Below are 141,622 nucleotides of genomic sequence, written 5' to 3'. Positions count from 1 at the left end.
GATGACACTAGAAGCGATAACGCAGCTCCAATCCACAGCAGAAGGCTATCAGCTTCATTGGACACCACCATTAACTCCATTGACGAGAGCCCAAAAATTGTGGAGGTCGATACTGGCAGGCCTAAATCAAGATCTCGCCGAACAAACACTTCAGTTTCAGATTTTGGCGATGACCCACCTTATCAAACACTCTCTTCTCCACTACACACAAGTCGGCTTCCCGGCCGCTTATCGATACCCGATTGCCGGAACTTCCAAGACCATGATTGGGGCTTAACCGGCGAGGAATGTAGGTTGATCTCCACCGCACAAAGCACCCCGCGCTTCGTGAACTCCATTAATTCACCTGTCACACCTGCTAAGAGTGTATGCGCTGATAACTCCTTCCGGGGGGGATACGGGAATTTTCCGAACTATATGGCGAATACTCAGTCTTTTAGAGCCAAGTTGAGATCCTATAGCGCTCCTAAGCAAAGACCTGAGCCGGCGCCAAAGAAAATGCTTTCGCTTAATGAAATGATGGAGTCCAGGAGTTCCCTGAGCGGGGTTCGGATGCAACGGTCGTGTTCACAGGCTCAGGAAGCCATTAGTTTCAAGAATGCAGTAATGGGGAAGCTTGAGAGATCCTCAGAGTTTGTCAGAGAGCCAGAGAGATATTACTTGCAGAAGAGGTGGTGAATGCAAGTAGAGAGCATGAGATGGACAAGAGATCGAGCTGCTATCATTGCTTCTGAGTTGTTGTTCTTCACTGTCTATAGCTCTTGGACCTTTTAGATGGTAATGAGATAAAATAGTTTGATAGAAGAGAAGAAAAAGTGTGTAGATTTATAAATATGATCTAATTGAATGTCCACTGTGTTGGATTCAGATGTTGGTAACTTTCTGATGGAATCATCCTTTCCATATTTAATCAAATCATTTGCAATTTCTAATGTTACTACTTTGTAATTTGTATAGAAGGCTGAGTTTTTTTTTTTTTTTTCTTTTTTATTTTTTTTTAAAAAAGTTCAAGTTAGATTATTAGAATATAAATGATTAAATACATATCTTTTTATTGGTTTAAATTTTTAGTTTAAGTTGATACTATGTTATTATCATGGCCAAAAGTCTTCAATTCAAATCTCGTCTCAGATATTCACTCTCATTTCAATTAAATATTTTATATGTTAAACTTTATTTATTAAAAATTAATTGAAGCCCACACGTGTAAAGAGTGTGAAAGTATTAATTAGATGATTAAATGAAACATCCCCCTATCGGTTTAAGTAAAATATAAATAATTAAATTTATATTAATACATTTATATAAACAAATATTTAGAATAAATTTCTTCAATCCAATTAAAAAAAACTAAATGCTGGGGTTGAAACAAAAACGTAATCAAATAATTTAAACACAAACATTTTAAAAAACGCAAAAAAAAAAATTTTACTTTTACGTATAGATAGCACTTTTTTTAAAAAAAAACCGATCCACCAATAGAAGCATCACTGCAATTTGGAAGCCCAAAGAACAAAATATGGTTGAATTTCAAATTTAAATGATTGGACCGAAGCACCATATGTTTCTCATGTGTTCTTTTACCTTTTCTATGTTGGGACTGTCTGGGTGCGTTAAGGGGACTATTTAATTATGTTCGTGTGATTGAAAAAAAAAAAAGACAATGTGTTTGTTTGTGTGTGTGAACTGTGACAACTCATCCCTGATTTCAGTTCTATTATATTAAAAATAAATAAATAAATAAAGTGATTATCTTTTTCTTCTTCCTCTGTTTGTTTTTTTTTTTTTTTTTTTGGTGAAAATGAAGTAGAGCACTCGTATTAAGGTAAGATAATATCAAATATAAATGACGAAGTCCCAATTGAAATACTTTATCACTTCTTTACATTTTCTAATAATTATAATAATCATATGGTTGAACCAAAAAAAAATTATGAATCAATGATAAATACGAATAGGTGATTATGAGAGACCACTTATGAGACTCATTTGACTGGATAAGTAGTTGGACAACCCAATTTTTATTCGATTAGGTAAATTACATAAGTAATCTCTTACAATTATCTGTCCAAATTCTTTCTAATTTCAACAAATAATTGTAAAGAATTATAATCTAAATAATACTTCTACTACTCAGCCAGAAGAAATTAGTCTATTCACTTTCATTTTATTTTTATGTCATGTCTTGAACTCAGTTTCCAAGAAAATCAGGTTGTGATGATTACATTGTGATAAGACAAAGACAAATGGTAAAGGATGCCTATTCTAGGGGAGAAAGATACCTTTAAGAGCTTGCATCATCTCCCCGTCACTTTTTTAGGGTTTTTAAAGATGAAGCACACTTCTCTATATCTTTCGAAATTTGTGCAATCTATATTCTTTGGTCTCCGTGCTTATGTGCTTTGCATTTATATTAATAATTTTAAATCCATATTTAAAATAATACTGTATATATAATTTTGAATACTACTATTAAATGATGGATAATAAACAATATTTTTTATTTGATAAATATTTATATTTTATGTTCTATATTTGACACTACATAAATTATTAAATATAACAAAATAAAATTTTGAATGTAAAATAAATTCCCTCCCTTTTATCATCCACCGCCTACTAATTTATGAATTCTTTATTAATAAAGAGTGGTGATAGAGGTTCTATACTCCGTGGTGGTACACGTGTCACTTGACATTAGAATGTAAATAGTTACATGGCACTCATCACATTTGCAAATTAATGTGGTAATTCCCATTACATTTGTGTTTCGTTTGTTTCAATGTAAAATGATTTTCGTCGTAAAATAGTTTCAAGGAAGCCATTTTTCTAGAAAATATTTTTTGCCGAAAGCATTTTTCAGTGTTCGGCGTGTACGAAAAATCACAAATATTTTTATATTTTTATTCAATCATATTAACCTATAAAAATCAATTTTTATTTAAGACGTTTAAATATTAATGTAAATGATATAAAAATCACCGGTGACAAGATTCCGTCACTGACTGACAGGATTTCGGTCACTTTTACCGGATCCCTGCGAAAGTGGCCGGATTTCAACCAATACTGCCGGAATCTGGCACAGAACGGCAGGACTCTGGCCTACCTGGTTGAAATCCTGCCAGAACCGCTGGAATCTGACTGTTTTGGCCAGATCCCGGCCAGTCGGCAGGGATCCGGCCGTTCTAGCCTGGATATTCTGGCCAGATCTGTCCGGCCAGCCGACCGTTCTGGCCAGATCCAGCCGGATGGCCGGAATACGACCAGTTTGGTCGCCGGAATTTGGCTGACCGGATTCCGGAAGCATTAACCCGAATGTTGGCAAATTTAGGTACCGGCAAAATTTCGGTAATGGTCGACTGCTTGAACGTGAAGGCCGACTGTGTCGTTTAAAAGGGATTGAATGCGTCTGGCGTCTTCGAAAAATAATTTATGCTTTTAAAAAGCGTAAATCATTTTTCGAAATTTACTAAGCATTTTTTGTCAAACAGAAATCATTTTCCAGTTGACTATTATTTTCGCCCCTACTAAACTCCAAAAAATTTCAAAATCATTTTACGCCGAAACAAACGGAGCATTATTACGTTGGTCACTAAAACGTGTACTGTCACGTAATAATCTATGTGGCATTAATTTTTATAAAATAAAAAATGTCCCGTAAAATTTATAATAAAAACTACAGTACTTCCAATCATTTTTCTCAAATAAATTTTGAAGACCTAATAACATCTTGAGATTATGGGCTTAATATTGTTCAGAGGCAAGGATAGGCCCACTTGGCATGAAAACTAAAAATATCTACGAGTTTAGTTCCAATATGAAATGAAGTCCAGGTTGGGCCTCACTCTAGGTCTAGGCCCATCTACTCAAAAGATGCACATAGTTTAATAGCACAACTTTTTTTTTTTCCAAAACATAAGATTTTTTTTTTTTAAAATAATAATAAATCCAAGATTCCAAGATTGGGCTACACAATGAAAGTCGGTGCGGTTCTAACCCATGTCTTTGGACGAGCATCCTTTTATTTTACTTAATGGAGCGAGTTATTTTATTTTGTTGTATTTAATAATATAGTAGTTAAATTTTTAAATAATGCAGTAATATATTATATATAGTTAAATATAATAAAATAAAATTACAACCAGAAAATAAATTTTCTCAAATTTCGAGATCTCTAATCCAAAGAAGTCTAGCAACTATGCTAACTATGGGCTAAAGCACGCCAAGGGCCAAGGCTATGTTTTTCCCATTTTCATCGTTTCTACGTTAGCCTATCAAATAAATTAGAGTAATATTATTCTTTATATTCATTTCATATTAATTAGTATGACACGTTTTAAGGAACTTCTTATATTAATCCTAAGAAAAGAAAAGTATAGCCACTTATTAAACGTTTCGCCGACTGGTATGAAATGTGTGTGAATAAAAACATTACTCAATAAATTAACACTCTTTAATGCAAGCCCGGGCCTCCATATGATAAAATACCATTGGTTGTCCTAAAAGCTGCACGAATAAATCCAAAGAAAAGGTCATAATGTAGTAGGGTATTACAATTTTTATTACCTGTCTATTAAAAATTAATGTGATAGTTTACCTGGTAAGTGTCACATGTCACTTTAGTTTGTAATAGGTTATAATAAAAGTTGTAATACTTTAAAATTTTTTTAAAAAAAAAAAAAAAAAAAAAAAAAGAAAAAAAAGAAAAAAAGAAAGAACGAATTTTCCTTTTTTTATCCTTTTTTTTTTTTTGTTTTTTTGGAGCAAGTTTAAATTATAGTCCACTTAATATTCCAAGGATATATATTTTTACATTACATATATTTTTGGTATAGAAAGTCAAGCATTCAATGAGGTCCTCAAAATTTGCAAAATGATTTTTATAATACGGTTTTATACAAAATGATGTGGCAATTCACATTAACACTCTATATGAGACTTATTATGTTTACAAATTAACTGGCACGGTAGTTCGTGTGATACTCATCACGTTAACCATTAAAATATGAACTGTCACATGACACTCATTTTCATAGAATGTGAGCCGGTACATTAATTTGTCAGAAAACTATAATAAAAGATATATAGTATTCCATTACAAATGTATCGAACCTTTTTATGTTGAGTAAAGTATCCACTTTATATATGTTGAGCAAAATTTAACACCAAGATGATAACTTTAACAAATTTAGACAAGTGTAAAAAAGAATGTGGATACAGAATTATTATAATTTGATCCATTCAGACCCATCAATGAAGCTAAGTGAGATAAAAGGCTTGGCTTCCTCAGCAGTAAGTTCCCTGGACCATGATACCCTCCCTGCAAAGCTTGCTCCTGCTCCTGTACACTTGTATTGCCCATAAAACACAGTCCTGCAGCCACCCAAAAAGCCAAAAACATAAATACAAAGCCAGCCTCATGCGCATGTTACCATGAACCAATCAAGCTACTGCTACGATTAGGTGGCCGGCTTGTGAAAAGCAAGCTAGTCCAGACACCATGCTTATATGTTAGCATGGCTGAATTAAAATATGTAGCCGAATTTAGGTGGATAGGCTTTTTTTTATGCACAGTGGGTGCATCACACGTAGATTTTGCAGTAGCAGATGGGGGGAAAAGGACACACTACTCACACACACATTTGTGGGTAGGTTCTTCAATTGGAACCGCCCATTTGTGTCATCACATTGCTGGATATGCCCTTCCTGTATATTAAATGAATGGTTGAGTCTAGTAGTCTTGGATGGGCATCTAAGTCATTTTGTTACAAAGATGGAAAAAACAGAGCATTAGGCCTCTTGCGGAAAAGGGCAAGACGACAAATAGCTACACACAGATAGAACAGATCTTGGAAAGTTGGAAACCATTTGCTTCAGACTGACTATGGGAGAGGGAGAGAGAGAGAGAGAGAGAGAGAGAGAGTTACATTTCACGGTTAGGATCACCCCAGTTATACCAGCCTTTGGGAATGATGATGTTGTCCATATATGTGTAAGCAAAGACGACCCGAGAGAAAGGACCCCATGCCCTCCCAAGGAAGAGTGCTCCTGAGCCCGTGACCTTACAGTTCACAAATGAGAACCCCGTGTCCTCTAAAAGACTGCTCCTGCCTTGCGCTGTTAGGGCCCCCATCGACTGTGCTATTGCATGCACGTGACATCCCTGCGGCATAATCCTCCATCTAATTAGTTTCAATAGACATTTAGACCCCACGATTCACTGATTCTTATTCCCTTCATTTAGCAGAGCTGTAGATATATAGTTTAATTAGGTGTTCTTCTCATATAATCTTACCTCGAAAAGAGAGAGACCATTGCCAAAGATGAAGTCCACAGAGCCTTCAATATAACAATCCTTATAATAATGTCTACCCATATGGTCATAAAGCGTGTCCTGCGCTCCCAAGAATTTACACCCTAAGAATGTTGCTGTATCTGCTGATATTCTGAATGCCACTGCCTGCTTTCCAATTGCCCCTGGTGCTGGAACTGGGGTAGTGTTCTGCATATCACATTTTCTACCACAATCAGAGAGAGAGATAGAGAGAGATATCAGAGAGAGACTAGAGAGGGAGAGGTGGCTTTTTATGACCTTAAACGTGATGTTCTTGGCAATGAAATAAGGGGAATTCACAGCAAAAGTTGCAGAACCGTAGGTTCCCATTGGATGCCCTTTTAGCCCAGGTGTTTGAGCTGTGTCTCCCCATTGAACAATTGTTTTATCTGCTCCTGCCCCTTCAATTGTTATGAAGGATTTTAATTGAGGTATACTCACTTTCTCCCTGAAAATTCCCACATTTCCAATGAGACCCAGTCCACCGTTTCACAATTATTAGAATTTATAAACCTAAAAAGAAAATTTCAATGAGACCTGGCCTACTACTCCAAGAGCATTTTTTATCATAAGGGAAAAGACACCAGAACAAACAAAACAGAGAGGCACGTTTCTATACCAAGCTGAAGAAAAAAATAACATAAAACTGAATATAGAAATTAAAAGCTCTATATAAGTCATGGTTCAGAAGAATTATACCATTTTGGCAGAGCCCAAGCAAAAATAAATGCACAAAATAGGAATACGGAATAAGAATTCAAGTAGAATTACACAACATATATAATAGCCCGAGGACTCACGTGTAAACCCCTGCATGGACCTTAATAACCACTCTCACAAGGTTGATGAATGGAAGAGAATCAATGGCATCCTGAATTGACGTGAAATCTCCGGCCGCCGGATTTTTAGCCACATTAAGAGTGTAAGAAGGGGTTAGCTTATTCTTTGCAGCCTTGAAAACAGAGTGTTTGAGGCTACCAACAAAGCTGACCCACTTCATAAATTGCTGCTCTGAGAATTGGGTTTGAGTCATATTGCTTGGTAATTGCTTCCCCATTGAATTCCTCGGTCGAATTCCTTTGGTGTGGCATCGTGTTTGGCTTAAGTTAAACAAAAGAAGAAGAAGAAGAACGTAGAAACTGTGTCTTAGTTTCCACATCTTGAAAGAGAATGGAAATGAGAATGAGAGAATGTTATAAAAAGCGCGCGGCTTGCTCATAGTTTATATATACGTAGATGTACCTACAAGTTTTAGGAAAAGTGATTCTGAATTAGAGAATCAACGACAGAAAGTGAGAGGTCACGGGTGCCTCTTCTAACATCCATGTAGAGAGAGAGAGAGAGAGATGAGCAAACAATCTAATCCACAAACAGGTTGCACTTTTTTGCTTATAAAAGTTTTTGCAGTACTTTTTGTTGTTGTTTTTGTTTGGTGGTGCCCGTGAGTGTTCCTCCCCCTGTTTGTGTGTGAAGGTGAATATATTCGTGAGGAGATAATGCCATGCTTCTGTACTACTGTTTGTCTTAATATTCTGTAAGCAACCTGTTGTTAGCCTCTGCCTAATCTTAATTAAATCATGGTCGTCAAATTATTGGATCCAGAAATTTATCACGATTACATTGTAATCCAAATCTGACCATGTTGAGCGGTTTAATTTTGTTGGGTTTCTGATTAAGTTATGAGATGGGATTGTTTAGACCCAACTGCAGGAGTAGAAAAAAAGCAACACAATCAGGCTAATTAAGTTCTAACTGAGATTTACCAGTTACAAGGCTAAGAATAATAAATTGGCCTTTAATCAAGCTTTTTGCAGAAGAAACTATTTTTAATGATGATTTTTAAGGATACCAAATCATACTTTAGAGTCGAGGAACATGCTTTGAAGATTCTGGATGCAAACAAATACCCAAATTGAGTTAGAAATTTAGCCAACGGAATTGCAAAATTGTTGCTATACGGACCAAGGATTGGCTCCATCTCCATGGCTTGTGTCAGTGCGTTAGGTAGTTGAGTCAGGGGCAGCTCAATATAAGTTGCTCATGTAAATTGAAGCCTAAGGTGGTAATAAGTTAAAATGAGGCCTTCTTAATTATAATGTAATAATATAATAAACTTTTATATTAAATATTAAATATTCAAAAAAAGAAAAGAAAAGGGTACATGCTTTGTTTGAAATCTTTTAAGGTTTTAAATGTCCCTCGTAAATTTTATTTTTTATTTTTTAGGCCTTCATAGCATGTCAAATGGCCTCCTTTGAATTCTTATTGTATAATTATATCACAATGTAATGTGGCAGTTTCAATCATTTTTATTTTTATTTTTATTTTTATTTTTATTTTTTTTGTTAATAATGATTGATCCGAGAGTTAATTCGAACCGCCATTTTAACATTATAGAATATTTGTAGGATAAAAATATGATTTATAGCATTATTTTTTTTCTTTCTTCTTTTCTTTCTTTTTTTATTTTTATTTTTTTATTATGTAAAGGCATTATTTTAGGTGGCCTTTACTAAATAGGGGCCTAATGCGGTGGACTAAGTTGCTAATACCATTGAGTCGGCCCTAAGTTGAGTAGCTTTCCGCTCATGATCAGCAGAACTTAAAAATTTGGAAACACTTCATGTTTTCTCATGAACTGTCTTGAGTTTTGTAATGAGTTTTGTATCTTGGGTGTTCGACGTTTTAGCTCCTTTTAATTCTCTCTTAAAATTAAGTTTTTTTCTTTAAACTCAAACTATTAACAAATAAAATATTCCTTATATTTTTATAAAATTTATAAAAATACAAAGTACGTCCTTAACTAAAAATTTAAAGTTTTTTTTTAAAAAATGTCTCTGATTCGAAGCCCAATAGTACTTCAAAGAACTTTGGGAACGCCAGCTAAACATCTATTCGACAACCCTGCTTACAATTTGTCAATTTCCCTCTTCATCACAAAAGACCTACTGGGCTACTGGCTACTGGCTACGGCGTCGGTGTAGTGTAATTTGAGTAATTCTACCCGTCTCTATTCTATCCCTCGAATAATAAGGTAGTTTTTAAAATTATATATATATATATATATATATATATATATATATATATATATATATATATATATATATATATATATATATATATTCATTTTTTTTTTAATTTTTTTAATGGAGATATGTTGATCATTTTCATTTCTTCTATTAAGATTTAATATAAAATTCTAAGAGAGGGAGATATTGAAAAATGTTCAAAATTGAACTCTCACATTACAACTTTCGGCTAATATTGCTGTAACGCACCTTAAGGAATATAATATTGACCGTTAAGAATAATTTGGGGCTAAAATTATTTTATGCACTGCTTTACATGCCATTTCATCATAATCCGATGAGGGCAAGTAATTTTTTTAAAGAAAACCACTAGTTAAACACCTTAATACTTTTTTTAAAAAAAAAAAAAAAAAAATTGAACCGACAGTTTTTAATTAGTTTTTGTACGACAGCATTATAAACGTAATGTTAGATCATAACATCAATTTTTATTTTTATTTTAATGACTAAGAATTCTTTTAAGGCCGTATCACTTTGTGTAACTATTTTTGTCGGATAAAGCCCGGACTAGTGTAAAGCGCTTCCTTTACACAGATCGAATAAGACTTTGACTAGCGTCGGTGGATTTATACGCATTCAAAAAAAAATTAAAACTTAAAATATGATAGAAATGCCACCAAGAACAAGGTCCGTACGACTTGAGCCAACCAGTTGATGTTAACATCAAATCTCTCTTCTCAAATTAACCCGTGATTAGCCCTGTAGATGAAGCAAATCAAAATTTTGATTTTGAGTAGCTGGTTACAGCTGGTTACTTTGAATGTCTTCTTGATATGGATTGATATGATGTGTTGTTGTTATTAGACATGCCTTTGTATTCTCGGCAGTTTCTCAAAAGATCTGCCATTGTCTTTTCTTCAACAACTTCTTGCATTTAAATATATATATATATATATAGGTTTCATACAGTTATTAGACCATTCCCCACCTGCCAGTTACCGTTCTCTCTCTTTTACGGGTTGCATGTTGCGATTGACGTCAAATAAACGACACAAATAAGAGTCTCAATCTTATTTATATCCCATTAATGGCGAGAAGGTACCAACTCCGAGCAAAAGAAAGGCAAATCGGCAAGATGCAAAACATATGGTTCCGTGACCCGCTGAGTCAATTCAACCAAAGTGGACCAGTCAGTCACAAGAGCTGCCGGCGATCGGTTCTTCAACCAAAGCCAACTATGTTGTCCAATAGATTTGCATCCAGCGATCCACTATTTCAACGCAAGTAATGTACATACGTAGAAGCAAATTCCAACCCCGGTCAACAAATTAAAAAGAAATTAACATAAATGCAGTTAAGTGTTTGTAGCGCCTCAGATTTTAAGTCATACAATAAAATGTCTTAAATTAAAATTTAAGACTAAATAAAATAGACAAGTATAGAATTAACGCTCGAACGACTTAATATTGTAGGAAACAATATTCACATCCAGCAGTTAATAAAGTATGTGGTTTTTCCAGTTTAGTAGTGATGATCTTAGAGTTGGGTTTTCTTAGTGATTATGTGGTTTGTTTTTATGGTATTCTTCCTTGTTTAAACTAATTGTAGATTTGGGGTATAATCAAATTTTGGTGGAATTTTTGGGTAGAACCCGTGTGTGTGTGTGTGTGAAGTGGTATTCTTACAAAAGGAATGTAAGTATAAAATACTTACTGATAGTAGTACTGAATTTCAATAGTATTATGTTTATGTTTTATTTTAATTGGATACGTGTGAATGATTATTTCATATTATGAATAATAAACCTATTAATATTGTGAGTAACGTCTCCCAAAGGTTTAAGATGAGAATTGTGCCTGAACCGAAAACAATAATAATTAATATTGGGAGGAATGTCTCTCAAAGTGTTAGGAGAGTGACGTGGAACGTACTCTGCTAGTGCGGAAATATGCTAATAAAAAGTAATGTAGAAGGAACATCTCTGAGATAGTCGCTAATCGAGTAATGGCTCAAAACAAGTAGAGTGAAATAACTATATTGAACTATTTAACACTTTGCATAAAAAATTGTCACTACATCATTATGTTATCTCTCTCTCCTTAAATAACGCATAATACATTATATTGTTGAATAACAGTTAGCTCACTTATGTAAGTATGGGGTTGTGGTAATAACCACCATTTCATAGATGATTGTTGCAGGTTCATAAGATAATGGATGGGATAATCTACTAGCTTAAGAGTTCTAAAGCTAATGTAATTAGGTTTTAATGCTTTGTAATTATTAATGTTTATACTATTTTGTATGTAACATGTTTAGAGATTTACTTGTATTTAGTAGACTTTTCATGTATGCTTTCGTGTCGTTTGTGACACATATTTCGTTGTAATGAGTATAAATGACTTTTAATAAATGTTTCAAGGAATTTCAGTCAACTCAATGTTTTGTATTATAGTTTTCAAGTTTATATATAAAAATTATATTCCGCCGCTATTTTATAACTCTAATGATGTCATAAAGTCACGTGCAAAATCGAAATTTTTGATTATACATTTTTGTAAAAAGCGGGTTGTTAAAGTATTTGATAAAATTACGATTCGCTTTTTTAAAATCGCGTATTTTGAACAAAGCATTTATTGCCAATTGCGCGGAAATGCGAAACTTTTCTCATTTTCAATTTAAAAAAAAAAAAAAAAATGCACTATCAAACAGAACGTTTTCTGTAATTTTATTAAAACTGCGCATCTGGTTTGCGGAATTGGGAGGTAAAATGCACTCTAAATCAGGAATCGAGTTACCTCATATAGTTTAATTAACAAAAAATCTCATGTACTTTACCAAACGCCAAACGGCCAAGATTGCAGGCGTCCAAAAAATCTTTAAAAAGTCTACATTTTCATTCCAAGCTTTTACCGGTCACCCTTTCCTAGTCGGACTTGGTTTGGGTATTGAAAAAAAAGAAATGCAAGAAATTTTTTTATAGCCTTTTCAATGGTTCAATTTAATTTGTAATTTGCCTCCATAAAGTTTTCTGAATTTTATAATGAGGGCAAAACAGATAAATTTGCATAAAAAAAAAAATCGCGTGACAGACATCAGACACGTGTTCAAAATTCCGTCTAATTTGACGGATAAGCCAAACAGAATGGCAACATTGACAAATTTGATAATTTTGGAGGGGCACATTGCAAATTTTTAAACTTTGGTAGTCGAATTGAAAATGTGTGACAACTTTGAGAGGGTGAATTATATTTAACCCTATAAAATAATTGCTTGGTGGTGGTCCAGGAGTGTCTTGGTAGTGGTTCGGTGGTCGTCAAGGGATGACTTAGTGGTAGTTTGTCGGTGGTTTGGGAGGAGCTCGACAGTGGTCTGTTAGTGGCTCAATGATGGTCCAAAGTGGTTTAACGGTGGTCAGGAGGTGGTTCGATGATGGCTCAGTGGTGGTCCGAGGCTAGCTCGGTGATGGTCTGTGGGTAACTCAACGATGGTCCCAGGTGGCTCAGCGGTAGTTCAGAGGTGGCTCAGTGATGGTCTGGTGGTGGTTTGGTGGTAGTCCGGGAGTGGCTCGGGGGTGGCTTGGTGAGTGGCTCGATAGTGGTCTGCGGGTGGCTCGGTGGTGGTCTAGCGATAGCCCGAGAGTGGTGGTTTGCTGGTGACCCAGTAGTGGCCCAAATATGTCTTTATGGTGGTCTAACGATGGTCCAGCAATTTAAGAATGAGAAACTTAAACTCAAAAAATGATTTATGAAATTTAAAAATATAAATTATTTTCCGAAGCTAAAAAAGCTTCTTTTTTTTTAGTCAAATTGAAAATATTTTTGGTTTGACTATTATTTTTTGTCGCACTAAAAAAAAAATAAAAAATATTTTATGCCGAAACAAAGGGATGATAAACTAAACTCTCACCTCTTTCCGCCCCAGAAAACCAACAAAAGACTTTATTTTTTGAGCATGGAAATAAAAGACATTTAAACTAAAGCATATTTCGACATAAATACTCCTTATCTGGAATCAAAAATAACATCAAACATAAGACCCACACTTCCTTGTCTCTTCCTTCGTTTTCTCAGCAAGCAATTCCCCAATTCCCACGTTCCGGAGCTTCAGAACCCGAGTCGAAGAATTCATGAGCATTGACAATCGACCTAATCATTTTTATTTTATATATATGGCTATGGAAATAATGGCAGGGTCGCATGTGGGAGCCCGTGCGAGACGAGCGCACGTGTTGTGTCGGAGAAATCTGACACAACCGTGAACCGTTTAGGAAATTTAACTTTTTGTTTCATTCAAGGATTGGACTGGCAATCTGGCATCCTCTTGCTGATCTGTGCAGCATTATGGATTAGAATATAGATTAGTGGATAAACAGTAATTACAGTGGATTGTACCCCAAATCAGATCAAAGATTCTCAGCAATTTTCAAAGGAAAATGATATTTAACATTAATTTATAATCTTCGCTTTACAACCAATTACACCTTTGTTTCTCCCTTCAAAAAAAAAAATTATTTTTTATCTCCCGCATCATCATCCCAAAATGATATAGAATCAACGGTTGTAATTTGTCTCATATCACAAATCAATCAGGACGGTGAACACTATGATGCCGTCACAAGAGAGACACGCATGCATACAGCATTTGATGGCAATGGTCAAGACAATAGTAAGAAATTTTGCAACTTTTTGTTATTTAATCTGAATAATCCAAGATCCAAACATATTATTAATTTCCTGCTTCTGTTATTTAATCTGCACAATCCAACATAACAGTCAACTCTCTCTCTCTCTCTCTCTCTCTCTCTATGGCGTTTCGCAGCTTCTCCTGCTAAATGCTTAATTCACATTCCGGAATTCGACCTCAAGAACAACAAAAAATCTGCACCCACCAAAAGATTTCTCAAACACTCGAAAAAGTTTAGCCCATGTTGAAAACAGCCACCGCCATCTTCCTAGGCTTAGCCACCTCTTTCACCTTCTTTCTCCTTTCTCCCCCTCCAAAATCATCATTTCACTCCCTCTTCACATCCACTTCTCTATCTGACAACGCCTCAATATCACACCACCTCTACACCCTCACTCGCCGGCCCCACGTTGCCGGCTCCGAGGCAAACGCCGAGGCCGCAGCCTACGTTCTATCCGTCTTCACTTCCAGCAATATCAAATCTCACATAGCATCCTACGAGGTGTCTCTAACCTACCCAGCACAGCGTTCCCTATCGCTAACACGTCCACCTCCAGAGCCGCCCACTGCGTTCAGTCTTCGTCAAGAAATTTACGACGGCGATCCATATGCCGACGTGTCAGACCAAGTTCAGCCTACTTTCCATGCATATGCAAAGTCCGGCACTGTCTCTGCACCCGTGGCTTACGTGAACTATGGGCGGGTGGAAGACTACACGACGCTGAAGGAAATGGGTGTGAATGTGTCGGGTACAGTTGTATTGGCAAGGTATGGAGAAATATACAGAGGGCACATAGTCAAGAATGCATACGTGGCAGGCGCTGTAGGGGTGTTGGTGTATACAGATAGGAAGGACTACGGTGGCGGGGGAGGGGATACACGGTGGTTCCCAGATGACAGGTGGATGCCACCCAGTGGAGTACAGGTGGGAACGGTTTACAATGGGCTTGGAGACCCTACCACACCTGGGTGGGCGAGCAGCGGAGACTGTGAAAGGTTATCAGAAGAGGAAGTAGAGAAAGGAGGGGATGTTCCTCTTATACCTTCATTGCCAATATCTGCGGCAGATGGTGAAACAATCTTAGGATCGATTGGCGGACATGTTGCTAATGAGGATTGGCAGGGAAGCAAAGATGCGCCTACCTACAGGGTCGGACCGGGGCCAGGGATTGTCAATCTCAGTTACACTGTAAGCTCAAACTAATCCAGCCCTAGAAATAAAATCAGAAAAAAAAAAAACAAAAAAACAAACCTGAACCAAGGGCTACTAATAGTTGCTGAATTGTCACTTCAAATGTTGTTTTCAGGGAAAGCAATTCATAGGGACAATTCAGAATGTCATTGGTGTGATTGAAGGAGCAGAAGAGCCTGATCGGTATGTCCAAAATCTTTCATAAAAAGCGGGCATTAGCTAAATTGGCAGTTAAATATTTTCATGATATGTTTTAAAAAAACAGAGTACCCAAATTATAGTTTGGGAGAACATTGACAATCATTTTGAGGGAACGTGGACTTTTCCCATTGACTAATAAAAACTGACAGTGACGACTGACGAAACAACCTACCTAGTAATGATCAAGTAAAAAATGTTACAATCATATGCAGATTTGTCATACTGGGTAATCATCGGGATGCATGGACTTTTGGAGCCGTTGATCCCAACAGTGGCACCGCAGCATTGCTACAGGTAAAAATGACTCCAACAGATTGCCTTGTCAAGTACCTACTCAATGAGGAAAGTTCACCACAGCAGCACCGCCTGATTTTGATACTATCTGTAGATTGCTGAAAGACTGGGGAAGATGCAAGGAGGAGGATGGAAACCTCGAAGAACAATTGTGTTGTGCAATTGGGATGCGGAGGAATATGGCCTGGTCTCTCTCTCTCTCTCTCTCTCTCATGCGCGCACGCACACACACACACACACACACACACACACACACACACACACACACAATGGAAATTTAACCTAACCTCTATATTTAGCTAGGATCAACGGAATGGGTAGAAGAGAACAGACAAATGCTAGCTTCAAGGGCTGTTGCGTACTTAAATGTTGACTGTGCGGTATCTGGACCAGGTTTCTATGCCTCTGCAACTCCCCAGCTTGATGAACTGCTCAAACGAGCAACTCAAGAGGTATCTCAAAAGTTATGCTACTAGGAAAACTAGCAACAGCAAGCATAAGCAATGGTAGGGTAGAAACTAGAATAACCCAACAGTGAAAGCAGCAATTGCATAAGCTATACCAAGAATTGATATTTCTTCCTCCTTGCTGCTATTATCTCAATCATCTCAACTGAAATTGTAATTGGTTTTTGAAGGTTCAAGACCCAGATAACCCATCACAAAGTATTTACGATTCATGGGTCGGTTCTAGCAATTCTCCCCTGGTAAGCAAAATGCAAAAGCCTATAATAGTACCAACTTGACTTTATGATCTAAAATTGATAACTTCAAGAAGGAAAGAAAACTGCATTGCAGCGACTCTGAATGTAAAAAGTGCCACTGACTTCGTCTCCAGCCTACCAGCTAGTGATAATTAATTCCAAGTCTAGCCTCATATTACCAAACGCAGATGAAAAAGACATAGGAGATGACTTTCATCAAGTGAACCTTGAAACTTATACTGTTAAATTGTTGATGCTCATTAACTTGTGCTTTCTATGTAAAGATTGGGAGGTTAGGAGATGGAGGATCAGATTTTGCAGCTTTTGTGCAACATGTAGGGATTCCAGCAACTGGAATGTTTTTTGGAGGAGGTAACAAGCACAAGTTTTCTTTCATCTCACATCATCCTTTAGTTGGTAAGATGATACACGCATGCGTGCACAGACCCAAATGTATACTGTATGTGCCATTTTTCTGCTAAAGGAAGCAACTGCTAGTATACTTTTCAGAATTGATATGAAGAACTCGATAATTGAAAAAGTTTCAACGTAAAAGTTATTTCACCATACAAAGCAAAACAAAATAGGGAAGCATGATTTCAAAATCAAGTATTATATGACGAAAATCCAACCATAGCATCATATCTAATGCATACATCACAACCACCTGCTGAAACAAGTAAGAGATGCTGAATGCAGTGTAAAAACCCAGGCAAATATCCACATTGTTCATATCAAAGGCAGTACTAAAAAGATTTCAATTAGAACATTCATCACAATGTAACCAAAACCACCCAATAGTACTGTTAGGACAATCCCTTTGTCTAACCAAGAATATGACAAAACCTCAAAGAGATTTTTAAAAATTTTCATATTCAAGAAAAAAAAAATTACTTTGCTGTAGTAATTTCAAGTATACTTATTCAAGACCATTATCCATATGCACCATAGCAAAAGGACACTCTTTTTGAAATATAACATATGGTTCATCCCCTGAATGAGCTTTTGATCCTCCTAAAAGGAAACAACTTATAAATCAAAAGCCAAAATTAACTTATCTAGTCATATAACTTACCAAGCCTGAAATAAAGTGATGTTCCCTATTGTAGTAAGGGACTAGACACCATTACTTTAATAAGCTTCAAAACGTCGAAATATTTTATCCTTAAGAAAAACTTAAGCGCAGGTATACTGTGGTAGTGTGCTTTTTGGAACTTTTATGGCTTTCCATTGAATAGTTGTCATCAAATGCAGGGTACCCTGTATACCACTCAATGTACGATGACTTTATCTGGATGCAAAAATTTGGTGATCCAATGTTTCATAGACATGTTGCAGGTGAGCCATAAAGTTTTTACCTAGCAGTATCCAACACAATTTTTTGGATTCCTTCCCACCCAAAAAAAAAGCCTCTGAAGCATATTTTCATCATATAGCTCTAAATACTAACATTTTGCACTAATAGATCTTACTTCAAGTGCCCAAAAGATCTAAATTTTATCAAATTTGTTTTGAAAAACAGTGGCAAGTGTTTGGGGTTTAGTGGCTCTTTGGTTAGCAGACGAGGAGTTTTTGCCTTACAACTATCTCTCCTATGCACAGGAGCTGCAGGTACGTCAATGTTAAATGTTACGAAAATCATTACATGCAGTCTTGTGGAACATAGATTATTACTATTGAGGTTTAGTGGCAAACACAAACATAATGAATTGAATCCTGGAATAACAGACATACACAAAGGACTTAAAAGTTGAGATCTCAGATAAGAACATAAGCCTAACTCCTTTGTTCAAGTCCATAGAGGAGCTCCAAAAAGCAGCCACCACAGTGAACAACCAGAGAAAGGTATAAACTTGAGTTTCTGTATGTATTCTACATTGTAACAAATCACGTTTTCCATATATCAAAAGCATGAAGTATGATTCTGTAGGCAATAGAAGAAAGAAAAGGTTGGGCATCAATCTGGAATAAAGATCATTTGAAGGTGAGAGAGCTGAATGACAGACTAATGATGGCAGAGCGTGCATTTACAGACCAAGATGGACTCTCTGAAAGGTCATGGTATAAGCATTTGGTATGTTTCTCTTAATCAACACGACTCCTTAATTTAAATTACTATAATTTTCAAAAGCTCAAGTAAAAGCAATTTTTCCAGATATGAAAATTAAATCCATCCTACCCAATTGAAGATATTGCATTATTGTAATTACAGAATGGGACCATATTTATTATTTTGCTTTTTCAGATTTATGGGCCCTCAAAGCACAATGACTATGAATCTAAATCCTTCCCTGGGATAAATGATGCAATTGAGAAGGCAAAGGATCTGAATACTGCAGAGGCGTGGCATTTAGTACAACATGAAGTTTGGCGAGTCTCTCGAGCTGTCAGACATGCTTCACTAATTCTCAATGGCGAACTAACATGAATCATATACTATAATGTTGGCTATTGTGAATCAATTTTATTACAAAAAAATTGATCAGTCCTAATCCCTAGCTTCATTAAACTCTATCTAGGACTACACATTCGATCATTTACTATAATGTCTCTTCCTACTGCATCAGCCCCCATTTGCTATGGCTTTCATCTTGTCCTTGTAGCTCCATCCAGACATCATATCATCTCAGTTTTTGGCACTAGGGTGGCAAAAAAAAAACCTCAATATTGTGTTGCATACAAGCAAATTATCTCAAATGAATTTCACATCTTAAAGGTTCCTCCAACCTTACAATGGAAGAGAAGATGGTTCGCGGAGTCTCCACTCCTCTTGTACATATAGCACCTATCGACCACAATAATACCAATGATATGCTATTTCTTAAGATTGTCCATGGTAGGGATTCTCTAAGGCCATTGACCAAGCAAAAAAGGCTGCTCTCAACAGAACTTTAGTCCGCCAAATACTTTTCCAAGGGAAAAGAGAGCCGTCATTACAAGCAAGGACATTATAGAGGGAGCTAGCAACTAACAACCCTTTTATTGAGGGGACCACCAAAACTTGTCTTCACAATTCCGTCTCATTCTAACTGAATATAAAAATTTAAAGAACGAGCCACTCTAGCAAAGTTTACATTCCACTGATTAGAGACACCATAAAACTTTAATGAGCCGCTACTGAAGCATTCCTTAATTTCCTTGCACAAGCATTCTTTAGTTGTCGACAGATTAAAGAAGGGAGACGAGGTGTAAGCATCAGGTAAAAGGAGTGTAGTGTTTGTGTGTGGTGCGTGTGTTTGGGTGATGTGTAAGTCTTGGAAATAGTTAAAGGATGAGTTGGTGGTTGAGTTGGATGGTGTTTATTATATTTAAATGCAAAAAAAAAAATTGTAATTGTGCTATATATTAATATTGTTACATAGTGCGATATCATTTTTAATAATATGTTATTATATATAACTATAGTGTAAGTATTAAAATATATAATATGTTAATGTAAACATATTATATAATATAGCATATAACTATAACTCTATAAGTTACCATAAGTAATAACTATAGAATATAGAATATGCGAGTAACTAGTATATTATATATAACTATAGTATACAATATGTAAGCATATTATCTAATGTTGTATATAACTATAGTTAACCATATGTTAGCTTTGGTGAGCCGGGCAGATGATGTTATTGGGGGAGGTGAGATGCTGGATATACAACCGCTGGCAGTTTTGGAGGAACAACTAGGAGATGACCCTATGTCCACAGAATGGATGATTGAGAGAGTTAAGAGGTTTTTGTAAAGTTGTAGGAATGTCTTGTCCAGGCTATGAAGATAAGTTGATGGATTTGTTCAATAATATTGAAGCACATCGGTATTTCGATAGGGTGAGGCACGACAATAATTTGAGGGCCAAATTTGGGAATCGTGGACAACGTGAAGTGAATAGGTTAGAATGTTCGTTGAATTATGATGGGAAAGGAGGTCAATCGTCTAGGTTGACTAGGAAGGGGAGGGTTGACAATTGTTAATGTTGAAGCCAAAGATAATCTCATAGAATGTACGAGGCATGAATGAGCTCGAGAAAAGAACGAAGATTAGGGGGTTGTTGAGGGAATGGCCCCGTTTAGTAACTCCCTCCCTTCCCCTTCCCTTCCCCTCCCCCTTACTTTCACCTTTTTCAAAAAACATCAAATTCAAAACATTCTTTACTTTTTAACTTTTTATATCACATCAATAATTTTTTATTATTATTTAAATAAAAAAATTCACTACAATACAATTTTTTTTTTCACTTTTTCATATAAATTCTCTCTACTTTATATCACATCAATCACTTTCTATTTTCACTCACCAAGAAGATTCTCCCATAAGGGAAGGGGAGGGGAGGGGAAGGGAATTACTAAACGGGGCCATTGTTTGCTTACAAGAGACAAAAATGGAGGTAATTAGTAGGGAGGTGGTCTATAGTGTTTGGGGTTGTGTTTATGTGGATTGGGTGTATTTGGGTTCTAGAGGGGCTTCGGGAGGCATCTTGTTAATATGAGATAGAAGAGTAGTCGAGAAGATTGAAGAGTATGTGGGGAGGTATGTGGTAGCTTGTGCATTCCGTAGTGTGTCAGTAAATTTTGATTGGGGTTTTGCGGGTGTTTATGGACCTAATGATGATGGTGATAGAAGAGTGCCTTGGGATGAATTGGTAGGTTTGAGGAATATTTGGGAGCTGCCTTGGTGTATGGGGGGGGGGGGGGGGGATTTTAACATCGTTTGGTCTCCGAGCGAAAGAGGGGGGGGAAGCGAGATCATTTCAAGCTATGGTTGAGTTTTCTAAGTTTATTTTTGAACAGGGTCTCATCGATATTCCTTTGGTTGAGGGGAGATCCATTTGGTCAAATTGCAGCACTTGGTCCAAAATTGATCGATTTTTGCTATCTACAGAATGGGAGGAATATTTTCTAAATGTGTCTTAAAGACGTCTACCTCGTATTCTTTCGGATCATTATCCTCTGCTTTTGGATTGTGGAGTCGGGAGACGTGGTAGGGGGTCGTTTAAATTTGAAAAAATGTGGTTGCAAGCGGAAGGATTTGAGGAGCAGGTGAAGAGATGGTGGGGATCTTATATGTATGAAGGTACGCCTAACTTTGTGTTTGCCAGTAAGTTAAAAGCATTGAAAACTGATCTTAAACAATGGAATGAGGAGGTGTTTGGGAATGTAGGGGTTCATAAAAAGAAACTGGAAAATGGTCTGTGTGAGCATTTGATCGCAGAGGATAGGCCGTTATCTGAAGAAGAAAAGTTCAAGAGAGAAGAGTTTTCTAGAAACTTAGAGCGGCATGTTCTTCTTGAAGAAGTGAGTTGGAGACAGAAATCTAGGGCATTGTGGTTAAAAGAGGGTGACAGTAATACCAAATTCTTCTACAGGCTGGCTAACTCTCATAGAAGACATAATACGATTGAGGCTCTAGTGGTGGATGGACGATTGACTGATGATAGGACAGTTATCCACGATCACGTTGTGGAGTTCTACAAAAAGCTGTACAGTGAGCAATATCAGTGGAGACCAAGGGCAGATGATTTATCTTTTCTTTACATTGATGAAGAAGATAGAATATGGATGGAACGTGAGTTTGAGGAAGATGAAATCCGGGCGGTAATTCAGAATTTCAAAGGCGATAAGGCTCCTGGGCCTGATGGTTTTACTATGGCATTTTTTCAGAAGTGTTGGGAGATCTTGAAGACTGATATTATTGCGGTGTTAAAGGAGTTTCAAACCAGTGGAAAGTTCGAAAAGAGCCTTAACGCTACCTTTTTGTGTCGCTGATTCCAAAGAAAGCTGGAGCGGTGGATATCAAGGATTTTCGACCTATCAGTTTAATATGTGGAATGTACAAAATCATCTCAAAGGTCCTGGCAAATAAGTTGAAGTCAGTGTTGGGGAAGGTTGTTTCCCATTCTCAGACTGCTTTTATCAAGGGGAGGCAAATATTGGATTCTATTTTGGCGGCCAATGAATGCGTGGATAGCAAGATTCGATCTGGAACTCCAGGCATTATTTGTAAGTTGGATTTGGAGAAGGCGTATGATCATGTAAGTTGGGAGTTTCTGCTTTATGTTTTGAAGAGATGCAGTTTTAGGGATAGATGGCGTGGCTGGATTGCTCATTGTATTTCTACTGTTTGTTTTTCTATAAATATCAATGGGTCGCCTTCAGGGTTTTTTCGTAGCTCACGGGGTCTTCGACAAGGGGATCCTTTGTCTCTGCTTTTGTTTGTGTTGATGATAGAGGCTTTCAGTCGGATGATATATGCGACGGTGGATAGTGGGCGCTTATTGGGGTTCTCAGTGGGATCGAGTTCGCAAGATGCTATGATGGTATCCCATCTATTATTTGCATATGATACATTGATCTTTTGTGATTCTATTGCTAACCAAATCCAAGACTTGAGGTGTTTGCTGCTTTGTTTTGAAGCAGCTTCAGGCTTGAGAATTAATTTGTCTAAATCTGAGATGGTTCCGGTAGGTGAGGTAGGGGATGTGGAGGAGTTGGCTAGTAGTCTTGGGTGTGGTGTGGCCTCACTTCCGTTAAAGTATTTGGGTCTGCCATTGGGTGCTAAGTATAAAGACGCTCATATATAGAATAGCGTTATTGAGAAGATAGAAGCTAGATTAGCAGGGTGGAAGAGGTTGTATTTATCTAAGGGTGGGAGGTTAACTTTGATTAATAGTACTATTTCAAGTTTACCTATGTATTTTCTGTCTCTCTTCCTTATTCTAGTGGGAGTGGCAAATCGTTTGGAAAAACTTTAGAGAGACTTCCTTTGGGGTGGTATTGGAGATGAATTTAAATTTCATTTGGTTAATTGGCATACGATTTGTTCTTCAAAGGTTTCGGGGGGACTAGGAGTGAGAAATATGGTTATGTTCAATAAAGCTTTGATGGGTAAATGGTTATGGAGATATGCTTTGGAGAGGGATGCTTTGTGGAGAAAGGTGGTGGATTCCAAATATGGAAGTATGGGGAGTGGTTGGTGCTCTAAGGAGGTTGGGGGTTCTTTTGGGTTTGGAGTTTGGAAGTGTATTAGGAGGCGATGGGATGCTTTTGCAGCTCATGTGAGATATGAGATTGGGAATGGTTCGAAAGTTCTATTTTGGCATGATGTGTGGTGTGGGGAGATTCCTTTGAAGACTCTTTTTCCAGAATTGTTTCTCATTGCTAGAGGCAAGGATGCTTGGGTGGAGGAGAATATGCAAAGACAAAATGGCATAATTCTATGGAATATTTTGTTTTCTCGCCCAGTTCATGATTGGGAGGTGGAAGCGGTTAGTAGATTTTTTGAGATGTTGTACACTCTTAAAGTTAGAAGTGAGGGAGAGGATAAAATGTGTTGGATTCCTGTGCGAAAGAAATCTTTTCAGGTAAAGACTTACTATAAGGTTTTATCTAGTCCTATTCAGTCTTCTTTTCTGTAGAAAAGTATTTGGAAAGTTAAGGTCCCCCCGAGAGTGGCATTCTTTGTGTGGACGGCAACTTTAAGGAAAATTTTAACTTTAGATAATTTACGAAAGAGAAACAGTATTGTGATGGAATGGTGCTACATGTGTAAGATTTCTGGAGAGTCTATTGCCTATTTGTTTCTGCATTGTATGGTTGCTATAGAATTGTGGAGGACGATTCTGCAAATGTTTGGGGTGGAGTGGGTAATGCCGTGATCGGTAAAAGATATGTTGGGGAGTTGGAGGGGGCAAAAGGGTAATCGGACTTTGATACCGATTTGGCGCATGACCCCATTATGTTTGATGTGGTGTGTATGGAGGGAACGAAATGCACGCTGTTTTGAAGATTGTGAGACTAGTTTGATGAACTTGAAGAAAATGATGATACAAATGTTGTTTATGTGGAAAGAGAAAATTCAGTTTATGCATGAGTGTTCTTATTTTGAATTTATAGATAGGTGCTCTCTTTTTTCTTTGAATTAGGGGCTTCATGTATACGTCATGTGTACTATGGGTTGCGCCCATTTGCGCTTGTTGAATATACTTTATCAAAAAAAATACTTCAATAGGGTAACTAGGGTAACTATTTTTTATTTTTTTTTTCTAAATTGGTAACTAGGGTAACTAAATAGTTAATATGTTAGTATATTATATATATAGCTATAGTATAAGTAAATAATATGTAAGATATTATATACTTTAGCATATAACCATAGTTAACCATATGTTATGTAGTATGTACACAGTTATATACTTTAATGCTTATATAGGGTAACTAGGGTATAAGTTCTAATATATTACATATGGTTACTAACTTACTACTTAAAGTATATATAAGCATAAATAACTAGGATACATGTTATATATTTAATTATAGAGGTTAATATTCTTACATATATTATATATACTTAGTAGAATATAAGTATATAACTATAGCATATAGAGTATAACAATCTAATAGTCATATAGGATATTACTATTTATGCTTACATATGTATAATATATCTATATACTTATTACTTAATAACTAATATACATACTTACATTTATATAACCTACTTATATAAATATATATATGAACAAGCTAACGAGTCGAGCGGAACTTATATGAGCTATATTTACGAGCGTTAACCGAGTCAAACCGAGTTTATACGAATATATTTCGTTTAATAATCAAGCGTAATTTTGTATCCACGAATGGCTCATATATCAAATGAACCAAATCCAAGTTTGGTTTATCCAAGCCGATCCCAAACTTGTTCGTTTACGGCCCTAGTTGTACATGACCAAACCATCTTAGATTATTCTAATCATACTCTTAATTAGTGCTACCTCTACCTTCTTATGATTGCATTCATTTCAAATTGTATGTACCAATCATTGATCTCAACCCCCTCATCTTAGCCACACCCATTATATAGTTGGCCAAAAATAAAAAAACAAACACACCACAAGGTCCCAGTCTCAAAAGGGGTGGAGAAGGTAGGCCAGTAAGCATTGTTGCAATTGAATTTTCCATGTAGAAGCAGAGGATACAAATTAATCAGAATGACAATCTTACTAATGTTTATATTGACACTGTTTTTACGTGAAGCATATAAATTAAAATATCATAACAGCAATATAAAATATCATCCAACATAAACTGCTGACAAATCCTACATGTTTACATGCTGTACAAATCAGACGGGTAAAATTAGATATGTATGCAACGGAATCAAAGCTTTTAATCTATAGAATATAATGTACAATATCTACCAGCATTGATACTAAATATGTACAACATATCACTGGGTATGCTTAAGTCATTTACTTCCAAACCTTGATAGCCCCATCTCTACTGCCCGATATTAAGAGTCTCTGGTTCAACTTGACAGAAGCCAGAGATAGAATGGAGTCGCGATGGCAACCAGCAGAATCAGTGGCAGCAGCTGCAAGAACTGCCTTTGCAGTCAACTTAGCAGTTAAAGGTCGTCTTCTTGTCTCCTGTGAGCCAGAATACAAGCACCAAGTTTAGCATCCCACATTCTAATTGCACGAGTAACAGCAAATTAAGAAAAAAAATCAGTTTCTAGATAAACAAGTTAAGGATATGGTATTCATTCAAAAAATAATTTAAGGAAACGGAAGCAAGAAACACCTTCACAAGCTCCACTTAATTACTGAAAGTTAAATCTTCAAAAACTGATCATGGGTCAATGTACAATTGCCATAAAACAATCACCGAGGAAGGTAGGAAGATAATAGAATTATAGGGTGGAAATGCATATAAAAAGTTGGACTAACTTCTGACAAAGAAGAAAGAAATAAAAGCAAAGCACAATCTTTTGCAAAAATTCCATGAAGGAAAGTTTAATCTACCAAATTATTTGAATCTCATATTTAGTTAAAGATTGACAGAAACCTAAAACATACCTGCACAACTTGCACACCAAAACTAGATCTTGCCTCATAGAAATCATCATTCCCAACTCCATTCAAGTTTGGCCCACAGATACAATAAGTTCGGTCAGGACTGAAACATTCAAGAGCTAAAGACAATTAGATCACAGCACTCTCATGAAAACAAGCAAATAAGATTGAAATTTAGTTCCAAACCTGTAATGCTCCCAGCGACGTATCTTCAAGTCAGTACCACCAGTTAACAAATCACCCCCAGGTAAGGGAAGCAGTGAACGGATACCAAGAAGACGGGAAGGAGGTTCATTCAGTTCATTAACTCTGTACCTTGGATTGACATTCCGTCTCAGATCTGGTTTAGAGTTTGACTTACTCGATGGTCTTGCCAAAGCCCAAGGCCCGTCATACATTTCAGCATCACTATCATAGTTTGCCACTCGCAATACCTAAAATAAAAGTTGAATAATGTGACAAAACGAATTTAACAAGGTAAAGATTTGATAAAAACAATAATACAAGAGGAAGTTCTGAAGTGCTCCAGCTCACAAATCCATATAATGAAATCATGAATACGCACCCTCCTCACTCCAAGACAAGAGGCTCTTGGCAGTTTTGTTATTACACAATCAACTTTGTCATTGCCACTACAATATTTCTACAGTAGAACTTCACATAATAATTAAGTAAAGGAGGTGGCACATGCTATGCTCAATCTCTTGGCCTCATTAACATTTTTCCCCTTTAGTTTATTCATTAGTTACTCTCATAATTGTAGATTGGTGTTGCATGTGCAAGAAGAGTGGGGAAACTGTAGATCTTTTTACTCCATTGCTAGATTGTCAGTGTCTTATGGAATTCTATTTTCTGTCTTTTTGGGTTAAAGTGGGTTATGCCTTGTCAAGTGGTGGATCTCTTTGCATGTTGGAGAGGGCAATTTGATCGTTTTAAAAGTGTAGTAGTGTGGAAGATGATCTCGGCTTGTTTAATGTGGTGTATCAGGAGAGAAAGAAATGGTCGAAGTTTTGAAGACTGTGCGCGGAAAGTGGAGTTAAAAGGCCTTCTTCAAAATTATTTACCAATGGACAGCTGTCTATGATTGTCTTCCTATTTCTAGTTTTCTTGACTTTCTTGATCCTTTTTCTTTTTCTGGTTAAGTGTTTCTCTTGCATACTTCCTACATACTTGGGCTGCGCCCTTCCACTTTTTTAATAAATTTCCATTAGTTACAAAAAATAATTTTAAAAAAAAAAGTTACTTCAACATGGTGTCTGGAGTAAATTTAACGAGTACAGGGGGTCTTGTCCAGAGCTGCTGATGAGTAGCAAAATTAGATTATATTGGAAACAATTTTAGCCTACTATTTGAACCAATTGAATAAAAGATGGAGAATGTTCTGATAATTCACAATTTCAATCCAATACAGGCTGCATCCTAAAGAGAGCACAGCATGTTATCAATCAATTTCTGTTGAACTGTTATTCTCTGCCCATTCAACTTTGCCTTCTACCAAAAAAACATACTGTCATTACTAAATAAATTTTTTGATCTTTACTTGAAACTTTACTTTTCTTTTTGGGAGCAGGGAAGAATAGGTTATTCCTTATTGGCCCACCCTTGTATGAGGCCTTGGGGAGGGAGGGGAGGTGGGGATATTTGTTCTTTGATTACTAGCTTGTCCCCTACAGGAGAATATCGGCATTCCTAACTCATATGATGGCATTACACTTGTTTGTTTTTCAATAAACTATGATTAGAAACAATCTCCATGTACCTGGTGGCAGCTTCCATTTTCTGCATTCCAAAGAGAAACTTCATTGCAACCAGCGGCAACGTAAATAAGGGGTCTTGCAGTAGGAGGCAGAGAGGCATTTGAAGGAGGAATAAAAGGACACATCTTCTCTATCGGGCATGGAAGAGAATAGTGCCATGAATTCACAGGTACAAGGAACCTCAGATCCCAAAGGGTAAGCACACCCCTTGAAGATCCTGACACAAACCAATTCCCACAAGGACCTGTTACCAAAGAAGACACGTAGCCCTCCTCAGGAGTTGCTTTTAGCGTCCACGAGCTGGAGTTTTTTCTTGTGTCCCACAGATGGATCCCACAATTTTGGGTGCTAAACATTACCATCTGACTGAAACAACTATCAGCAGAGTAGTTAAGAAGGCTGAGTATGGCACCTTCCTTGATATCCTTCTTTTTTATATCAGCAATACCTGAATACTTCTCAACAACATTGCCAAGACCTCTTGAAATGTAATCAACAGAAAACATATGTATCATGCCATCACATGCTCCAACAATAACTTGAGCAGAACCCCGAAGCATTGCAGCACACAGTGCCCGGCTTCCCTCCAAGTGATAAGTTAGCCTCGAACTAAATGAGATGTCCTTTTCCAACTTTCTCGAATCCCAAACCTTGACAGTGGAATCATCAGATGCACTCACAAAAAAGCTATGGTCAGTTGTTACGGCTATGTCATTAACTGCAGAGCGATGCTCCTGAAGGTGTGCAACCAACACCCCTCGTGGCCTCCAAACTGAATCTGGAATTGATGATGTCCGTGCAAAAGTTGGCAATCCTATTAGATCAGTTGAAGTGGAGGCATCTTCCACAGTAATAGAACTGCCTTTCATCATGCCAGGTGATCCAATCTCTTGAGCTTTGGTATTGGCATAGGCCATCTGATCATTGTCGTTGCCATCTGGTTCATGCACCACTCTATGGAACTGTTTAGAACCATTGCTGATGCTGTATGAGCCTGAAACAAGCTTAGGTGCTGGAACTGAACTAGCCAAGCTAAATGATTTATTTACAGGATCCATCCAAGGCATGGATGATGAACCAATTCCTGGGGAATTTGCTTGTAATGGAGAATCAGACGCGGCAGGAGGAATTCCAACTGCCCGCCTGTCCAAACTAAAGGAGTACAACGGTATGCCTTCTGGTGATTTATCGCACATAAAACTACTCACACCACTAACCTGTGGCGACATAAAGCCTGAGAATTTTAGCTTTTCTGAGCTTAGGGGATCACGAATATCAACTGTGCTAGCAGCATTACGCATAAAATTTCCCATACCTCTCAAGTTGGCCTCACCATCATCAGATTCAGTTAACTCTGGCTGTTGCAATGCCTTGTCAACAGGTGTTTGAGCTTCAGGAATTTGTTGGTTATCTGGCCAGTTCTTAATTGAACCTCTATTGAGTAAATCCATGCTTTCCCATTGTTTAGAATGTGGTGGTGAATTGTACCATATCTTTCTCTGTCTCTCCAACATATCTGAACTCCTAGCATTTTCTAAGACTTGATAACATACCTGTCTAGTGAATGGAGGGTTTAAACATAAAAGGAGAGCCTTCTCTGAAGCTAAAGATGCAGGTTGTCTGCGGAGGAAAGGCCGTATAAATGGGGCAAGGAAAACATAAGAATCGACTGCACCTAAGCTCTCACTGCTAGCAGCAATGAAAGTGACAGCTGACCTTCGTACCCACTGACTGGGATAACATAACAATGGAAATGCTCGCTCTATCATCTCAAGCAGTATCCTCTTCCGTAAGAAACCCCTTCTACATAAAACGGCCAAGCATTCAAAAGCATTGACAATTACAGCCTCTGTTGCATCACTTAAAGCTTGCTCAATGTAAGGTAAAAGATATTCCTCCACACTTCTTTGGCCCACAAAAAAGCATACATACACAATTTGCCCATAAAACACTGCCCTTAGCTGCTCATCTCGATCATTTAGAAAAGCAGGTAAGATGGGCAACAGAAAGTCATTACTCTGTCTCTGGCCAAAGAAGTAGCATAGATTGCCAATGTCCCGAAGAAGTGCTCTCCTGATGTTTGGTGTCTGCTTTGGACCCATAACAAGCTCTTGAACGACCTCTGCAATGGACTTCCTCAGCTGTGCTAGTTGTGCATCACTATTTATCCTTTGAAGTCGTTCAGATGTCTCATTGGATGATGCCAACGGCTTCTGTGCTAAAGTCAATTCATCAAGGACCCCCGCCTCACTCATGCTTATTGAGTGAATCAAGAATCCATAAGCAGTTAGTGCCAGCTTAGCGATATTGCTGGCATAACAGATCCTCACACTTTCCTCTGGATCATCAGGAAGCATGGAAAGCATTGGAAGAATATACACTGGAAAAATTTTTGCATCACTGGGAGGAAAATCTCGAACTAAAGGCAGAATGTCACACAAAGTCTCCAAGGCAGCACACCGCACAATTGCTGCTGGATCTGAAAGCATTGCGATAACATATGGAAGCACTAGCTGCAACCGATCTTCGTCATCAATATACAGTGCAGAAGACTTGAGCAAAAGTACAGCCGCCCTCCTCAAATGAGGCAACTTGACATTTCGTATGCAAGAGCAAAGAAGAGAGGCGATCAGAACCATACCTTCACATCTCATACTATCTTCAGGTAATGGTAAAAAAGGCATGCCAAATGTATCTGATTGGCTGTCATACTCGGACATCAGTGTATTGAAATCATTCATTGTAATCTTTTTCAGAAAGGGATGATCATTTCTCCTAAATGCATTGGAGATAGTTTGAAGTAGATCACCAGGAGATTGTATCCCATAGCTTTTAAAATTTTGGGAAAATGCAGAATTGGGCGCATCTTCAAGCCTCGGCTTGGCATCAGGGTAATGATTATTCGGTTTAACATCCCTGAGAAGTGTATTGAGATCACCGATAAGTTCAAACTGATCATGAATTAAGCCTCTCTCTGTCTGCTCTCTCTTTCTCAACGAGTCCTTTGTCAAACTGACATTTTGTTTTGCAACCATCTCTTGCGACAGTTCACCACTAGTTCTTTTAGCAGGTGTAGCAAGTCCAGTACCTGTCTCCTCAGATGACCTATTGTTCATCATTTGCTTAAGTATCTCTTGAAAAACGCTTTGGCACAATGCAACCTAAATATATTGGTTACAGAACAGCAATGTACCATATGTTAGTTGTTATAAATAAAAGTGGTTGAGATCTTAAAATTGATTGTACATTATTATATAACACAGTTTGATTACCCTCACATCAGAATGCCGAGGATTCAGGTAGCAGTAGAAATTATGCAGAAATGGTGAGAAATAGCTTGGAAACACAACAACTGCATATTCTTGCAGGTAGCTTTCAGCAGAAAGTCGTGACTCTGGTTCCAACTGAATCATATGTAGTATCATCTTGCGGATTCCAGAATCAGGGATCTGCACCCAGTTGGCAACAAATGGCTAATCATTAAGCTTGAATGGAAGTCAAAATGAAGAAAGAAAGAGAATCATAGCCATGAATAGTAGTCATATAAACCAGTGAGTAGTTACATGGATCAAGTCTAAGGCAGCATAAGAATGGAGGCAAGGCCAAAAAGTTATGGCTGAGGCTAGATGGACAACTTGATAATATTTAATTCAAAAAATATGGCTCCAAACTAAAGAGTATGGATTAGAAAAAGGGAGAGAGAGAGAGAGTACCTTCTCAAGATGTTGGCTAGGATCATATTGCCCTCTGCGGTAGGCAAGAAGCTGGGAGAGTTCAAATAGCGGCTGACCCTCAAGGAAAAGCTCCGCTATTACACACCTAAAATAGTAATATTATGAGTGCAGCTCAGAAGAGAGAGAGAGAGAGAGAGAGAAGGGCCTTTTCATTTTTATTTAAAAATTTGAAAAACTAGGATACATCATTTTTCACATTAATGCAAAAAAAAAAAATGTCAATTTCAATTCATTAGTATGTGAAAATGGTCATCCGAATCCCCCACTCCGTGTTGTTGAAGAAATCAACTTCTGAGAAACAGTCCCTCCCCCTAACAAAGTGAAAGTGAATCAAACTTGCACAAAAATTAAATATTTTGTTTTAGTTTATCTTTAAGTAGGGATAAGGAAATTTTACACAGCCAACATAGTTAAAAACTATCCAAAGATTATTGTTGTTTTTCATTATGAAATGCGTATGAATGGTGGCTCATGAATATATTGTTATAATTGATTGCAATCAACTTTGACATTTTAACTTGCATATTTATAAATAAATGATCTTATCCTACAATTCACTAAGGCATAGTTTTGCTACAAATTAATTCCTTATGCAAATTCACAGATATGCATAATTTTTTCAACGACATTGACATTGACATATATTAAAAAAATGTTTAAATTTGTTATCTCAACATTTCTTCTGCTGTCAAAACTGAAAATTTAAAACAGTACTTCAAAGGTAAAGATACTGAAGGCAGATAATGCTCACCCTACGGCAAAGATATCCATAGATGGCCTCAAAGTTGCATCTTGTGCAACCTGCATCTCACCTCCATGCTCATAAAATCTCTGAAAATTGAGCAAGATTGAAAACAATCAATTATATGGTCATGTTATTCAGAATTGATGACTGGATACTGCTGAGACAAATGCATATGCATATCACTAATAGCGGTTAAAAACTTCCTTGGCAGACTTCTATTATAGGCAATTAAAGAAATGCAAGCCAACAAACAGAAATTAATTGTCCTAACACGAGCAGAATTTTATAAAAAGCCAAGAACGTTGTGCACAGCATAGTCAGGAGAACTAAAACTCAAACATATAAGGAAAAAATATATAATGGTATATGACACTTTCCCACACACATTACCACCCTTGTATCACTTACCTCATAAATTTTAACTCAGTGCAACTAAAACCTTATTTAGTAGTTTTGATTTCAGTTTGCCCCTTCCATCCATATCAACCATTAAGTTAGACAAAAAAACATGTAAAATGACTAAATTACTTTTAACGAGAGAAGGGACTTTTTCATATAAAACGGTAATGTTGTCATTTTATATGCTTGTCCAATTTAACGGCTGATATTGATGGATGGGGCAAATTGACAGTGAAACTCCAAATTAGGGTCTAAGTTGCACTGTGTTAAAGTGAGTGGGGGTAAGCAATATACAGAATTACAGAAAGTAGCTTGTGGGGGGGAAGTATCATTTACCCAATATATTTTGTTGATAACCGGGGTATCCGCGGCTTCGCCTCGACTAGATCCCCGGAACACCATGCAAAGCACCTCCTCCGTCATTTAATCAATATATAAAGATTATCATACACAATTACCTATGCTAGGCTAAGAATTGAGCTATGGAATCAAAATTAGCTAGCATGCTTCAAGCAAGATAGATACTGACAAACACATGACCTTTATGAACCTACAAGTTTGTGCGGTAATTTGCTATACAAGCTTGTAGGTTTTAAAGGTCATGTTACAGCTTGTTATCAAACGCGAAGAAAATGAAAAGGCAAATAGAGGAGAGTTATCTCCTGAAGAAAAAAAAAAAAGAAAAAAAAAAGCAACAATTAAGAAAGTTGAAAAATAATGAGCCAGAAAAACCAAGGGAAACACACTAAGAATGTTGTTCAAGGATCCCCAGTTACTTATCAAAAAACAAAAAAAGGATCCCGGGTAAAAAAATTTGTAAACCATATTCAGGTTTCCCTTAACAATTAACACAAAAATAAATAAATTAAATTACATCTCCATTGTGACATCCCTGGAAATCGTGAACATGTTCATCAAGGATTGAAGCATCTGTATGCCTCCAATAAACAAAAGAAAATTGAGGGAAAAAAAAAAAAAAAAAAATCAGTTTAATGGCACTTGCTGATGTTGCCATTTGACTAAATTTAACAAAATTTGTGCACGTGTCTTTGCTTAGGCATATTGTGTTATTAGTTCCACTTCAAAGAAATCAAAATGTAACCCATATTCAAAAGGCTGAGGCCATGCAATGCACCCTGATCTTGCAATTGGACCCGATCTAATACAAAAACAAATGGGACCTACAGAGTTATATCAGTCTTTAGGTTTGGTTTTATTTTTTCTTTTTGGTCCTTATTTTTGGAAGTTTACATTAGATTGAAATAGTTTCTTATTTAAGTTGCTAAAATTTGTTGTTTTTAGAAATTCCAATGTTTTAAGAAATGGAATAAGGATCCTAATATCATGCAATATCAGTTGGCATTTTAGATGAATTGTTTTCTGTTATAGGGATTTATTAAGCCTATAAATAAGACTTTATTGTGGGAAAACAAGATAATATCTCAAAATAAATGATAATTGAGGAATTCATAAACAGTTTTCTCTCTTTCTCAACCTAGTATTCTACCCTGATTGTTTCTCTCACTCTCTATATCTCATTAATTCTTCTTTCAAAAAGCCGAGTCCTATTGTAAAGTCCTAGTTCAACCGTGTCATAGCTAGATGAGATTTCAAGTGTTATAGTTTGAATGTATTTAGAGGTAGAAACCGGTTGCTAGACTAGAGTTAGTATTTATCTTAAACTCTATAAAGAATCTCTATATATGATCAATGAATGCTCGGGTATACAGCAAGGTTTTCAGATCCTATTATTCCTAAGTTCTATCAACATGAGATATGGGCAAACCTGTTCCATCCCCTACTCGGATCTGATCCTGGCCGTGATAATCCTCATGAGATAAGTTGAGGTGCTGGAGCTCGTTGGTGGCATAGTGTGTAGCCCCTGTGTCCGGGTGCCAAACGTCCTCTGCTGGTAGTGTAGGAGTTGAATAGTAGGCCTATGGAGGAGTAGGAGGTTGTTGTTCTGGAAAAGAATCCTGGCTGTGGTAGCAGCGAAAGGCAGTGTGTCCGGGTTTCCCACAAATCTGGCAGGTAGGACGGGAACTAGAAGCAGCATCAGGGAAGAAATATGAGCCACGGCCACGATTGTTTGGGAAGGATCCACGGCTGAAGGGGCGTCCTCCCCAGTAACCTCTGCCTCTAGGTATAGAAGACCGAGAGTGTTAAAGTATTGATTAAATAATTAAATTTACATCTTTCTATAAGCTTAAGCTATTTGGGTAAATGGTAATTTAACATGGTATCAGAACCAAAGGTTATGAGTTCGAATCTTGTCTCAATCATTCACCTCCATTTCAATTAAATATTTCACGTGTTGAACCTCACCTATTAAAAGGGAGTTTAAGCCTACACATGAGGAGGAGTGTTAAAGTATTGATTAAATAATTAAATTTACATCTTCCAAAAAGTTTAAGCTTTTGGGATAAGTGGTAATTTAACATGGAGGAATATCAAAAGCAGATATCTGCTATTTCAGGCGCATCTCGTGAGCCAGGAGGTGGCCAAAGAGTTCATCTATGGATAAGGGATCAACCCTAGTTAACCCAGGACCCTTGTGAAGGAAGGAGACGCTCTCAAAATCATTGAGAGGTTGTCCGGTGGCAGCGAGAGTGTCACTGAGAGTCTTGATAGTTTGGAAGTATTCTGTAATTGAGCTGCTACCCTTCTTCACTGTGGCAAGCTGAAAGTAGATTTGCATAACTCTAGCACGGGCTTGAGATGCAAACATGGAAAGAAGAGTCGACCAGAGAGCGGCGGAAGAGACACTACCAATTGCATGTACCACATATGGTTCGGTCAGTGTGGAGATAAGAATGTTGAGTATCATCTGATCTCTTTGGCTCCACGCGAGGTATTCCGGGTTGACAATTGTGGCAGGGGCTCCAGCATTAGTAGACGGATTCGGAATGGTTTGAGGAGGAGGTTGAGACGAGCCATCGAGAAATCCATAAGCATCCTGAACTTTGATGTGGGCAAGGATCTGGGTTCTCCAAGCCATGAAGTTTCCTTTGGAGAGTTTGATATGGAGATTCTGATTCATGTTGGGTACGGTAAAAACAACTGGCTACGGTTGTGGATGTGGTGGGTGAGGCTGAGTGGCAGTGGAAGCCACCGAACTAACAGAGGCACTAGATTCAGAATCAGAGTTGGCCATAGATTAAGACGTGTGTCTTTGATATGGCTCTGATACCATGATAGAGCTTAAGAATAATAAGATCTGAAAACCTTGCTCTATACCCGAGCATTCATTGATCATATATAGAGATTTTTTACAAAGTTTAAGATAAATACTAACTCTAGTCTAGCAACCGATCTCTACCTCTAAATACATTCGAACTATAACACTTGAAATCTCATCTAGCTATGACACTGTTGAACTAGGACTTCACAATAGGACTCGGCTTTTGGATAGAAGTAGAAGACTTCTTAGTAGAGTTCCGGTTGGATAGTTCCACAGATTGAGCCACACAAGATTCCTGCTGGGACTTTGAGTCTTGTGCGAGAGTTGTTCTAATACAATTTCTCTTTAGTTTTCTTTTTTCTTTCTTCCTTCAAGGAACACTTGCCACTTCAAGTAAAATCACCTTAGTTTTATCAAGCAACTAGGGAAAAAAAAAACACATAACAATAAAGTCATACAAAGATGCAAAACCGCAGTAGATGCCACTGACACAAATGATGGCTCACTACAAGTGACTGGACATGACTCATAACTTTTAAGAAAAGAATCAGCATATAGTATTTTGATCAAAGAAACCAAATGACATGAAATAAGTTTTTTTTTTTTTTTTGATAAGTGAAATGACATGAAATAAGTATAAAAAGGAAATAACTAAGAACCAACCTCAGGTGCAAGATAGCAGAGTCTTCTTCCTCCAGTGTCAAAGAAAAAGGAGAAATCTGAAGGGTCGTCATAGGGAATGTAAGTGGGTTTGAAGGATGCAAAGTCGGCAAGGTAGAGCCAATTCCAAGATGTGACTAGCACATTCTCACACTTAATATCACCTGAAAAGATGCAAGAATTAACAGAAATAAAACCAACATAAGATCACAAAAACATCATGGCACGTGTGGATTCCTTGAACTATTAGAACTCACCATGGCAAACTCCTTTCTCGTGGCTCTGTTTCACGGCAAGAAGTAACTGCACATCCACCAGAAAATAAAAATGCTGAGAGAAACCGTTCCCAATAAACACTTACAATTCAGGGTTTTAGAATGATAGAAAGAGAAACCTGAAAAGCCAACCACTTCTTCTCCACAGGACTGAGGAAAGGCCGAGTACTCAACCGATCGTGAAGATTGTTAAAGAAGTATTGCCTCAAAAGATAAGCTGCTTTATCCGTTTCTTGCCAGAACTGCAAGAGAACACTACCACCATATCAGTATTTCAAAACAATAACGCCCTACTCAAGTGCCTGAAAACGAAACACAAACCTAAGAAAATAAAACGCCTATATAAGTTTTCACAATTCAACCTCCAAAACAAAAACGCCCCTGAAATTACAACTAGTACGGTTATCTAATTCAATTGAAGTAAGTTCCAGACCTCTCTTTTCATCAAATTCAGCACAACACAAAGCACGGCAATAACAATCTTTATCCTCCTCTCTTCCCCAACTTTCTTGGTAACCAATTCAGCTAATTATAATAAGCCACATAGGTGTATTAGAATTCAACACCCAAGTTCCATTACAATTTTCTCGGAAACCAAATAGAAACATCGAACTTGAACATTTGTAGTACCTAATTCAGCTCAATTAAAATAAGCCACATAGGTGTATCTGAATTCAAAACCGAAGTTCCATTCATATTTTCTCGCATTTACTCGGCGGCCAAACGCAGCGTTAAAATCCCCCCCCCCCCCCCCCCCAAAAAAAAAAAAAAAAAGATAATGACGACGAATTCGATAAGAATTGGACCTGGAAGGGCCAAACGTGAGGGTTGTCGAGGAGGCGGAAGATCTCTCTGATCTGGAAGAGACGGCGCTCGTACTCCCTGAGATCGATGGAGTCGCCGCGCTTGAAATAGACCTTGACGAGGACCAGTCCCTCGTCGTGCTTGCAGAGAATCGACTTCAAGAACCGGCCTCGCCCGAGGACCTCCTTCAAGACCAGGTTGTACGACGACGGCAGGTCGTGGAGGTAGTACTCGGAAGCCGAGACTTGGGTCGTGCGCGCGATCTTGTTGCCCATTCCGTGCTTCTGTGTCGCTCCCTTTTTTTCATTCCTCTGTGGTTGCGTTCCGAGCAACCACTGTCTCTGCAGAGCGGGCGTGGATGCCTTTCCGTTGCCCCGGTGGATTCCCAAACGTACTTGAGTTGGGGTTTGCTCACGTGGCTTGTGGGGATGGGTTTTCTAAGTTAACGGACAAAAGTTGGGTTTTTTTTTTTTTTTTAAATTAATTAATTTATTTATTTAAAAAAATATAATTAAAAATAAATTAAATTAAAAGAGAGAGGTTTTTAGTGTTACAACATTAAGTTCGTAACGGGATGAGTGATGTTATTAGGACGATTCATATTTTTTTTAATCTTTACAAAATTGATATAACTTTTAAAATTACTATTAGATGTTTGATAAATAACTGTTAAATTTTGATTCAATAATGATTTAAAAGTCATATTAATTTTGAAAGACTCAAACAAGACAACTTACGATTGAAGATGATCCTTGTAACCATAATGGAACATTACAAAAGATCTACTAAATTAAAATACTTGAGACCAATAAAATACTACTTTAAACAAATAAAAAAATAAAAAAAAATAAAAGACTATAGATACAGGGTCTTTAATGGACTGGAACATTTAGTCCCATAACCAAAGCCAAAGCAATTAAAAGTTTAAACATTATTGAATAAAAATCATACAAGCAACTGAAAAATGGTAAAAATACAGGTTGAATGTTTATTGGACTGAACGCCAAGAAGAATGTTGACAATAAAATCTGTTTGACAAGCGGTCCACAAAAGAGGAATATAATCCTTTCCATTATAAATGAAGTGAAAAGTATTCATTTAATAATTATGATTTAAAGTTTGTACATATAACGATATACATGATATAAATGTTTGCATATTTTTTTAAAAAATAAAAAAATAAAAAATTAATAGCATGCCATTATATATACTGTTAGATACACTAAAATTGACTTCTAACTTGTAATATTTTTTTAAAAAAAAATAAAATAAAAATGTGGTCACTCTCCGCGGATGAAAGGGGTGGCTGCACTACCACTAGGCAGAGGTATACAAGCGGAGGCGGTTATTAATTGGAAATAATCGGTAACTACTAATAACCGCCAACAACCGTTAAATGGGAAAACCGAAAAATCGGAAATAACTGTAACCGAAAAATCGGAAAATAACTACAACTGGATACCCGGTTATCCGAATGCGGTTACCAGTTATAACATTTTAAAAAACCGGATAACCGGTTTTATTGTCTCTCCTGAGGCTGATATGTCCATATAGCTCCCTTATTTTGAAAAGGAAAAAAGACTAACTGTGCTACATGGCTCGATTGAAAAGTTGTTATATGATCTTGAGCAGAATGATGTGCACATATGAGTCTTCTTCGTACTATAACTTTTTATCTTCGACATTAATTTCTTTAAGGGCACATTTCAATCAAATAAATAATTCAGAAGAAGCACAGGGCACATTTCTTTAAGGGCACATTTCCCAGTTGTGAAGGATCACAGAAGGAAGGAAAGTAGCAACATAGACACAAGAAACACAGGACAATATGTTGATATTTCTTTTTTAGTGCTCTACATTCTTCGTACTTCTCAGTTTTGAGTCCAGCCCATCCGCTGTGAACTATGGTTAGCTAAATTATAAATGACGTGCAAGGTGTACAGACACTTGTCAAAAGCTCCACCCTTAGCTCTATTGAAATATTCTTAGTAACCTTGTTAAGGAAACAGTCAAAAAAGGGTTGAAGATAAACTTTAAGATTCTATTTTTATGAAGCATATATTTATACTGGTGATAGAACATTTGACCCCTACAGAGAGCAGCCATTGGCTCAGTTCAGGTCATAAATTGTGAAAGGGTAGAGTTCTGATCTTTAATTTTGGAATGGGAAATGGTGGGTAGTAGACAGCTACCTCTTTGATCGTTTATTTAGTTCTCTATATTGGCGGGTAGTACATAATTAACACTTGGAACTTTTTTGTATTGTGCAGTGGTGACAAATTTTTATTTGCAATTATTTTATTTATATTGAATGAATGGTGATAGTAGTATTTATTATTTAGTATTTAACATTCATTATTGAATGACCAAATATTGAATTTTTAAAAAATGAAACAGATTCAATATATAAGAACCGAATAACCGGCGGTCGGTAAAAACGACAACTGGTAACGGTTATTGAAATGGGAATAGCCGGTACCCCGGTTGCTGTTGCGACCAAATAACTGCAACCGGTTGTACACCCCTACCATCAGGTTTGGTTGGCCACCCGTCTCTTTTGGAGGTTATCGTGTAGTCACCTCTCTATCTAGTTTTTTTTTTTTTTTTTGTTAAAAATAGTAAATTAGCCCATACACCTGAAAATTAAGCATTATGTTTCTTAGAATATTATTATAAAATGTGTGGAAATATTTTTAAAACGTGTTTTGTATTTTAAAATGTGTTTTTATCTTTTAAATTATTTGTTAACCATTTGAAAAAAAAAAAAAAAAAAAAAAAAAAAAAAAAAAAAAAAAAAAAAAAACCATGTTTTTGATGAAACCAAACGAGATGTAGGATCACGGCACCAGTCTCAACTCTCAAGCGGAAAAAATGATGCAAAGCAAATGACCGGCAGTTGTGCAGCACTTGAGCGACACTCTGAGACAAAAACTACTTTTAACACATCTTGCCTTTTTTCACTTTCTAAAGCACCCGGGCGGGCCCCCAAAGTCTCAGATGGTTTGAAGCTAAGAAATTTTTGGTTGCCGTCTATGCAAACACAAATTTTCACCGTAGCTTATTACAACCGCCATCACTAGCACCATTCTTGCATCCTCCCTCCTCTTGTCTTCCATTAAGCTATTTAAGCGGTTGTTTAAGGCTTCAAATAGTAGCCAAACAGTTTTAAGGCATTTTTTTTTTAAAAAAAAAAAAAAGTGTTAAGGCATTAATTATGGTAAAAAAAATTAGCCAATACTCTCTAATAAAGGTCTCAATTATGATTTAAAAAAATACTAATTAAAAGATAGAAAGAATTTAATGACCAATATATTGAGAGTTTAGTGGAATAAAGAGAGAAAGATGCAAAAAAAAAAAAAAAAAAAAAAAAAAAAAAAACCCTCCGTTCCGATGGATGGAAGAGGATTTCAAATCCAGATTGAGAACAGAATTTCCAAAGAGAAATGCTGTATACAAAACCCAGCTTAAGCATATCATGCATATACGCCTTGGCAGGGAAAGCAGAGAGGACACAAACATTCAAGCGACAATCAGATCCGCAGTAGAGAGTATCTACAGCTAGCGAATTTAACCCTGCAAGCTTGATGAATGCCAAAGATTAACAACCTTAAGGAATTTTCCGCCTTCTTTTTTGTTATTTGGGGTCTCCGTTGTGTTTTTATTAGGGTCAAAATTTGATCAAGCAACTAAAAGATCGTAGCACCGAACCAACAAGTCTAAGAACAGTACAGAACATCTTGAAACATTTTATTAGAAGGAGAAATCATGGATCTCCGACTCACCGTCCATCAGAAATATTTACATCTCATAGTTAAACTGACAAGTACATGATCATCGATTCGTCATAACAATCAATTGGTGGTGATTTCTTCTGGGTCTTCGAAGTTGGGATCCTTGGCGTCCACAGCCTCCCTTTCGAGCCCGATCTCAACCCGAGAGTAGCCATCGCCTACCCACGTGAACTTGCCCCCGTGACCCCCCTTCTTCGGAGATCCGTTCATGCCCGTCGCCGATTTCCTGTCCTTTCTCTCTTCTGTTTTCATGTTGGATTTGAAACTTTTCCCTGCGTTCTTCATTCTCTCAGTCTTTCACTCACTCGCTAGGGTGACTGAGGGTTGGGAATGGCTTCTGGGCTGGGGTTTATGTAGGAGGTGACAGGCATGGGGGCGTGTAATAACGCGATTGGAAGATGCGGATCAGATAAGAACGATCATGCGTTAAATGCTTTTTTTCCTGCGCTTATTATCAGGTATGGAACATGGGAAAATCATAAAGTCAACAAATGTAAGTCACCGAACGCGTGGCTCAAATCTCCGCGTACATAAAATCTGTCAAAAGTCGTTGAACGAGATCGCTGCTCATAGTCGTTTGACGGGGGGAATTGGGGCCAATTAGTCCTTGCCACGTTTGCACCTTATAATGAGGTTGGAGCCACAGAGTCTTTCTTCTGGCCCCAATAAGCGGACCAGGATTCTCTCCATTTGAATAGAGAGGTCGGTCCTTTACAAAAATGATTCTGTGTACAAACTATAAAAGACTGGTTTTTTTTTAATTGAAATTAATTAGAAAGAATCTAGAATGTTTTTGTGTTTAAAAGATGGGCTCCTCTACAATTAAAAATCAATTAAAGAACACCCTGATGCCCAATAAGACAATAAGCCCATTGTTTGCCTTCTGTATAAGTTGGACTATGGACTTGAAAGGTTCTAGTCCACTCAACTTGCCGTTAGCTCCAAGTTCATACATGATTTGATACCCAAATCCACCTCGACAGGCTAAAGATTAGTCTCTCTCTCTCTCTGTCTCAATAGGGACGGAAATAAAAATTATTTTAAAGGAGTTGAAATGCATTTAATATTTTGTAAGGAGGTCAATATTAATGAAGTTAAAAAAAAAAAAAAAAAAAAAAAGAGAGATAGAGACCTTAAATATATTTTTTAAAACAAATTTAAAAGTTGCAAAAGCATATTTTTGCATGACCAGATCGAATAACAAGTCACCTACAAAACAAAAAAAAAAAATCACTAGAATAGCACCGGCCCAGAGGAGGCATTAGGGATCCTTCAATTTTGTCGATTAATGACCTTTGTTATGAATTTCGTCCAATTTTCACTATAATTGAAGTTAAGTTTTTTTCTTCTCATATCCTACTAGGGGTGGAACTAGTAAGGGGTTTGGGAGTAATGTTCCCCAAATTTTTTTGAACAGTAACTCTATAATTATTTTAAAATCAAACTTTTATCCCTTTAATTATATATATATATATATATATATATATATATATATATATATATATATATATATATATATATATATATATATATATTAACACGATTCATTTCTAACACTACAATATTAATATGATAAACTTGAAATATCCTAAAGTTAATTGATTCACATGATAGTATTAATTATTACTTACAGTAGGGTTGTATATGCTGATGTCATATTCACATCTGCATAATACGGTTATTACTTTTAGATATTTGCATTATGCAATTGCTAACTGCATCTGTGTAGTTATTATGTTTATGAAATACAGTTATCTGCATATCATGTAACAAGCATTTTTGGCATATTTTAGACTTTTGAGCATTCTTTGGGTCCCTATTATAGTATTATTGCCTATTTTAAACAATTTTGAAAATAGTTTAGGCATGTTTTAATTAGTATTTTTAAGCCGCAGTGTTTTAGATGAAATTCGTATCTTAATTTCACATTTCAACTTAAAAATAATAATAAAAAAAAATAAATAAAAAAAATTACAAACATCCCCATTGTGAATTTATCCAAAAAAAAAGATTACAAACATACAAATTACAAAATGTGGTTGTTCAAATGTAAATCGAAAGGAAAAAAATAAATTAAAAGAGAGTTGTTACATATCCATCTCTTTTGCAAATCTACCATCCACAAATTCAATGGTAAATTTGCCTATCTCTTATATTGGGATGGACAAAAGATAAAAACTAAACATTTTTCAAATAAAAAATCCAACAAACATATATATATATATAAACACAATATTACAAATTCAAGAAGACATCATTTTGGTATTAAATATTTGTTATATATATATATCATCAAACCACATTTGTATACCCTATAATTATTATCCGCATATGTAGATAGTGGATAATTGTAATTAATATCTGTCCGCATGTAAAACCCTAACTTACATGTTAAAAATTACATGGTATCTTAGAGATTATCATATAAATATTACAAATTTTATAGCAATTTATTTATGGTTCCCATAGACACATCAATAAATATATTATTAGAGGAACAAAGATCATTTCTATTTCACGGTGAGCATTAAAGGTTGTTGCATCTAACGGTGTAAAAGTGTAAATAATATTATATCTTCTAAATTTTTTGAATGACGTGCTAACATATTTATTACATGACATCATTTACAATGTTAAATGCAACAATATTAAATTTTATTTTTTTAAAAAAAAAAAAAAAACTACAACAATATTAAATCTTGATTCGACCCATTTTAACTAGGAGCTTCCTATATTTTTTTTTTTAAGTATAGGAATTTAACATATGAAGCATAATCTGTTCAGAAACAAAATAAAAAATAAAAAAATGAAGCATAATAGAAGAAAACAACCTGCATATATGGGAACCAAATTATTAATGATCTCTACCCAAATCGTCGTTATGTATCCTTGTGTGTAGCCAGACAATCCATGAACTATTTTATGAAATGACTTCATTATGATAAAATTAAGCTCTCGAGAGAAGTGGTCATCTAAGATAATATTATACAACTCAGAGAACTCATAGCACCTGTGTTGACATAAAAGACCATGTTTGCATGGAGGAGTACTCGAAGAAAGAGGCAGTTGGGCTCCAACGTAACGAAGTGGAGGTGGTAGAGCCCTCCAATTCCATCACTAATTTTAGTGGCTGAAACCTCTCTGTACTCTGTCACAACGAGGGATCTCCTTTCATCTTTCTTCACTAGAGGATTCACTGGGGCTCACCCTCATGTGAGGGATTGTTGTGCAGTTGTTGTGATGATGTAGTACAATAATCGAATCCCTACATGATTTGATACCCACATACGCCTTGGCAGGCTAAAGATTAATCTCTCTCTCGAAAGGGTCGGAAATAAAAAATTTATTTTAAAGGAGTTGAAATGCATTGAATATTTTGTAGGGAGGTCATTATTAATAAAGTTAAAAAAAGAAAAAAAAAAAAGAAAAAAGAAAAAAAGGACCTTAAATGTATTGTTTAAAACAAATTTAGAGGTTGCAAAAGCAGATTTTTGCATGACCGGATCGAATAAAATCACCTACAAAACAAAAAGAGAATCACCGCCCACAATGGCACCGACCCGAAGGCCGGCAAGGATCCTCCAATTTTGTCGATTAATGACCTTTGTTATGAATTTCATCCAATTTTCACTAGGACTAAAGTTAAGTTTTTCTATTCTCATATTGTACAAGGGGCGGAACTAGTAAGAGGTCTGGGATAATGTTCTCCAATTATTTTTTAACTATTCTGTAATTATTTTAAAATCAAATTTTTACTCCTTTAATCTTTTAAAATTACATCTTTCCACATCTAAAATCATAATTTCACCCTTAATAATTGAGATTTAAATTATTTAATTGACTTGGTGTTTGGGTGAATAGCCAACTCCTCATCTAAACCTCCAAGTATGTGTAATTCAAGTTGTAACACTCCGATTCCATATTAAAAATAGATGAATATCTCACATAAAGTGAGTAGTTTATAAAGACACCCATGAGTGATAAGTTTCACATTGCCTAGTTACTAGGTAAAACTAGGCTTTATAATAGATTCTATGAAAGTTCAAAATTGACTAGTCTTTTTGGAGTGGTAACTCCAGGTCATGCGGTATTAGAGCATTACATGATGTGGCCCTGACAAAGACATTAGGAGTTTAAAAATGAGAGTTTGTAACACCCCAGTCCTATATTGAGAAGATGAATAGCCCATATAAAGTAAGTGATTTATAAAGATAATTATAAGTGTTAAGTCTCACATTGCCTAATTATTAGGTGAAACTAAGTTTTAGAATTTTTTTTAGAGAAACTCTAAATTAACTAGTCATTTTAGGCTGATAGTGCATATGTGGCTAGCGCTTTTCTCTTAATCGTTATACAGGTGATATATATATATATATAAACACGATTCCTCTCCAAGGCTACAATATTAATATGATATACTTGAAATATCCTAAACTTAATTAATTCACATGATAGTATTAATTATTACTTACATTAGGGTTGTATATGCGGATGTGGTTTTTGGTCATATTTGCATTTGCATAATACGGTTATTACTTTTAGATATCCGCATTATACGATTATTAACCGCATCTGCGCGCTTATTATATGATATGCATATCATGTAATGAGCATTTTTAACTTATTTTAGTCTTTTGAGCATTATTTGTGTCTTTATTATGGCTTATTTTAAATGATTTTGAAAATAGTTTAGGCATTTTTTTTTGAAGCCATAGTGTCTTAGATGAAATTCATATCTTGAATTCATATTTCAACTTAAAAATAATAAAGAAAATACAAACACCCCATTGTGGGTTTATCCAAAAAAGATTACAAGCATACTAAATATAAAGTGCAGTGTGAATCCAACATTACAAATCCAGCAAATATTAAAAAACAAAAAATAAATTAAAAGAAAGCGGGTACACATCCATATATTTTGCAAATCTATCATCCACAAATTCAATGGTGAATTTGCCTATCTCTTAAACAGAGATGGACAAAATTCGACCCATTTTAACTAGGAGCTTCTATATTTTTTTTTTTCAGGATAAGAATTTAACACATGAAGCATAATCTGTTCATCAAAAAAAAAAAAAAAAAAAAAAACGTGTGAAGCATAATAGAAGAAAACAGCCTGCATATATGTTCGGCTGGCCGGGAGCCCATCTCTTTGGTGACATGTAACAATCCCGTTGGCCAACAAAGGAAAAACGGACAGGTAAAAAAAAAAGGTGAGGATTGCCTAAGCCCTAGGCAGAGTTCAGATTCTAGAGAACGAAGCTGTTGGCGGGTTTGGTTTTCTTAGCTCAAACAAAAATATATAAAAAAAGAAAGTAATGTTAGCCTCCTTAACCCTACTTCTAGCGCCGGTTTCTCCCTCCCCACTGCTCTCCGTCAATCGCCTCTCACACATTCACACTTCTCATTCTCTCCCCGCTGCCGGTAAGCACACATGCTCTGTCTCTCTCTCTCTAGTAGATTGGATGATCGTATTTTACTCATCTATTTGCCATTTCTCGTAGTCCTTTTTTTGATTGAAGTAAGTTGTCCAGAGAATTTGTAGTAATTTAATGTGTTCAATGCGGAACTAGACAGACTTGTTGAGGGCGACATCGAGGAGGCTCGTTTTGGCAACAAAAATACAGTCGGTCTCAACAATGGCAGATGTAAGTTGATTTAAGTTACGAGCGCATGCTCCGGACGGTTTATTCCGGACGGTTTATTTTTTTGTGAAGGAATGTATTGTTTTGGTGCTAATTGCTTTGCTAATTTAATTGTCCGGTGCAATTGAGTTGTCGCTAAGAAGTAATTTTGAATTGTGCCTTAGGAGGAGGTAAATGTGGGGAATGTGAAGCGAAAGTTGGCAAAATTGTTCGAAGCTTCACTTAAGGCAACGGTGCCTAATGTGCCGGATGTAGAGCCGTTGGTTGCTGTTTGCACTGCAAAATTTGGTGATTATCAATGGTATTACACTCGCTTGTACGATGAAAATATATGTGACTTTTTAGTTATGGGATTGGCTTACCAGTGTTTTTAATACCCGTCTCTAGAAATAAATTTCCGTTTTGGGTTTCATATGAAGGTCTTTTTGGATGCTAAACTAGGATTTTGCCTTTGGTGCAGTAATAATGCGATGGGCCTATGGAATAAAATAAAAGGAAAGGAAACTGAGTTCAAGGGTCCCCCATCTGTTGGACAGGTATTGACATTGACGTTCTCTTTACTTTTCTATGTTCTTCTTGGTTATCATAACTTATTTGATCATGAATGGTGGTGATATCCGTATTAAACTTTGAATTGATAGTATCTGATAGTTATCTCTATTATTTTTCTGTATTTGTAGGCCATCATAAGAAATCTCCCTCAATCAGAAATGATAGAATCATGCTCTGTAGCTGGGCCAGGATTTGTGAATGTCACATTATCTAAGACTTGGATAGCTAAGGTGTGTGCTTGTCTTTAACTTATATATTTTTTTTCTTTGTATTTGGAACATTTCTTTGTCTTTTTATTTAATTTATTTATTTTGCTTGAGTGAAGGACCATCACTTTTACCTTTTGTAATAGATATCTTATCATAAGAAGAAAAGAAAAAAAGAAGAAGAAAGAGGGGTTTATTTTTATTGTAGATGATATAACAAATTTGTATGGTTGGTTAACTCTAAATATTGCTGCTGCAGAGTGTTCAGAAAATGCTAATTGATGGTATCGATACATGGGCACCACAGCTTCCAATCAAAAGGGCCGTTGTTGATTTTTCTTCACCTAATATAGCAAAAGAAATGCATGTAGGCCATTTAAGGTCTACTATTATTGGGGACACGCTAGCCCGTATGCTTGAGTTTTCAAATGTTGAAGTTCTTCGGAGAAATCATGTTGGTGATTGGGGGACTCAGGTAAATCCGGTTTTGTGAAAATGTGTATTTATTATGTAGAAGCTGTTTGTGTTTGATAAGGGCTTAAGTTATGACTTTAGTTTTGTTTTTATGTATAAACTAGTAAATGTCGTTGGTTTTTATCCCCTTTGAATCAAATCCATTAGCTTGTATTATTTATGTAATTTAAAAGCTAAATGATTTCTGGATGGAAATGGTGAATATAATCTCACTTTCTAGTTTTTCCATCATCTAACATGTTCTTAGCTCCAATAGGCCTTCCTAATTATATAAAGGTAGCATTGCATGATTTGATTGCTACCTTCATATTGCCACTTGGGTAATCTTATATTGACGTATAACTTAGAGATAACTCATAAGGATGAGATCCAGTACTCTGATTTTGCACACTTAAGAGACTAGATAACTGATGTTCTTTGTTCTGGCTTGAGTGTTGTGTTGTTCAGAGTTGAAGTGACTGGATCATCCATAGTTAAATAGCTATTGTTGTTTCATAAGCTTGAATTAAGAGTTATTCTATACTGTCGAGAAAATCTTCCCCTTTTCATCAGCACATTACATATATTGTCTCAGTACCATTACCATGTAGCTCACGGTTGTCCTATGCCTTTGCAGTTTGGTATGTTGATTGAATTCCTCTTTGAGACGGTTCCAAACTGGGAAGATGGTAATGGAATTGCTATTGGAGATCTGCAGGTAAGTGGAAACATCAGGATAATGTGGATTCTTGTTGGATCCTGTCTTGTTCCCTCACTAAGCTGATGTTGCACTTCTGCATTTTAAATCACAACTTGGTCCATTTAAGTAATAGTAATTAGTGATGCATTCATCATCTGCTTTTTAACTGGATCAATGGTATGCTATCAGAGATAAAATACACCCTTCATCGAAGGCAGTTGTATGTATTGACATTTTTATACCAGCAAGCAAGTAAAGATGAAATTTGGACAACGCCTGTTTAGGTTGGCACTATCACTGATTTGTTCCTTTTGTTTGTTTTTGTTAATAAACTGACAAGTCATTGGAATATATTACATTTGAATAGCAACTCTTAACAATTATTATTTCTACTAAAAGGAGATGTCAGGGAGATCGTGAGGTCAAACTGAATTGTTTTGTTAGGAAATATACCTCACCACATTTAAGTGCTCTTGTCAGTTCCTGCAAAATAAAATTGGAGTTAAGATGTGCTTCAAGATGATTTATTTTTTCATATATTCTCAAAAATGAAAAATTAAATGGACTTTGATGCTAACTCGAATCTCACTTTTCTAGGCATTCTATAAGGCATCAAGGGAGAGATTTAAGAATGATCCTGATTTTAAGGAGAGGGCACAAAAGGCAGTGGTTCGCCTCCAGGTGATTTATTTACTTTTGTAACTTAAGGATTGAGGTTGATCTCTCAAATAATTCAATGTCTTAGCAAACTACTAAAATATCTGATTATTTAGGGTTCACATTATGTCTGTTGAATCTCTCTATATAAGTTTGTCATGGCTCAACTTTGGACAGGGTGGGGAACCAAATTACCATAGGGCATGGGTGCAGATTTGTGAAATCAGTCGGAATGAGTTTCATAGGATTTATAGACGGCTTGGAGTTCATCTAGAGGAAAAGGTATGCAAACTTTTCATATCATGGTGCCAATTGAAAGTTATTTACTTTGGGTTTTTTCCTATTTTGTGCATATCGAATGGGAAAATTGTATATTATTAATTTGACTAACGGCAATAAAAGGCTGGGATGGGGTTGGTGCAGGTCTTAGGCTTGCATTGAGTAATAATTTCTTAAAATCACAACTGACCATGGCATGGATTTGATATAACGATCTGTGCTGACTATTCCTTTGTCAAGTTTTTGTATTTTTTTCTTTTTTGATTTGGAAATATCTGCCTTGAGTTTTGGTCAATGTTCCTTATAAGCTTTTAGTTCTAGATTAAAGTCTTTATGCATATGACTAAATGTTGAAGTAGCATAACTAACATGTAATCCATTTAACTGGATATGAGTTTTAGATGTAACAAAGTTGTATGTAATACAAGGGTTCAAGTGATGTGAATTATCCTAAGCTACATAAGATGGTTGTTTAGTTACACCTCTCTTTCTAATTTCCTTATGGTGAGGGATGGGGAGAATAAAGGGTGGGTGGACATCGAAGTAAAATTAACATTGTTAGCTGTAATGTGAGCTTCAATAATAGACCTGCTGTAACGACCAATGGAAAAGCGCTAGCTACATCTGCGCTATCACCCTAAAAGAACTAGTCAATTTGAAGTTTTCCTAAAATTTCTTATAAAGCTAAGTTTCACTTAATAACTAGGCAATGTGGGACTTAACACTCATGACTATCTTTATAAACTACTTATTCTATGTGAGCTATTCATTTTCTCAATATGGGACTGGGGTTTTACAAACTCCCTCTCTTAAACTCCTGACGTCCTCGTTAGGGCCATGTCATGCAACCTCTAGTACCACATAGTCTGGCGTTACTAGGTGGCTCTAATACCATTTGTGAAGACAATGTGATACTTAGCACTCATGATTATATTTATAAATCACCCACTCTATGTGAGCTACTCATCTTTCCAATGTGGGACTGGGGTGTTACACATGCAATACCTTAGGTACCTTTGTGGTATTCTATATTGCATGATCAATATGAACGACACATTACTACTTGATATTAGTGTTGCAATTAAATAAATTGAAAATGAGGAAATTATAGCCTTTTCATTATCGTTGCATGTAATGCAGATAGATCCTTGCCTTCATATAGACTATTAAGATCTTAGGGCTTGTTTGGTTTGCGGAATAAATCTATTCTTATGTTTAGTAGGGATCTATTCATTGGAATAGTTATTGCCATTGGAATACCTACTCCCTTACGAAGAGGAATACTTATTCCTCTAAAAAATGAGAGGAATAGCTATTCCAATGGGAATAGACTAGATTTAAAAAAAAAAAACACTATTATTTTTTATTTTCTTTCAATTTTTTTTTTCAAAAAAAAAAAAAAGGGCAAAAAACGAAACCCCACCCCACTTAACAATGGCTGGCCGACCACCCCCCGAGGCGATGTGGGGGTGGCCAGCCACCCCTTGGCTATTTCGTGGGTGGCCGACCACCCATTGTGGTGGTCGGCCACCCTATAGTTTTCAAATTTTTTTATTTTATAATTTAAGTTTTTATTTTATATATATAATGTGGGGGTGTTTTTAGTAATTTTGATTGTATTCCAATTAATGTATATGAGTTGTTACCAAACTAAAGATCAAGAATAACCATTCCATTCCATTCCACCACATTCTATTCCTAGGAATAGCTATTCCTTTTCCTAATGGAATAGTCATTCCGCAAATCAAACGAGCCCTTAGTGTATACTATTTTTGGATAAGATCTTATATTAGTAGTGAGTTACTGAAAAGTAGGCAACAAACTGATATGTATATTTACATATGTATTTTCTTGCTGACAGGGGGAAAGCTTCTACAATCCTTATATACCTGAGGTTTTGAAGGAATTGACTAGTAAAAATTTAATTGAAGACAGTGAGGGTGCCCGTGTGATCTTTATTGAAGGTTTTAATATACCTCTCATGGTTGTGAAGAGTGATGGTGGTTACAATTATGCTTCAACTGATCTAGCAGCTCTTTGGTTAGTTATTTTTACTATTATTATCTTCGTTTTAACCAACTTTGAAGTTGATGATTCCTTAGTAATTAGTTTTATGATCCTTTAGCTGTTCGCATATATTTATTTCTTCTACCCCTATTTCCTGTAGTATCCAATTTGCATAATTTGTTGAAGTATCTTAAATGTTAGTACCGTCAAAAGAATCACATTGACATTAGAATTGCTATAATTATGTAATAATTGCTTAATTAAGGCATAAATTTCGGATGAATTTCTATAGATTTTTGTTTCTGATATATTATGTGTGGGACGCTTAGGCAACTTTTTGTTAATCGCATAACCAATACTCATTGGGATATGAAACAGTATACTGTTTGATATCTAACATGGATTGATGCCTTGTGGACTTTCTCTTATATAAACTGGAATCTATAATAGTTGATAGTTTGGAATATTAACATTGCTGATTGATCAGTTAGATGCTTCCTTTTTTCGCTTGCCCCCCTCCCCCTTTTCGCCTTTGATAGGTTGCATATATGGGGATTTTTTCTCATTAACATGTTCATTTTGGATAAGGGTGCTGTTCTTTACACTTATGTAGTTATGTCTAAAGTTTGCATTACTCATTTGACTGCTGAGCGGTTGGGGAGTGATAGGAAGCTCACTCTTATTGACAGTGCTGATTACAATGTATAGGTATCGCCTTAATGAAGAGAAAGCTGAGTGGATTATATATGTTACTGATGTTGGGCAGCAGCAACACTTTGATATGGTGTTTAAGGTATGTGTTCAAAGCCTTATCTTGTGAACCTTTTTGTGGTGTTTCATGTAGGGCTGGGAAAAACCAGCTCGAACCTGAGCCGGCCCGAGCTGCCTTGGCAGCTCCTGATTGGGCTCGGCTCGGGATTGGTAACCAATTTTCGAATTTCGCCCCGACCCGGGTGGAATTCGGAATTCATTTTGGGAAAAAAACCTCGAATACCAACCCAACCTGACCCAAGAATATAATAAAAAATAACAAATATTTGATACCAAAAAACCCTAAGTGCCCCCAGCCTCTAGACGCTGTTCAAGATCTAAACTTCAAATCTCTTCTTCATCGCCTGTCTCATCCCAGCCTCCTCGATGCCATTCCCATCCCTGAACTTACCCACACTGTCACAACTGCTGAAGAACTCCGCGAAGATATCTTGAGCCCCAAGGGCCCCTTGGCGAAGTTAGGACTTGCGAACTCTGTTGCATGAAGCCACTCCTTGTTGTAGATTTGGCGATTTTGAGGGTTATTGAGCACATGGAGGTTGTAGATCTGTCCCAACCCAATGGAGTTAGGGTGCTTGAAAACTCCGCCGCTTGAAGCCCCTACTCGTCGTAGATCTAGTACTTCTAAGGGTTGTTGAGCACGTGGAGATCAGATATCTGGCCCAACCTGGTGGAGTTACAACTTGCAAACTTTGCTGCCTAAAGCCCCTCCTCCCAAGGTTGTAGATTTGGTCCAACCTGATGGTAAACCTGATTCTGAGCCGACCAGGGATTTTTGATTCCGCATGAAAATTCAAGGAATTCGGCTTGGGGTCGGTAATAGTTTCAGATTCCAACCACCTTGGGTCGAAATTCGGATACAGTCAAATTCTGCCTCAAAGGGGTCGGTAACGCCCTAGATTCATGCATGTTGTTTGTCATCAAAGTTATATTGTTGGCATCAATGTTCACAACTGGTAGTTGACAGTGATTTGAATTAACTGTCTTATAAGTCATGGGATAGTACTATTGCTAATTTGCAATTGGAAGTATAAAGTTAAAGACGCTTTTGCTTTTATATTTCAGGCTGCCAAACGTGCTGGTTGGCTGCCAGCTGATAATAACACGTACCCTAAAGCTAACCATGTGGGTTTTGGTCTTGTTCTTGGAGAAGATGGGAAGCGCTTCCGAACTCGCGACACTGAAGTGGTCCCGCTAGTTGATTTACTTGATGAAGCCAAGAGTCGCAGTAAAGCAGCCCTTATCGATCGTGGTATGGTGGTGAATAATATGTTTTTTTGTTTTATTTGTCAAATGTGGTTTCACTCTCTCTGTCTTGTTTTCGTAATCATGTCTATGGAATCTCTTTTATTTTACAGTTGTAAGACCTATGGCCAGTAATGTGTCTATATTGTTCATTGTTATGACAAGTTCTTACTGCTAAGCATATAAACTTAAGAAATCTTTAAATATTTCTTCTATTTTGGTTAGGTAAGGATGTAGAATGGACCGAAGAGGAGCTCGAACAAACTGCTGAGGCAGCTGGTTATGGTGCTGTTAAGTAAGCTTTCCTTACTTTTACATCTACATCAATACTATAAACAAAACTCTGTAAGTTCTTGCAGACTTAGTCTGACCTGTAAGTATCCCCACCAATCACCATAAGATATTGAATCTCTAGCTGTCCTACAAAGTTAAGGTATTTTGCCGTCATATAGTTTGAATTATTGTTGTTCATTTCATTTCCAAGGTCATGGTGATATTGATTTTTAGTTTATCTTTGATATTGAATTGCATCATATCCTGCACAGATAATTTCATAAACTCTGTAATTCTTTTTAATAGTCTATGAAATAGTCGAAGATTGGGATATTTTACACTGTTTAATCTTATATTTGTAGCTAGGAGATGGTGAATGTGAGATAGTAAGTGAAACACATTGTTGACAACTTAAGTGTGCGAACCTAAGTGCAAGTTGTTGCGAAGTAGTAATTCTCGGAAGTCCGAGTGTCGAACTAAGGGATTTGGGAAATAAAGAACACAAAAAAAAAAAAAAAAATAAAGAAAAATCTATGACAGATGATTTAGTTGAATAATGCAAATAAAATATATAACGGAAATAACAATTAAAAGAAATCGCTAAGGCATTGGGGTTTTACTTTTAACAAAATTATAATATTTATTTCGCAACTCATGTGATAATCGAAAAATAGATCATTGAATACCAAGAGAAAATATCACCAAAAGATTAATCTTAAAATTGATTGATTTTATTACGCAAAATTGGTTATTTGATTCGCAGAGAATCCAAAGCATTTACTGGACCCGTAGTTAACAATGAATCAAGGAATTTTGTAGAACAAAAACCTTTTTTCTAAGAATACATCATGCAATCAATTAAAAAGATCATACATTAAAATCCATAGAAGAGTTGAAAAATAAATACTACAATCTTATTAAAAGTTTCACCCCAAGCTTCAGCTAGAGATTTAGCTAGACATGATTATGTAAATAAATTTCATCGTTAAAATCCTAGACATCATGCTAGCAAAATAAAATAACTAAGAAGAAAATAAAAACAAATCTTGAACTGTCGCAGCTGTCTTCTTCGATCTGAAGCTTAACGTCTTCTTTTTTTTTTCCTGCAATTTTTCGGATCTCTTGTTTGTTGCCATGTTGCTTCTCTTACAGAGATAAGAGTCATTCTTCTTTTGGAATTCCTACAACTATAAGAATCTCAGTCTTCTATTTATTCTACGTCTCTCTTTTACACTTTGAACAAAATATTGCTTCTTCTTTTTATAAGGGCCAAAGACACCTTTTTTCTTCTTGGTTTTGTCATGTAATAGTATTAAAATGTTACTCAAATTCGTGGATCCAGCAGTTTGGTTTCACCTCTTGTATTACACTTTGGACTCTATCTTGGGCATAGGATAGACTTCTTCTTTTGACCCATCTCTTGGCCTTTACTCTTTGATTTCTTTTGTCATTCCTACATAACACAATTTGTTGCATTAATATATCATTTAATCTTAATATTAAGATTTGAACAATATTCCACAATTAAATATAAAATGCAAGAATTAAATTATAATAAAGTATGATAATACTTATTTTAATATAGAATATAAGCACTTTTAAGCTATTATCACACATCATGAAAAATGCGTTGTCATTGAAGATAAGGTCCTGAGAATATTACTTTTTGCTCTTTCTAGAAAATTTCCAAAGTTATACAACAATGTCCTGTTACACAATTCTTAACATTATGCTTAAAAAATTTGTGGTTCCAATACCTGGCATTTCTATTTTTCTCGAATGAGCATTGAGTGTTATTATTCTGATACTTTTAAAATGGTTTTGGCAGGTATGCTGATTTGAAGAACAATAGATTGACCAATTACACGTTTAATTTTGATCAAATGCTAAATGATAAGGTGCATTTACCATTCACTGATTTTGGATGTGCAGATTATCTGAAGCTAAGCTATGGAGCTATATATATATTATCAGTTTAACGTTAGAGAATACTTTAGCCAATGCCTACTCTTATGTTGGTCATGCTACTGCTTTCTATTGATTTATGAATCACCTTTAGAGTTGGCTATGAAGCTGATTGCTGCTAGTTATTATAAGGTTTTATTGCGTATTTAACGTTTCTCTCTACCCAATGTATGCTTTAGTTGTTACTATTGCAACTACTTCTTTGTTACCACTGCTATCACGCTTATTTGTTTCTAACTTCTCTAAAATTGGTATGAACAGGGAAATACTGCCGTATATTTGCTGTACGCTCATGCTCGAATCTGTTCAATCATCAGGAAATCTGGTAAAGACATAGAGGGGTTGAAGAATGTAAGTTTTCTTCCTACTTCCTGCTATATATTCCTCAACTTTTATGTTCCCCTTGGATTTGTACGCGGTTAAGTTTTGTTTCAAGCTGGTTGACGAATGTTAAGTTTTCTTCCGACTTCCAGCTATATATACCTAAAAGTTTTATGTTGCACTTGCATTTGTACACAGTTAAGCTTCGGTTGCCTCTAGCTTGACCTTAGTTAATCTCTTAAGGACTGAATTTTAACTAGACCTGTGAAGCTACATTGTTATTTTAATCCTAGATGCGTAAATGATTCAGCTGTAACTTCCACTTGTGATCGTAATAAAATGTTCTCAAATGGCAGTGCTGCTTTCCACTTTTATTCTGCTTGTGATCATTCCCTTCCTATCTCCCCAACACGGTACATAAGAGATATATAAAGAACTCAAATGACAAATGTCATATAAAAGTTCAAAAAAGAGGTGTCACCCTTGTACACGGTATATAAGAGAGAACTCAAATGTCATAAAATATCGAATTGTAGTTTTTTTCTTTTTCTTTTCAGATTGAAATTGTTTGCTTTTGTTTTGCACATCACATAGGAGTAAAGCAACTTCATATTGATTATAAGTTAATCAACATGATTAAACCTTCATAGTTTGTCTGGGTCCTAGAACCTAATCTTTAGGACGTGTAAATGCTTCTATCTTATCCCTGTAAGCTGTCTGTATATTTTAAGGAGTCAATTTTGTGAAATTATCCGGGCAGCTTGGATAATACTGGGTCATGTGGCTCAGCCAGTCAACTTGTTGAAATCTAATGTTTTTTGTTTCTTTTTATTTCTATTTTTTTTGCGATAGACTGGGGCACTAGTGTTGGCTCATGCGGATGAACGTGCATTGGGGCTTCATCTGCTGCAGTTTTCTGAGGTAAGATGTCGCTTGATTCTCTCTTGCTTCTTCACCTCAGGATGAATGTATCTTTAATAACCACATGATGTCTGGATCTGATTGCGGCATCTGCCATTTCACTTTTCAGATTGTTGAGGAGGCCTGCACCAATCTATTGCCAAATGTGTTGTGTGAATACCTCTATAATTTGTCAGAAGGCTTTACGAAATTCTATTCCAATTGTCAGGTATTGTTCACAAACGTTGAATCTTATGCTTTATAAGTATGATGTTGTGTTGATTAAATTGCACCTCGCAATGGTGTTTGGTAGAACAACGGAAGCAAGATGGGTTAGCCATCTCTGCCTCTATTCCTCTGTGAAATGGAAAGAACTTATTGTGTTTTTGTTCCTGATTTTCTGTTCACTGAGACGGCATGAGCAAACTACTGTTTCAAGTGAGATGTGATAAAAAAACATGCATGCGAGTGTATGAATATAAACACCAAAGCTTTCTGAATAACTCTTGTTTTATTGGAACTTTGGTAGGTGGTTGGGTCTGCTGAGGAAACAAGCAGACTCTTGCTATGCGAAGCTACTGCAATTGTGATGAGGAAATGCTTTCATCTCCTTGGGATCGTTCCTGTTTACAAGATATGATATTATACAATAGAAAGGGTTCAAAATACATTTAATTTGTGCCATTTGCTTTGTACGCTGTACAGATTGCTGCATATGGTTGCAAGTTTTGGCGGAAAAAAAATTCGGCCATGCAATGTGGTGGTTGGATATCTAGTTCCGGAATACTGGTAGTTATGTGAATGGAGCTATGTTGTTTATCAGCTTCTTTACTTGAGTTACAAACTGAATCGTGAAGCATGCATGAACGTAGGCCCGCCCACATGGAGCCAAGGCTTAGCTTGTGCTTCTTATAACTGTTGAGACTACTAGGCGACTTGAGTGATAGAAGAGAAATGATAAAAATATATTTATTACACATCTCATTTTTAAATCTACTAAGTTTAATGGTGAATTTATAACTTGGTTGTATGAAAATGTATAAAGAATATGTGTGTATTATTTGTCTTTCTCTTTATAGAATAACTTGTCTCAATGGATTGCATTGAGTATTACTTGAGAAGCAACCTCGCGAATTGCAGTAATATCTCAAAGTCTACGACTATGGGGAATGAAAATCAAGATGCGTGTAAATGTTTGGGAATAGGGAGTTACTTAAGATGGGTAACGTTATATGTCACCTCTATATTCCTCCCAGTGTCTTATTATTATTGAATTTTGATTTAACGATAATTTTAGAAGTTACATTAATATTAAGGGAACATAAGTGGGACAGTGACATTTAGGATTGAGAAATGTTACATGTACTTTAACTTTTACAAATGGAGTTTTATTAAGATGATGTGAAATTTATTCATCGGTACTCGTAGCATTTTTTTTAATTAATTATTTTTCTCCTACCAATTCATTGGCATTCACAAAAAGGTAGGATATGATTGATGGGGGGTTGTTTTGGGATAAGGTCAGCCGCCAGCACAAAATGTCCTCGCAATTTACGGATATTATCAGAGCCTAACATAGTCCAACACACAAAAATGACAACTTTTCTAGAAAAGTCATGAAAAATCTATTTGTTCTCAGTCTTCAAACTTGCAAGAATAAGGCTACAAACACGATCGACTCTATGCTTATCTAATTAGAAAGTGAGAAAAATCTGAAATTGGAAGGTGGCAGGGCGACAAGAGGCAAATGGGGCCTTGGGCAAATGGGGCTTGGCTAGGTTAAACGTTTCAAATTAAGGTGCAATTGGAAGTCTAGTTTTGCTTCCAGTTTTTCTTGGTGGGTGATTCCAACTTCAAAATTATATATACGAGAGGGTTTTGGCCCTTAGGGGTAGTTGAAAAGGGCCAAAATCCTCACAATTTTTTTTATTTTTTTTATTTTTTTCTTTGGCCATAGGGGTGGCCGAACCACCCCTCAGCCACCTCCAGGCTTGCCAAGGGGGCTGCTTAGTCACCCCTCATTTTATTATATATATATATATATATATATATATATTGTGCCATGCACATGTGTCAACACTCAAGTTGGCATGTGGTAGGTCGTTAAATATTAGACAGAAAAATAGACGAAGATACCAAGTTTGTCTTTTCCCAAACTATAAATATCATCTATGATACGAATGAAAGTACATGGGGTAAAAAATAAAATTTCCAAAACATAAGTACCAATAAGGTGTTTAACCCTATTTTTTATGAAAAAATACTATGTTCGGTTATTCTTATCTCACCAATAATGTGAGGAGTTAGCCTGGTGAAACAATGAGCACCGACAATAATTTCTCTAAATTTCAATCCAAATTTAAGTAACCAAAGCTTTTTTATTTTTGCTTCCATACTCAAATGCACCCCAAATCAACTTCTCTATTATTACTCTAAATTATTTAAATGTTCTTTTTTAATCATTTCTTTATTCTTTCATTTTCTCCAAACTCAACCACAAGACCTAGCAAGACCGTTATCATCTTGGCCTAGACAAGTTGCTAGACGTCAATGAACTCTTCTCGCTGAAGACTCCGTTCTTCCACAAGGCCATCGGCATGCACATCAAGAAGACTGAGGTCATTGAGGACGAGGTCGTAGAGATCCAGATCGACCTCCCCTCATCATTGATGCTACCTCCAAGATTGTCAGGCTGACCCTAAAGATGACGGAGATGAAGATAGTGTACGACCTGGGCGCAAGGCATTGGGGAAGGAGAACGTGCAAAGCGAGAACTTGTTGGAAAGAAAGAACTATCGTAAATAAAAGGAAAAAAAAAAAAAGAAAAGTTTTTTGCATTAAAAAATATTTAGATTTGAGTTATGGTACTAATCGAAATATTAGATGGTGCTGTAGTTGGATGCTAGTTTTAAGGAATCTCGATCTAGAGAAGCTATTGGAGTGAGATTTTGATTGGTTTTATCCAAATTTAGGGACGCAATTATTAGTGCCCGAAAGATCGAAATTGATTCAACTTTCTAGGAACGGCCTATTGGGGTCAAGAAAAGAAAATTTTCATTTACTCCTGCCACATGTTGTTCAAATTCTGCCCTATAATCCAGTGAATTTATAAACCCTAGATCGAACATCCTGCCATTTCAATATGTTCATAACAAATCGCGGAACATTCTTTGTATTCGATTGTCTCCGACCCACTTTCACTGGAAGTAGGGAAATTCCTTAATATTGCCGATGTTGGTTACTCTTTCTTTGATACAAATTCCTTTAGGGTGCTCCCTAGAGGTTAATTTATATGTAAGCAAAATTTGTTCATGTTTCAAATTCACTAAAAAGTATGCAGAACAGAGGTGAGCTGTGAGACATCAACATGTGAAACACAAAAACTTTGTCATGCTATTTTCAAACCGTGCAAATTCAAAGAGGTTTTTGCACATCATGAGTTCATTTGTACATGAAATGAAGGCCTAGAACCACCCAATAAACTACCTCTCCTACCCAGTGAAGACAAAGAAGATCCTCCTCTTGAACCCTTCTTCGATATGGTAGCCTTAGGAAGAGTGCTCGATTTATGACCATCTAAACCCCCTGCGTAGCTCTTGCATGCCTTCATCTTCTTTCTATGTGGCGGCGTCTTCTTCAGAAGATCCTCTAAGCTCTTCACGCTTGCTAGAGATGTGAAAGACTGTGACTTCCCTTCATAATATCTAGAAAGCCCTCTCCTGCATCAACAGTAACACCATCATTCAGTCCACCAACTTCGAAGAACTTCATAACACATGATCTAATCAATGAAAAGAGAGAACATGGGTCAGATCGATTTTGCTTACTTACTTCATAGGAAGATGGATCAGGAGCTCAGACAGTTCATATAAAGGCCCAGAGGATGAGGACGATGAACATGTCGATGTTGAAGAGGTTGCATCCTCTACCAATTCCGATGAAGACGATGATGCTGCAGAGTTTCTCGAATTTGTCGAGGACCCAATGGAGATCGAGTCGCAAATATCCTCCCCACCTTCCATGACTACCCATGAGTTTTCTTGCCATGCTCCAATGGCACGTCTTGAGTTTACTTGTTGATCACCCATTGAAGAAGAAGAAGAAGAAGAACAAACAAGCTCAACAGGTTTTGGAGGAGGAAGCATATATATATATATATATATATATGGTGTAACACGTAATCGAGTCTTGTGGATATGAATAATAATGTAGTGATAAAGGCTTGGAAGGCATGTACGTACGTTTGTTTATTAATGAAGAATCGATAAAAAAAAAAAAAAAAAGAAAACCGAATACTTTATTGGTTTTGATAATGTTTCCTTTCTCATGATGCTTCTTTATCCTAAAATTTGTCATTATCGACACCTTATGGTCTAGATTTATCGGCTTTCCCATACTGCTAGGAAAGAGGATAAGGCCTATCGAAGACATCCATATCTGAGTCACCGTCTATCTTTCTTTGTTGGGTGTGTTTCTAAGGTCAACATCTGGGCTACTTTGCCTCATAAAGCCATGACATATTTTACTCATTTTGCATATTTCAACGTTTCCAGGCACCATTCATTTCAAAAGAAAAAAAGGAAGGAAAGAAAAAAGGGCAAATTTTGTTTTTGGAGGGGTGGGGGGCATCCATAGCAGAAGAAGCTTTAACCAAGGTGGAATCTGTGTGTAAATCGATGAGTTTAGAGAACAATTTTTGGTGGATATGGCTATATTTTCCACTAAACTTTGTTTAACTACTTAACCTCACGGTACTGTCCAAGACGTCATTTTGTCCCCATTTTCACTTTTATGATTTAACAAAGTTTTCTATGTAAGAGAAAATCTCTTAGAATAATATCAATTTAATATACTAAAAATTTAAGAATAATTTCATTTAAGAGTACTGAATTATCGGTCTATTTGACTTAAGGGTACTGAACTTCAAAACGTCTCAAACTAAAGTATTAAAATTTTCAAATGTTTCAATTATAAGTGCTCCGTTAGAATTTTTTGTTAAATCATACAAAAATTCTCAAAATACCCTTCATTTTTTTTAGGAATTTTTTTTTTCTTCTAGGATTTAGGTGTTGGTCAGAATTTAACAAAATTTACAAAATACTCATGCCTGAATCTTTGAAAATTTTTATAATTTTTTTTTAAAAAAATAAACACAAAGGTATTTTGAAAATTTTGACAGGATTTAACGGCAAATCCTAGCGCAATACTTGTAATTGAGACGTCTTGAAAACTGAAACCCTAGTTTAAGATGTTTTGAAGTTCAGTACCCTTAAGTCAAATAAGATGATAGTTCAATACGTTAAAGTGAAGTTGTCCCAAAAATTTATCATTTTGAAGTGGTTTTTTTACCTGTTATTTACATCGGTACAAAATTTATTTGTGAAAAATGTCACTTTAATTTGGACACTGCTTTGCTTTGCCTCCTCACAATATTATATTCCTTCCTTGACCTAGGAGGCTCCCTCCAAGGATTCAATCTTGTTGCCTAATAGATCAGCTGCTTTGTGCTTTATCAATTGGACACAAATTTCCGATGGGGTCCCAGTGTTTGTGCGCATCATTATTATTATGGTCACTGAATCAACTCAACTGTTTTATTTACTGTTGCCACACCAAGATTTACCTCTTTAGGCTTGGTTCAGACAAGCACTTACTGTGGGGGCTGACTGGCGCAAACCCAAACCGGTTCGGTAGTACTATTTTTTACAGCTGTTAAAAAATAGAACTAGATTACAAAGCACCCAATCATTCTCTACACTAAAATTGGAATCTAATCCCGATACAATTAATAGTAATTCTAGAAGGCCCACGTCGGAGCCGGTAAGAAAGCACCGCGCTCCTTCCTTCATGGTGGCAGTTGATAGAGGGAGTTGTCGGAGACGCTCTCTATAAACAACGTGTAACTCCAATCAGGAGACAATATTAAAAGGAAAAAGACCAGTCATTTATAGATTCATTCGATCAAACTCACTCTAATTCTTGAATCTTCCATGACGATGAGGACATTTACCTCACCATGTGACTTAAGCGTTGGAGGTACCCACCGGCTTACATCGGCCGGCCTTAATTTGTCTCGTAATTTTAATTGTTCCTTACCGTGAACTTGGTAGCTAGTGTGGATTTGAGCATCATCAACTATTATTAGTGTTGATACGTCGTATTAATCTATCATCTAATCAGCTAACGTGACAGTGAAGCATTCTCCAAAAGGCAAGATTTATTGTCGATCGACAGTGAGGATGGTCTTAAACCCATTTACAAGCAGCAAAAAGTTTCCGTATTAAGAAAATAAACTAATATTTCCCGGTATCCAAAGGACAACATCTAACATTCTTCCCTATCAAGACTCTCATTTCATAATAAATTATATTATCCATACCCACAAAGACAAAAGTATTAATTATTTTACAATATATTTTTTTTTATCGATGTGGTACTCCAATTAACGTCGCGTGCGGGGTGTGCCTAGTGCCTACAACTTGCTCATATTTATTACTATAGACTATAGTCTATAGTGATCTATAACCAGAAGATTTATTTACAATATTTATTAGTAAATATCGGTATAATAAAGATTGGACGGCGTTGAGTTGGTATGAAAGGGAGTGAGGAATGAGGATAAGGAGGTTGACTAGGCACAGCTACGTGGCAAATTCTGATTGTCACTCAAACTGCGACCACATGCTTTTGCAGGTAGGGCTTATTCTTTGTGGTTTTCTTTTTATTTTATTTTATTTTATTTTAAGAGGGATCATAATTGAGATTTGAAAATTCTTGTGCTTGTAATCTTATCCACACCCACCGTAGGATCTTTGACTCTTTACATCACTGGCTGTTTTGACGCCCACAGAATAGACCAGCTGCCCCTCTTTTATAGGGCTTGTTTAGCGAGTGACATTACAAAACAGAACAGAACAGAGTAGTGGGTTGTTAATTTTTAAAATTAGTAAAAAGTGATGATGTGATATAAAATAAAAAGAATTTGTATAAAAAAGTAAAAAAAATTTTGTATTGTAGTGAATTTTTTTATTTGAATAGTAATAAAAAATTATTGATGTGATATAAAAAAGTGAAAAAAGTGAAAATGTTTTAATGTTGATTAGTAATGAAAAATATAAAAAAATGAAAAAAAAAAAAGTACATAAACAATACTATAATGTATTGTTCCTCGACAAACAAGCCCATAGTCTCAAGCTGCTGCTTGTTTTTCTGGTCAGCAATTGCACATATATCCTTTGCAATTGGTTATGCTTTAATAATAATAAAAAAAAAATAAAAATAAAAATTTTTTAAAAAAAACTGTGACATCATCGTGATTTGGACTTGTAATCCTTCTGTCTATCATGCTTCAAACATCTTCTTCCACCTTCACCAAATTATGGGACACGGCGACACTGTGCTGAGGAAGATTGAATTTCGTGTCTGGCCAATTTGGATTCTATATCATTACGAAGGAGAAATGCAAGAACAAGGCGTAAAAACAGAAGAAAAAAAATGAAGGGCGGATCAGGAAATTTGAAATGAAAATAAACTATTTCATGATCCGTATTATATTTTATAAATCTAATGGTGTATATGTTATCGTCAATTACATATACGGTAGATGTAACCAATTAAAAATTGGATCATAAATCCGTGGCAAAGACCCTTTGTTGGCTGGCTTGATGATGAATAGAAAACTCAAACTTGTTTAAACTTCTTTTCTTCTCATAAGATATTGATAATCTGTGTTCATCCTCTAAACAATTCTCATTTGTATCTCAGAAGAGCTATATATGCATAGAAAATATGTAAATAACTGATGACCAAAAAACAATGGATAAGGTTGAATCTCAACTTCCAATCCTGCGTTTCATCAGGAACAAGGTTTGCGGGTCCATACTCCATATAGGTAAGGTTGCAACGGAGTGAAAATTTCCAGGTTAGCAATAAAACAAACAGTATTAGACAAAATACAAAGAATCTCATTTCTCCACTAATGGTCTGGGGGAAAAGACTGCATCATCGTTGGAACTTCTTCCCTTGCAAATTCTCAAAACCACAGACCAACAGCAGGTTTTGCGTGTAAGATATCATAATGAGCATCAGTTAAACCTTAATATGTAAAAATGAATGGTATAGATCATAAGCTCAATTGATACATGAAAATCCATAAAATGTTTGACAAAGACTCATGACTGATACATAATGACTAAAATAGCATTTTACACTCAAAATTTACTATTACAGGGCCAATCTATCGAGGGAAATTTACAGGATCCAGGCTACCGACAAGAATCCCGAGATCAATGTCTTTGTCTTCAAACTTCTTGATAAATGGGTGACTCTGGAAGCAAAAAGAGAATTAGCAATCAAGATTCTGAATCATACAACATGAATTTCTGAAATTCAGAGGGTCGTACATCAAATTACTTACCAAAAGATCCAAAGACGATGATCTGTCGCGAGGATTTTTTTGGATGCTGCAAGCACAATCGGAAATGAAATCAGCATAGAGAATTTGTGAACTGAAAACTATCACATGAAAGAGTTGAACATTTCTGAATGTGTCGATCCAATTGAAATATTATATTATTTTGAAGACAATGGTGGTTTCAATGATCCTGTTATTTAGATTCTTCAGAGTCGGGACATAGATATAAACACTAGACATGCAGGAGTTTGTCCCGCATTTCTAGGAACATTACGCTGAGAAATTGAGAATCAAGTAGAATGCGGATGATGGAAACAATTCAAGGATAACTAATAAAATTTTTTTGAGAAGTTATTTCATCAACCTTGTGACATGGTGGACAATTATTTAGTTACAACTTCAAGCTAATCCTTTGGGATGATACCCTATAGAAGCAGGTCTGAGCTGCTTTCTTCGAAAAGTTATGAAGTCAATAAAGGGTATCCAACCTCTAACGTCATGCGAATCGGCTTAAACTAAATAGTGGCTTAGTCACCATATACATCATTTTAAGACAAGAGAAGGCCTTTATCAGGTTGGAATGAAGTCATTACATATCTTCGTTCAAGTTCAGCCTAAGTTCTCTCACAAAAACATTATAGCAACAATGATAAGATGACGACTCCTACTTCTCAAGCAAATCAAATCAATTACTTGAGACAACCTACATTTGACAGAGAAAGCTGACAATAGATGTTGTATAGCTTCAACAGGGTGTGGAATTAGACTACTCAAAAACCAAACATCAACTTGAACCATACGAGGTGCACAGCTCAGGCTTAATAAATCCAACTATGCTGGGGAACAGTTTGAGCCATGAGATTGTGAACTAGTTTCACATTACGTAGGCCCCAAAAGGATAAAAACATTCAAATGGCTGGTAATCCAAAGTCCAAAAGCTTAGATAATGAAGGAAAATAAAAAACATAGACTTGAAGGCTAAGATAAAGTCAAAACTGCGACACACTAACAAACAACATAGAATGCGACTTGAACAATAGAGTTTATTACCAGGCTGAGACAAATGAACAGAATTCAGGGGAGAACTGATCTGCTGGAGCAGAAGGTGGAGGGCTTTCCACAATTGCCTCCAAAAGCTCATAAAAGCTTGGCCAGCTTTGCTGATCTTCAGATTGCATATAAGGAAACCGTCCTATTGCACACTCAAGTACTACCATGCCCAGACTCCAAATATCACTGCTATAATCATAAGTACTCCCACTGATTCTCTCTGGCTAAAAGACAAAAACAAAACCATTATAATATGCTTCTTTTTCTTTTGGATGAAACATAACCCATTAGATTATGTTTCATAAGGGCTTTAAATAAGAAAACAATGTGTTTTAAGCACTAAAGCAAGAAATTGCAACAGATAAAATTGGGCCAACAATTCAGTGGTTTAGCATGATATAGAAGGTATGAAACTTCACCTACCGACATGTAGTTATAAGTTCCCACAAACGTATCTCTTTGACCCATAGAGCTAGCTAGCACTGCACTCACACCAAAATCAGTAATCTTCACCTCCCCTTTGTGGTTTACCAGCAAATTGGATGGTTTAATGTCCCTATGTATTACATGTCTTTCATAGTGCAAATACACAAGACCCTGTAGAACCTGAATTAAAAATGTAGATCTTTAGCCATATGACAAGACTTACAAATTATATAGAGTTATCAATCTTAGCTTAAACCTAAAATCCAGAAGAAATTAGTTCACATACCTGCTTACAGACAACTGCAAGATATGGTTCAAGAATTGTTTTAACTTGTCTGATCACATCCGCCAGAGAGCCACGATCCATGTATTCTAGCACAAGAGAAATGGCTCCATTGTGATAGAAGGAATGGTAGCAAACTACAACATTTGAACATTGAGCTGCTTGGTTTATTTTCAGCTCCTGCACAATCTGCTTACGGATCTCTTCTTGTATGTTCATTTGGATAACCTGTAACACAAACTTCCTAGTTAACAGAGATATGACTACCTAGATAAGAAGTGCAATTGTCTGAATCATTTAAGATCTTCTAGTATATGTAACACTGAGCTCAACATACTGCAATTGCAAATACTTGGAGAGAAGATGTCAAAACAAGTAGTAAGCGAAGATGTTAACCTCTATTATTCAACGTATAGATAAAACTAAGACGAAAAGATGCCATAATAGGTATAGTGGATTATATAAAGGTTATTAAGAAGTGGACAAGAATGCACCACACACTTCAACTAGAAAAGCAGGCCAACAGATTTCCCTGTTCTGCCAGTCTGTAGTTTTGTATATAGTGACTGTTTTGGTCTTACCCATGTCTCCACTAATTAAATTTCGGTAACCTCCCATAACTTTTTAAAGTTCAATTTTCAAAACAATCCTGCCATTTAAAGTAGCAACTGCCCAGGCCATAATCTCCCTCCTCATCTCGCTCCATGCTTTGGTTGCGGCATATTAGATTTATCTGAATTGTATTTCAACCGTGATCTTCACTGGTTGCTAGCACTTGTATATATAGAGAACCAGATTACAAGAGTTTGAGATAGAGAAGGTTTCTATCTAGGAGAGTTTACATAGAGATAGGATTACACTAAAGGATAGGCTTAATTTAAACCTATTATGATCTAAACAAATATAACCGGTTAGAGTTTTAGTCTGAGTCTAACCGGTTTGTTTACAATTCAAACTTTAGAAGTTATCTCTTATCTTCGGTTGAAGATAAGAGACCTTTAGCACTCGGACTCTTTGACAAGAGTCCGAGTGCTTTAACATCCCCCCTCAAGGTCAACGGGGAAGCTTACACGTTGAGCTTGGAGCAAAACCATGGAAACCGATTTGAAGCAACCGGTTTGGTTAGAACATCAGCTATTTGTTCTTTGCTGGGGATGAACAGAATTTGTAGAGTCTTGGCAGCAACATGATCCCGAACAAAGTGGAAATCAATTTCCACATGTTTGATTCTAGCATGGAAAACCGGATTGGCTGCCAAGTATGTGGCTCCAATATTATCACACCATAACTTTGGAGGAGAAGGAAGATGGACATCAAGATCTCGAAGAAGGTACTGAATCCATAGCAGTTCGGCAGTGGCATTGGCAACGGACTTATACTCAGCTACTGTACTCGATCTGGACACTATCGGGTGTTTCTTAGAACTCCAAGAAATTACGTTGGATCCCAAAAATACACTAGCCGCCAGTAGATTTTCGATCATCAGGGCATCCGGCCCAATCCGCATCGGAAAAGACTTCAAGAGTAGATGTATTCGACCGAGTGAGTAGAAGACCATGAGAGACCGTGTGCTTTAGATAGTGTAGTATCCGTTTGACAGCTTGCCAATGAAGTTTAATGGGCTTGTGCATAAATTGACATACTTGGTTTACTGCAAAGGCCAGGTCTGGGCGTGTGAGAGATAAATATTGCAAAGATCCCACGGTACTACGATAGAGCAAAGGATCGTCCATAGAATCACCATCAAATGCTGAGAGAGAACTTGAAGAAGACATTGGAGAGGAAATTGGCTTAGCTTCCAGCATATTGGTACGCTTGAGGAGATCAAGTATATAGCGTCTTTGAGAGAGTAAGAGACCAGATTTCAGTGGAACAACTTCCACACCGAGGAAATAGTTGAGCTTGCCAAGATCTTTGACTGCAAACGAGACCCGAAGCTGCTACAAAAGATCAGAAATAGCTGCTGGAACAGAGGTAGTGATGATGATATCATCATCATAGACCAAAACAAACATAGTTAATGATGTAGTCCGTAAAATAAAAAGAGATGAATATGCCTTAGAACTAGTAAAACCCAGATCATATAGTTTGGTGCTCAGTCGGGCAAACCAGGCCCATGGGGCTTGTTTCAAGCCATAGAGTGCTTTTTGTAGTTTGCAAACATGATTCGGTAGACTTGGATGAGAGAATCCGGATGGCTGAGAAATATAGACTTCTTCATCAAGAAAACCATGTAGAAAGGCGTTTTGAATGTCAATTTGACGCATATCCCAGCCGCGAGAGTAAGCCAAAGATAACACTGTCCGAATGGTTGTAGGTTTAAGTTTTAACAACCGGGCTGAAAGTCTCTCCATAATCTAGACCAGCCTGTTGATGAAACCCTTTAGCTACAAAATCAGTTTTATGCTGTTCAATAGATCCATCCGCCTTTCTCTTAACTTTGAACACCCACTTGCAGCCCACTAGATTTGTAGCTTGTTGAGGAGGAACTAGAGTCCAAGTCTGATTCTGAAGAAGGGCATTAAATTCTGTCTGCATAGCTTGTCTCCATTCAAGTATTTTGACAGCATTGGAATAGCAAGTAGGTTCGGCAAAATCGGAATCTTGTACAGCCAAATTTGCATTGAATGGGAAATAACCAAGTGAATTTGCTAAAAGCATCAATAAATGTAACATAATATTTATTTCCATTTGATGAAACAACGGGGGAAGGACCCCAAACATCAGAAAATAAAAGTTCTAAAGGACGAGTGCAAATTGTACTAGATGTAGGAAAAGGAAACTGATGAGCTTTTGCTTGCTGGCAAGAAGCACAGGAAGCAGCCGACTTATTGGATGAAACTGGAAGGGAAAATTTGGATAGCACGTGCTTCACAGTGCGGAGAGTAGGATGGCCCAAGCGTTTGTGCCATTGTTCAGTAGAGGTCCTTTCACCAAGAAGAGTAGTAGGAGATGGGGAATTGGTGAGGGAGGGTAGGGCAGCAGCTGATATAGACCATGCTTAAGAGGACCCTGGTGGAGGATGGACTTGATTCGGCACTCCTTAATAACAAAAATAGAAGAATGAAATTCAAAAAATACAGAATTGTCATGAGCAAATTTATTGACAGATAATAAATTTTTGCATATAGAAGGGACATGAAGTAAATTTTTAAGAACAAAGGAACAATGTGGACAAGAGATATGTGAAGAACCTATATGATTGATGGACAAACCTGTACCGTTTCCCACACGAATCTGGTCAGAACCCGTGTATGCATCTGAGGAGATGGTGAGATTGTTCAAGTCATGAGTGAGGTGGTGAGTAGCACTTGAGTTCGGGTACCAACTATCATCAATAGGTAGACTGGGAGAGGAGTAAAAAGCCTGCAATGATGACTGAGAATCATTCTGAGAAGATTGATCAAACCGTTGGTAATAGGTACTGGCATAATGGCCAAGCTTGTTGCAAATCTGGTAGATGGGTCTGGAGGAATTGGCGCCATGAAGCTGCTGGCCACGGCCACGTCGGCCAGAGGAAAGACCACGCCCACCAGGGAAGGTACTACGATAGCCACGACCATTGGGGAAACCACGACCTCGGGCACCATTGAAGCTGCGGTCACGCTGGCCAAAGTGGCTAGTGTTGGGTGCAGTTACATGAGCAGTAGCATTAGAGAGAGTCATGGTAGCCATTTGTTGCTCGAGTCGCATTTCATGAGCTAGGAGAAGGCCATCAATGTCATCACGAGAGATGGGATCTATGCGAGTAGTTACGGAGGTAACCAAGGGATCAAACTCAGATCCAAGACCGGCCAGTAGGAAGGAAACAGCCTTAAAATCATTGAGGGGTTGGCCACAGGCAGCAAGGGTATAACTGAGAGTTTTTAGTTTATGAAAATAGTCGGTGACAGATGAATTACCTTTCTTCAAGGTAGGTAGCTGGAAATGCTCCTGCATGAGCTTGGGAAGCAAACATCTTCTCCAGTGATTCCCATAGTGCACGAGAAGTGGTGCAGCCAACAGCATGGGATACATAAGAATCGGATAATGTTGAGACCAGAACACTATTGATAAGCTAGTCTTTTTGGTACCAAGAGAGGTAATCCGGGTTGGCAATCATAGCAGGAGAGCCAGGAGCAGTAGTGGGATTGACAATCAATTGAGTAGGAGCAGGAATCGTGCCATCAATGAAGCCATAAACATCTTGACCGCGGAGATACGCCAGAAGATGAAACTGCCAGGCCATATAGTTGTCCTTGGCTAGTTTGATTGAGGGAGAATGATTCATATGCGGAATATTGAAGATCAGAGCGGGTTGAGCAGAGGTGGAATCAGCGGTAACACTAGATTCGGCCATTGAATAATGAAGGAGAAAAGACAAGAAAGAAAGAGGATAGACGTTTAGTCTTTTAGTAGCTATGATACCATATTAGATTTATCTTAATTGTATTTCAACTGTGATCTTCACTGGTTACTAGCACTTGTATATATAGAGAACCTGCTTACAAGAGTTTGAGATAGAGAAGGTTTCTATCTAGGAGAGTTTACATAGAGATAGGATTACACTAAAGGATAGGCTTAATTTAAACCTATTCTGATCTAAACAAATATAACCAGTTAGAGTTCTAGTCTAAGTCTGACCGGTTTGTTTACAATTCAAACATTAGAAGTAATCTCTTATCTTCGGTTGAAGATAAGAGACCTTTAGCCATAGTACATTGGACCCTCTTGTATAACCAATGGTGATAAAGAATCAGTTCCCACCTTCACACTTGACTCTAAAAGAATGTATACAGCCCTTGTCTGATATGTGTTAAAACTAAAAAGGCTTCATATACTCCTTATATTCAATGAGGTTCGAAGTTTAAACTTCATTTTCATTACTTCATGTGACATGAAACCGTATGAAGTTCAAAACTAAAGGCAATAATTATATGAATACTAATTAATAAAGTATTATATGGCAGGTCCAAACATTGACAAACAATTGCTAAAACTGGTTTTGCTGGTATACCTTCAAGGCAAATAATTTTCCAACCCATTTATGGCGAACAAGTTGTACTACACCACCGCTTCCCTTTCCAATGACTTTGATAGTCTCGAGATCTTCCAATGAGAATTCAAAATCTAGCTCCTTAACATCAGAAGGCTGTCCAAACACAACAAACAAAGCTAATGTTATTATGCTTAAACACTGTATCTTAAAGATATAAGAAAGAATAAAGAAAAAGTGAGACCTGGACAATATAATTAATGTATACATAACAAGGACATATACAGAAAAATAAGGGAACACAGAAACAAAACATGAAGGTGAAAAGCCCAAATGGATAAGAAGCCAAGTTATTGAATAATTCTATCATCGGAGGCTTTGGACTTGAATACGTTGGACTTATCTTTTATTAGTGGATGGGTTGATATCAAATTTAGAGCCTTCAGAGTCCAACACTTTCAAAATTACGCCTGAAAAGGGTCAGCATGCCATCCTCAAGAATGATGAAAACAGTTAAAAATTGGGTCTGGTTAACAGAAGGGGCAAGGAAACTACCAAAACAGTATATTTGAATAGTAAAAATTTAAAATTGGACCAAAAGCATCACTTCTCATTGTTGAAGGTCAAACCTATGTAGGGTTAACTTAAACACGACCAGCAATGTGGCTGATGTCTTCTTAGAGAAAATAATTCACTAAGGCCAACGAGAGCAACTAGTTGGCATAGCAAAAGGCAAAAGTAGAACTGAACTAGTATCATCTTAGTTTTGCAGCACTGCTATACCATTTTGTCCTCATTAAGAGACTCACTAGCACTGAGTAGCACTGCAGAACTCCCCCAAATTCTATCGATTTTATTCATCCGGATTGGAATTCAAATAAATCATATGGTAATTAAAAATAAAACAAGCACATATGATTGAATACATACTCTAACGTAACATCAAATGAATTAGCCGACAGCTGATAAATAACATTTTGAATCAGTCAAACACAATGTGAAATGGAGTGCGGTAATATAAACCCACAAAGTAGGATCTGAAACAAGATAAGCTTACACGAGATTCCTTTTCTTCGGAGATGAGCCGCAACCCTTTCTGGTTTAAGAGCAGATCGCCATCATGAAATGTGCCACTTGCAGTCCTGGAAATTTACATATACTTTAAAACAATTAAACAGAAAAATTCTTAACTTGCTTTTTGGTTGCCTATAAAAGAAAAACTGAAAATATGGTATATGATTTTGCTATTTTAAATCCCAGAACTTGAAAATAGAAACCAATTTTACCAAGTAGAATAATTCAAAAGTCCTAGTCGATTTGGGCAATCAGTTTCTTTGCTCCAAAAATTATAAAATATATGTTAGACTAAAAAATTAAGTTAATTTACACTTTGAGCCACAATGTGTCCGAAGCTGATTATCAAAATTCATAAGCCAAAGATACAAGATTTCAGTTTCTTTGCTTTTTTCTATATTTTCTCGGTGACCAAACAGACCTTAAGCATTAGAGGATCAAAGAACCAAAGAAAGAGAATTACAACAATAGTGGGCAATACAAGGATCGATCCTTTCCAAGTAACAAAGACAATCCAAAATCCAAAAAAAGAAAAAAACGAAGCTCGACCTAGCAGTAGAAATAAGAACAGTGAAATGGAACAGAGAAACTCACAGGAAGGATGTGATTGGGGTTTCTTGGGCGGGCACAGAGAGCTTGAGCTGCTTCAATGGCATCTTGGTCTTCATCTTTTTGCTTATCACGGTTCTCGATCGATTCTACTAATTCTAGGGTTTCAATCCCCCAACTCACAGAGAGAAAGAGAGAGACTGAGAGAGTATTAGAGTATTACTCTGTATCGAGAAGGCGAAGATTCAGTCGTCGTTTACTTGTTAAAAGTATAATATAATTCGAACGAAAAAGACCGCGCAAATTGATCAAATGGTAATAATATGATTAATTTCCCTTTCTTCACTTTGTTTATCTTTTTTTGGGTGTTCAACGAATCAACGCCCACAAAAAGAAGGCACTAAGCCTGTTTATATTAGAGGGCGTTTGATTGGGTAATTTCTTTTAGTTTTTTATGAAAAGACTAAGGCCCGTTTGATAACCATTGTTGAGAGGAATTTTTATTTTTATTTTTTTAATATTAATAAAATAAGATTGATGTGATATAAAGCAAAAAGAGTTTTAAAATTTGTTTATGAAAAAGTGAATGCATTTTGTTTTGTAGTGCTGCTTTTTTTTCTTTTTTCTTTTTTTATAAGAAGTGAAAAAAAATGAAGGGAATGAGAGAGGGGGTTATCAAACAAACAGAGCCTAAATATATTTAGTATATTATTGTATAACTGGAGTGACAGTAAAAATTTGTTATTAGATTAACACTTGATTTTTTTTCAAGTGCTGATCCGGTACTTGATGTTTACTGCCACGACATCCAGTTGTATGAAAATTGTACATGAGTCTACTAAATAGCACTATTTTTTTTTTGTAAATTTTAAAAGATTATATAGTTTGTTTGCACTTAAGTAAAATAAATTCAAATACATAAAGGAATGTGGATTCCCTATGAAGAACATTCACATCCGACTTGGCACATGTTTAACTAAATAATACATTTTTTATTTTAGTTATCAATTTTTCTAAAGCATCTATATTTGACTCGACATTTTAGTTATTCATTTTTATTATCCCATTTAAAAGAATGTTTCTTTACCTATTTGTACTATTCCCAAAAAATGAGAGATAATCAAATTGAATATTTTATTCCTTTTTAATTTATTTATTTTTATTTTATCAATTTTTGAACTACAACACTTAGCAAATTTGCTGAGCATCGTAACTGTTAATCAAATTCTTAGCTAAAATGGTTAATTAGTCGGATAATGAGATTTTTTTTTTTTTTTTAAAAAAAAAAAAACATTGCTACAAAGCTAGCCAAAATATTACTTTTGGCTATAGGTATACACTGCACCATATGGGCAGATAATACCAAAAAAATGCTTAACATTTGGTTAGTTAATTTTTATTAAGGATTTGACTAACAGCTACAACGCTCAAAGAATTTGTTGAGCATTGTAGCTTAACAATGCAAGAATTAATTAATTAATTATTTTTTATTTCTTTTTAAAAAAAGAATTTGGTTCTCTCTCATTTTTTTAGAATAGTAAAAATAGATAAAAAATAATAATATTTTAAATGAAAAATTGAAAATTGATAGCTAAAATGTTTGAGTGGATATATATATATATATATATATATATATATATATATATATATATATATATATATATATTTTAAAAAATAGATAGATAAAATAAAAAGAAAAAGTGTTATTTAATTAAATTTTAACTAAATATTTATTGAAAATGATGTGAATGCTGAGTGCTCTAACATTTGGCTAAATAAATAATTCATAATTCATAAATGAATGACCATAACTAAATTAAATTTAAAAATGTCATATTCCCCAAAAAACCCTAATATATTTGGAGCTTCGAATACAGGGGCAGTCGGGTAGATAATTTACCTGGATTTTCCTATTTTATTCACCGAGAGAGAGAGACAGAGAAAGAGGATCAAAATCCAAGGAGATTTTCTTTTTAAGGTTCTTGTTGCTCCTACTTTTATGTTTTTTAGGCTTATTGGGGTGGACCGTGAACAGTGGGCACAGTGAGTGAGCATATACAGTGGTCAGTGGGGGAGCAGACATGCCAACAAATTTACGGAACCGAGGCGTTACACTAAACTAAAATTCACAAGCCAGTCTGAGGTCCGGTCCTGTCGCTGAGACACACCTTCCCGTGTCCCTGGCGCAAACGCCAAGCCTTACCGTACGTTACAGTCTCGCTCTGTCGTGCTTAAAGCTCACTCTCGACTCTCGAGCACTGGGAGAGTGGGCTAGCATTTCTATAAAGAAAAAGAGAGAGCCGTTACCCTCTTCAAGTCGAGGAAGAAGAAGACCGTTGCAAATCACTTTTAGTAGAAGAAGAAGAAGAAGAAGAAGAAGCATTGCTTGCTTGAAGATAGAGGAATGGCCAGGGGATTCAGGCTTATTTTTGCGGTTTCACTGTTGTTCATGCTCTTAGGTCCGTGCTTGATAATCCCAGATTCTTCTTCTGCATCTCTCTCTTTTTCAAATATTGTTCCCGGGTTATATAATGTGTGTTCTGTTTTCTTACTTTTTGAATGTTTGAGGTGAAATTTCTGTGTGTTTGTTTTGCGTTAATCAGATCTTGATTCTTTTTAATGGGATTAATCTCCGATTCTCAACAACAACTGGGTCTTTCTTATGAAAGCCTATCTTATCTTCATTTTGAACAGTGTTTGAGAGAAATGTCGGTGCATTAGTAATGGAACTTCTCGAGCATTTAAATTCTAAACTACTGACGTTTGTTTAATTCGAAAGTGCGATTAATTCGAGGAATTTTTTAGGGCTGAAACAAGTTCAAAAGTCATGCTAAATATCAGGTGTTTGCGTGTAGTCTCACAATAAAGCATTGCAAATAAATATATTTCTATTTACATAATACTCTTATTGTCATATTGTTCTAGCACAGATGACAAGGGGTCCCCAAACTCAATAATTGAAATCTAGCTGTAACCCACTTTACAATAATGCAAATGCAAGTGCCAGGTAGCAGAGCACCCAAAAAAGAACACCATGAATGTTGCAACACACTGTGGACCCAAGAGAAGTTATGCCCTAAAGAAAATCATGAATGAATGCTAACGAAATTAACGAGGTCATAATTAAGTTCTTTCCATCAGATAATACACCATACTTCAACAAAAACGACTTCCACTCAAGCATCAGAACTGCTCTCCTACTCACTGCAATCATAAACAATGGGGCTTTGTAGTTTTAACAGTGTAGTTTGGCTGCATGACTGCTCTCACCTTATGTGAACAATGCTCTTATTGTCTCTTCTGGTCTTTAAGGATAAGGACTGCATAATAAGTCATTTGTTTTTTTTTTCTATGTCATATGTGGATGGTTCTTACATGTTATTACCATTTAAAATGCAATCCTTTAGCTGGCCGTGTTGTTTGTATAATGCAATATGGTTTTTTTGAGGAGTTGTGACTTTTATCTGAGAAAAAGAGGAGCAACCAATCTACAATTGTGTAAGTGGCTGATAATGACCTTGGCTTCTGGTTGTTCTCTTGTTTGACATGCCTCGGCTGTTTATTTCAGGACTATAAATTTTATCAATTTCTGTGACAGATCTCTGCAGGGGAAGCACAATTGGAATTTGCTATGGAAGAAATGCTGATGACCTCCCCACCCCTGATAAAGTGGCCCAGCTGGTTCAACTTCATAACATTAAATATGTTAGGATTTATGACTCCAATGTTCAGGTTCTCAAGGCCTTCTCAAACACTGGAGTTGAACTTATGATTGGAATTCCAAATTTAGACTTGTTGCCATTTTCCCAGTTCCAATCCAATGCAGACAGCTGGCTGAAGAACAACATCCTTCCTTACTATCCAGCCACAAAGATCACATGCATAACTGTTGGTGCTGAAGTCACAGAAAACCCCAATAATGTCTCTGCCTTAGTAGTGCCTGCCATGAAAAATGTTCTCACAGCCCTTAGAAAAGTTGGTTTGCACAAGAGGATCAAAGTTTCAACTACCCATTCCCTTGGGGTTTTATCCCGATCATTCCCACCCTCTGCGGGGGCTTTTAATAGTAGCCATGCATTTTTCCTGAAGCCCATGTTGGAATTTCTGGCTGAGAACCAGTCACCTTTCATGATTGATATTTATCCTTACTATGCGTACAGAGACTCTGCAAGCAATGTGTCTTTAGACTATGCTCTGTTTGAGTCATCCTCAGAAGTTATTGACCCAAACACTGGTTTGCTGTACACAAACATGTTTGATGCCCAGATTGATGCTCTTTATTTTGCACTGATGGCTCTAAATTTCAGAACAATTAAAATCATGGTCACTGAAACTGGCTGGCCTTCCAAAGGATCACCTAAGGAGTCAGCTGCAACTCCTGATAATGCTCAAACTTATAACACTAATCTGATTCGGCATGTCATTAATGATACTGGTACTCCTGCAAAGCCTGGACAGGAGCTTGATGTTTACATCTTCTCTTTGTTCAATGAAAATAGGAAGCCAGGGTTGGCTTCTGAGAGGAACTGGGGTTTATTTTATCCTGACCAGACAAGTGTCTATAGCTTGGATTTCACTGGAAAAGGTGCTGCAGTACTGACTACAGAGGCAAATGTTACCAGTTCGAATGGAAGAACATGGTGCATAGCTTCGAATAAGTCCTCTGAAATGGATTTGCAGAATGCCTTGGACTGGGCTTGTGGTCCTGGGAATGTGGACTGCACTGCTATTCAGCCTAGCCAGCCTTGTTATGAGCCAGATACTACAGTCTCTCATGCATCTTTTGCTTTCAACAATTATTACCAGCAAAATGGGGCTACTGATGTTGCTTGCAGTTTTGGAGGGACAGGGGTTAAAGTTGATAAGGACCCAAGTAAGTTTATTAGGATCAAACCTCTTTTATTAGGCAACATTTCTATCTTAAGGTTGGGTGTTCTCTACTCTTTCCATATGACTATGCTCACAATCATCTTCCCCCCCCCTTTTATGGAGGTACAAGAAAATTTACCTGTCCCTAGCACATCAGAGTCAGCTGCTTAAGAGATGTAGTCAATCTATGAAAAAACATGAACAAGTGATTTTTTTTTTTTTTTATGCCCTTGTTTTTTAAGAGATCAACCAAAAAGTTCTAATGGAAAATCAAATGCTGGACTAAGAGGCGAGATGTATTTGATGTGCACTTGTTTTGCTGTGTTTTAACGTTGCCAAAATTGCAGACATAGCATGGACTTTGCTTGTCAATTTAACCTTTTAAGTTGCTCGTTCCTTTTTTATTTTATTTTTTTCTTAAGGTCTCCATTTAGTTTGTACCCTCCTCCAGTTTGTGAATGGTCTGGCACATTTGAATAGGACTGTGAAATTGAGGAACTGCTTAACATAATTTTATCAGTTTGACCAGCTGTTTCATGATTCATCGAAGTGTCTGAACTGCCAACATATATGTTTTATTTATGAAGTTCTATGGAGAATTGTTTTTTTTTTTTTTTCGTTTTTTGTTTGAGAGGCTGTGGAGAATTACTATGTTATCACATACATGTTCTATTTATATAGTTCTTTATCTTTGTACAAAACTCTCTAAACATGTATTTGTACTTTCCATGCAGGTTATGATAATTGCTTGTATATGATAGCTGGGTAAGTTCATTCAATATTTGATCCAACCTTCTTCTTCTTCAATTTTTTATTTATTTTTTAATAAATAATTTTAGGTATCAATTTCACACTTCAAATATTCATGTTTGACATGCTGTTCGTTTGGTTATTAACACAGGAGCAACAAAACTGTGTCAAGTAATACAACAGCAATTTCTTCAACTTCTTCATCTTCTACACAGAATGAAGTTTCCACTTGGGTTTTTAGTTGTCTTCTCGTGACTTTCCTCTCATCCCTTTTGCCCGTGCCTGATAAGTTTGATCTTTCAGCGCTGTAAAGATTTTGCCACAGAAATGAGAATGTAGTGCGTTTTGAGATGCAAGAGCAGGTACTTGTTTGAGAAGTTTTTCCCACCCCCGTAGTTTTGTATGATAGTGAAAGGTGTTAAAGAAGATGGCAAGCAAGCTAGACAACGCCATTTGTGGGGGATATGATTAACCATATATGCCATTTGCACGCATGAGAGCTCAAATTTGTGCTCTGGGCCTGTAGCTTTTGATGTTGCATATTCTATTGAAGTGGGTGCATTTAAGAGTTATGCTGTGTGAAATACAGTCTTGTGCAATTTTTTAAGGTGCAATCTTGTGTTGGGTGAGCCATTTTTCGATACTAAATTGACATTTATTTTTGAAGTACATAATTCTTATATGCATTTTTAATAAAACATTCTCATATGTAATTTTTAAAATACATGTAAATTTCGTCAATTTCATAGAATAAATCGAATTACAGATTGAATGAAAACTTTATATATCCCAACTTGTGCCACTTTTTTTACTCTGGGAAGTCGATAATTGACTTGTTAAATGGGAAAACGAGAATATGTTCGGAGGGCCACTCATTATTTTCATGAAACGAAATGGGTTCTGATTCTTTTTCCATTTTGTCAAAAATGTAGAACTGGTTCTTGATTTCTCATTTTTGTTTACGAAATCAAGGTGTACACGTTTTCATAAAAAGAATAAATAAACAGTTTAGACAAGTCAGATACAAAAAAAAAAAAAAAAAAAAAAAAAAAAAAAAAAAAAAAAAAAAAAAAAAAAAAAAAAAAACCAGTTCGAATTTGAATTAATTTTAACTTTTAAAATTGGATCAAAACAAGTCAAGATTAACTCCATGGCATGTCACAAGGCAAAAGTACAGGAATTTTCGAATCACTTGTATAGCGTTTCTGAACAAATTTGAGACTCGTATGAACAAATGTTAAGAGATTTCATAATTCAAGTTATCAAAATTCTCAACTCGTATCCTTGACATCCTTTTTTTGGAGTTCATGTCGATGCTAAAATGTCTTGACATAGAAAATATTATCATATTAGCTTTGATACCATTTGTTACGAACTAAAACAAGCACTAACTAATCGAATGGTAACAACTAATCGAGGTGCAAAGGAGCTTTAGAGAGAGAACGTCTGCCTTCTCTTTACAAACTATTGCTCTCCTTCCTACACCAAAAGCCATGAGAGGGAAGCCAAAAGCTTAGCTCCCCCATTTTCTCTTCCCTTTTCCTCTCCTTTCCCATTGCTTACGCCTCCTATGAGGTTCCTATCATGCTAGAACTCTTTTTAACCTTATCTATCTCATCAGAGGCAATTTATTTACTTTTTATGTTTTCCATCTCCACAACACAGTGTTCACTAGCTTCCACCATTTTCCTTTACCGTGCTTTCTATAATTTTTGGATAGGTTGTAAGATCAAACTCTTTGTATCTAGACCTACGCTCATCCGTTCAATATTGCACAAGACGAGCCTCACTAGTGGGTTCGCAGGCATCTTCTACTTCCACCGACGATCACTGTGTCTTCATCCGCCGCCAACGCATTGGAGCGTGGCATGCAAGCACCATAAAGTTTGTCTCCCTTTCCGACGAGTGGTGGCCACACACCCTAGTTTGCAATGAATCTCGACAGTTCTGTGTGATAACCACTGTAGAGAGACTTTCCAAGGATGGCGCATGGCCTTCACGCGCTGCCTTTGACAGCTCCCAATCCCTCTCCTCCACAAAATCTATGTTGTTGTTTATGTTACTGTATTTGTTTTAATTTCCTTTGTATTTTTGGACTTTTCTGTATATGCAACTTCTCTATATTTATTTGTCTCGATGTTTGGGTCCTCATGACTCTTTATACACCAAAAACCACCTTAGCTAGTGGCTTAGATTTTTGGCATCCGTATCAATAATTATTTGGCCCGCATCTTCAAAAGCATTGCCACCATACACTTACATTCCTAGTTTTTATTTTAGATTACCCGACCCCTTCTTCTTGTAATTTCCTTTAATGTATCGAAACAAAAACAAAAAAGTAAAGAAAAGAAAGAGAAGCACTAACTACGTTTATGTTATACCCTAAAACTAATTAAGGTTACAATTGGAACTTCACATTGTCATGTATATAATCTAATCTCATCACACACAAAACCAATGCAAGACTTGACATATATATGCTTTTATAATCCACTCATCTGATACGAGCTTAACTTTCACAATCGAGGGTATCAAACCTTTATGTCTGCAGTACTTGTTGTCTGTAGGGCCTTTTGACAAAGTTCTTATATTTATCAAGAAACAAAAAAAATAATAAAAAAATGGAGGATTCTAGCTAGGGATGTAAACGAAGCAAAGCTACCCGTATGCTCGCTTGGGCTCGGCTCGATAAAGCTCGGCTTGTGCGCGACTCGGTTATTAAATGAGCTACTCGTGGACACAAAACTATATTCGATTATTAAACGATACACACTCGTATAAAACCCGGCTCGCTCGTTTAAAGCTCGCAAACATACTCGTATAAGGGCTTGCCTCGCTTATTAGCCCGACTCGTATATATTTATTAATATACATATTTATTAATAAATATATGTATATATATTGATAAAAATAACTTATTTAGTATATCACTTATTAATTAACAATAATTAATTATTGTTATACAATATATAATTATTAGTTATATCTATAAGTATCTATATAATATATAATTTAATTATAAAAGATAATTAGTATGATTATATCTTATATGATCTAAGAGACTAAGACTCTAAGTCTAATAATTAAATATCTAATGATTGTTGAATTAACAATAAATTGTTAATCATATGATTTAATGAAAATCTTGATACTTAATCGTATTATTCAAATAATTATATCATATACAATGACAATGTAATTGATGTAATCCCAAATCAATTGATTATCATTAAAATCAACAATGTGTTTCTTATAATCACAAATTAAGTATAATTATTAGAATTCATATCATTAGATTATATATATATATTTTGAGAAATCATAGATCTTTTATAAAATCATCCAGAAAAGGCTTGCTCCGCAAGTACATATGATCATATGTATTATCACTAAAATTTATATGAAATGCGTCTGATCTAAATATTTATATGATATTAAGTCTTATATGATATAGCACATTATATCTTTATTAAATAATATAATAATGATATCAATAATACTTATTTTGTATCATTGTATAATTAAATGTGATCTAAGTTCTAACAATGTACTATGATCTAACAACAATAGCTAGGTGATATGATTTAACAATTCATTTTTCATTTTCTCCAACTTCTAAAAGTTTCCATTAATTTAGTCTTTTATTTGCTCTCATCTTCTTCCTTTCAAGTTTCAACGTCATTCATCTTCTTCATTAGTCTTTTTATTTACTTTCATCTCCTTCCTTTTAAGTTTTTTTATTTTCTTTCATCTTCTTCATTAGTCTTTTATCTTCTTTCATCTTCTTCCATAAAAATTTTTTATTTTCTTTTATTTTCTTTCATCTTCTACCTTTCAAGTTTCAAGGTCTCTTCTTCCACTTTTCTATTTTCACATTTTCTCTGAACTTCTTCCTTTCAAGCTTCAGTACCCCCCCCCCCCCCCCCCCTCTCTCTCTCTCTCTCTATTACGAACTCTTGGATGAAGGTCAGATTCAGCGAATGGAAGGGCATACAGAGGAGGCCGTTGTATACTCATGAGCCAAGTGAGCCAAGTGCCCGATAAGACATTCGGCTCGTAAAAAAAGCGAGCTCGAGCCTGGACATGATTTTACACTTGCCGAGCCGAGCTGAGCTCCATTATCAAAACCTGTAACGAGCTGAGCTCGAGCTTGTGAAAATTCTGAACGAGCCAAGCTTGGGCAACCACTACTCGCGCGAGCTCGGCTCGTATACATGCCTAATTCTAGCATAAGGTTCATGTCGCCGATTCGAAGTTACCCCCCAGTCGGGAGCTTTGGCAGGAAGAAGAAGAAGCCATACAAACAGTGAACAACTCGAAACATCCAAAAAGGGGCTGTGATAGACACACAATCAAAATAAAAGACTATCTGTAGATTTATGCCAATCAATATACCACATCAATTAGATGAAATCCACAGTAATGTAGAGAAATAGCCCAGTAGAAAATCATCATAATACTTCCCATCAATAGGGTACAAAGACAAAGACTGAGACCTTAGTCATCACCTACTCAAGCAACAAACTTTTGGCTCCACGCATAGTCCCCATGACTCATAATACTTAGTAATATCATTTCACTGCAACCAATCATTCCAACGGCTAGTCAGTAAATGCAAGCTTGTTTGTATAATTGTAAAGAAGATTTGTGCAAATAACAAGATATACCAAGGCAATTAGAGACCCTGATCGATGAGATAATCACCAAGCCTTTCGACAATCATGTTGCACTGACCAGGAGTCATTGGTTCATCATAGATACCAATGATTAAGGCCTGACTAGTCTTTTTGACGGTAACACCACCAGGGCCCTGACATTGTAGGGAGAAAGGCTTATAGAATTGAACAATAAGACCTATATATATATATATTAAAAAAAGAGATGGAGAAAAAACAGCATAAATGGCAGCAGCTAAACGTATCAGGCATTCTCTCGATGTGTATACTCTATGCTGAAGCTGAGTACACAACGGCACAAACAAGTGTTAAAAGTGACAAAGGCATGTGCTCATCAATCCCAGGGAAAGCTGCTAAACATCAGTGGTCTAACCTTTGGGCTTTGACCAATACAAGAGAAGAAGTTTTTTCTGACTTAAAGTTCATACTTCAAGTTGCACTTAAAACAAAGAATATGCTCATTACTCTGCATAAGCACCTTAACCTACTTTTTTCAAAATGAACATACTTGTAAGCAGGGGCGGAGGGAGGGGGGGTCGACAGGGGTCAAATGCCCCTCCTCACCTCTCAAAAAATTCTTCTTACTCCCGGTTGATTTTTTTCGAATGTCCTAGTTGCCCACCCTCAGCCATTCATTAGGGGGCAAAAACCTTTTTTAAGAAGAACGAGATTTACGACTCCTGCCATTTTTAATTAGGTGAGAGACTCAAATAATCTGATGAAGGTTGAAGACGTTCTTTTAGGTATTGAAAAAACGCACCGTTTAACTTTGTCAAAACTATCGTTTTAATGTTACAAACGCGTCGTTTAACTAACTTATGCTTAACGCACGCAACACACCATTTTGGCCTTTAGCGTTTGTTTTTTGTTCTCTCTTATTCACTGGACGTTCGTTGAACTGTTGAAGAGTGTGTCAAAATGAGCCATTCTGCCTACTATCATTGAGGTATAAAAACATTGATTTGCAAACAGTAAAAGTAGTAAAAATGAGTGTATTTTGGTTATTTGCATTTGTCAAATAGTCATTCTTCAAAAAAAATAGGAAGCATTCAACAATTTAATAATTTTTGTAATTTGGATTTCTTCTTACTTCAAGCATTTGACAATTTAAATCAATTGCTTAGCATTTTTTTTTTTTTTGAGCCTTAGAAGTATTTAATCAAACTTTACATTGATTAAGCTTTTATGTTTAGATTGCTCTTCTAAATTAATTATTTATGAATATATATAGTTTTTGTTGCATATTTTAATTGTATGAAATTTTTAATTGTAGTTACATGAAATTCTGGAAAATAACAAACATTCTATTGAGTTCCAATCAAATTTTAAACGAGCTCATGCTAGTAGATCCTTGCTTAAAGAAAAAAAAAATGATTAACATCCTAATGATAGAGATCAAATCTGAAGAGCATATCTAGAGAAAAGACCTTGTCAACCAGTTAACCATAATTGACAAAATAAATGAAAGTTGCATTTATATGCTTTAAATAATAATTAAAATTTATTGAATTGTTTATTTATTTGGTTAGTTATATTCTGTAATATTTTTAATCATTTTTTTTTTCAACTTGATCTCTTTTTTTTTTTAATTCATTAAAAAAAAAAAAGAAAAAAAAAATCTCTTGACCTCTCTGAACCCGAATCCTGGCTCCGTGACTGCTTGTAGGTGCCCAAAAGTAGTCAAATTAAGATTGGATGTAAGTTCATTACCTTCTTCCCTCGAATAACAGCTCCTGCCTCGCCTTGGATCACCATGTACTTTGTGCCACCAAGGTACAGTCCAGTTGGAGCAAGTGATCCGGGCTCATTGAAGTCATTCATAACGGCAGTTATTTCTTCAGGCTTGAACTAAATCAACATACACGTAGAAGCAAATTCGAGGATAAATCAGAGAAGAAGCACAGATATACAAGGCATTCAAGGATGTGATTCTGATCTTGCATGCACACATATTTGAATTAATAACACATGCTTGAAATCAAACAAACAGAAAAAAGGGGTAAATAATTTTGATACACGATAATTACTCTGATTGATCAGCACTAGCAATTTGGGGGTGTTCCTCAAATGCACAATTTTTAGGAATTCACGTTTTTGCACTCAATAAAGAATGAGAGAAGCGAAAACAGAAGAAAATGCTAGAGAAAATCCCTTCTTTTCTCATGCATTCAACAGCATTGTCTTCCTCTCTTGTTCTTTCTCACATTCAAATCATATCACAACTCTCCAGTTCAAGCAATTTTCTCAAAACTAAAACTACAAATTCCCAAGTAATTTATTAAAAACAATATTGAGAATAAATTATCATCAGACACCAGTGGTAACCGCTTGACTACTAAAACAGCCAGGGGGGGTTTGTGTTAATAAATCCTCACAAACATCATGCTCAGAAGACCGACACAGGCGCACACGCACACAATAGCAGATTGATCAAAACCCACAAATAATAAAAGAAACCCACTTCCAAAGACCATCAAATCAGATCAAAGATCCCGATTACACTGAAACACAGCAGGAAATTATCAGATCGACGAAATTTGGCCTCAAGCCCATCAAATAATCCATTTTTTCTAGAAACATCTATAGAAAACACATACAAAACTAAGAGGAGGAACAAAAAAGAAAGAGCAAAAATGAACCTGCGGGAAAGTGGTGCTCTGGGCCCAAACGCTGCCGTCATGGCCGATGATGGCGGCGGCGGCCAGGTGATTGCCTTCGATTTCGCACATGAGATGCTCATCTACGTAGGTTTGCCACGACATCTTCTTCTCTTCTCCTTCTTCTTCTTTCTGTCCGGGATTTGCTTAGGTTTTTCTGTTTCTTGCTGTCTGAAAGGCTCTTTATGTTTTCTCAGATGTTGGGTGGGTTTTTCGCTATATCTTCTCTGTGGCCTTCTAGTAAGCAGTAGCGTTGAGACTACGGAGATTTATTCATATAATGCTCCCTTGTAAATTACCATTCTACCCCCTGTCCTGAACTTATTTTGCATGTTGCATATTGCATATTGCGCTGTTTGGGGCCACGTAAACGCCATGCTTATGCTTGCTGGAGTTTTTTTTTTTTTTTTTACCCTCCCAAAGTGACTAATTTTTAATTTTTTAAAATTTGAAATTGTGAACGTTAATGACCATCACTGTAAAATTTCCTTTTAAATGAGAAAAAAAAAAGAACGATGAAGACTATAAATTATTATGGAAGGGAAAGACTTACATTAAACTTTTTTATAAGGATTAATAGTCTATTGTCACGTCAAAGATTAAGCATCTAAAAAGATAAATTTAGGAATTTGTATAGCATTTCTCTTAAATAGTCGATAAGATACTAGAATAAAATGATTCTTAAATCAATCTTTTAGTGGCAGAAAACGCCTTAATTTGGCCAAACATCATTCATAATTTATCAAAGTCATAATACAATAAGCTTTTCGCATAAATTTTTTGGGTGTTTGTTAATGTATTTTGATTTTTTTTGTTAAGTATTTTTTAATGACTTGATATATTTATGTTTATCTTGAGAATAGAAAAAAAAAATGTTTCTTATATTTGTTTATTTATAAAAAACAAAATAGTAGACTAGTAAGCAACAAACAAACCAGCTCAACGCCACACACACAAATTGCACAAGTTGTTTTTGTTTTAAACATTCATTTTGTAGAAATATCACTAAATGATCGTTTGTGGTCCTTTTTTTCTTCTTTTTTTAAATGGTATATTTAGTCTTTTTCAAATTATTATTTCATTGCAATTTACATTTTTTCTCCTAAAATATCTAAATGGCCCTTTCTATCATCTTGATCTCTTTTATTTTTTATTTTTTTTTAGGAATGTTAGATACTATAATTCTATCAGAAAAGACTGACATGGCATTACAAACTAACTCTTGAATTAATCAATTTAATGAGTGATTTGAAGTGCTACGTCAACATTGTTGGACAATTATAAGACAAAAATATAGTATCTTTGTAAAATGTTGTCAATCGAGAGACCAAGTATTGTTTTCTCTCTTTTTATTTTAAAATAAAAGCGACAAAGCTATTATAAAATATTGTAAAGCTCAGGAGAATTTCTGACAAAAGCACAAATTTTGAAAGTAAAATCTCTACCTAAAAAGAAAGAAGAAAACATCAGAAAAAAAGTAAATTAGAGATTTAATTGAAAGAATAAAAGTTTGATAAGTAAAGTAGGATTCGCTAGCTATCATTTTTCCTAAAGATTGGGTGGTTTTTGACCGGATATTCCACATATGTGCGGATGTCAACTTGCAATGCCTCAGGTCCATCTGTTTATAGAGAAATCATCTTCTTTAAGCATCTTGTGACCCAAAAAGAATAAGAAATCTCTCGAAGAATTTTCATCCCCATTGAAAATTCTATTCTATAATAAACCAATGCCAGTGGGTCAACAGGCCTCCTTATGGTGTTTCTTGCACTTCTTCGCAAGACGAAATATTTGCACCACAAAGTCAAAAGAAAAGAAAAAAAAAACACATTGAATTAAAGAAGTGACTAGAAAAAATGTCCACAATCATATTTCTATCTTTCTCTCCCGTCAACATAATGAGATAGTGGTAAAATAGTTGTATGGTATATAGCATTACTCCCCAAAATATAATCAAGCAACCAAAAATGATGAAGTGCCAAAGCGAGAGAGAACAAAAAAGAAGAAGAAAAAAGCAAGTAGTATTACACAAAAATCGATAGAATATCAAGGTAAACGCAATTCAAACAACCAAATACAAGATAAATGTTTTAGTTCTCACATGGTTATTGTCTGCAACAACTTCACTGCCAATTTAAGGCTTTCAAATGAAGATCGATGCACACTTGAAACCGAAATAAAAAGGGAATAAGAGAAGGAAAACAACAACTCAAATGATGATAGACCTTGGCCTACAGGCCCTGGTCAATAAGGTAATCCCCCAACCTCTCAACAACCATGTTGCACTGTCCTGGTGTCACAGGCTCTTCATAGATGCCAAAAACTAGAGCTTGACCAGTCTTCTTTATGGTAATACCTCCAGATCCCTGCAAATAGAACACAGGAGAGTTTTGACGATAAACAAGTGACATATAAAAGGCAGCCCACTCAAAGAGATTGTTAAAAGATGACAATGGTTACTTCGTATATAATAAAAAGAAAGGCTAGTAATCCACATTGGGTGTAAATTCACCCATCCCGGTCTTCAAACATTATGTTAGTGCCTCAAATTGCAACGCTAAAAAAGAAAAAGAAAAAGAAAACGCAAACTTTAAATATAGAATTCTCATTGCTGCTTTAAAATCGCCATGGCAATCTACTTTTGGCTTTGCACACTGCCCCAATCATCATTCCTTAAAATAGTTTTGGGTCAGCCTGTGACACTTTCATTTTTGGGGCAGGAGGAGGGTGTTTAGTTAATCCATAATCCTCTGTGTGCTGCACTAAGAATTCACAATCTACAACTCATACTCTGCAATGTGCATGTATGGAGCAACAAGGAGTTCTCCTACAATAGATGAAGAATAAAAGTAACATGGGACTGTAAACAATTTATACTACATATAAAAGTACATCCTAGGTCCAAAAGAAAACCAACACTTCTACATAGCGGGAGACAACCCATATAGGAGTGAAAATTGTCTGCAAATATGTTTGTTCATGTCTTTGTTTTTTGTTCTCAATACAAATACATTAATAAACAACTCAAAATACAAAAATACTCTTCAAAACAAAAAAATAATTTTCACCTTTATGTCAAAGCACAACATTTTTTTTCAAACAAAAAAAAAAACTCCCCAAAACACATTAACAAACGTAACCAGTTTAAGTTGTTAATCACCTTGTGGTATTCTATGATGCCGAGGAGGATATTCCTCACATCAATACCAACAGGGTCTGCTAAATGAAGTATATTAATCCATAAAAGAACACGAATCCTACATAAACTGCCTAAAGCTTTATCAGCTAGAGCTTGAAAAAACATTCATTAGCATGAAAGATTATATTCTCCTGCCTCAACCCACATCAAGTTCTTTGTACAAGGCATCATTGGGTCTAAACGAATTAGCCATTTGACAATGTCCAAAAAATTCATTACAGGAAGAGATTTGAGTATATATATATATATATGTATGTGGTTGTATATTATCACCTTCTTTCCACGGATGACAGCTCCAGCCTCTCCCTGGATGACCATGTATTTTGTGCCCCCAAGGTGTAAGCCCGTAGGAGCAAGATGACCCGGCTCATCAAAGTCCTTCATGATATCAGTGATCTCCTGAGGCTTAAACTGCAAACAAAAAAACAACCATGAGAAACCCAAAACGGTGAATAATGAAAGACAAACATGTTCGTTCTTCCTATATGGATCACAACATGAAAATCCAAGACATACAATTAATTTTACATAGTCACAGCAATTCACACAAACCGATCCGAAAGAGATATCCATCTAAATTGTCATTATACTATAATGACGCAAATGCAAGCGTGTTCGTACGATTTGCATCGCCAAATCATGATTCCTAATACCAATTAGCAAGGCCACAATGCAATGCAAACGCAGTTTCGGATGGATCGCAGATCAGACAAACGAAACCGATTAAATGCAATCCACATTGTACTATCGATGAATGAACCAATCAAAACACGCATCCACCAGATTCGATCAAATCCCCAAAAAAAAAAAAGAAAAAAAAAAGAGAGAGAGAATCTGAAAAGCCATTTCCGATCAAACAATCAAAGAGAGACCTGAGGGAAGGAAGAGCTCTGGGCCCACACAGAGCCATCGTGGCCGACGATCGCAGCAGCCGCGAGTTGCTGGCCTTGGCCGTCGATATCGCACATCAAATGCTCATCCACGTATGTTTGCCACGACATTTTTCCTCTTTCCTCTGTCTCTTCCTCTCTTTCTTCTTCTTCTTCTTCTTCTTCTTCTTCTACTTCGTTTGTTGTGGCGAAGAGCTTTCGCTTTCTCTGTTCTCTGCGCCTTTCTTCGTCGTCGTAAGAATGGTTTGTGTTGTTTGAGAAGGGAAATAAATAGCGAGAGAGAGAAATGTGGGAAAGTGATTGCAAGAGAGTGAGGGTAGGGAGGGGATTGCGATCGGATTTCTCTCCACCGTCCGTTCGGGCCTCCCCCTCTATTTTAGGAAATTTTACGGGGTCACGTGTATATTTTGCCCCCGGTCTTCCTTCCTAATTACCATAATTGCTCTGATTGCGTGGCAAACGGAGCCCAATGCTGCTCTTAACGTGCCTTTTCTATTCAAACCGCAACGGAAGACAAACCACGTCGTTTTAAGCATCACTATTAGGCTATTTTGCCAAGGTCAAATGTCAACTCTAAAAAATGATAGATGGTTTTTTAATCATTATTCTATTCAATTCTCTAATTTAAAAACCAATTTGGCTTAGTTGAATGGGTGAAGGCTGAGAATTTTCCATTGAAAATGTGATGTAACACCAACAATTGTTGAAAAATTCTTTCAATGTAGTTTATTAACTTGCTATTTATCCTTAAATTAAATTTGACAAACCGAGTTGCTCCCAATTTGAAATAAATCTTGTTTGAATTGCAAGAAAAAAAGTTGCACATTAAAAGGTTGTAAACTACTATTATTTAATAGACTGCAATACAATTGAGATAACGTAACAATAAAAATCAACAAATACTGATTCAAGATTGAGCAAGTCCCCTTATCCTAAAAGCCTTGCTATGACACGTACACAATGGGAATGAATTGGAAATTAAATAATTCCAAACGTGTTGAACAAGTATTACTTGGCATGTTTTTATTTCTGTTCTACAAAATAAATCTCCTTGAGAATTGAAATTCACACTGAACAACATTTGAATGCTATTGTCACGACTCTTGCCGGAACCCCCTTGTTAGTGTGTCATTAAAGAAAAAAGTAAACGAGAACTAATCATTTAGTCGATAGGACCTCCCTCTGAAAGCAGCACCAGTTGTCCTTTCTGGCTGAGCATGAGTAATTGGCTGAGCTCCTATCCGCCACCTTGCAACTAGTTTATGTCTGAGCAAGTAACAGTCAAGGAAACTCCAACAAAATATAGAATTCAAATCAGAAACAACGCAACAACATATGTATTTACAATACCAATAACATCTAATTAATAGGAAAAATGAATCCATTGCCCTAGATTTCAATTCCACCATGTACTAGAAGGGTGCCTACCATAAAAATAGGAACTCTTTGTAGATGTGTAACACCCAAGTCCCACATTGGAAATATGAATAACTCACATAGAGTTATTAGATTATAAATGTCCTCATAAATGCTAAGTCTCACATTGATTTTTTACTAGATGAAACTGAGCTTTATAAGTGATTTAACACAAATGTGACTAATGTTTTTCCTGAGTCGTTATAGAATGGACTAGGAGGGGGTATAGAGATGTCTCTTATAAGGGCTTCAAACTGGGGACAATACGCTAAAACATTTTCAATATTGCAATATATGCTACTCGCCGTGAACAAACCAAAAATGGAAGGATACACCCACATTGGAGTCTTTAGCATTATTTTCCCACCAGCAAGTGGATGCAACACGGTCAAGAAGTAATACAGATGCCCTGCAATGATTCCCAGCAGATCTGGCAAAATTTTTGAACCAAAAATAACATCCAAAGCAAGCATCGCCCATGGTAGATAAAATGCCTGCACGTATATCAGTGTCGATGTCACAAGTACTAGATATAGAGAAATGTAGCCCAAACAGTAAGTTTGTGAATGAACACTAGTCGGCCCACCTTAAGAGACACAAGGCCATATATGTTGATTTGGGCATTTGGAAATTCTCTACTCCAGACATAGAGAAGCATGAACACAAGTGATATTCCCAATAAAGGGGTCCAAAGGAAGGGGATGGCTGCTAATGCCTAAAACACAGGAAAGAGTAAATGGACAAAAAAACAATAGAAGTGATGTTAGTGCATGCATTTAATAATAACAAAGATGTCTGGAAAGCGTAATACCATACAGAGAGGTGATTGCATGAGCTAAAGCTCACCATGTGCTTCATCAAATCTGAAATGTGGATTGGCACTGGAAGGGAAAAGTCAAGTTGGAAGGGGGTTGAGGGGGTTTGGGAGGAAGCAATATCACAATTGACCTTTTCCTTTTCCTTCTTTTTTTTTTTTTTTTTCATTCTTTTAAGTTTTGATCATTTTCCTTTCCCAAGCCAGGCTAATCACGGCTCGACCATATAATAAATCTGCCTTTGATTCAAAAAGACAATTAATTAACAGGTCACAAAGCCGAGTACTAATGAGAATAATCTCACATACCAATAATGAAAAAGCTCCAAATATCATCATCCACAAGAAATCTGCTGTCCGCCTCTCAAATGGTCCCTTCTCAAGCTGAACTCCATATCTAGCTCTATAAGATCATTCATATGAAACTATAAGTGCTTGAAAAGAACAGTTCCCCATCACAGGTCTCAACTGATCACATAGTTCTTGTAGCAAAAAAGGAGAGTTGCACAGTGAAAATTGGCACACCTTATAAAGTTCTATAAAACTAGTACTTACATCATCAAAAGGCGGATTCCAAAATTGATAGAGAAACCGCCAAGGAAAAAGAAGTTTGTGATCAGCCTCCACACCTACAAATCAATGTGAAGTTACCAAAGAGTTCTACTCATTGAAGAGAAGACATCAAGAATAAAAAATTTGATAAAGAGCAAAAATAAATAAATAAAAGAAAAGAAAAGAAATATTTAGCATGATCCAATCAGAGTGCCTCAAGAATGTGTACATACGTGCGTGATAAATAAATAAATAAAAGAAAATAAATATTTAGCATGATCCAATCAGAGTGCCTCAGGAATGTGTACATACGTGCGTGATAAATAAATAAATAAAAGAAAAGAAATATTTAGCATGATCCAATCAGAGTACCTCAGGAATGTGTACATACTTGCATGTATGGGCCTGCATGTGTGTGTGAGGGAGAGAGAGAGAGAGAGAGAGAGAGAGATGTTTAAGGGTCATTCGCGACCTTGGTGCATATTCATGCACTCAACTTTATACATAAGCCTTCTGTAGCCACAACACAGCCCCTAAACCATGTGGCCTGCCACTGCCCCCCCTGGGGGGAGGTGGGGGTTTGGGGGAGAGGTGTGCAGGCAAGAAAAGTTGCATATCGTTTCTGTGATGGAATTGTCAAAATGGTCTGTCACGGAGATACAGAGGCTTTTATAAGCCTCAAAACATCAAGACTAGTGCATGATTCAGAGTCTCTTATGGAGTGGTTATAATGTCATCCGATTGTTATATATACGTCAAGGTGATACCTATCAACTGCAAGATAAGTTTGATTAGCAACAAAACATTAAATAAGTACTGTACAGTAAATTCGTTTTCCATTTAAGACGGTCATCTAAGCCAATTGCCAAATTACATGGAATAGACAAACAGGAAGAAGCGATGACAATATTGCTGCAGCAATCTTTTTGTTAAAACACACATCAAAGTGAAAATTCATTAAATTATATTCTTTTAAAAAATTAAAAATAGAGAGTTTAACTGTTATGGATGAAGAATAGGTGATATCCATAGAATAAGTTAATTTTAAAGTAAAAAGTTTACAAAGATGAAAGACATACCTGAAAATGTGAGAATACTAGTTTATATTCTAATGCAATATATAGAGGATTACAAAGCCCAATCTGGTAGGCCGTAGTCATCAACAGACACGCGGTCCCATAAGCCTTGGTTATGGGTGGAAGAGATTTATAAAATCTGAAACGGAAGTGAACAATAAACGGTACAATGGTTAAAAGAATAAGTTAGAACCATTTATAAGATCTTCAAATAATAATGACACAGATTAAATTATTACTGGACTATCATATTCAGCAAGGTGGATAGCAAATAGCAGGGAAGATAAGTCTAAAGTACTATCACTAGTATGGTTGCTATTACTACTACAAGTACTTTCGCTGCTATCAAGCATTGAGCTTAAGCATAAGGCCAAAAGGCAACAGAACATCATTTTATTACTATCAAAAGTGATCCGCTGTCATAATAGTATACATCACCATGTTAATTTGTTCCCTGGATTGCGGCCTCATTACTACATGCATCTGTTCCTAGATGCATGGAATTTATGCATTTTAAGGGTCATAAGCAACAAATAAAGTATTTGGTAAACAAAGATAATCTTTATTTTTCTTTGTTATAGAACCAGTGCCAATGAAAGAAAGGTCATGATTCATGTAAATTAGGCAAAGGTGTGATCCAACTACAATGATGAAGGGCCACTGAAATTGTACCAAGGAATAGGCCAGTTGACCCTATCTGGTGCCTCCATGTTAAAACCATGCATGAAATCTCTTCCATGTGCAAATTTGGGTTAAACATTCAACACAATTCCCTTTACAGCTTGCATATGAATAGGTGCAATTAACCACATGCTATATCGGTTTCAGTAGCATCAAGTTAACATAGGTGGGGTTGACAAATTCTGTAAGAAAATGTTCAGTAACGTGTTATCACAGTACTTCGCATGGCTGTATTCCCAAACAGTTTACAGACACCAAAAACCAAAAGAAACAAAAATGAATAAAACACAACAAAGAGGAGCACAACTTGAAACAAAGCACATTATGATGAAAGAAAGCTGCGATTTCCAGCCACAACATGCGAGATTTATTATATCATGTGACCAAAAAAGACTTATAATCAAGAACCCAATTGAAAAATCAATCAATTTCAGCACAACGAACTGCAAAAGCGAAACCAAAAAAAAAAAAAATTGTGAATTTGGGAAAGGAAGAGAGAAGAAGAAAAGGGTATTACTCGGCAGGAGAAGACATTGCAGACCCAGAACGCTAATTTTGTTCTCTCTTGCAGTCGTTTACGAAGCTAATTCAAATTTGAGAAGAGATCTCCCCTTTGAACTGTTTGCCTCGGGTGAAAACTTCGAGAATAAGAAAAGAAAGAGAGAAACACGACCCAGAAGATTCCGTATGTTACCGGGGGTTATCCTCGTGCTCGCACGTGCGGATCTATTGCTGGGAATGGGGTATATCAATTATCATATCATATTTGTGAATGAATAGCAAGATTCAGGTTTAAAGCCCATGGGCCATGGATGGTTCAGTTGGGCCACATTGTGCCCACATTTGTGTCTTTAGTAAAAAAGTATTAAGGGCTATGGTTGGCGACCCAAAAGGAAGGCCTTAACAGGGCAGGTTGTTTTTCTTTAAAATATAAATTTATGTTTTCGTTTCTCTTTTTTTTTTTTTTTACTTAAATATTAATGATATTCCATTTGGAACCCTAACCAAACCAGAATATAATCTTCTCATTTTCAAATAAAATAGAGAGGAGCCAGTTAGTATTAAAAGATGGACAAAATTGTCTCAATATTAAACTTGAAACAATTTTGCCTCTCATATTTGCACCGACCAAAGATGATCCTTCTCTAATCAAACCCTAGCTATTTTTTTTTAAGTGTGGATGTTGCTTGTTACATGGACGAGTCAGAAATTTTTATAGGTAGGGGCCAATGGCCAAATTATTTTTGGTAGAGGCCAGTAGGCAAAATTTTTATTTTGTTACCTTATATTTTTAATATTTTTTTAGAATTTTTTCCCTACCTTATAAATTTTTCTTTTTAGGAAATTGAGAGGGCCATGGCCCCTACCAGCCCCGTCCCTCCTGCCCTGGCTTGTTGCATATAAAAATTTAGAAAAAATATAAGAAGCGGGGGCTGCGTGGTGGTGCAACTGCAATCTCGTTGTCTCCCTCATGACCATTACAATGAACAATTACTGTGATTAATAAAGACAAACTAACTACAAAACACTCGTAAAATTATGAAGCCTCATCCATCAATAGGAGCACTTAAAGCTAGCAATGGGTTAATCACGTCATCTCCACCTTGCTCACATTAATGTTCTCAAAAAAAAAAAAAAACCCAAACAAATTTCCATACACCATTCTTCATCAAAAAACCAATTAAGTCATTTCTATGCATGATTGATGACGAAAATATGAAAGTCAGCAATAATATAGCTAGCCACTCCGTAATTATTTCTGTCTTATTTAATGGAAATTATTGAAAATAACTAAATGTCTTTACTTTCTAAAAAAAAGCAAGAAATAAAAACACAAAACAAAAGGGTATGTAGCCGTAGCCACCCCACAGCCCATGTGGGTGGTTAGGCCACTCCCAATGGGCCAAATCAAACTCTTTGGAGGTGACTGATCCACCCCCATCATACCGAAATGAGGATGGCCAAAATCACTCTCAAATGGCTCATGGGAGTGGCTATAGCCACCTTTTTTCTGGTTTTTTTTCTTTTTTTTTTTAATATGGTGTACATGAGCTATTTTTCGTCAAATAAAACAGAAACGATTAACGGAATGTTTACATTTAAAATTTTAGAAACTTTGTTAGGATAAATTGCAACTTTTTATACATTGAAGGCAAAAATAAAAAAGTGGTTAAACTTTTGAAAGATAAAATGTATTTTTTTCTCTTTTCTTTTTGTTTCTTTTGTTTTTAATGTTTAGTTACACTTGGAAAATTTAGTCAACTGTAAAATATTTTTGGGTCAACATTAAAATAACCCATTGTTGTAAATAAAATTGTTTATAGCCGTAAAACATTTTCCGTTACAACTCCTATCTTCAAATCCCTCTTTTTGGTAAGAGTAATATTATTTGTACATCAATTGGGCGTACACCGAGTGCATATGATGTGGCTCTAATGCTATCAAAATTAATGCATGCACTGGTGTACACCTAGGGTAGGCAATTCGAGTTGACGTGTCGGGTTGGGTTCAAGTCAACCCGCTTGACCCGTCAACTTAATTAGACCAACTCGAACCCGACACAATTATTAATTGGGTTGGAACCCGTAACCCGAACACGGCAGGATTAACCCGACACAACCTGACACTTTAAAGATTTTTCCAAAGCAAAATTGTGTTTACTTTAATGTTTTCTTGTGTTTATGTGACGAATCAAAAATTTTTAAAGATTGACACTTTTGCTATTCTAAATTTTTATTTTTTTTTAATAACTTAACGGGTTGAACCCATCAACCCGTGAGTTGGCGGGTGACCCAATTACTAAACGAGTTGGCGGGTTGACCTGCCAACCCGTTGATAATCGTGTCAATAAACTCGCAAACTCATTTAGCCTAAACCCTAACCCTATAATTTAGTGTTGTATTCGTGTTGGGTTCACGGGTCATGTCAAAATTACCAACCCTGTGTACACTCAGCTGATGTACAAATGGCATTACGTTTTGAGATTGCAAAGGTCATACACCCAATATATCTTGGTATATATTTAATGTACGTACGCTAAAGTAATGTAAAAAAAATCATTAGCCTTACACTTAAAATAAACACCCACGCGGCCACGCCACAACAAATCCCCACTCCCAGACGTCACCTCCTCTCCCGATGGTGCCAACTCTTGTCGAATTTAAACGACCCGCACTAACTAGCAAAATTTTTTTTTTAATGTGGACCAAATAACGAAGAGACAATAGTTTATTTTATGTCAAAATAAAACATTTTACGCCGAAACAACAAAATTGAGAAACTGAACCCACTTGACCCAAATTACTGTTTTTTACCACAAATAAGGAGGACTTCTTTAATACGAAGTCATCTTGTATTGCAATATACTTTCTAATAATTAATTCATCTGTGGGGGAAGTGATCATCTTTCTCATCCCTGGCGCACCTAATTGATCATTATATCGCGTGTTTTAGGGCCGGCCGGCCGGGTCCCTAAACAACAATCATCGATCATGTTTAACTGCCATAAGTTTCGTTTGGCTTGCAATAAAATCAGTGCCAATTCATGCAATGATTAGACGTATAATAAACAAACACAAAATTAGGTGCCCTATATAATAAACATATTAAACGACGGTGGGTGCACACCCAATCAGCCTCTCTGTCTGCCAACTTCACAGTTGATATCATATTCACATTAGTATTGCTTACCTGGATCCTTACACACACACACAGCCAGAGAGGCATCCATCAGGAGCATGTTACAAAATCCACCCTGACCCCTCTATCGATCTCTATGGGGTCCAAGCAAGTTTTGTTCTTGGGCAAAACTACAACTGATTGTGTTGTCCTTTTGTGTTGGTAACGTTAACAAACATTGATGGTGCATGCGTAGCTACTTTCTTGCCTAGGTTTGGTGCTTAGGAGTTAGGATCCACCACACAAGAGAATGTGTTTCGATGAAGTGAAGGCACGTTACTGCACATTCATCGTCTGGGTCGATTGGGCAAATGATGTGAGGGCGCGCACACACTTAATCACAGGAAGGCCTGCATTCCTGGATGTCTCTGCTACTTTTACTAAACCTTTTCTTCTTCAATCAATAAGAGTGGTCCATTAATACTACAACATTTTCTATCCGGCACTTATTTTCACATATAATTATAGTAAAATCTGCATGCACCTAAACATTTCACCCGGATGACAATTCATGTTCCTGTGTCGGGTTTGGATATGAAATAAATGATAACGTAATTGAAAAATGAAGATAAAACGGAATAAATAAAAACACGAAGAATTACGTAAGCCTAAAGACAAATAGCTACATTTTCCTCTTATTTTGTTGATAATGTTTACAATATAACATACTCTTATATATTTATAAAAGAATTATGGTAAATGAGAAAAATACAAAAAACATCAACTACAATTAGGTGATCCGGGACGGATTTAGGGGGGGGGGGGGGGCGGTATAGGCCATGGCCCCCTCTCAATTCCAAAAAAGTAAAAATTAAAAATTAAAAAATTAGGTAAAAAATAAAAATTCCAAAGGTATCATTTTTCTATATGTTAACTCTAACCCAAACGATTCGATTAAATAGATAGATCTCTCGATCAAAACCCCTAATTTTATGTTGAATTTGTGGTAAAATAAGCCGTACTTGTACGTGAGTGGGAGTATTATTTTGGTAGCGTAGCGCAACAACAAACATCATGTTTTGAATGAGATTTCTAAACAATAGGGGATCGATGATCGATGGTAGGCCTACACGCTTGCTCCCCACGTTGCGTTCCACAGATAAATAGGTGGTCCTACGTACGTACTCGTGATGAAGTGTTACTTGGGTCCTCTTCAATGGAAAGTTGATTGGGTCGACTGAATTGTAAAGGATAAGGCTAGAAAAAAGTGAGGGAAAAAAAAGTAGAATTTGACGTGCATGTTAACAATCATATATATTAGCATTAGCAAAAGATTGAGATGCATAATGAAGGGCTGTGGGGGATAAAAAGAAAAGTCAAAGCTTGAACAAAAAGACCTACTCATTGGTTTTTCGGATGAACCATATACTACTTGATGTTATTGACTCTTCATGGTTAATTAATACATGCATTTTAATCCTCATACAACTTATAAAGGGCTCAAAATGAGTTTGGATACTTGGGTAAATAGTGTTAAATATAATAATTGATTGTGCGTTGAGGTAGGCAATTGTAAGAGTGAGGCGGCAGGAAATAGTTTCGATACTTAAATCAATACTATTAAGAGATAACAATTTTAAAAGAAAGTAAATATAACGTGAAAATAAGGAGACAAAGGTCTCATTTTTACCTAATGCTTACCGTCTTTTATAATAGATTTGCCATAATAGTCGGTCACGTGTCCCATTAGAGACTCCCATATCTATGATCCCTAGCTAGATCGATCCCAAGATTCTTATTTGCGACCTCGTGTTAGGATTACAGAGATAATTACTAATGTGTCAAATGAGAGAATCTAGTATGGTATCATGCGGGTATTCCCGGGTCAATTGATTAATGAACTAGGTATCGAGTCCACGTGTCCAACAAATGGGTATATAGAGACCAAGTACATGATCAAGGAATAAGAGAGTGAGTGATTTTATACTTTATCCTATAACAGCTGCGAATAAGGAAGACTTTTTATCAATTTTGACTTTTGAATTCTATGGTGACTTAATTTCCTGCCATTTGAAGATACAAGCATGTTACTTTCGAGAGTATTAATGTACTAGAAATGATTCTCCTATATCTTGTATACATTTCTTTCTCACCTCATTTTAGGTGGTTTATTTTTTAAAAAAATAAAAATAAAAATAATGTCAAAAACAGTTGGTTATAAAAAATTAAAATAAAAAAAACAACACCACGTAAAAATGAAGTGCATAAAAGACGAATAAAGACTTACAATAATCCTTCTTTTTTCTTTTTTCTTTTTAAAGGAAGACTTACAATAATCATTTCTCTTACTGCATTGTCAAAGACATAATTGTCTCTTGTCACTTTTATTGTTTCGTTACAAGGAAAAAAATGGTGGGTCATGTTTACCAACTTGTCCATTCAAGATGGGTTGTACTTTTATAATGTACAGGAATTGTGATCTGTCCGACATTAGTTTTCTTTTATTAGGAAAAAAAGAAATTGTGAGGCACCCCAATATAAACATTACAATGCAGGATAAATCTAACATTTGAGGATGTGCCAAATAAATGGTTTGGCTTAGGGGTGTACATATGGACAGGGCGAAGCTACCCTTGGCCTTGGCCTTCCAAGGCCAGAGGTTTCCCCCCAAAAAAAAATAAAAATTAAATTTTACTCATAATTTTTTTTATTTTTTTAGTTTTGGCCCCTCCAAATTATTATTTTTTTCAATTTGACCCCCCCAAATCTTAAATTCTAGCTCCGCCCCTGCATACGGATGCGATTATTTATAATATTCAATTCATAATTTCAAGATATTACTTTCTGCATCTGTGTAATTATTACCATTATTAAATACAGTTATTATTTGTTGTGCATCTTAGGTGATGGGCCTTACTTGGTCTCATTTTTGTCTAATTTTGTCTAATATTATCTTGGCACCGTGATGGATGGATGATGAGTACATACATATGACATCCAAATCTACATTTGGATCCGAAAGCCTCCCTAGGCAAAAGGGGACATTGACTGTGTCCAAACTAGTTGGGATGTTTGAAGGACTATCCACACAAGATAAGATGAGATTTATATGACAGTAGAGGAATCATATTTCTTTCATGCCAATTAATACTTCCATGCACGGAGCTATCATTTTTTTTTTTATCAAATCATTTCTTAAGGTTTTAATTTTATTAATTTACTAGATGCTTTAGCATTTCTTTAAATATATTTCCCAATATAAAAGGCAACAAAATGACAAACCGAATGAATATCAAATAATTTTATTCCGAAATCAAATCCATCAGACAATCTGTTAATTATTCCTTTGACATTATATATCCACAAATAAAATACACAAGTTGATTTATCTGTTGGAGTTTGTAGTTATTTTTTGAGTTTACTAACCTCCTAAACAATGCATTAGCTCTGACCAAAAATTTAAAAGAAAAACAAACCAATTAGCGCCGTCAAACACAGCCGTCCATAGCGGCGATCAGGGGATGCCACGTTGGCAGTTTCAGTGTTTCTAACCTGATGATATTCCACACCTCTCGCCCAATCAGCTACAGCTGCAGTTAGGCTTCCATTCCATGAGAACGTGGTGACAGCCATAACCCAGCTGTGATATGACCCCACTGCGGGACAAGCTTTCCCCACAAATTTCTCGCCAACTTCTCAGCTGCACTTTCTTTTTCTCCCCGCAAAAAAACATTACTTCTAGAAATTTTTCCGCATACAAATATATATATATATATATATATAACTCCCTATATTGTTTAATTTATTTTCTTTTAAGTCCACGAAGAACTAAATGGATGCTCCTACATATTTGAGAGAGTTTTTTACTCAGCTTAATTAGAGGGAGAGTTTTGTAAGGTTTTGGGATTGACAAAGCCATGATGTTTAGTGTGTTGCGCCTTATTATCAATAATAATAATAATAATAATAAGTATGAGCATTTTTATATTCTTGAATAAAAGGAGAAAAAAAAAATTTCTCAAGGACAAGGGAATGTGAATTTTCACCCTTTTATAAGGATATCCACATTCTCAACAAAAGACAATTGGGGGTATAAGTGTATAGGTGGTTACGATTAGTGGTTATTGCCTCTAACCGCATCGCCTTATGCGGTTATCAAATTTTTGTAAACGTAACTGCATTGTCTTAGGTTGTTAGCGATTATTGACTCTCAAACAGACCGCATAACCACCTGTCAATCACAAACCAAACCCTACTTCGGCATCCCTAATTCACTGTAGAATCAAAATTGAGAGGGAGAAAAAAAAAAGAGAGAGAAGACAAAACAGCCTACAATTACCAAATTATGTGAACGAATGAATCTTTGATCAGCCGCAACACCATACAAGTGGAGCTAGGGTTTTGAAAAATCATCTGGCATCATTGAATGAGCAATTCAATAAGATTACGTTAGGATTGGTTCTGATAAGCGATTTTGTGAGGATTGATGAGAGATTGGGCTTGTAAATGGCTCTGGCAACGGTGGTGGTGAGGTTGGTAAAAGTTGAAGAGTGGTTCTCTTTCTCTAAGGAAGTTTCGTTTTTAAACTTTCAACACTGCTTTGCTCCCTTTGTTCTCTCTCTCTCTCTTCATTTGCTAAGTGTGTTTTGTGGGGGGTGGGGGGGGGGGGGGGGGGGGGGCGGGAAATTAAGGTTTTTAATAAAATTCGATTAGACTCATCACTTAGAGATAGAGAGGTTCACAATTTTTGTCATTCAACATAAGAGCATTGAGAGGCTGAGAGTGAGAAGAGAGAAATGAGAAGAGAAAGAAAAATGAAGACTAAAAACTTAATCCTATATTAAAACGACATCGTTTTGGTATTAAATACCAAAATAACATTATTTTGCTATATTAAGGATTGACGGCTATTAACCGCTCTCGCGATTTGCAATTTTTGCTAACCATTTACTAAAGCAGTTAATAATCGCCCGCCTGTATAGTTCTAATTGTTTGGAAGGGGGAGGGGGTACCCATAGGCATTTGAATTCTCTTAACTAAATACAATCAAATAGGGTAATTTTTTTAGGATTTTCAAAATTCTTAAATGCAACAAAATAGAATAGTCGTTTAAGATGCCAAAAAATCTTAAGAGATTACTCTCATTCAAACGCCACCTAAAAGATGTCTTTAGGAATATTACCATCAAGGCCTTGAAATTTTTTTTAAAATTGTGCGCATTGTATGAGGTTTATTTAAAAAAATTAGGTCTTTACATTTTTTGCTAAATAGATCATTTTGTAAACTTATTATCGAATTAACGAACTGTATATCACATCATGACACGAAGCTCTTGTTTAACATGTGTTATATCAACTAGGGATTTGATTCTTGCACTACGCCATCACAACAACTGCACAACAACCCCTCACATGAAGGTGGGCCCCAATATATATTGGTGTTGTAAATCTAATATTTTTCTATCAACTATAAGTGTTTTACGTGAAATAATTATTTTGAATTACAAATATACCTTTAAAAAATTATTTTTTTAAAATAACCGTATCATTTAACGCATTGGGAGGCACGTGAAATGTCATAACTGTTTAATGAGTGTTTGGATTGTAGCTGTGAAGTTCAGTTAGAATTTTAAACTTTTTATTTTATTTTATTTTTTAATATGACTATTAATATTTCTGACATAGTTAAGGTAGAATATAAAAAGGTTGGAAGAAATTTCCGCCGTTTGTCCTGATGAGAATTTGGAATCTTTTTTAACTACAGAACATTGGTTCCTGGGTCCCACTTAAAGAGCCGCATCGCTCTGTTCATAATCCCGTGACGATTCTCCCGCTAAGGAAAAAAACAGGAGAGAAAAATCTCCACCCTACTAAACTAAGAAGCCGAGAGAGAGAGAGAGAGAGAGAGAGAGAGAGAGAGGTGAATCCGACATCCATTCTAGTCCTTAAAGACAGATGTTCCCAAAGTTATCCATTTAAGTCACATTTCAGAGTTTCACTCTTCCTCTTAAACCCAAAAGAGAGAAACAAGAAGAACACCAACAACTGCTACTACTGATAAGTCTGATATCAATACAAATGGATCCATGTCCATTCGTTCGTCTCATTGTGGAGTCACTGGCTCTGAAGCTCCCACAGGCGACAAAACCGGCCGGTCCAGGGGTCCATCCATCCACCACCCCGTGCTTCTGCAAGCTCCGGATCAAGAACTTCCCGTCCCAGACCGCCCTCCTCCCTCTCTGCCCCTCGCCCGGCGACTCTCCTCCGAACTCCTCCACCTCCGCCGCGGGCTTTCACCTCGACTCCGCCGCCCTTCGCCGACTCTCCGGCAAGTCCGTCACGCTCCGCGTGTCTGTCTACACGGGCCGCATGGGCCGCACGTGCGGCGTCAGCGGCGGGAAGCTGCTGGGACGGGTCCACGTCGGCATCGACCTGGAGGGCGCCGAGGGCCGGCCCAGCGTGTTCCAGACCGGCTGGATGAAGCTGGGGAACAAGCCGGACAAGCCCTCGGCTCGATTTCACATAGTGGTCCGGTCTGAACCGGATCCCCGGTTCGTGTTCCAGTTCGGTGGCGAACCGGAGTGTAGCCCTGTTGTTTTCCAGATTCAAGGGAATATAAGGCAACCGGTTTTCAGCTGCACGTTCAGTGCGGACCGGAACTCCAGGTCCAGGTGAGTTTTGTGTTCTTGTCCGGTACATTTTAGTGCTTTACCCGTGAGTTTGCTAAAGTGCGCCTACTGGTCATCATTGTTTTCGTTTTTTCTTTTGATAATTATGGTAATAATGAGGTTTTTCTTTCTGGAATTGGGTGTGTTTTACGCATGTGAGCTGCCCCTATGCTTAGCTGGTTATAAGCACATGCCAAGCTGGCCAGCACCTTATCTATTTTATGTTTCTTTTGTTGTATTTAGCGTAAATGGTGTATTTTTTTTTATTTTTTTTTACCTATCATGGCTAGATCGTAGATCATCATGAAGAAGGCAGATCTAGCAAGTGGGTTTTTCTTTTCTTTAATTTTAATTTTGTTGAATGCTTTTTAATTACCTTGGTCCCATGAAACTTCCATGAGTCTTTATCAACATGTTGGCGTGCTAATCTTTGAATTGACATTTCAATTTGACATCGAGTTAATTGTTAGAAGAACTTATTCCCATTCTTATTCCATGAATCAATCTCCTCCTAGTAGTAACACCAAGCTCAGAATCAGTACATGATAATTAGAAACAAGCCATAAATGACCTTCTTCTTTTAAGATTTTATTGAGTCCTGCTTTTGCAGATGAACTCATAAATTTGCTAATATATTTCACTGTTTTTCTTTTGTTATATATTTCCCATGACTTTGTTTCATGCTATCTGCAGCCATGTGAGATGATCATCCATTGGTTTAAGAATAGCTTCATGAGAATCGAATCTATTAATATATATACTCAGAAAGAAAGTTAACTAATCAATGGTGGCCTCTTAGTTGCCATCCTCGTTTGGTCAAACAGACAATTTTAAATCTACCCCAATTGTCAAGCTCAACTACCTTGGATATCCTCCCATGTGCAATACATTTGATTCCAGTTGTATACCATCTGGTTGGTGTTGATATTCCTGTTTGACTTCATTTTTATGCTCTGTGCGACTGTGCTGTTTTTTTAACAAATGTTGACACTCAAATTGACCTTTGACATTTACCTCTGGTTATGTGAAAATCCAGATCTCTCCCATCAGATTTCACCAGCAGTCAGAGGGGATGGACGAGAACCTTTTCAGGAGATAGGGAAAGGTTGGGAAGGGAGCGAAAAGGGTGGATGATAATGATATATGATCTCTCTGGCTCGCCTGTGGCCGCTGCTTCCGTGATCACTCCATTTGTCCCTTCACCTGGCACAGACCGTGTGTCTCGATCAAACCCCGGTGCTTGGCTCATTCTCCGCCCTCACGGGTTCTCCATCAGCAGCTGGAAGCCATGGGGTCGTCTCGAGGCATGGCGGGAGAGAGGCCCTATTGATGGCTTAGGTTACAAGTTTGAGCTTGTAACTGACAATGGCCCTAATGGTAGCATTCCCATTGCTGAAGGTACCATGAACATAAAAAAGGGTGGCCATTTTTGCATTGATAGTGGAATAATGAAAGATCCAGCATTGAGTTCAAGGTCGCCTGTTAAAGGGTTTGTGATGGGTTCATCTGTGGAAGGTGAAGGAAAAGTTAGCAAGCCTGTTGTACATGTAGGGGTTCAGCATGTTACTTGTATGGCTGATGCTGCCTTATTTATAGCGCTTTCAGCTGCCATTGATCTTAGCATCGACGCTTGCCGGCTTTTCTCACATAAACTCAGGAAGGAACTTTGCCATGGTGAACAAGATTCCTTTTTCTGAACCTTTTGTTTAAACTCTCTGTCTTTCTGCAAAATCACCTCAAATGCTGTGATAACTAACTAGTTCTTGCTCATTCTGAGCAAACCCTACTACCCTAGCTAGTTGGTTTGAGCGAAAATATATATATATTTGCAGCTTCATTTTACCCTCAATTCTTTCACCCTGATTTTTTTTCCTCCCACAATTCGTATACTCTGTTTTTTTTTCCCCATATTCGGGTGCGTGGCCTCTTATCTCCTCTCTGATTTGTGAGACTCTTCTTCGATTAATCATCCTTGATTTTGGGTTTATGAGTCGCAATGCCTGCTGGTTTTTGCTGCCATTAATTTGGGTTTTGCTGAGACATAAGGGAAGTTTCTCTTATGACTGCAAATCTGCAATATTTTTCCATGTATAAGTCTTAAACTTACAGATTGATACTGTACAGAAAGAAAAGCGCAAATGTTTGTTCATATTTATTCGTTCTTTGTAATTCATATTTCCACAATCTGCTTGGCTGGTTGAATTGTTTTGACCCTGTAATGGGATCCATGCAACTGTTTGTTCTACAGTCTTATAGGGATTCTTACTTAATTCGGCTATTTATTGTGAAAAGCCTCAAAATAGAACGTTAAGTAGAAATCAGAATGAAACCCTATGCATATAAATGATATAATGCATGCATGTACAATTTTAATTGTTCCTAAAATTCAAGTTAAAAAATAATTTAGCTAAATGAACTAGGGGTGTTCAAACGGGGCGGTTATAACCGCTTTAAAACCGCTAACCGCTAACCGCTTTTAAAAGCGGTTATAAATAACCGCTAACCGCTTATATATATATATATATATATATTAAAAAAAAAAAAAAAAAAAAAAAAACTGACCTGAGAGCCTAGAGGTAGAGGGGCGTCGTTTTGGGCATTGCTGAATGCCCAAAACGACGCCGTTTTGGTAATATATATAAACCATATTTTCCTTTTAGGTTTAGGTTTCCATTTTCCATCCCATTTCATTTTTGTTGTCGCCGACGCCGTCTCTCTCGTCTCTGCCCTCTCGTCTCTCTCGTCTCTACCCTCTCGTCTCCGCCGCCGCTCGTCTCCGCTTCCGGTCGTCTCCGCCGCCACTACACTGTAAGTTTCTCCACTGGTTCGTGTAAAATTGGATTTCTCTCGTTTTTTTTTTTTTTTTTGAAGAGGTTATTGGGTGCATATTTGTGGATTGCCAATATTTTCTCTTTAGATCTGTTTTTCTCTCAGTTTTGGTAGATAGTCCTTTTTCCTTTTGTAGTGAATATATTCGTAGATTTAATTTAATGATAAAAAAAAAAACTGTATATAGATATATTAGAGGTTATTGTATTCTGATTTGGGTATTTCTTGGATATATTCTTGGATTTTGATTTGGAGGAGTTTACTTCTTTTATTGTGGGTGGAATTAAGGCTAAGCAAGAGCTTTCTCTTCCGTGGATGATAAGGCTTTGAGTTTTGCAAACACTCCAAGTCATCTGTTTGAGTTTCTGTCCTAATTCACAGATTCAAACATGTGCCACGACAACTCCGGAGCTTTTAGTATCCAATGTGATCTGCATGTCCTTTCGTTGTAAATAGTTACTGTAAATCCCAAGATTTATAAATTTTATAGTGGAAATAATATACTAATTTTGTTGTTTTTCTGTATTTTTGTGTACTATTATTGTTGGGTTTGGCTGAACTGGAGTTGAAATTTGAACGATCTTATATTTCCAGTCATTACTCGAGCTCGCAATTTCACATTTCAATTTCTTTCTTTTAAAATGATATATAGTTTATTTTTATAAAAAAGATACATAGGTATTTTTGAAAGTGATATAGAGAAGTCAAATGAGTTGGCTTTTATTGGTGTTAAGGAGATTTTTTTTCTTTTTAAAGTGATATGCTCGAGTTTTTGATGAGAAATTGGAGATGGACAAACACCAATCTAGATTCTGTAATTCTATGTTAATACACTGCTGAATGTAATTAAAATAAAATAAAAAATAAAAAATAAAAAATAAAAAATAAAAAATAAAAAATAAAAAAAGGCAGAATTTGGTATTTGATTATTTGGATTTGTTTGGTTTTGGAATTTAGAATATGTTTGGATTAGTAATTTTGTAACAAAGGACAAAAGGCCCAAAAAGTATTAAATTTTTTTCTTGAAAAATCTGTACAAAAATGGCCCAAAAAATCTGTACAAAAAAAAGGCCCAAAAAATCTGTACAAAAAATGGCCCAAAACAGGTGTAAACCTGGCCCAAAACAGGTGTAAAAATAGCCCAAAACCGATTTTAACCCGACCCAAAACCGGTCTAAACCCGGCCCAAAACCAGAATTCGAAAGCGGTTTCAAACCGCCGGTTATAACCGCTAACCGGCGGTTATAAAAATAACCGCCTCCGCCAAGGCGGTTAGCGGTTGGTAAAATAAAAATAACCGCTAGGCGGTTAGCGGTTAGCAGTTTTAGCCAATAACCACCGGTTATAACCGCTTGTACACCCCTAAAATGAACTGCTTTAACCACGTTTTCTGGTAGCATTTTTCATTGTTGAATCTTCTTGAAAATAGGAAGGATTCCTTTGTAACGATGTGTAATGTTATATACTACACAAATATTTTACAAAGCTGACGTGTTGATGTCTAATAACCTTTGGAACATACCTAGTTAAAAAATAATAATAATAATAAAAAAAAAAAAAAGAAGATCAATTCAATGGTTACTAAACCTTACCACATCGGCTTTGTAAGATGTTTGTGTGATATGTAGCATTATAATGTAACCATTTGTTACTTTTTTTTCTTCTCATCTATTTTTCTTTTTCTTTTTCTTTTTCTTTTAAAATATATATATATATATATATATATATATATATATATATATATATCACCCAAATTTTAAAAAGTTACAACTGACCTCCAAAGCCCAAACTACCAAATTCTTTCACTTAACTACCTGTGTTAGGGTTTTTTCTTAGATTCGATAGAAAATGGGTCATGTGCGATAAATGTAACCCAAAATGACAATAACACTCATATCAAATAAAAATAAAAATACACCGACCAGACCATGTGTCTTCCTAGGTCTCTAAAGCCAGACAATGGGTCATGACTAGGTTTTTTTTTTTAAAAGATAAATCTAAGGGCATTATTGTATTCTCACACAACTTGTTGTGAGTTTAATAGATATTTTACATGTACATGTATGTATATAATGTCCAAGTGCATAGGATCGGTATACAACGTACGTATAATTGGGTAAGTATAATGTCACAGTGCATTGGATCGGTATACAACGTACGTATAATTGGGTAAGTATAATCTCCAAGTGCATAGAATCGGTATCTACAGTAACATGATAAATGTTCATGTTACTAACATAGTAACGTGGCATTTAAATACACGTTACTATAATGACAAACATCGTTTTATATTTAAAAAATTCAAATAAAATTCCAAAAATTTAAAAAGAATAATAAATAAATAAATCCGAAACTTTTTTTGGAAAATATAAAAGAAAATTATATTTATCCACTTAAAAAAAAAATGATTAATCCAAGTGGATAAGATCCGTATACAACGTACGTGAATAATATGAGCACCCCTATCCAATGATTACATGATATCTTTTCTAAAATAATATATATATATATATATATATATATATATATATAAAGAAAAAGAAAAAAGATATATGATATCTGTGTGTTGGTGTGTATGCACCAACAATGTCAAAATTTGGTATTTGAAAAGCTATTATTGAGCCCTTTATTTTTGTTTTCTTGGTTTTTTTTTTTTTTTTTTGATGTATGTGGTAATTAATTATGAAAGTATCCTTCTTTATATAATGCTTCAAACCTCTTTTTCTTAATCAATAACTCGTGTATAAACTGTTATGGAACGTGTGAAAGTATTAACTAAACAAACTTTATCGGCATCAATGAAGAAACTTGCAAATTATTAAAAAAAGAAAAAAAGAAAAAAAAGAATTACATAAACTCCACCGCATGAATCTTGAAATTAACAAAACATAAAATTAAATAGTAATTATCCAAATAGACCAAATTATCCCCTGTCCTGTCCCTCATCAGTCAGCTTCCAAGGAGATTGTGAAATAGAATTCTATTTGATATAATGTCCAAGTGCATAGGATCGGTATACAATGTACGTATAATTGGGTAAGTATAATGTCCTAGTGCATTGGATCGGTATACAACGTACGTATAATTGGGTAAGTATAATCTTCAAGTGCATAGGATCGATATACAACATATGTATAATTGGGTAAGTATAATGTCCTAGTGCATTGGATCGGTATACAACGTACGTATAATTGAGTAAGTATAATCTCCAAGTGCATAGGATCGGCATACAACGTACGTATAATTGGGTAAGTATAATGTCCCAGTGCATTGGATCGGTATACAACGTACGTATAATTGAGTAAGTATAATCTCCAAGTGCATAAGATCGGCATACAACGTACGTATAATTGGGTAAGTATAATGTCACAATGCATTGGATCGGTATACAACATACGTATAATTGGGTAAGTATAATGTCCCAATGCATTGGATCGGTATACAACGTACGTATAATTTGGTAAGTATAATCTCCAAGTGCATAGGATCGGTATACAACATACGTATAATTGGATAAGTATAATGTCCCAGTGCATTGGATCGGTATACAACGTACGTATAATTGGGTAAGTATAATTTCCAAGTGCATAGGATCGGTATACAACGTACGTATAATTGGGTAAGTATAATGTCCCAGTGCATTGGATCGGTATACAACGTACGTATAATTAGGTAAGTATAATCTCTAAGTGCATAGGATCGGTATATAACGTACATATAATTGGGTAAGTATAATGTCCCAGTGCATTGGATCGGTGTACAATGTACATATAATTGGATTATACACTATACATTAATAACATTGCACATTGTACTTAAGTATATATATATATATACATACATGTACATGTAAATCAAATAGGGGAATGATTTTTCTACATTAATTCTACACTAAGATACATAGGATAATGTGATGTAGGAATAACACATTTTAATAAAATTTTGAACTAATTTAGTACAAATTAGTAATGTGCAAATAGCATCACATTACTATTTTATGAAATTAGTAACGTACAAATCGTTTTACGTTACTATAGTTTTATAACAATAACGTGTAATTGCACTTTACTATAATATGAAATAGTAACGTGTAAAATTTGCACGACTATTACAAACAATAGTAACGTGCATTTACACGTTACAACTGTTTACGTTAGTGACGTAAAAAAAGTTTTGCACGTTACTAAATTTTTTTGACAATCATGCCTCGTGGGACATTTATCCCGCGAAGTACAGCCCCTACCCATTTTCTAATTTTCATTCAAGTTTTGCTCACTGTCTCTCCCTCTCATTGTCATCTTTCCCTCTCCGCTCTCCCTCCATCTTTGTGTCTCTCCCTCTCATTGTCGTATCTCCCTCTCTGCTCTCCCTCCAGCCGAAATATGCAGGTATATATGTTGTTCTCCTTGCTATTATGTTATCAATCCTTCTTTGTGATTGAAGAAAATTATTATTAAAAAATCTTCATGAACTTTCATATTTTTATGAATTTCTTGTTAGTTTCCGTTTGTTTTGCCAAAAGTTTTAGAAATTGATGCTTGAATATTGTGAAAGAATACTAATCATTTTCGGTTTAAATACAACAATATATATTCGGTTTAAGACAGATATGATAAGTTAGATGTACTGATTTCATGTATAAATAAATTAGGAAGCTCTAAATCATTGATTGCTGGTATTCAAGAATCAGACAGCCATCACCAACCCGCCTTTCTCTCTTCTCTCATGGAGATGAGGAGCATGGTTTAGTGTTTGGAGGAGCTACAGCCAGTGACCCACAAACAAGAGGCTTTGCAACGGCAACGATTCTTAGACAATTCAACCCACCTCCTGGAATGACAGAGCATTCTAGCTGAGGTCTCTGCATGTTCCTCCCAGTTGGGTGGTCCCTCCTACGTGGGGGACCAACCTAGACCAACAAAATAGGGCTGTCACCCCTGTTTCTGCTGGCAGCAAGCAAGTGGCGTATTGTGCATGACTTGTGACCAAAAAAGAAGAAAAATGAAAAAGTAAAAAAAATAGAAAGAAAAGAAAGTGGTATGCAGTTTGTTGATGCAATTTTTGTCCGGTGACGTGGCATCATCAGAGACGGCCCTTCGTCCGTGTCTTGGCCTGCAAAACAAGAAAGACTCGCCGGGGGTTGGCCGGCGAAGCCTCCTCCAACGTTCAAGTCAATCAAGTGTTTGTATGAAGAGGAGAGAAAGAGAGAGAGAGAGAGAGAGAGAGAGAGAGAGAGAGAGAGAATAATCCATCCTTCTTTCAAATAGTCCTGATACTCCCTTTTATACCTTTGCATGTTATATGTCCATTTTGCCCCTGTCAAGCGCAAGGCTCTATGTAGGCGTCCAACATCTTTTCTGACTTCATTTGACTGGTCTAATAAATACTGAAGGTTGCTAGTGACCAAGGATCAAGCCCCAAGGCCCACTCCAGAGTCCGGAGTTTGGGGTTCGAAGATTAACCCAAAGGGCAAATCTGGCCCCACTTTGAATAGGGGACAAATATTCCCTAACACGGTTTTTGAAACGCAGAGAGTTGGAGCGGGCTTGTCCAAAAACGGAGAGGGAAGAGAGAAAAATAGAGTTTTTTCACCTAGCTACTTAAGACCGATTGAAGTCCATACCTCATATATCCAATCTGTTGATGTTATAAAATGTTTTCGTAATGCATAATAAAATATTATTATTTGCTAGTCGATTTGTTATAGTGACTTATTAACTCAAACTCACCTTATGATATATAATATATAGTTATTCGTAAAGATATTATATGTCTGTTTGAATTTGTGATTTTAAAAAGTGATTTTTAAAAACATAGTTAGTTTAACCTTTAAAATCGCAGGTTAGTCTTTAAAATTTTAAATTTTAAAAAAAATACGCAACTGTCTACTATTTAAAAAATTAATTTTCACGTTTTCAAATCACAATTCAGATTGGTCTAGGTTGGACCTACGTGGGGACCAACCTATACCAACGAAAGAGGGCTGTCACTCCTGTTTCTGTTGGCAGCAAGCAAGTGGCGTATTGTACATGAATTGTGGCCGAGGATCATTTATAACCCGATCTCGATGAAATTTTAGTATATTATTCCTGGCAACAAGAGCTGGTCCCTTTCTCTTATTTCACTCTTTTGTCGCATAGTGGTCGCCTGGTCGTTGTCTGCCCGCGTGAATCATATAGGTTATTGGTTGTTCGGATCTTCCAATTGAACTGCACGTTGGGTACACTGCTATTCCTGACTATCATTTATTGCACGTGTTTTATGTTTGAGAAATGGTAAAATTATTGGGGTGTTTGGCAAGCAACATATCATTTCTTACATTTATTTGCACTTATCAATCTAACGACAAAACAATTAAATTTCTCTGTCGAATTTTGTTGTATAATTTTTGTCACCCGTATATGTAACATCACATGAATTTATAATGAACGTGTTGCAAAAGTTGTAATACCCCAAACGTTTTCCTAATGATATTGCATCAATGCTTTAAGTCATTAATTGACTTCTACATAATCATGCTGGTTGATTTTTTGAGCAAAGTGTTTACCCTATCTTTGTTTTCTCCATAGAACGGAGACCTATAACGAGGCATCTTGGGACTCTTGGGTGGATTTGGCAGAGGCCCCAGCTTTACCAGCAAGTTTGAGTTTGTACAAAGAGCTCGAACAGCTGGGGTTTAAGATATTTCTGTTAACTGGGAGGGATGAATATCAAAGGAATGTGACAGAGAAGAATCTTTTATCTGCTGGGTACACCAATTGGGAAAGGCTTATCTTGAGGTATATAAAATTTAAGCAATGCCCATGAGAAAAGTAGCCGTAGAAATATTATTATTGACCTATATATTGAGTATTAATGACCAAATTGATATGCTGTTGGAAAATAAAACAGGGGGACTTCAGATGAGGGGAAACCGGCAATCGTGTATAAATCTGAAAAGAGAGCGGAGTTGCAAGATGAAGGTTATAGGATTCATGGAAGTTTCGGTGACCAGTGAAGTGACTTGTTGGGCTTTGTCGTGGCCAGACGGTCCTTTAAACTTACGAATCCCATGTATTATATCGCTTAATAAACATCAATGATGCGGTGATAATTATTTGATAATTTCCATGTACGTCGTGCTAGAGTCCAATAAGGAGTGTATATATCTCAGATTTTATTGTCCAATAAAGGGTTAGATTCCGTCCTTATTAGATTTGTTATAGTCCTTATTAGATTTCCATGTACGTCGTGCTAGAGTATATATCTCCTTAGATTTTATTGTCCAATAAAGGGTTAGATTCCGTCCTTATTAGATTTGTCATAGTCCTGAAAGTCGAGACCTAATTAGTCTATTATGTAAACTATAGTATATTGTTTCTCTATTTAAGAGGAGCAATCAATAAGAAAAGTATGAGTTTATTAATTTTTGTTTTAGAATACAGTTTTTTGTATTTTGGAGGTTAAGACTTCTTCGAAGTAGTCATTGGAGATCACGACTTTCTCAAAGTAGCCGCTTTATCATTTTCTAAGTATTGTTACCAGTGGATTTGCATCACAAAACATTGGGCAATTGTACTAAAACGATGATGTTGTTGTCATTGTTATGGCGAGAATTTCTTGTCATGATTATTTAAGGACTTCCATGGCTAAGTTATACTTTCTCCGCTTGATGTGTGCCTTTTGACCTTTAGATTACAAGATTGTAACTTGATGGTGTGGCCAGTGGGGATAGGATCCTCTTCGGACTTCATTTCATTTGAAATTTAGAGAATTTTATTCTAGTATTCTGTGATGAGTGTAAGTTGGACTACATAAGGCAAGTATATGATTAGGTTATCCATAAGTAGTTCAGGCCCAAAAGAGAAACAAAAGGAAACCAAGTAAGAACAAAGCTATGTAAGTCTCACATGCATTTTTAATAAAATATGTGATTCTCGTATGTATTTTTACAAGGAAAAAATTTTAAAGTCAGACCAAGTGATTACATTGATTTGCAATAAATTTCCTTAGATATAAAAATGTTTTAAGAACTCAAAAGTTTCTACTATCAACTTCCCTCCTAAATCTTTACGGATTCTGTTTACGTGTTACATTAGATCTAATTATATAATGACATGTGATACTCGAAATAAAATATATGTAAATATATAAAATATGCAAACTATAAATTAAAAATTAAAACTAACAATTTTTTTTTATAAAAAATAAAAATAAAATAAAAATGTTGGAAGGGGGATAGCCTAGCAACTCCTTCGGCCGAAGTAGGGGTGGTTGCCCAATTGCCCAATTCGACACATTTACGAAATTTGTCAAAAATTTTATTAGTACGTTAGATAGTAAAAATTTATTTTATATTTTTGCATACTATACTACCCACCCCACCATGAGCTTTAACATTTTTGTAGGGTACATTTTTATAGGATGACTGATTTAGCTTTTTCTTTTCTATTTTTTTTTTTTTTAAAAAAATACATATAAAGAATCAATATTCTAAGCATACATTATACATGGCAATTTATTAATAAATTTTTAGGGTAAAATTTCTTTCCACCTTTTGATTTGCTTCCCGAGGCATATGGGGAAGACTCAGAAGAGGAAAGATGTGCCGCAGATGAAGGCGTGGGTTTTACAACTTTTCATGGAGAAGATAAGCGGATATTCTTGCACAACCACAAGATCACAAAATGACACAGATATATGACGTGAGAAAGCAAGTACCCATTTTTATATTCATTACTAAGTTTTTGGCTTATTCAAAAATTTTAAAAAACGTTTTGAAGTACTTCCTGCAACACATGAATACCCATTAGCCTTAGCAGATTCATAATTACTTTTCCCTTCAATTTCTGAGCATGTACTATGCATCCACTTTAAGACAGATATGAGATAAGTTAGATGTACCGATGTTCAGAAATAATTCATATTAATCCGGCTAGGTTCATAGCATGTGAAAAAAATAAAAATAAAAATGAAAGTGTATTTTTATTGGTTGATGATGAATTTTTTATCTTTAATTTTTCAACCGTCACCCTGTTTGTAGTGTGTAGAGGAATCTAGTCTCTCAATTCTAATTTTCAGATGACCTAATAAAGTTTAATGAGTCTAAAAAAGAAGAGAGACTATTCTAGTACACCCAAAATGAATAAATACAACAATATCTTTCCAGTTTAAGACAGATATGATAAGTTAGATGTACTGATTTCATGCATAAATAAATTAGGAGCTCTAAATCATTGATTGCTGGTATTCAAGAATCATACAGCCATCACCAACCCGCCTCTCTCTCTTCTCTCATGGAGATGAGGAGCATGGTTTAGGGTTTGGAGGAGCTACAGCCAGTGACCCACAAACAAGAGGCTTTGCAACGATTCTTAGACAATTCAACCCACCTCCAGGAATCACAGAGCATTCTGGCTGAGGTCTCAGCATGTTCCTCCCAATTGGGTGGTCCCTCCTACGTAGGGACCAACCTAGACCAACGAAACAGGGTTGTCACCCCTGTTTCCGCTGGCAGCAAGCAAGTGGCGTATTGTATTTGTGCATGACTTGCAACCAAAAAAGAAGAAAAATGAAAAAGAAAAAAAAGAAAGAAAGAAAAGAAAGTGGTATGCAGTTTTTGAAACGCAGAGAGTTGGAGGGAGCTTGTCCAAAAACAGAGAGGGAAGAGAGAAAAATAGAGTTTTCTCACCTAGCTATTTCCGTTAGAGATTGGATGATCGTTTATAGTCTGATCTTGATGAAATTTCAATATGTTGTTTCTGACGACGAGATATACGTGTTGACTAGTGTTGATCATTGGATTTTCTCTCCTATTGCTTGGTTATTCATCCTCACTTGATGAGACGTTTCTTTGTTCTTGTTGGAATCCACTTTTGAAGTGATGAATTTATGTTTTAATTAAAAAATGTGTGTATTCTTGATGTGGCGGTAACATCTAAATATTGTTCTAGAAAAGACATTTGTAAACCCATAATTGTTGATAGTGGAAGTTTTAACTGGACTAGCTCCCGTGCTTTTTCCCTTCACACTGGAGAGTTTTCCACGTACAAATTTTGATGTCTTGCTTGTGGTAGTTGCTAGATTTATTTTTCAGCATTGTTATTGGGTGAGTTGATTTTTTTGTACTAGATTGACTATTTAATTTGCACAAAGAGGGGGTAGATAATTTTCGCTGTGATTTTGTTATTGGCCTTCACCCTCAACAAAGTGGTATCAGAGTTTTGGTTGTAAAATTGTTGTGTAAATTAAATAGAAGAGTCATCTAATAGCATGGTTAAACTCACAGCTTTCAATTATTTAATTTCGAAGACAATGATGAAAGATATTTTGTATTATAAAGAATTATTTAAACCTATTGAATTGAATGGAGTTAAACCAGATGCCAAAACCGATGATAAATTGAAGAAATTAAATAGGAAAGTCGTCGGATATATTAGGCTATGGGTTAATCAAAGTGTCTTCTATCATGTATCCAAAAAAGTTAATATTTACATACTTTAATTGAAGTTAGAGAGTCTTTAACACAAAATTTGAAAAATATGAATTGTTTGAAAATGAAAATAATTTCAATTAGAGCAGCGAAAAACGGTGGCAATACACAAACGGCATAACATTTTGGCTTAAACAAGGCAAATGATGTGATTTTATTAGCATTTAATGAAAGGAGTCTAATCCTTTCCTATCCATTTTTATATGATTAAATTTTAAGTTTATTATTGAATTTGTCACATGTGAGATTCAATATAGGTCTACAAATATAATAATAAATTTTTAAAAAAAGATTGGTAGAAAATTAGTTTGTATAATTTCTCGAGGAGGAATAGACGACTAAAAAATCTCGATCGTTTTATAAAGAAACAAATGGCTGTCGTTTATGTGAAGTTTCGAATTCTGAATGTAACTAAACGGTAGTGTATTCCAAGTCGTTTATCTAAAATGGAGCTCGGGAGCTGAGAGAGCGAGCCAATAATAGAGCCAACTCAGCCAAGAACCAAAAATCCCAACCTTTATCTAAAAAAAAAAAAAATCCCAACCTCTATATATATATCTCTCTCTCTGTGCTGGTTTCTCATCCGAAAAAGAAAACCAGTAAGCTAACCGAACTGAGTTACTAGGATTTCCAGCAATGGCCTCCTACCAATCCATCGTCCCTACCATCCTCTCCCTCCTCTGCCTTGTGTCCACTGCTTTTTCCCATTCGCTCATCCAATTGGTCTCCAGCAATCGCAAAATCCGGGTAGACGATGATCTCTACTGTGACAGCTGGAGGTTATCCGTCGAAACCAACAATGCCGGGTACTGGTCCACCGTTCCGTCGAGGTGCGAGAGCTTTGTGAAGGACTACTTGACCGGCGAGCGGTACTTGTCCGACTCGGAGGTCGTGGCCGAGGACACACTCGCCTTTGCGAAGACAGTGATAATTGCTAAAGATGGGAGGGATGGGTGGGTGTTCGACATCGATGAGACTTTGCTCTCGAACCTGCCGTTCTACAAACTCCAAAGTTTCGGGTAAGCCCCGAATCGTTTTATTCTGATCGATAATGATTGGAGTAACTATTTGGGGTTAGGTTTATTTCACGTGAAATGCTACGTCTAAACCGTTTAGTTCTTATTAAGATGATACGAAACTTTTAAAAATGAAGTTTTACTAAGATACTGTGTTTATTAGTACTTGTAATATTTTTTTTAATTAATTGTTATCATTATTTTCAACAAATAAGTATCACATCATTTAGTAAAGTACTTAGGCCTTACTTTACGTGAGGAGGTGTGTAGAAAGTGTGTAAATTTAAGTGTTTTTTTAATAGAAAATGCTTACTGCAAAATAATTATATACAATAATTACACAACTCTACTAAATAAAAAGTGTGACTTACCACGTGAATCACACTCTATATAAATAGAATTGTGTAATTATTGTACAGGGTTGTTGGACAAGAGTTACCTCCTTTTAGCAATACGTACATCCTTTCTCTTATTTCACTCTTTTGTCGCATAGTTGTCGCCTGGTCGTTGTCTGCCCACGTGAGTCATAGGTTATTGGTTGTTTGGATCTTCCAATTGAACTGCATCTTGGGTAGACCGCTACTCCTGACTATCATTTATTGCACGTGTTTTATGTTTGAGAAATGATAAAATTATTGGTGTGTTTTGGTAAGCCACGTATCATTTCTTACATTTATTTTTACTTATCATGCCAAAGACTAAACAAATAAATTTATCTCTTAAATTTTGTTATATAATTTTTGTCACCCATGTAACATCACATGAATTCATAAAGAACGTGTAACAAAAGTTGTAATACCCCAAACGTTTTCCTAATGATATTGCATCAACGCTTTTAGTCATTAATTGACTTCTACGTACATAATCATGCTGGTTGATTTTTTGAGCAAATTATTTACCCTATCTTGTTTTCTCCATAGAACGAAGACCTATAATGAGACATCTTGGGACGATTGGGTGAAATTGGGAGAGGCCCCAGCTTTACCAGCAAGTTTGAAATTGTACAAAGAGATCGTACAGCTGGGGTTTAAGACATTTCTAATAACCGGAAGGGATGAACATCAAAGGAATGTGACAGAGAAGAATCTTTTATCTGCTGGGTACACCAACTGGGAAAGGCTTATCTTGAGGTATATAAAATTTAAGCAATGTCCATGAGAAAAGTAGCCGTAGAAATATTATAATTGTCCTATATATTGAGTATTGATGACCAAATTGATATGCCGTTGGTAAATAAAACAGGGGGCCTTCAGATCAGGGGACAACGGCAGTCGCGTACAAATCTGTAAAGAGAGCGGAGTTGGAGTATCAAGGTTATAGGATTCAAGGAAGTTCCGGTGACCAGTGGAGTGACTTGTTGGGCTTTGCCGTGGCCAAACGGTCCTTTAAACTTCCGAATCCCATGTATTATATCGCATAATAAACTTCAATGATGCGGTGATAATTATTTGATATTTTCCATGTAGGTCGTGCTAGAGTCCAATAAGGAGTATATATATCTCCTTAGATTTTATTTTCCAATAAAGGGTTAGATTCCTTCCTTATTAGATTTGTCAGTACTGGAAGTCAAGACCTAATTAGTCTATTATGTAAACTATAATAATATATTGTTTCTCTATTTATGAGGAGCAATCAATATGAAAAGTATGAGTTTATTAAATATCGTTTTAGAATACAGTTTTTTTTAATTTTGGATGTCAAGACTTATTCGATGAGATCACAACTTTCTCGAAGTAGTCGATTTATCATTTATCATTTTCTATGTTTTGTTACCAGTGGGTTCGCATCACAAAACATTGGGCAATTGTACTAAAACGATGGTGTTGTTGTCGTTGTTATGGCAAGAATTTCTTGCCATGATTATTTAAGAACTTCCATGGCTAAGTTATACTTTCTCCGCTTGATGTTTGCCTTTTGACCTTTAGATTTCAAGATTGTAACTTGATGGTGCAGCCGGTGGGGATAGGATCTCCTCAGGACTCCATTTTATTTGAAATTGAGAGGATCCTATTCTAGTATTATGTGATGAGTGTAAGTTGGACTACATCAGGCAAGTATATGATTAGGTTATTCATAAGTAGTTCAGGCTCAAAAGAGAAACAAAAGGAAACCAAGTAAGAACAAAGCTATGTAAGTCTCACACGCATTTTTAATAAAATATGTGATTCTCGTATATATTTTTATAAGGAAAAAATTTCAAAATCAAACCATGTGGTTACATTGATTTGCAATAAATTTCTTGTGATATAAAAATGTTTTAAGAACTCAAAAGTTTCTACTATCAACTTCCCTCCAAAATCTTCATGGATTCTGTTAACGTGCCACATTAAATCTAATTATATAATGACATGTGACACTCGAAATAAAATATATATAAATATATAAAATATGCAAACTATAAATATGTAAAACTAAAAACGATAAATTAAAAATTAAAACTAATTTTTGTTTTTTTATGAAATAAATAAAAAAAATACTGGAAGAGGGATGGCCTCGCAACTCCTTCGGCCCAATGAGGGTGGCGGCCCAATTGCCCAATTCGACAAATTTACGAAATTTGTCAAAATTTTATACGAATGTTAGATGGTAAAAATTTATTTGATATTTTTGCATATTATACTACCCACCCCACCATGAGCTCTAAATGCTTGGGATTTGGTTTTGTTCTTGAAAATTATAATTTTGTTTTTTCGTTGGTTTACGGGGTTGTTTTCGTTGCTTGTTTTCGTTCGTTGTCAAATGACTTTCAAAGAGATGAAATTCTTAATTAATTCGGTGGTTTTTTGTGGTCTTACTTAATACGTACAAAGTAATCCCAATGACTTTCAAAGTAATCCCACTGTTTCTCCTTAGTGGTTTTTTGTTCATTACATTTGGTGGTCTATAGTCTATTTTGATAGAAATTGAAGGAGTAATAGTACAAATTGGAGGACGAATAATAATAAAAATAGCAGAATCATTCTCTGGTTATGGACTAGCTTCTGAAGACGTTCTTTGTTTACAAATGATGCTGCATATTCTAAGTTTTTGGCCCATTTTTTACCATTGATCTTTTGTACAGCTTTCAAACTGAAAACTCAATTGGAAGTAAAAGACATCTCGTTTGGCTATTGAACTTGTAACAATTCATATCCATTCGGGTTTGGCAAAACAGCAAATCACATAAATCACCAACTAGAAAATAATTCTTTGGCAGCCAATCACATAAATCACCACCTAGCAAATCACATAAATCATATTCTTATGCTATGGCAATAATTATGATGCACTAGATACATTATGGTATTCCATCAACTAATAGAAACATATACTCTATTATGTAGCATTAACTATCATTTCAGTTTGTGATAGAAGTATAAATGTGTACCTTATTCCTAAATGGTTATAATTCTAGTGGCTTTCCTGATGAATTTGCATCTATTTTGATGGGCTGATGTTATTTCTTGATCATGTTTACAGAACTTATAGCAACAGCATGAGAAAATCCACCAAAATGGAAGCGCAATTAAGTCCTCCAATGGATCAGTTTAAATTTCATGTGCTCTCTTTTATATTGATGTTTGAATTAGTTGAAGTTTTATAAAGCAAACTGGGTATGGGGCCAGGGAGTTTTATATTTATGCTCTCTTTCACACGATTTTAGTTTCTAAGTCGTGTTGGTCTATGTTTGTTATAGGAAAAATATTCCAGTCGAGGGTCTTAATCTGTTGGTGGAAGCGATGGGGGAAGTCGTAAATGAAGGACAAACTGTTGGATATTAGATTGTAATATCAATTCAGTTTCAGAGAAATTGTTTTGGAACCCTGTTCTGCTAGTACTTATATTTTTGGGGCCCCTGCTTTGGCTTCTTCCTATATTCATGTAGTGGACTTTTATGTTTTGAAGCTTTTTTTTTTAAAGGATGTGATTATCTAAAATTGTCTAATGTATTAAAATGTTCAAACTTAAGTGTTAAACTGGTGTTGATAGATTTGAACGATGTTAGCTTGAAAGTATAGATGAACACTTATGTATTGCACTGAAGTATGTGAGGCCATTTTAAGGGCACTTTTGCTTTGAGAGAAATCAGTTTCATATAGACAGCCAAAGTTTTACCTTAAAGCTATCATAGTTCCTATTCATCCAAATTGTTGATTGTGTAGGTGATTTTTTTGTTCTTTGGTTTCTTTTTTTTAGTTTCCTGAGGTTGACAAATATGTACATTACATTTGTTTTCTTCGCCCAATTCTGCATACACACTAAAAATATAGCAAGTCTCAACTAAAAATATCATGCAACAGACATGAAATAATCACATTAAGCACAACTTCTCAATATCACCGAAAACCTATTCATGAACACACAAGACAGACTAGTTCAAAGAAATTACCGCTGATTATCAAAATTTAAACAGAGATAACTCCAAGATAAATTGAAGTAACACTCATTCAATGATTCAAAACTTTATTTGACAATTCCAGAATAAAATTAAAAAAAAAAAAAAAAAAAAAAAAAAGACAGCATGCACTTCCAAATTTCAAGTGGCCGCAGATGTTCCCTTGTTCCTTTGAGTATCTTACGTACCTAAACATACACAGAAGATGTCACGCCCCCGTTTTGGGATATAAGGGAAACGCGAACTTGAGCTATAAAACATCTCTATAATTTAAAATATGTACACATTTTCCCAGGAATAGCGCATAGCTATATTTCATTATAAGAACATATACATAGTAGTTCTTGAGTTATTACATCTCATTTCTAGGATTTCAAAATAAATATGTACAATACAAAAGTTAGACCGGTCTTTATCGATCTATTGCTCTTAGGGTGGGGTCTATGCCATCCATAAAGAAAAGACTCCCGGTCTACAGTGTCATCTGAAAAGATTTGGGGGGAAAAAAGGGTGAGTTTGACAACTCAGTAAGGAAAACACAACAAAAGTGAAATTTTCTTTTCAGGAATTTAAAATAGAATTCAAATAATTTAGTAAGTGAAGAAACAGTTAAATAACATACAATTATATCAAATGTAGAATGGTGCATGAATCATTTATGCTATGTGTAAGTTTTAACTTCCCTTAAAACCAGGATAGAATTCAAGATAAAAATCAGATAGAGAGAATGCAATTAGATTAAATGTACAACAATCCAATATGTAAGTTTTATCCACCCTTGGTCCAATATCCGCTAATTAACCATGAGCGGCGCACGTTTGGCTCGTCTCAAAAGACGACTATGAGCCCATCCTGTCGTCACAGGGGAGAGCCGTACCGGGTTGAGAACTTCCCTAGGTGAAGGCCACCCCGGCTGGTAGCACACACTTTCGTGCTTCCGTGTGTTTGCCATGCTACCCTATGAAACTGTGAAATCCGGATATCTATGACATGGTGCCGCGGGGGAAAAACTGTGTGCACGTGAAAAATGTACTATGAAATCAACCTTTGCTCATATGTAACATATGCCTTTGAAAACTATGATTCATAACATATACTATGATGCCATCCTTTGCTCATATGGTGCATATGTAACACATATACTATGATATTATCAACTTTATTCATATGGTGCACATACTTTGGAAACTATAATTTCACATGTATCAAATATAAACGAAGTATGATCACATGAGATTCCAATCACATATATGACAAGAGCATTATTATAATGGTGATATAAAAAGACAAGTAATATTAAAAGAGTTGAAAGAATTTAGAAAATCCCCGACTTTTTCTTTTGAAAAAGTTTTATTAAAACTTTGCCGGGGTTTTGAGGTAGTGTTTCCCTTACCTGATATTTTCTCAGCAGTATTTTTGCTACCTTTTACCTAAATAAATTGGAAGAAGAAATTTAGAGAAATATTCTGAGATTTGAAACCTAAAACTTAAACTAAAGTATCATCTCCTTATTATTTCTTTTCTTTCATCAATTAATTAAACACATAATAACGGCATTAGTATTAATAACGACTAAAATATTTGGACAGCGTAATGACACTTTTGTAAAATAATGACTCTTTTTCTAACGACGTATTTATTAAATTAAGTTATTTGCTTTGAAATCTTCTATTTAAAACACAACTTAAAAATAATAAAAACTTATAAAGTCACAAAACATTAAAATAAAGCTTGTTAAGAACTTACCAAATATATTACAAAGTAATATATTTTGTACAAAGAATCGGCCGAGAGAGAGGTGGTTTCTACATTCTTTCTCTTTTTATTGTTCTTTACTCATTATATATATATTTTGGGACACACGTAGAGAGAGAAAAGTCCTTATTCTTTTGTCTTTTATTTCTTTTCTTTCCTTATCCATTGAATGTAGAGAGAAGAGCTTGTTCTTGCAAAGTAAGTGAGTAAAAAAAATGACTTACGAGAGAGAGAAAAAGTGGGTCCTTTTCTTGTCTTTATTTTCTTTATTATTATTTAGTGCTTCCTTTTTCCCTTAGTAGACCAAGACCATCTTCTTTGCTTTTCTTTCTTAACTTTCTGTTCTTTCTTTTGTACAATACACACACACACACGAGAAGATTGGGGGAGAGGCACCTACTGTTTCTTCTACTTTTCTTTTGGGTCTTCTGTTCTTCTTTTCCTTTCATTTTACCACAAAACACACCCACACGTACGAGAGAGTTAGAGAAAAGAGAGAAAGGCTTACCACGGTGTCAAGGGGAAACTTGCTTGCTGCTGGACCAAGTGGAAACAGAGAAGAGAGCTGGATTAAAAATAATAGAGAGAGTTTGCTGCTTTGCTGGACGTGAAATAAAGTAAAATGAGAGGGTTCTGATTTTTCTGCAAACTGAGGAATAAAAGAGAGAATTCTGCAGAAAACAGCAACAAAGAACAGAGGGAAAGGGTCTTCACTTGCTACTATACATGAGACAAAACCAGAAAAGGAATAGAGGAGTTGCTGTCCGTGAAAGAGCTGCTGTTTTGGGAGAGAAAACAGAGAGTTTTACTTGCTGTTTTTGTGCAGAAAAGAAGAGAAGTGCTGCTGGTTCATTGCTGCAAAAACAGAGAAAGCCGAGAGAATTAAGAAGGAGAAGTTGGCGTGAAAAGAGGGGGTGCTTACCTCCTTTTATACCGAATTGGACGGCCTCCTTTTGATCTCATCTGATGGCTGGAATTCAGCTTGGGGAGCAAGAAAGATCAAAGGCTGAGATTCAACTCCTTGGGCAGCAAGTTTAGATGAGTGTTGAGTTGTCAAGGATCCAAGAAGGAAGAAGAAAAGAGAGGTGGACGAAAGAGGGGCTGTATCTCTTTAGGGAGAAGCTTTGGACAGCTAGGATGACATGGGTGGGATCTGATCTATGGCTAGGAAGAATTCGTGGGCAGCAAGTTGTGAGCTGAGGCATGACGTCCGTAGGTTGTGGGGAAACGCAGCACCTGGACAACTTAAGAACTAATTTCCTAACATGAGTTCCTCTTGTGATCAAACCAAGCTGGATTGGGCTGGGTAACGTGTGGGCTGTACTGGGTTGTTTGAATTAGGTGGGCTGATGTATATTGATTCATATGGGCTGTGCTATAAATAAAATGAACCCACAAATTTATTGATGCTAATTTTCGTTCAAAACAGTGGTAGTTGTTTGCGCGGGTGTTTTCGTATTCTTAACGAAGTCCAAAAATTATGAAATTCGGAGGGTAGTTATAGGACTTTGAGACGAGCGTTTTGACTTTTGAATCGACCAAAATGGAGTTCATTTGACCACATTTTCGTAATTTCAAAGTTTAAGGTCCGTTTAAACCTTTATTGAACTATAATTAAACTAAAACAATAAAGGTAAATGTTCCTTAGTAAATAAATATTTATTTTCATAAATATTCATATTTAAAAATAATATGGGGTATTACAGAAGATAATCAATCATTTAGCCAAAACATATCAACAAACTCAAGAGCATAATATATAAGCAAACAGCCAATGATAATTTACCTTCTCTAAAGTTGGTCTTGAACCTGCAAGGCATGTGACAAAGGTACCTCATTCGGCCAGTTTCGGTGGTCTTTCTGTGAATGGCTTTTACACTCCAGTTATCTGAAACAAAACCCCAAAACAGCTCACAACAAGGTATAAATAATTCCACTAAATATTTTTTTACTAAAAATTAAAAGAACTCAATGGTGTTGTTCAGTAAGCACCGATCAGTACTTCTTTCTGTCAGCAAAATGTCTTCAAAAGCAACAATAGTCACTCTAAATGCCAACCAAGCAAAGTTAAAATGGTCAGATCTGGTGCAAACAAAGGACAACGGCTTGAAACAACAAAAAAAGGAAATCGAAAATGCACCATAACAGATAAACAAATCAAACAGCTTAAAATAATCAAATAATAAGGAAAAGCAGCTTATAATCATCATAGAATCAAGAAAATCATAAAAGTAACAAAACCCACAAGATTCCATACACCAAAATTTGTCCTTCACATTTTCCAAGCAACCAAACAAAGCATGGAATGAAATTAACGAAGACAACAAAACTCAACTAAGCAAAATAATTTCCTTAATCTTAATCTACGTTTAATCTAGATTTTTCCACTCATTAATATTATTTTTCTTTCCACTGGACATCAAAAATGATTTCGATATCCCAGTTGCTTAACCAATCACCTTTCAACTCTTCATCTTTTTCCTTTTACAACAAAAACCTTGTATCTTAATTGAGTTTTAAAAAATCCTCTGTAATCTAGTCTAAATTTATGTTTGGTTTATTATATACATATTGCCTTTCATTGTTTTACTTAAACATGAGACTTCTGATTTCATCAATTAAAATCCTAAACATTCATATCTACTCCTACTGCAATATGTCATATAATCAACGGAAAAGAAATCCTTGAATTCAATATTCATTCAAAACTCAAATTAACCCCTACCCATATCGAGAAATCAAGAAAAACCCATGGATACATCACATAGAGAGAAAAATCAAGAAAAACCAATGAACATATATGTGGAATTATTGGATCTTGGACACTAAAATAACACATGTTTAGAGTAAGTAACACCAATCCAAGGAAAAACTCTGCTGTTTCTAAAAAAAAACAACCACCCCATATTCATAAACCAACAAAAAAAAAAAAAAATCTAACCTTCAAGAACAAAAATAAATCTCAAGCATCAATAACTTTAAACAAACCCATTTCTTACCTACCCATACCGAGAAATCACTTCAAAAACCCATGAATAATAAGTCAGAGAGAGAGACAGACTGTAGAGAGAGAGGGGAGGGACGGTGTCGGCCGGCTGGTCAGAAGACCGTTCGTCTTGGTGGGCGGCGCTCGGTTGGTAGGGCCTTCGTCTTGGTGGCTGGTGGTCGGTCGGTAGGGGAGAGGGACGGTGGAGATTTGGGAAATGGGAGGAAAACGAAAAATCAGAACGCCCGAATTCAGCTATCCCTTAAAGAAAATCAAATCCAAATCAAAACAAAAACCATAACAAAAATCAAATCGATATGTAAACATGTATACATACCTTCTTCTTATCGGTACACGACGTATGGTTAGTGAGACTCTGAGCTGGTGCCGTGGGTGGCGTTCGGCCGGTCGATTTTTGGACTGTGGCGTGGCCTGTGTCGATGGGCGTCGCTGGATTTCGAGCTGGTGCTGTGGGTGAGCGTCGCCAGTGCGTTCGGTGAGGAAGTGGTTGGTCGTGGGCGAAGGAGGAAAGTGGGAGGGGGAGACAGAGCAGCAGCGGGGGAGATTTTGAAAATTTTAGGGGATTTGGGGGAAGAAATGGGGGGAAAGGGGAAGGCTTTCACACTTGATGTAGCAGTTTTTGTTTTTGATTTTTTTTTTTTTAAAAAAAAATCAATATAAAATAAGTAAAATTTTGCCACGTAGGATGAGGGTCGAACGAGCGTCTAACTCTCGTCCTCCGGATAGCACTACTCCTCCCCATAATTACTTTTCCCTTCAAAGTTCGTCTATCCGGCTCACCCTTATCACACTATAGTCCGACTTTTTGCCCGCATGGCACTTTTTTTTTTTTTTTCTTGTTTTTAAAAAAAAAGAAAGAAAAAAAAAACTATCAGGTTCCGCTTCCAAAACATGCTTATAGCCCTAATGTCCTCCCCTTTTCCCACTTTTTTCTCCAATATTTTCAAAATCTCCCTCCTTACAAATCCTTCAGCCCACCGCCGCCCCCCACCTCCCACCGCCTACCGTCAACGCTGCTCGGAGAATAGTCGCCCTCCGCCGTTCCTGATCTCTCTCTCTCTCTCTCTCTCTCTCTCTCTCTCTCTCTCTCTCTCTCTCTCTCTCTCTCTCTCTCTCCGCCTTTTTTTTATATTTCTTCGCCTACAGCTGCCCACCGCCTTCCTCCCGTTGCAGCCGCCCACCGCCGACCATTCGCGCCACCCACCACCTACTCGATCTCTCTACGGTCGGTCTCTCTCTTTTGCTTTTCTTTGGGACATGGGTTTTGATTTTTATGCATGTTGGATGTGTGTTATGCGTGTGTGTATATATAGAGTTTGTGGTGAAGTGGGTTTGACGTTGATATGTGTCACTTTCTTTTATTTAATCTGCTTCGGGATAAGAGTTTATGGCGACAGAGAGCTTTGCAAGTTTTTTTCGTTTTTCTTTGTGTTACACAGTTTAAGTGTATGTTGTTTTGTCTGAGTGAATGAGTTCTTCAAGTTTCTTTGTTAAGCATTGAAAGACTCCTTGCAAATTCAGCAGAATTTTAGAAGCAGAGACATTATAGATTATTTAAGCACCTAGATCGGCATACATGTTACATTGAAAGACTCCCTACTCTAGGCTTACTTTCAATTTCACATTGCTGGTAGACTTCAAGAGTCGCAAACGCGGATTAGATCGGCATACATGTTTCATCGTTTTAGCTCTTATATAAACTAACAGTATATAGCCTAAAGCACCTAGATTACTTTCAGACACAACCTTTTGATTATGCAAATATGATGCCGTTATGTCGTCAGATTTGACTCTTTGGTGAAGTGCAAAGGTTACTGCATTGGTTGGAGGGTTATGTTTTCTTGAAAGAAAAAAAAAAAAAACTTGTATTCACAAAAGATACCCACCATGAAAATCGCAAATTGGATGAGCTAATGACTTCTGCATATGAAATGTCATTGAAAGTGGTTTGTGATGCCTTTGAAGACTCTGTTGCAGCATTGCTGGTATTCGTTCTTTATGCTATGCTTTTGTGACCATGATTTTTAAGTCATGTTCATGATTTTTAAATTGTTTTGCTGGTATTCATTAATTTTGTTTTATTGATGCAAAACTCTCATATGCCATCTGCAGAGTGAATTAAAGCTTTTTTCAATGAAAATTGCAAGAAGAAACTTTAGCTTGTAATTCTGTCAAATGTTAGTATAATGTATGGTGCAGGAGCGTAAAGTTGGGTTGTAATGCTTGGAGGGTTTGGATGTCTTGTAATAGCAATATCATTTGGAGTTGGGCAAATCATATATGCTTGTACTTCCAAAACTTTTTTGCATTTATTTTCTAATCCATAACAAGAGTATTATTGATATTCTCTATTGTCATATTGATATTTTGTATGAGAAGCATATATAGAACACTTATTTTGTAATACCCCGGTCCCATATTGGAAAGAGATGAATAGTTCACATAGAGTGAGTAGTTATATAGATATTCATGGGTGCTAAGTCCCACATTGCCTAGTTACTAGGTGAAACTGGGCTTTATAATGGATTCTAAGGAAGCTTCAAATTGACTAGTCCTTTTGGGGTGATAGCGCAGATTTGGTTAGCGTTTTTCCTTGGGTCGTTACAAATGGTATCAGAGCCACCTAGTAATGCCAGGTCATGTGGTACTGGAGCATCACATGACATGGCCCTGACGGGGACGTCAGGGGTTTAAAGGGGGGAGTTTGTAACACCCCGGTCCCATATTGGAAAGAGATGAATAGTTCACATAGAGTGAGTAGTTATATAGATATTCATGGGTGCTAAGTCCCACATTGCCTAGTTACTAGGTGAAACTGGGCTTTATAATGGATTCTAAGGAAGCTTCAAATTGACTAGTCCTTTTGGAGTGATAGCGCAGATGTGGCTAGCGCTTTTCCTTGGGTCGTTACAAAAAATTGACTAGTCCTTTTGGAGTGATAGCGCAGATGTGGTTAGAGCTTTTCCTTGGGTCGTTACAAATGGTATCAGAGCTTGTGCACGCTCCCACCATCTCAGGCTGGGCAATGGCTCTGATACCATTTGTAACGACTCAAGGAAAAGCGCTAGCTACATCTGCGCTATCACTCCAAAAGGACTAGTCCATTTTTTGTAACGACCCACCCCCAGTGACACAATATTGTCCGCTTTTGGCTCCCCAAATCAGACTTCCCAGGAGGTCACCCATCTTGGGATTACTCTCGCAGAAGCACGCTTAACAGCGGAGTTCTGATAGGTTCATGACCATCATGGCTTTAAAACGCGTTGTGTCATAAATGGTGCATTTATACATATAAGCACATCATCATTCCCAGGCGATGTGGGATGTCACAATCACCCCTCTTTGAACCCAGCGTCCCCGCTGGCGTCCCTCATTGAGCTTATGCACGCTCCCACCATCTCAGGCTGGGCAATGGCTCTGATACCATTTGTAACGACCCAAGGAAAAGCGCTAACCAAATCTGCGCTATCACCCCAAAAGGACTAGTCAATTTGAAGCTTCCTTAAAATCCATTATAAAACCCAGTTTCACCTAGTAACTAGGCAATGTGGGATTTAGCACTCATGAATATCTATATAACTACTCACTCTATGTGAACTACTCACTCTATGTGAACTATTCATCTCTTTCTAATATGGGACATGGGTATTACACAAAATTTGTAACGACCCAAGGAAAAGCGCAAGCCACATCTGCGCTATCACTCCAAAAGGACTAGTCAATTTGAAGCTTCCTTAGAATCCATTATAAAGCCCAGTTTCACCTAGTAACTAGGCAATGTGGGACTTAGCACCCATGAATATCTATATAACTACTCACTCTATGTGAACTATTCATCTCTTCCCAATATGGGACCGGAGTGTTACAAACTCCCCCCCTTAAACCCTTGACGTCCCCGTTAGGGCCATGTCATACGATGCTCCAGTACCACATGACCTGGCATTACTAGGTGGCTCTGATACCATTTATAACGACCCAAGGAAAAGCGCTAACCAAATCTGCGCTATCACCCCAAAAGGACTAGTCAATTTGAAGCTTCCTTAGAATCCATTATAAAGCCCAGTTTCACCTAGTAACTAAGCAATGTGGGACTTAGCACCCATGAATATCAATATAACTACTCACTCTATGTGAACTATTCATCTCTTTCCAATATGGGACCGGGGTATTACATATTTAATTGTACGTGATGAGGAAAAGCTTGTTGTCTACTGTCTAGCTAGCCCTCACTCTTTAGCAAGAGAGTTTGGCTTGACTTGATGAGAAAAAGCTTGTTTCTTAAGGTATAAATTGCATTGTGGACAATTTAGGATGATGTGCTCGTGGAAATGGGAAACAAATTTATGATAAAACAAATTTAGTAGTACTCCTTGTGCAATTCAGTCAAACAAATTTACTGATTTAGTTGCGTCCCAATACGAATCCTGTGCATGGTCATAGGAGTGGTTTTCCTTTGTCAACAACAAAGGCTACAGATCTTGCCTTTGTTGTTGACTGGCGGTGCTTCAATGTTTGATCATACCTTCGTTGTTGGTTACAATATGTACTTGTCAACAAATTGGACATCATTTTCATCAATGGATTGATGGTCTCAGGCATGTGAATGTGTGATTTGATGATTATATCAAAAAAAATAAATCATATGTAAAGGTTAATTTAAATAGGGATAAAGAATCCTTAATGAATTTAAATCTTAATTTATTGCAAAGAGTAAGATTTTTTGTACATGGTACCATACCAAAACCTACAAGAACAATTACATCAACAAAAATTACATCATCAATGCCAATGCTAGGGAGCGCCCAAAAATTAAAAAAAAAAATTACATGAATAAAAAAACTAATAAAACGACACCGAAATCCATCCAACATATAACACAACACCTACTACTTCATCAACAACAAACTCAAAACCTGCAAAAAAAAAAAAAAATTGAGTTTCAAAATGTCATGATAACCTCCATCTTTGGATACCAAAGTATTTTTTTATGAGCTTCTCTGGCTTTGGGCTTCACTGAATCACTAGCTCTTTCTTCTTTTCTGAGCTTCTCTAGGTCTATTAACAAAATTCAATATGGCTCTGTTCATAATCTTGCATGCATAAATATTTCATAAACATAAGATAATTGTAAGTTTAGCTTCTTGGCAGTAACTACTACACTTTAACAAAAAAAATTTATCCCAATTCATCAACTCAAAGATCAACAACGATTTTTGCTTATGGTTGTTATTTGACAATCTCAGTAGTTATACACTATGTTATTGGTTTTGGATACACAATCAATCAAGGAATCTAAAAAAAACACAGGTCTAACGCAAGCAAAAGAAAAAAAACAACTAAATCTGCCTCCATGGAAAAGAACTAGTCCTCCAAACCATCCATGAAAATGAAGCAACTAAATTATTTTAGGGCAAAAAGCATTCTAAATATCTACAGAAAATAGCAAAAACATTCTAAATGATTGTAACTATCCATACTTGCAACCAGATAATAGCAAAAGCATTCTGAATGTCTACAGAAATCCAATTCAACCAAGTAAAAAAAAGGGTGAAAAAGATATTCAAGAACCACTTGAAAAAAAATTGACCATCACAATAACTAGCACTTTATATGCCACTGGAAGGAAACCATCCCAATTTTTTCTCCACACGAATCCTTATGGGCTGCGGTGGAGGGAGGAGAGGGATGGGCTGAAAAAAAATTGGAGAGAATGAGACAGGTTTCGTCAGATATGAAGACGGTTTTGAAATTCGGCGGTTGGGAAAGGGAAAGCTAGTCAGCGGCTAGGGAGTGGGTGGCGGTATGCGTTGCTGGTCGGCGGTGTGGGAGGGGAACGGTGGAGAGAAGCTGGAAACACTGTCGGTGAGGGAGGGGGAAGCTGAAACGATTGGCTTATCAAGAGAGAGAGAGATACCGTAGAGAGAGAATATGGTGGTCGCCGCTCCTGGTTTGCAGTGGGAAGGCGAACTGCGGTGGACGATGCTCCGAGGGTGGCGGGGGGATGGCTGTTGGTGGGGTGAGGGAGGAGGGAAAAAATTGGGGGAAAGTTTTGGGGAAGTAAACATGTAAAGACCAAGAAATTTAATAGGCGATTTATCAATTAATAAATCGTATTTATTTAATGAATATGATTAATAATTTTATTTTAAGTAATAATAATTGTGTTATCAAAATAAAATAAGTTTAAGATAAAATAATTGAAAGAATAATAATTATTATAGTGGGTCCTAGTTGAATAACTAATTACTTGTATTAATAAGAAGGTGGTTTAAAAATATGTGGGATCAAGTGTTAATTATTAAATGAAATGGTTTTAATAAAATGGGGTCCCACTTTAATTCACATAAGTTGAGGGTTTTAAAAATAAAAGAAATTCCCCCTTGCGACGTGGCATTACCCAGTTGGTTGGGAGGATTTTGTTATCTCCTCTCAGCCACTCACATCACGCCACGTGTCCCCACCCTATCTATTCTCCTTCGTTCCTCTTCTTTTCCTCTTTTCCTCTTTCTCTTTCACGCAGATCCAGGTCTCTCTTTCTCTCACCGCACAATCTCTCCCTTCTCTTCTTCTTTTCTTTTCCCTTCTTCCTTCCTCCCTCTCCCGGTTCTGTCACACAGCACCCAGCCCGATTCCCTTTTCTTCTTTTTCTTCCTCTCTTCCTCTCGGTTCCAACCCGTAGCAGTACCCAAACCCCCCCTCCATTTTCTCCTTCTCTTCTTCCCTTAGTCTCACACACGCACTTAACGCACTGAGGAATCCAAACCGAGAGAAAAGCCCAATCATAGGGGTGGGCAAGACCCGCCCGCACCCGCAAAACCGGTCCGGCCCGCAAGCCCCCGATCCGTGAAAAACGGATTTATCAAAGCCCCTGAAACGTGCGGACCCGTGGTGAGGCGATCCGTGTTCTATGGGGCGGGGGGCGGAATTAGAATTTCTAGCACCCGCACACCCGCCCTGCCCCGATGGTAAGCTCTAACATCGATCAAAATTACCCCCAAAAAACCCTAAGAGTCTGGAACTATCTGAAACACAAAGTAGACGGCGCACTCAGCACTGCGAATCTGCGATTTCATCCGAAGAACCAGCAACTGCAGCGTGAATCTTGTGATTTACTGATTCTTTCCTTATCCCATTATTTGATTCCTTACACGGTTTAGGGTTTGAAATCAAATGGATGGTTCACTCTTTAAAACCTTGACCATCGACCATCATTGTTCTTCCATCCAATTTGTGCCTCAACCCTTCTGTGCTGAAGAAATCGTCACTCCTCAACGTCCACTGCCAACCTTTGGTATAGGTAATTCAATCTCTCTCTCTCTCTCTCTCTCTCTCTCTCTCTCTCTCTCAAAAACGGCTCTTTCAAACTATATTGTCTACAGTCTAGCGGTCGTGGTCCGTGGACTCAAAAATTGCTCCTTCAGTAGTTCAGTTCATGTTTGATGTTTCTAACAATAATTATTTATATATTTCAGTTTATTTCTCCCCAATTCAACGTCAGTCTTTTAGTCTCAGAGTCTCAACTGCAACAGGTAACAGAATTTGATCTTGATGTGGTTTTTTTTTATTTTAATATGTCTATTTTTTGTTTGAATTGGTGAATAGGGGATAAAGTAGTAAACTTCAAACAAAGGCCAATTCAATATGTATGGACTGAATTTAGGGAAGCTAGAAATTGAAATGCATGTTATAGAGATCAATGAGCAGAGTCTTGAGTCTCATAAAGGATTTGATATGGTTCACTTACTGCCTGTTCTATTTATGAAAACCATCTAGTACTAGCATGTTTGATGTTGGGAAGCTATTGTTTATTTGATAATGAATTCAAGCTTATTTTAGAACTATGTGTTACTGTTCTTGTGACTAAACAAGCTGCATCTTTGTGGAACTAAATGTATTTAGAAAATTAGAAGTATGTTCCTTGGGGTCAGATTAAATTTATTGGCTGCCCTTCATGCCTTGCTCTTTTAATAAGGTCCTGTTTCTTATAATTATTTCTGTTAGAAAATTTAGCTAAAGTTCATGCTTAGAGTGCTAAGATTACATTCTGCTAATCTGCTGCCATTGGCCAATTCATTGGATTCTGCATTTGGAATACCCTATTTGTATCTTGAATTCTTGATGAAGAATCTTGTTTTAGTTCTTTTGCCCATCTAGTCTATGGAATCCTTTTTGGCATTTGTCTATCACAATAGATGAAAGTGAGTTTAATTGTATATGGAATCTGTTGGTTGGATTATATGTGAATTATTTGGATTGCACACGTATTTGTTAATTGTTATGAATCTTATTTTTTATATATATAAAGTTCAATATTGTATAAATTGTTGACAATTTTTGTTTTGTTTTTTTTTTTTTTTTTAAAAAAAAAAAAAAAAAAAAAAACTAATTGTAGATTCATGGATCCTAATGCATTTAGCGGGGCTAAGAATATTGGTTCTATTGCTGATGCTTCGGTTTCACCTAGTCCTACTCCTAGTCTTTTAGATAGCACTATGCCTTCCATTAATAATGAGAATGTTGAATGTGTTGGTAATGGACCTACAACAAATGTCGGTACTCAGAATCCTAATTCAGTTAAAGCTCTCCCACCAAAACCTAAAACAAATGTGCAAAAATCAATTGTATGGGAACATTTTACCAAGGTAGATGGGGGTGATCACGAAGATCCTAAATCAAAATGCAACTATTGTAGCAAATTGTTTAGTTGTCACCCTAGAAGGTTAGGTACTTCATCCATGTTATCGCATATCAGAAATAGTTGCAAGAAATATCCTGGTAGGTTTGGCAAATTAGATAAGTCACAGTCAATGCTGAGTTTTGATGCTAAGAAGGAAGGACAATTGGGAGACGGATCTGTTGGCAATCTTGTTATTGCGAAATATAATGTTCAAAAAATAAGGGAGGCATTGGCTAAGATGGTGATTGTAGATGAGTTGCCTTTTAGATTTGTGGAGGGTGAAGGATTTCACGATTTCATGAAGACGGTTGAGTCTAGATTTAAAATTCCTTCCCGTTACACTGTGATGAAGGATTGTTTGAAGATATTTATATCTGAGAAGGAAAAGCTTAGGACAATATTCTTGACAACTGGTGCACGGGTTTGTCTTACCACTGATACGTGGACTTCAGTTCAAAATCTTAATTATATATGTGTCACTTGCCACTTTATTGATAGTGATTGGAATTTACATAAAAGAATTATAAATTTCTCTTTAATTCCTAATCACAAAGGAGAGACTATTGGGAAAAAGATAGAGTCTTGTATGCTTGAGTGGGGGATTAGTAGCATTTTTACTGTCACGGTTGATAATGCTAGTGCCAATGATACTGCTATTGAGTATTTGAAGAGGAGAAGTAGAGATAAGGTGGGGGCCATATTGGATAATGAGTTTATGCATATGAGGTGTTGTGCTAACATATTAAATCTTATTGTGACTGATGGTTTAAAAGAGGTTAGTGACTCTATTATAAAAGTTCGAAATGCGGTGAAATATGTAAAATCTTTACCTTCAAGATTTGATAAATTTAAGGCTTGTATGGAGACAGAAAAAATTCAGTTTAAGGGTTTATTGTGTCTTGATGTTCCAACTAGATGGAACTCCACATATAAGATGTTAGAAGCCGCTGAAAAATGTCAAAATGCTTTACATCTAATGGAAGAAGAAGATGGATACTTTGTTTCGACGTTGTTTGAGGGAGGGCAAGGGAGAAGGGGTTTTGGGACCTCCTACTTTTGAGGATTGGGAAAATGTTAGGGTTTTTCTCAAGTTTTTAAAACTTTTTTATGATGTGACCATGCGACTTTCGGGTTCTTTGTATGTGACATCTAATATGCACTTTCAAGAGATTTGTGGCATCCAAGCACATTTACAGGCTTTTAGTGAGAGTGGGGATTATGTATTAAGTGCCGTGGCGGAGAAAATGAAGATGAAGTACAATAAGTATTTGGGAGATCTTGATAGGGTTAACTTGATGTTGTTTGTTGCAGTCGTTCTTGATCCACGGACCAAATTGGATTCATTAGATTATTGGTTCAAAGAAGTTTTCAGTGTTGAGCAAGCAACTCGAATGATTACAAAATTGAGGTGCCACTTGGATAAATTATATGATCACTATGACAACAACGGTGGGAGTTCCTCTCGGATTCATAATGGTAGTGATTCGTCAACCACAATAGATGAAAGTGAGAGTAGTGACAATTCATTTCACTTCATGAGTAAGTTTCAGAAGTACCGGGCTTCTAAAAGTGATGTAGAAAGCAAATCGGAACTAGATCGCTATTTGATGGAGGATGTAGAGAAATGAATGTTAATTTTGATATTTTGAATTGGTGGAAGGTGAACTCAACCAAATTCCCAATACTTGCCCGAATAGCACGGGATGTTTTAGCAATTCCCATTACAACGGTTGCTTCAGAATCGGCTTTTAGCACTGGAGGGCGTGTTTTAGACCCTTTTCGGAGTTCGTTGGCTCCAACAACAGTTGAAGCCTTGATATGTTCACAGAATTGGTTAAGGTCAAAACCCATAAGCGGTGGCAATGGTTATGATTCAGAGATAATTGATGATGCTGAAAGTTATAGGCTCGAATCAGGTAAACTTTCTATTATTTAAATATTCACTTACTCTATTTATCAAATTTGAATTATGATTGTAAATCTTTTTTTTATTATTCTCCTTTGTAGAAATAACTTTGAAGAATGTCAGCATTTTGCTTGAAGATGATTAGTTGAAGATGCTGCCATGCGGGGTTTCTTGTTTTTTGTTGCTGCATTGCTAGTTTAGAGCATTCGGCTGTTGATGGGATTACTGATTTTTTTGTGTTCATTGATTCTACTAAATTACGGATTCTATTATTTTGTTGGACTAACCGGCTAAGTTTCTGTTCTTTTTTGTTGGAACTTTAAATTTGTTGGACTAAGTCTTTGTTCTTTTTCGTTGGAACTTTAAATTTGTTGGTCAAAGTTTCTAATTTTTTTGATGGAACTTTTAATTTTTGTTGCCTTGTTGGACCAAGTTTATGTTATTTTTTTTTTTTTTGAACTTTTAATTCTGCTTAGCTATTGATTTAAATTTGTTATGATTCTTGATAGCAGGATCTTTTTTGAACTTGTGTGATTGCTAGCCTAGGTTTGTATGATTTATGATTGTATCAGAGTCATTAGACTTAAGACTACCGAGTTCAATTCTCAAAGAGTCAGAATGCCCCCCTTCAATTTATATTTTATTCATAAAAAAAAAAAAAAAAAAATGATTCTATCAAAGTTTTTAATTTACTTGTTTGATTGCTAAGGTACTAAGGAAGTATGGAGCCTGCATGATTCACAGGCCATTTAGGCCTTTAAGGTGATAAAAAAGAAAGATTTTATATATCACATAGCCCACCTACTTTTGGGCTCATAATTTTTTATTTTTTTAAAAAACAAACAAGAAGCATAATACCCGAACCCGCATAACCCGTCCCCGATCCGTGCTACCCGTGGCCCATCGGATTGGCCATTCACTACACGGGTTGCGGATCCTAATTTTCAAACTCGTTCACTGCGGGGCGGGTTGTAGAAAATGTGTAAAACCGGCCCAATCCGGCCCGCGCCCACCCCTACCCAATCATGCAGTGGTCTAGCAGGTGGTGGCGTGATTTTGGAGTTCGGTGGTTGGACCATCGTTGAGTCATGGAGGCAGCAACTAGGGGGTGGCTTCCGGTCCTGTTTCGGTGAGAATCTCTTCCTTCTTGCCTTGATTTTTACTTGTATTTCATTTGATTCTTGGTAGAACCGGATGGGTTCTCCATGGGTTTGATTATGGTCAAAATTTTAAGGCTTTTAGTGTGATTTTTGGGGATTTGGCCGGATGATGTTTGAGGTTGGTTTCAAGGGGATTTTTGTAGGGTTCACCGAATGGGTCTTTGGCTTTGATTTCAAATGAG

General features: G+C 36.3%; 13 protein-coding genes, 2 long non-coding RNA genes and 1 pseudogene across 20 annotated transcripts in view; 8 read left to right on the top strand and 8 right to left on the bottom strand.

Annotated features, from left to right (window-relative positions):
* Window positions 1-940, top strand: part of LOC133856496 (protein IQ-domain 26-like) — a 2,328-nt gene extending 1,388 nt beyond the window's left edge. Inside the window, exon 3 of the mRNA XM_062291539.1 lies at window positions 1-940. This exon is cut by the window's left edge and continues 9 nt beyond it. Within this exon, the coding sequence (XP_062147523.1) occupies window positions 1-678 (678 nt within the window). The 3' untranslated portion in view covers window positions 679-940.
* Window positions 941-5,148: 4,208 nt separating this feature from the next.
* On the bottom strand, window positions 5,149-7,610 carry LOC133857449 (probable pectinesterase 53). Its single transcript, XM_062292724.1, has 5 exons — window positions 7,135-7,610; window positions 6,593-6,782; window positions 6,296-6,502; window positions 5,928-6,163; window positions 5,149-5,373 (listed from the first exon to the last, which is right to left on the bottom strand). The coding sequence occupies exons 1-5, from the start codon at window positions 7,551-7,553 to the stop codon at window positions 5,226-5,228; spliced, it is 1,200 nt and encodes a 399-aa protein (XP_062148708.1). The 5' UTR covers window positions 7,554-7,610; the 3' UTR covers window positions 5,149-5,225.
* Window positions 7,611-14,129: 6,519 nt separating this feature from the next.
* LOC133857451 (probable glutamate carboxypeptidase LAMP1) lies at window positions 14,130-19,081 on the top strand. Of its 2 annotated transcripts, none has more exons than XM_062292726.1 (12): window positions 14,130-15,238; window positions 15,357-15,424; window positions 15,655-15,736; window positions 15,831-15,923; window positions 16,036-16,188; window positions 16,374-16,442; window positions 16,724-16,856; window positions 17,694-17,777; window positions 17,962-18,050; window positions 18,168-18,284; window positions 18,370-18,513; window positions 18,685-19,081. In XM_062292726.1, exons 1-12 carry the CDS (start codon window positions 14,291-14,293, stop codon window positions 18,865-18,867), a joined length of 2,163 nt encoding a protein of 720 aa, XP_062148710.1. In that variant the 5' UTR covers window positions 14,130-14,290; the 3' UTR covers window positions 18,868-19,081. The 2 variants fall into 2 exon arrangements, with proteins under 2 accessions (XP_062148710.1, XP_062148711.1); XM_062292727.1 differs by having other exon boundaries at window positions 14,131-15,238; window positions 16,724-16,811.
* Window positions 19,082-25,479: 6,398 nt separating this feature from the next.
* LOC133856666 (serine/threonine-protein kinase VPS15) lies at window positions 25,480-38,258 on the bottom strand. 2 transcript variants are annotated; one of them, XM_062291724.1, is made up of 11 exons: window positions 37,847-38,258; window positions 37,160-37,282; window positions 37,023-37,068; window positions 36,769-36,929; window positions 32,532-32,611; window positions 31,760-31,865; window positions 31,319-31,495; window positions 28,049-31,207; window positions 26,476-26,723; window positions 26,293-26,392; window positions 25,480-25,863 (listed from the first exon to the last, which is right to left on the bottom strand). In XM_062291724.1, exons 1-11 carry the CDS (start codon window positions 38,117-38,119, stop codon window positions 25,687-25,689), a joined length of 4,650 nt encoding a protein of 1,549 aa, XP_062147708.1. In that variant the 5' UTR covers window positions 38,120-38,258; the 3' UTR covers window positions 25,480-25,686. The 2 variants fall into 2 exon arrangements, with proteins under 2 accessions (XP_062147708.1, XP_062147709.1); XM_062291725.1 differs by having other exon boundaries at window positions 31,325-31,495.
* An 8,583-nt stretch (window positions 38,259-46,841) lies between these two features.
* On the top strand, window positions 46,842-58,431 carry LOC133857272 (arginine--tRNA ligase, chloroplastic/mitochondrial-like). 3 transcript variants are annotated; one of them, XM_062292473.1, is made up of 18 exons: window positions 46,842-47,059; window positions 47,213-47,283; window positions 47,445-47,581; window positions 47,741-47,816; window positions 47,961-48,062; window positions 48,298-48,513; window positions 49,129-49,209; window positions 49,789-49,872; window positions 50,026-50,130; window positions 51,989-52,167; window positions 52,843-52,927; window positions 53,971-54,157; window positions 54,376-54,445; window positions 56,252-56,321; window positions 56,650-56,739; window positions 57,562-57,630; window positions 57,740-57,838; window positions 58,139-58,431. In XM_062292473.1, the coding sequence occupies exons 1-18, from the start codon at window positions 46,954-46,956 to the stop codon at window positions 58,247-58,249; spliced, it is 1,938 nt and encodes a 645-aa protein (XP_062148457.1). In that variant the 5' UTR covers window positions 46,842-46,953; the 3' UTR covers window positions 58,250-58,431. The 3 variants fall into 3 exon arrangements, with proteins under 3 accessions (XP_062148457.1, XP_062148458.1, XP_062148459.1); XM_062292474.1 differs by having other exon boundaries at window positions 46,904-47,059; window positions 47,209-47,283; XM_062292475.1 differs by having other exon boundaries at window positions 46,966-47,059; window positions 47,170-47,283.
* Window positions 58,432-60,979: 2,548 nt separating this feature from the next.
* Window positions 60,980-61,799, bottom strand: LOC133858156 (protein OXIDATIVE STRESS 3-like). The gene is made up of 2 exons (XM_062293616.1): window positions 61,441-61,799; window positions 60,980-61,328 (listed from the first exon to the last, which is right to left on the bottom strand). Exons 1-2 carry the CDS (start codon window positions 61,752-61,754, stop codon window positions 61,043-61,045), a joined length of 600 nt encoding a protein of 199 aa, XP_062149600.1. The 5' UTR covers window positions 61,755-61,799; the 3' UTR covers window positions 60,980-61,042.
* A 3,911-nt stretch (window positions 61,800-65,710) lies between these two features.
* Window positions 65,711-74,688, bottom strand: LOC133857605 (mitogen-activated protein kinase kinase 6). The gene is made up of 8 exons (XM_062292874.1): window positions 74,425-74,688; window positions 73,814-73,898; window positions 72,778-72,912; window positions 67,785-68,009; window positions 67,496-67,678; window positions 67,073-67,296; window positions 66,026-66,071; window positions 65,711-65,935 (listed from the first exon to the last, which is right to left on the bottom strand). The coding sequence occupies exons 1-8, from the start codon at window positions 74,496-74,498 to the stop codon at window positions 65,846-65,848; spliced, it is 1,062 nt and encodes a 353-aa protein (XP_062148858.1). The 5' UTR covers window positions 74,499-74,688; the 3' UTR covers window positions 65,711-65,845.
* Window positions 74,689-76,381: 1,693 nt separating this feature from the next.
* Window positions 76,382-80,605, top strand: LOC133857899 (glucan endo-1,3-beta-glucosidase 13-like). Its single transcript, XM_062293275.1, has 4 exons — window positions 76,382-76,838; window positions 77,978-79,252; window positions 79,983-80,013; window positions 80,150-80,605. Exons 1-4 carry the CDS (start codon window positions 76,784-76,786, stop codon window positions 80,307-80,309), a joined length of 1,521 nt encoding a protein of 506 aa, XP_062149259.1. The 5' UTR covers window positions 76,382-76,783; the 3' UTR covers window positions 80,310-80,605.
* A 3,747-nt stretch (window positions 80,606-84,352) lies between these two features.
* Window positions 84,353-87,580, bottom strand: LOC133857846 (profilin-1). Its single transcript, XM_062293202.1, has 4 exons — window positions 87,314-87,580; window positions 86,385-86,522; window positions 84,666-84,808; window positions 84,353-84,577 (listed from the first exon to the last, which is right to left on the bottom strand). The coding sequence occupies exons 1-3, from the start codon at window positions 87,434-87,436 to the stop codon at window positions 84,674-84,676; spliced, it is 396 nt and encodes a 131-aa protein (XP_062149186.1). The 5' UTR covers window positions 87,437-87,580; the 3' UTR covers window positions 84,353-84,577; window positions 84,666-84,673.
* A 1,752-nt stretch (window positions 87,581-89,332) lies between these two features.
* LOC133856545 (profilin-4) lies at window positions 89,333-91,745 on the bottom strand. The gene is made up of 3 exons (XM_062291598.1): window positions 91,403-91,745; window positions 90,804-90,941; window positions 89,333-89,697 (listed from the first exon to the last, which is right to left on the bottom strand). Exons 1-3 carry the CDS (start codon window positions 91,529-91,531, stop codon window positions 89,563-89,565), a joined length of 402 nt encoding a protein of 133 aa, XP_062147582.1. The 5' UTR covers window positions 91,532-91,745; the 3' UTR covers window positions 89,333-89,562.
* Window positions 91,746-92,238: 493 nt separating this feature from the next.
* Window positions 92,239-96,677, bottom strand: LOC133856475 (derlin-1). Its single transcript, XM_062291511.1, has 7 exons — window positions 96,477-96,677; window positions 95,282-95,417; window positions 94,206-94,279; window positions 93,960-94,053; window positions 93,423-93,551; window positions 93,170-93,330; window positions 92,239-92,686 (listed from the first exon to the last, which is right to left on the bottom strand). The coding sequence occupies exons 1-7, from the start codon at window positions 96,491-96,493 to the stop codon at window positions 92,575-92,577; spliced, it is 723 nt and encodes a 240-aa protein (XP_062147495.1). The 5' UTR covers window positions 96,494-96,677; the 3' UTR covers window positions 92,239-92,574.
* An 8,769-nt stretch (window positions 96,678-105,446) lies between these two features.
* Window positions 105,447-108,522, top strand: LOC133857641 (uncharacterized). Its single transcript, XM_062292926.1, has 2 exons — window positions 105,447-106,247; window positions 107,281-108,522. Exons 1-2 carry the CDS (start codon window positions 105,655-105,657, stop codon window positions 107,939-107,941), a joined length of 1,254 nt encoding a protein of 417 aa, XP_062148910.1. The 5' UTR covers window positions 105,447-105,654; the 3' UTR covers window positions 107,942-108,522.
* Window positions 108,523-113,275: 4,753 nt separating this feature from the next.
* On the top strand, window positions 113,276-116,206 carry LOC133857469 (acid phosphatase 1-like; annotated as a pseudogene).
* Window positions 116,207-120,107: 3,901 nt separating this feature from the next.
* Window positions 120,108-122,220, top strand: LOC133857982 (acid phosphatase 1-like). The gene is made up of 3 exons (XM_062293383.1): window positions 120,108-120,563; window positions 121,481-121,690; window positions 121,803-122,220. Exons 1-3 carry the CDS (start codon window positions 120,181-120,183, stop codon window positions 121,978-121,980), a joined length of 771 nt encoding a protein of 256 aa, XP_062149367.1. The 5' UTR covers window positions 120,108-120,180; the 3' UTR covers window positions 121,981-122,220.
* Window positions 122,221-125,221: 3,001 nt separating this feature from the next.
* Window positions 125,222-127,851, bottom strand: LOC133857653 (uncharacterized). Of its 2 annotated transcripts, XR_009898362.1 has the most exons (3): window positions 127,199-127,785; window positions 126,329-126,365; window positions 125,222-125,419 (listed from the first exon to the last, which is right to left on the bottom strand). It is a non-coding gene; the product is annotated as an uncharacterized LOC133857653 (long non-coding RNA). The 2 variants fall into 2 exon arrangements; XR_009898361.1 differs by lacking the exon at window positions 126,329-126,365 and having other exon boundaries at window positions 127,199-127,851.
* A 13,444-nt stretch (window positions 127,852-141,295) lies between these two features.
* The window catches only part of LOC133858139 (uncharacterized), a 3,756-nt gene continuing 3,429 nt past the window's right edge, over window positions 141,296-141,622 (top strand). The window contains exon 1 of the long non-coding RNA XR_009898453.1: window positions 141,296-141,409. This is a non-coding gene — a long non-coding RNA (uncharacterized LOC133858139). The remainder of the gene's footprint in view (window positions 141,410-141,622) is intronic.

This window comes from Alnus glutinosa, chromosome 14 (assembly GCF_958979055.1).
Source record: "Alnus glutinosa chromosome 14, dhAlnGlut1.1, whole genome shotgun sequence".
NCBI classification, from domain to species: domain Eukaryota; kingdom Viridiplantae; phylum Streptophyta; class Magnoliopsida; order Fagales; family Betulaceae; genus Alnus; species Alnus glutinosa.
Note: the sequence above shows the minus strand (reverse complement) of the source record. Positions and strands in the feature narration are given on the sequence as shown.

Coding starts and splice junctions, on each gene's coding strand:
- LOC133857449 (XM_062292724.1), bottom strand. CDS start 7,553: ATGAGCAAGCCGCGCGCTTTTTATAACATTCTCTCATTCTCATTTCCA. Junction 6,783..7,134: donor GTCCATGCAGGGGTTTACAC/GTGAGTCCTCGG, acceptor GGGAATTTTCAG/GGAGAAAGTGAGTATACCTC. Junction 6,503..6,592: donor CCAAGAACATCACGTTTAAG/GTCATAAAAAGC, acceptor TGTGATATGCAG/AACACTACCCCAGTTCCAGC.
- LOC133857605 (XM_062292874.1), bottom strand. CDS start 74,498: ATGAAGACCAAGATGCCATTGAAGCAGCTCAAGCTCTCTGTGCCCGCC. Junction 68,010..72,777: donor GAAAATTATTTGCCTTGAAG/GTATACCAGCAA, acceptor TTTGTGTTACAG/GTTATCCAAATGAACATACA. Junction 67,297..67,495: donor GAACTTATAACTACATGTCG/GTAGGTGAAGTT, acceptor TTTGTCTTTTAG/CCAGAGAGAATCAGTGGGAG.
- LOC133857641 (XM_062292926.1), top strand. CDS start 105,655: ATGGATCCATGTCCATTCGTTCGTCTCATTGTGGAGTCACTGGCTCTG. Junction 106,248..107,280: donor GACCGGAACTCCAGGTCCAG/GTGAGTTTTGTG, acceptor GTGAAAATCCAG/ATCTCTCCCATCAGATTTCA.
- LOC133857846 (XM_062293202.1), bottom strand. CDS start 87,436: ATGTCGTGGCAAACCTACGTAGATGAGCATCTCATGTGCGAAATCGAA. Junction 86,523..87,313: donor AGAGCACCACTTTCCCGCAG/GTTCATTTTTGC, acceptor ATGTTGATTTAG/TTCAAGCCTGAAGAAATAAC. Junction 84,809..86,384: donor CTGTTATTCGAGGGAAGAAG/GTAATGAACTTA, acceptor CTACAATGTCAG/GGCCCTGGTGGTGTTACCGT.
- LOC133857982 (XM_062293383.1), top strand. CDS start 120,181: ATGGCCTCCTACCAATCCATCGTCCCTACCATCCTCTCCCTCCTCTGC. Junction 120,564..121,480: donor TACAAACTCCAAAGTTTCGG/GTAAGCCCCGAA, acceptor TTTTCTCCATAG/AACGAAGACCTATAATGAGA. Junction 121,691..121,802: donor TGGGAAAGGCTTATCTTGAG/GTATATAAAATT, acceptor TAAATAAAACAG/GGGGCCTTCAGATCAGGGGA.
- LOC133856545 (XM_062291598.1), bottom strand. CDS start 91,531: ATGTCGTGGCAAACATACGTGGATGAGCATTTGATGTGCGATATCGAC. Junction 90,942..91,402: donor AGAGCTCTTCCTTCCCTCAG/GTCTCTCTTTGA, acceptor TTTTGTTTGCAG/TTTAAGCCTCAGGAGATCAC. Junction 89,698..90,803: donor CTGTCATCCGTGGAAAGAAG/GTGATAATATAC, acceptor TTCTATTTGCAG/GGATCTGGAGGTATTACCAT.
- LOC133856475 (XM_062291511.1), bottom strand. Junction 94,054..94,205: donor GGAATCCGCCTTTTGATGAT/GTAAGTACTAGT, acceptor ATGATCTTATAG/AGCTAGATATGGAGTTCAGC. Junction 93,331..93,422: donor ATGGCCTTGTGTCTCTTAAG/GTGGGCCGACTA, acceptor ATATACGTGCAG/GCATTTTATCTACCATGGGC.
- LOC133857272 (XM_062292473.1), top strand. CDS start 46,954: ATGTTAGCCTCCTTAACCCTACTTCTAGCGCCGGTTTCTCCCTCCCCA. Junction 47,284..47,444: donor CGGTCTCAACAATGGCAGAT/GTAAGTTGATTT, acceptor ATTGTGCCTTAG/GAGGAGGTAAATGTGGGGAA. Junction 47,817..47,960: donor GTCCCCCATCTGTTGGACAG/GTATTGACATTG, acceptor CTGTATTTGTAG/GCCATCATAAGAAATCTCCC.
- LOC133857451 (XM_062292726.1), top strand. CDS start 14,291: ATGTTGAAAACAGCCACCGCCATCTTCCTAGGCTTAGCCACCTCTTTC. Junction 15,737..15,830: donor GCACCGCAGCATTGCTACAG/GTAAAAATGACT, acceptor TACTATCTGTAG/ATTGCTGAAAGACTGGGGAA. Junction 16,189..16,373: donor TCAAACGAGCAACTCAAGAG/GTATCTCAAAAG, acceptor TGGTTTTTGAAG/GTTCAAGACCCAGATAACCC.
- LOC133858156 (XM_062293616.1), bottom strand. CDS start 61,754: ATGCTTCCTCCTCCAAAACCTGTTGAGCTTGTTTGTTCTTCTTCTTCT. Junction 61,329..61,440: donor CTGATCCATCTTCCTATGAA/GTAAGTAAGCAA, acceptor CTGTTGATGCAG/GAGAGGGCTTTCTAGATATT.
- LOC133857899 (XM_062293275.1), top strand. CDS start 76,784: ATGGCCAGGGGATTCAGGCTTATTTTTGCGGTTTCACTGTTGTTCATG. Junction 76,839..77,977: donor ACTGTTGTTCATGCTCTTAG/GTCCGTGCTTGA, acceptor TTTCTGTGACAG/ATCTCTGCAGGGGAAGCACA. Junction 80,014..80,149: donor TGCTTGTATATGATAGCTGG/GTAAGTTCATTC, acceptor TTATTAACACAG/GAGCAACAAAACTGTGTCAA.
- LOC133856666 (XM_062291724.1), bottom strand. CDS start 38,119: ATGGGCAACAAGATCGCGCGCACGACCCAAGTCTCGGCTTCCGAGTAC. Junction 31,208..31,318: donor CTCGGCATTCTGATGTGAGG/GTAATCAAACTG, acceptor CAATATATTTAG/GTTGCATTGTGCCAAAGCGT. Junction 25,864..26,292: donor TTGGTGTGCAAGTTGTGCAG/GTATGTTTTAGG, acceptor TCTGGCTCACAG/GAGACAAGAAGACGACCTTT.